The sequence below is a fragment of the Dunckerocampus dactyliophorus genome, chromosome 21, assembly GCF_027744805.1.
Source record: "Dunckerocampus dactyliophorus isolate RoL2022-P2 chromosome 21, RoL_Ddac_1.1, whole genome shotgun sequence".
Taxonomy (NCBI): Eukaryota; Metazoa; Chordata; class Actinopteri; order Syngnathiformes; family Syngnathidae; genus Dunckerocampus; species Dunckerocampus dactyliophorus.
In genome coordinates, this window is record NC_072839.1 from 7,719,614 (window position 1) to 7,852,022 (window position 132,409).

At 41.5% G+C, this 132,409-nt stretch overlaps 1 protein-coding gene and 1 long non-coding RNA gene across 4 annotated transcripts; one reads left to right on the forward strand and one right to left on the reverse strand.

Annotated features, from left to right (window-relative positions):
• Nucleotides 1-36,724: 36,724 nt before the first annotated feature.
• LOC129174216 (E3 ubiquitin-protein ligase HECW1-like) lies at nucleotides 36,725-121,639 on the forward strand. 3 transcript variants are annotated; one of them, XM_054765957.1, is made up of 30 exons: nucleotides 36,749-36,896; nucleotides 50,505-50,562; nucleotides 53,188-53,503; nucleotides 54,193-54,300; nucleotides 55,929-56,023; nucleotides 73,078-73,153; nucleotides 76,026-76,195; nucleotides 80,943-81,085; nucleotides 81,667-81,767; nucleotides 85,673-86,598; nucleotides 87,789-88,356; nucleotides 95,941-96,039; nucleotides 97,841-97,994; nucleotides 101,805-101,914; nucleotides 102,065-102,171; nucleotides 103,660-103,845; nucleotides 104,123-104,257; nucleotides 105,955-106,069; nucleotides 107,215-107,311; nucleotides 107,403-107,486; nucleotides 107,575-107,681; nucleotides 109,399-109,513; nucleotides 109,911-110,024; nucleotides 110,290-110,442; nucleotides 110,508-110,606; nucleotides 112,457-112,586; nucleotides 112,805-112,951; nucleotides 113,044-113,158; nucleotides 114,249-114,447; nucleotides 115,293-121,639. In XM_054765957.1, the coding sequence occupies exons 2-30, from the start codon at nucleotides 50,536-50,538 to the stop codon at nucleotides 115,402-115,404; spliced, it is 4,908 nt and encodes a 1,635-aa protein (XP_054621932.1). In that variant the 5' UTR covers nucleotides 36,749-36,896; nucleotides 50,505-50,535; the 3' UTR covers nucleotides 115,405-121,639. The 3 variants fall into 3 exon arrangements, with proteins under 3 accessions (XP_054621930.1, XP_054621933.1, XP_054621932.1); XM_054765955.1 differs by lacking the exon at nucleotides 50,505-50,562 and having other exon boundaries at nucleotides 36,725-36,896; XM_054765958.1 differs by lacking the exons at nucleotides 50,505-50,562; nucleotides 95,941-96,039 and having other exon boundaries at nucleotides 36,725-36,896.
• Nucleotides 121,640-129,247: 7,608 nt separating this feature from the next.
• On the reverse strand, nucleotides 129,248-131,055 carry LOC129174218 (uncharacterized). The gene is made up of 2 exons (XR_008567386.1): nucleotides 131,009-131,055; nucleotides 129,248-130,936 (listed from the first exon to the last, which is right to left on the reverse strand). It is a non-coding gene; the product is annotated as an uncharacterized LOC129174218 (long non-coding RNA).
• Nucleotides 131,056-132,409: the final 1,354 nt, after the last annotated feature.

A 132,409-nucleotide genomic window follows, 5' to 3' on the forward strand; every position in this document is an offset into this window, starting at 1 on the left:
ATGTGCTCAACAGATTTACTCTGCCAGGGAAAAGTGTGAGATACACTATCCCTGTCATACAGAATTGATTTAACTTTGAGCTTTTGTTATTATGCAAATTTGGAGCAGCCGGCCGGAGCAGGAGGGGATAGAGAAGAAGAGAAAAGAAAACAGGGTTGCTTTATTGTGACAACAATAACAGAACAACAGAAACAAACAGGACTACATCAGCAAATGTCTGTGACGACTATAAAGACCCTGACGGAAGGGGCAAAATAATATCAACAACCACAATGATAATACTGCATTAAAACAGTCACACACAAGAGTTTAATTTAAGAGCTAATATCTAGCAACTTCCATGGTGTTCTTGATGATAACCAAAATCACTTAAGTACTTACATGAATAGCTATAGCATTGTACTGCCAAAAAACTCTTATGAGGTATTTTTGTTGTCATGACTGTAAACGCACTAAGCAAAGACGTCATTGAGTAGTTGACCTGTTGCAGTGATACGTTATATGATATGTGGCAGATCTGCCCCTGCAAGAAAATGGACCAAACGTAAAGCGCCTCTCTACAAAGGGGGCTGCTTTCACGGCCAGAATCTACAGCGCTATGACACAGCATTATGCCACAGAGTCAACAAATTTTGTTTGTAAAATGATGTTCCAATGGCCAAATACAATCAAAAGTATTTTTTCAGTCTTACCTGTGAAAGGTACGCTCATGAGATCTTGTTTGGACTGTAAACCGGTTGGTACAATTCCATGCAGATCATGACTTAGGCATCTTCCCCCATTCTCTCTCGCCACATCCAATACAGCAGTGACGTCGATGTACGATTCAGCGCTCAAGGTGGCGTCTTTGTCACCCGAGAAACTTGCACATGTGCAACAAGTCCATCTACTCGAATCACTAAACCGATGAGCCTAGCATTACCTCACTGAACCCGTGAACCTACGGCAGGCTCACAATTCACTTGTCGAGACCCTTCATGGTCGCAAGTGCTTGGGTTCTTCGAGTGCTCGGCTCAACGCTAGATAGCGAGCTGCTCAGACAAGAACAGCAAGTGGAGAGGAGAGTTGATTTGAGGCAAGGAGCAGATCTATTGCTTTTTCTATGGGGTTAATACAAAACAGTTGCACATTTAATGCCATCTTACCTAGTTTCCTTTTTAATTTAGCTAGCAGGAGCTGGTTAAGACGAATACCTGCAAGTTAACCAAAAGATACGGACAGTTTTAAACCACTCAGTCAATACTGGACAAGCTCTAATATTTGCAGTTAAATTCAATATTTCCAAAAAGGAGTAGGAAGAAGCTTTGCAGCTAATAGCTTACAAAATGTTCTACAGTTCAAAAAAACAGGAGGTCACTAACCCAAACAACTACCTCACTCAAGCTGCGAACAAAAATATCACAACATGTTTAACACATGATTTATGGAGCCCTCTCATCTCCCAAGGGTCATGCTTGGGAGAACTCACCATTGGAACAAGAGCTGAAACTCCGAAACTCGTGGACATACCTTGTCTCAAGCTAACATCCAGCCATGGGAATGGGAATAAATTGCCAGAGAATGGACAGCCTAGAGGACTGTTATCCGTAATGGAATCAGCTCTTTCAAGCACCAGCTCAACTCCAAAGCCACATTCGGCGTAAACATCAGCCAATATCATAAAAAGAAACTGACAAAACTAAGGCTCGGACATGAGCTGGAGCCAACGAAGCCTATCCAAAGCACCATACAGGCATCAAAATAAAACCACACTCTCATCTAGGCATGCTAGGAAATCCACAGAACATTTTTTTCGAGCCTGCATACCGTTGCATATACAGGTAAACAATTCAATATGTCCGAAAAGGAGTAGGAAGAAGCAGAGAGGATTTAATCCTGCCCTTAAGTTGGGACATGAGAGAGGAAATTTAACAATGGGACTGTAGTCCATGAATACAGTTATTAGAAATGCAATATGTAGGCAAAAATTGAGATTGCTCTTTGATTAACAACCAGTCAGGCTGTTCCCTGTCTTTACCTGAAAGTCACATGTTATGGTCTCCAATTCACTATTGAATCAAAACCAGATGTAACAATATGCCATAATCACGTTTTAACAGGTTTTAACAGGCTATCTACGACGTCTTAAAAAGCCTAAAATCAAATCAATTTAACTGAAGGGGAAAAAAGGTCTAAAATACTCATAAAACGTCTTGAATAAGACTTTGAAAGGTCTCAGTGCAATCGAAGGATCCTTTTACTGTGACCAAACAATCCAATCTGTGCATTGGGATATAAACATTGCAACTTTAAAGGCTGACAAAAACAGAGAGGAGAGAAGTGAAGTGAGCAACATCAAAGAACGAGTAGGAAATTCAGGGAAAGAAAAGGGAAACTAGAAAGAGATAGAAAAGACAGCGGGTTGTGGGTTGTAGACAGACGGCAAGGCGTATTCCACATGCTAGCTTCTTTATTAGCAACTTCAACTCTGATCTTCGAGCTCACTCAGCGCAACCTGCATTTGGTAAAATCTGACCTTAAATATGGACAGGGAAAGAAGAGAGATTCGTACCTTAGTTTGACAACATTTTATCTATCTGGACATATTGTAATTTTCGTTCAATACCCCTGATGTAGTAGTCTCATAGTAGGCTAGTCCAGACTAACTAGTATCCTGAGAGTTTGTCTTGACCATGTGATCCAAGATGGCGGCGTAAACAAACCGGACGGGATTTTGGATGCTCAACAAGCTGTCGAACGCAAGCCAAGGCAAAATTTTAGCAACATTTTTGGCTGTTCACTGAAAAACACGCTAACCGAGGCGGATGAGGACCAATGTATTTTTTAAACAGTTTACTGAATGAGAGAGATAACAAAAGTAAGTTATTTATATTACTGACATCTGTCATGATACAAGTGAAAAACTAGTGCAAAAACAATGAAATAACCTTTTTTTTTTTAATAAGTGGTTTAGATTATTCGACTATTCGAAAAATTTGTTGCAAGATTAGTTAAAAGAAAATTAGTCGTTAGTGGCAACGCTAGTATTATATTTAAAACAAGGGCATAAACTTGAATTTTTGAGGACGCTTTCACATAACCGCGAAACGGAACTAAAGTGCGAAAAAAAGGTAAAGTACTAAAGTGTGAGGGCGCCACAATGTGTTACAGCACAGCATGGCGGCAAAAAAAACGTCACGAAAACCCACAGCAAAGTCGATTTGCTTGTATAAGATTTAGTTAGGTTGAGCATTTTGTATTCCAGTGTGAAAGAGCTCTGAATAGTTTCGGCCCTCTGCTTTTCATTCATGTCTTTTGTACTTTTTTGCCAGTATGGACGTGAAATGGGTCCTAAATTGTATTTATTATGGTCTTTAAAAAGTCTTAAATTTGACTTGTTGAAACCTGCAGAGACCCTGTTTAAAGACACGGTTCCTATTGTTGTTCATTGTTGACATTGTTATATTTATACAGTATACTGTATTAGTATATGCAGACAAAAAGCCACCACAGGGAATACGTTCTTGGACACAGGAGGGCCTTTCAGGGCAAAAAGTGAAAGGATTTAAATGAGAGTCAATCATAGTTTTTGCTTTTGTTGAGTTATTTCCTTCACATTTATCTGTTTGGTATTGTTGGTGGTGAGGCTGGTAACGGCGGTGCTAGGAACAGACCATTACCGTCATTGCTGTCATCATGGGATTATTACGGTTGTGTCCATTGTTCTCTCGTCCCTCCCCCGGTCGCTCAACCCCTCTATCCTGTTTTTTTGGGGTGGAATATTAAATAACCGTACTGACAAATGAATATCGTCCATTGAATGAATATAGGGTTCTGAACAAATGATGTGAATTACCAGATTGTCTCCCAGCAGAATATCCTTGAAAATGTTTAATGTTTCTGGTGCCTTTCTATCCAACGTCTTTATACCGAGTTATGCAAAGTTGTTGTGAGTTATGTCGACCGTGACTCACACAAGATGCAGTTCAACACTTTGGGGCATTCTACATCATAATTACAATTTGTTCATCCTACAATATTTTCTCGATCTTTCCATCTTTCGTCTCTCTACTGTGTCTTTCCATCTAACCCAGTCAGCCGCCCCACAGAGTTCTCTTGCAGGTTGCTTCCCTATGAGGAGTGTGTTTCTAGACCTGCTGTATGTGTTAAATGACTTGAGATAACGTCTGTTGCGAATTTGTGCGATATAAATAAAATTGACATGACTTATTTTGTACTATTGAGTTCAATATCTATTCTTCTTCTTATTTAACTATTCAATGACTTCTGTGTAGGCTCTCAGTCGTACAGGAGTTGTCCATCGAGGAAAAGGCTTCTTGAGACGTCATCTGTACTTCTGTGAAGAAGGTGTCGGACGTTTTTGCATGTATGCAAAGAGCACTACATTGGGGAAACTAAGCAAATGCTCCAAAAAAGGCTTTATCAACACCGCAGGGACAATTCTAGTGGGCCTCAATCAGCAGTACATCTACACCTTAAAGCTACCAATCACTCTTTTGAGGACAGCGAGGTAAAGATTTTGGCCAAAGAAAACAGATGGTTTGAAAGAGGAGTAAAGGAAGCTATATTTGTCAAACAACAGAACCCATCATTGAATCGGAATGGTGGTTTGAGGTTTAATTTGGACCCTGTGTTCAGCAGGTTACTGAGACCGAAACCCACAGCTCTTAGTCTTGCAAATGAGGTGGAGCCAGGGCCGAGCCAGAACAATAGATGCTAACGAGCCAGTATCAGAGTCGTTCATACCCAACTCAGGGAGCGACACTTCCCTTTTATCGGAGGTGCTAATGTCAGGAGAGGATTAGACCACTACTCCGCCCAGGCTTAGTGTAAGGAACCAATAAAAGGAGGGTGTTGGCACACCAATTCCGCCCACTCTTACTGTATTTAAGGCCTAGGCTACCAGCACTTATTAGTTCGCTGACGAAGCTCTCCGGATGAGGAGCGAAACGTCCGACACCTTCTTCACAGAAGTACAGATGACGTCTCAAGAAGCCTTTTCCTCGATATTCAATGACTTAGAAGGATTTTAAGGGCAAAGCATCAGTATCAGTATTGGTAAAACTGGCTGTGGATTTACCTGGTATTGGATTGAAACCAAAATTTGTCTGGGACCTGACCATATACCTGACCATAAGGGCAAAGAATCAGTATCAGTATCGGTAAAACTGGCTGTGGATTTACCTGGTATTGGATTGAAACCAAAATTTGTCTGGGACCTGACCATATACTACAGAAAATGATTTTGTATATTTCATTTAGCGTTACTTCCTACGAGGAAAACATCTTTTAAAGCAACATTGTGCTCAAACGTAGCGAAATGCTTGTAGCATTACATCAAAGTGAGCATTTTCGAGTGTGTTGAATGTGCAATGAGTGATGAAGCATTCGCAAACCCCGTGTGGTGTGTGATAACACATCTGTCATGTCTGATAACAGCAATAGATTCAAATCTACTGTGTCTGACTTTATAATGCTGCTCTCCGTTGTTGCGTGAGCAATAAAGAACGAGATTATAAAAGCAGAACTGTCACATCGGTGGTGTTACACCAAAGTTGCAACAGCATCAAGTGTTCCAGCTTTATCTATCAAAGTGGGCAAACGTTTTGACTCACAGGCCGAAAGGGGTTATAAAATTTGGACGGGGGGCCAGGTCAGAAGCCGTTGGATAGAGTGTTTATTGTACGTCTGACAATTGTTTTACATTACTACATCCTGTGAAGGAGACCGATTATACTCATTTTCAGGCCGTTGTATTGAGTTCTGGACTCCTATAGAGCAGCTACACACGATAACCCGCACAGAAAGCTTTCTAGATCTTCCAGACTCTGCGCCTCTTCCTGAAGTGTTTCCTTGGGTTTCCGCCCAAATGGTCTGTGCAATTTACTCCACACCCTGGCCCTCCTCCAGGTACGCCTACCACCTCCACACCCCCAAGCGCTCCCGAGGACTTCCAGACAGCCTCCGAACCCCACTTTATAATTTTGCCAGTACAGGAGATGATAGTAAACAGAAATGTATCTTTTTAAAATGTCCGCTTTTAACATACAGCCCTGTATGCACACTCTATCATGCTACACAGACGACCGCTTTTGTCCGATTACTTACACAAAATAAACACAGTTAGGACACCGAAAAAATTGTCACTTACAGCACACGACCACACAACCAAGTAACGTTGGGAAAGCGTTGGACTTCAGCAAAAGTTTGGCGGATCGTCCCATGTTTACAACACAGTCCCGTGTGAAATGCCGTTGACAGATGAGCATATTTTTCCCTTGCTGGCCGGGAATCAGCAACTCCAACCACTTCTGCCTGATGCTTGCCTCATTAGGAAAGCTAAACAAAATTAGCTTTCCCTCACAACCGAACAAACATTTCCCCGGAGTCATTGCTAACACGGTGAACAGAGCAAAGCAGAGCAGGGGGAGGGCAGGCCTACAGCATGTATCTGGCTATGCCCATATAAGGAAGTCCAGGTTGCATTGACGTCAGTGGAACTTGGTGTTAAAAAAAAACTCTGTAAAACACAGCGTGCCAGCATCCAAAACTGCTATCAGGGCTCACTTCCAAATGTGCAAACCTAATTATCTGACACGTTGGTATTGTTTAACACGAGAATATAACATTGTAACAACATTTATAGGTCAGAAAAAAGGAAAAGCACAATAGGTCCCCTTTAAACTGCACTTTTTGGAATTTTGACCTTCCTCCACAATCCCTATGTAAGACAAGAAGGCTTTCCCTTTTCTGCGCATTCTAGATAGCTGCCTCGTGCTTGCAGTTTTTCACTTACACTGCAAGTAATGTAGATTCACCCATAAAGCCGTCTAAAAAACTTCCAAAAAAAAACATTTGATATAGACGCTGTAAGCATGTCATACCAGGCACATTGATGATAACATAACATACTTACAGTATTTTGGTCTTTTGGGAGTTTGTTCGCATTAACAATTCTTCGTTCCTTGTGATGTAGTTTCCTGGAGCAGTGTCTTCCTCACCAGATACGCAAAGCCTTTCCATCAACGGTAATACTGTGTACCACTCTGTGGAGCAGAAACACACGATTTCTGTCAGCATGGTCTGGAAAGCTCCACAATCACATAACCAAGTCACTTGACTGTCTTGACCCCCGTCTGCTCTGACGTTTCACCATCTCTTCTTGCCCGCTCAGCTTCTAAAACCTGTAGCCCTTTCTCCGTATATTCAGAAAGATAAGGTCGTGGATCCTAATTTGTCACCAAAGTAGTCGGCAGCGGCGGCTGTCATATAGTCTGCCATGATGAGTTGTAGCAAACACAATATGTGTTTCAATAGAGAAATTGAAACTCATAGTAAACTAGCTAACAATTTTACTAAAGAAAAGAAAGCACAGACAGTTTTTGTGAGGGGATTGCTGACGAGAAGACATTGCTTTGGGCATTATGATTAGTTATGAAGAGAAATTCACAAGGAAGATCCAAGAGGCTACAGAAATTACATGAGAATTCCCCCTGACTTGCTCCAAGAAGTGGTGGAAAACTTAACACATTCATGTGAATGAGACACACTTTGATACGCCCCCCCCCCCCCCCCCCCCCCCCCCCGTGTTGTGCGTGAATAGGCTGCAGTGCCATCATGACTCGTGACTACGATTATGTGTGCCAGAAATTTTGAACTTTACTAAATTTTGCGCACGGGTACGCGGCCCCCGCACAGGTTAAACATACTTCACACCTGTTTACAACGAATTTACTCATTGCTCTGCGCCATTGCCATGCAAAAGTGCAAACCGCTGTGGGGATAAATTCATGCTTTTATGTGTCTGTGAATTTTTGGCAAAGTTGCTTGAACAGCAGTCAAACACAAAATGTACTAATGGTCTGGTGTGTCTCCAGAATGAGCGCTATTAATAATAGAGAGCCCATTGGAGTGTGCGGCCCCTATTATCTCTGTGAGCAGTCTTGTGGGGATAATGTCAAGGGTATTGGATGGATGTCTCAAATTAGTATTCATGTGTGATATTAGCCTCAAGCAACCTAGCAAATTTAGACTGGTGCAACTGGGGTTCACAGCAGAATTAACAAGCTATTTTTGGTGTGGTCACTCATACAGTATTGACCACGTCAAAAATATAGTGGAAACATTCTGGGTGCTTATCAACTTTTATTTAAGCCCAACATAGACTGTACAGTTAATGATTTGATCCCCTGCTGACTTGTGAGTACACACCCTTAAAAAGATATGAAGATTCAGTAGCTTTATTTGAACATAAAAAGACGCAATATTGTCATGAGCTTATTGCGATATTGTCGCACAGGACAGAACTTCAACTTGCTCTTGAAAAGTTCTATCTGCAGCCTCTGAGTATTGCAAACATCTCAAAAACATTAAAAAGTGAAAAAAAAAAGTTGACGACAAAACAAAATATGAAATAATCAAAACATGCCTCATGTTTACTTGGAACATTTTCCAAATTATTTTAATGAGCACATTAAGCCCCTGTAACTTCATTTCACTTCGCTGTCTTACATAACGGTGGACATGTGAATTGACAGTTGCATCTATCTTCGTTTATCTCACAAAGACGCAACTTACACAACGTTAAAACACTGTGATTGGCTCTCTAATACCTGTGTGAAAAAAAAATAGAATGTTCTCCTTCACGGGCCCTGACAGCCTGGAACAAAAATGTAGTGTTATATTGTTTTACAAATGCACAGCTTCCCATGGTGTAAAAGAATGTAGTTTGTTCCGCCGTTCCTCTGCAGCCAAGTGAGTGAGGCAGCTATTGCGGCACCTCGCTGCTCTGTTTGTGGGGGTCGGAGCCAGGTACTTGGGCAGGGAGCAGCACAGAGACGCACAAGATTAATCGGCCCACCGATAAATCGGTTGGGCTCTACTTGTGGGGCTCCTGAAGCAACTGACAGGTACCGGCAGGCCTGGCGGCACGTGGCTTCGACGGTGGTCGAGGAAAAAACTTGGTTGTGGGAGGAGTTCGGTGAGGCCATGGAGAATGATTTTTGGTCGGCCTCAAAGAGGTTCTGGCAAACCGTCTGACGCCTCAGAAAGGGGAGGCAGTGCCCGGACCGGGCATCTGCTTCCCCATTTCTGGAGGACCTCACTGTCAACAGTGGGGACCTCAATCCCATAGACATACTTCCATTGAGGAAGCAGAATCTGAGAACAAGAACGCAGACTGGTCCATCACAATGGCTGAGGTATCTGGGGTAGTCAAAACACTCCTCAGTGGCCTGGGAACGTCTATTCCAAGATGCTGGAGAAGGGTACGACCATTAGTCGAACCTCGACTACAGGAAGTGCAATGTGGTTTTTGTCCTAGTCGCAGAACACTGGATCAGCTCTAAACCTTTGCAAGGGTACTGGAGGGCACATGGGAGTTTAGCCAACCGGTCTACACGTGCTTTGTAGACTTGGAAAAGGTATTAAAACGTGTCCTTTGCAGTGTCCTGTGGGGGGGTGCTCCGGGAGTACGGGATTGGTGGTGCGCTACTATGTGCCATTCGGTCTTTGTGCAACCGGAGCAGGAGCCTGGTTCGCATTGCCAGCAGTAAATCAAGCCTGTTTTCAAAAAACGCCTCCGTCAAGGCTGCCCTTTGTCACCCATTCTGTTCATTTTCTTCATGGACAGAATTTCTAGCCCCAGCCAAAGCGTGGAGGGAGTCCAGTTTGAGGACCTTATGATCTCCATCCATTTCCTACGCCGCTTATCCTCATTAGGGTTGCGGAGTTATGCTGGAGCCTATCCCAGCTGACTTCGGGCAAGAGGCGGGGTACACCCTAGACTGATCGCCAGCCAATCACAGGGCATAAACAGACAACCATTCACACTCACATTCATACTTATGGACAATTTAACTATTATTAATTATTATTAATTAACCTAACATGCATGTGTTTGGAATGTGGGGGGAAACCGGAGTACCCGGAGAAAACCCACGCACACACAGGGAGAACATGCAAACTCCACACACAGATGCCGAACTTCCCGATAGAATCTCGTCTTTGCTATTTGCAGAAGATGTGGTCCTGATGGCCTCACATCAAGTTGTGACCTTCAGCGTTTACTGGAGCGTTTTGCAGGTGAGTGTGAAGCTTCTGGGATGAGAATCAGCACCTCCAATTTCGAAGCAATGGTTTTCAGTCGGAAAAGGGTGGATTGTACCCTGCGGGTTGGGAGTGAGGTCTTTCCCCAGGTGGAGGAGTTCAAGTACCCTGGGGTCTTGTTCATGAGTGAGGGACGGTTGGAGCGTGTGGGTAATTTATGCGTAAACAGAACGCAAACTAGTCTTCACGCTTTTCAGTTGTGCCATAAATAAATGGCACGCATTGCCAGGGCAAATTGCGGGACAATGTGTAAACACCGCTTTAGTCTCCAGCCACCAGTGAATCGAAACGAAATAAGCAATAAACATGAATGAATGAAATTGAAAAAGGTATACGTACATACTATATATTGACTAATAGAGGCGTAACGATTTGCCATAATCACGGTTTGGTACGTAGCTCGGTTTTGAGGTCACCATTTACAGTATTGTTCATATTGTTACACTGTTGATATTGTTATATTTCTAGATTGTTCTATACAGACAAAAGGGAATAAGTCCTTGGACACAGGAGGGCTTTCGGAGCAAAAAAGGCAAAGGATTTGAATGAGTGCCAATAGTAGTTTTTGCTTTTGTTGAGTTATCTGACATAGTTATGAACCAGTGATGGCGTTGCCCGGAGCGGAACATGACTGTCATCATGGAGCTATTTCCGTTGCCGTGTCCATTGTTGTCCCATCCTTCCGCAGGTCGCTCAACCCTTCTATCCTGTTATGTCGTGAAATATGAAAATAACTGCACTTAGACACGACTGATGGTCGTGAGCGTGTGAGGGTGTCTGTGTATTGAGCAAAATGGCGGTTGTAACCTTTATTTTTCTGTTGATATCCTCTCTCTTTCTCTGTTAAAATAACCCTACCATAACAAAATATGGACTCTTCTATCTTTGTTCGGGTGTAAACTTACAAAATCAGCTGGGGGATCAAATATTTTTTTTATTATTTCCCCCACTGTACCTCAGATGGCCTCAGATGCCACTGGATGAACATATGGCTTTTATTTTTATTATTTCCTTGTATAAGCGTCGACACTAGGGATTCATCCTTTCTCGGTGCCTTGGTGACGACTCACAAACTTGTCAAGCTTGTCGAGCTGGTCACCTGACCCTGTACTGTGCCATGCGTCCCAAAAACAGAAGCTCTCTAAAGCTCGTTCGTTTTACTCTTTACATTCCATTTTCTGCCCTACTAGTTTTGGCCTTCTGAGGCTTGCTAATGCGATGCTCAGAGTGGTTTTCCCGCAGTGCAAAACAACACATTAATGGTTTGGAATCCAGGCTGAAAAGTGTAAAAGAGCGCATTCGTCCACACTTTGTCAGGTGGATTGCACTTGGCATTCTGTGAAAACATTTGTGTTAGCACATCTCATATTTGTTTTATAAGTTGTTATAAGCCATTAGACCTGATAACTGTCAAAAGATAAAAGTGGGAATTTCATATTTTTACACATTGTGAGTGCAGTCTTTAGCTCCTCGAAGCAGTTTGAATAAATTATTTCAGCTCGCTTTTCACCACATTGTTTAACTGTAATTAAGATGGCAGTGTGCGAACTTTAAGAGTGCTCATCCCCCAATTAAAATGTTAATAAAACATCCATTTTTAATTATGAAATACATTTGGAATATCGTCCACCTAATTAGTTAGTCTGTTGAAGTATCAAAGAATAATGGAGAATGAATAATCACAGACTACATTATAATGATGCTGGAGTTTTAGGGTGGACACTTTTTGAAACCGAACCTAACAGTTCCAAAGCAGAATGTTTCCACCTCCATGTTTGACAGTAGGGATAATGTAAACATGGCGAGTCAAGTTGATACTGTTAGATATTATCATTGCAGCTTTAGATTCAGTCTGTCAGTTCGGTGCTTTTTCAGTCTAATAGATTCTCATATTTATGGCCTAAATTAAGCATTTTCAAGCATAAAAATGGCAAAATTAATGAAAATACAAGTATAATGCATTCAAAAGACATGATATAAAGTGTAATTCAGTATCCGGGACTTGTGTGTGCCTTTAAGAAGTGGGGCATGTCAGGTAGTGGCCGACAGCAGCTCCTGTGTGAATATTCACTGCATGTGTTTTCTGCTTTTTAGTAAAGCTATTGAAGGGCATCATTGGTCTCTCCTCAACAATAAACAGCAGCAGTAGAGTAGACATTGATCGTGATCGTGACATTGATGAGACAATAGCCACCGGGATGTGCGCTGTCAATGCTAACGTGTGAATCTATCTTGTCTTATGTTATTATGTCTACTATATTTGGTAATACAAGTGTAGAGGTGTTATTTCATGTCTAGAGGCTGTAAGAATGGTAAAAAGTGTATTTAGATGGTCATAAACATGTTTTCTATGCTGTAACTACGAAAATATTCCTTTTAATATGGAATCCTACTTTGCAGAAATTCTCTTATCGCGGTCTGTTTACGCTATACACTTTCATGCTGAGTAGTACGTCCCATTGTTGACAAGATCTTACAATTGAGTGTAAGAAAAGTAGCTATTGGCTGTCCTAAAAGTCGCTAGATGATGTTGTTGGCTAATTTGCATATTATTTGCATATGGTGTTGTAACAGATACTGTAGGACAAAAGCAGAACCTCTTAGGAGAGACCAAAAAGTGAGTAAAAACACCTTAATTACATTTAGAACTACAAATAAACTTGATTCTTAGATTGTTAATTTAACATTGGCCATCACTTCATCAAAATAAAATAATTTTAAAATGCTATCTCGGCTAGCGCCTCTCAAAATCTAGACAGCGTAATAATCAAATGCGGACTCGCCTCCAGCCTCCAACTTTTATCTTGTAGTTAGGCTACTTTCTTAACATTCCACACATCGTTCTTCCATCACACGTCCTGACAGGTAAGTGACCGAGTCCCAATGAAACTTGAGTGTCATGAATAGTAATTTAATGAAAATTAAGAAACATTTACGTTTTAGATCGCTGTGGGGTTACAGTGTGGTTGGTTGGAGCCGACACGTACTCTCCAATGAGCACAAGTTTGTGAATTTTTGTCCTGTAAAGAGTGAAAGTTAAGTCCATCTTTAAGCCTTTCAGACTCATGGATCGGAGCTTCACGAGACATTTCAGGATAAAAAGGTATGTAGGATATAAATTCACTTTAATATCTACCTGCAGATGAAATTTCGCTAAAATCGGATGGTGCAAAATATGTTAATTTTGCCCCGGGATATGTACATGCAATTTGTAGTGTGGCGTGTTTAGTGAGGCCTACATGGAATGACACTTTTCTTACCTGGACTTTTTCATGATCGAGAAAATGTAAATGGCTACACTCTGTTGACTTTTTAAACAAACGTCACAGCTATTAAGTTATTATATTTTGTAGTACGATTGTACTTGCCAAGGTCCGTGGGTCTATCACAGCTTTTGTTAAAGCAACGGGAACCAAAGGCACTATTTACTTCCCGGTATAAAACTTGCTCTAACTTCTACATGTGGAAGAGAAGTGAAGTTCAAATTAATGTTCAAGTCATGTAGATCAGATAGAATTAATCAGAGACTTGATTAATTCAACCTGAAGTGTTGGTTGCACTTGATTCAAATAAAACGTGAATGCATTTGCCATGAATTGCCGTTTGTTTTATATCCATGATTAATTTATACCTTTCCATCACAAAAGACAACGGGAATCTAAGAAACTTCACCTGCACTGTCCATTACCCAGGTATTTATTTCACAGTCAGACTGGTTGTATTTTTGGCTAGAATGTTACACAATCGATTTAAAGTTACTGAATGGTTTCGGATCGTATTGTTCTAAATGAACCAATATTGTCCTTGAATCGTATCGCCAACCATGAATCGTGATAGGAAACGAATCGTTCTTAAAACGAATCGTTACACCCCGAGAATTAATCATTTAAGTCTTTCACCCGTTCTCATGTGGACGTGACGATTTACTGATTGGACAATGTGTAGAGGCGACAAAACCCCAGCCACATTCTTTTCTGGACAGTGCCTGAGACTGCTTTTGAGTATACGCACAAGCTTCAGACATGTACGTGCATGCAGCTATGTAGCCATGAATGCTAGTCATCTCATTCAGCCCGGGCAAGATGCTAATACAAGTCCAATGTAGGTCATTATATGCTTAGCTATCCGAAATAACATCAACAGCTTAGCTTTGGTGCAAAATAAATTAGGGGAGCATTTAATAACATATCTCATGAATTACAGTAATTCCTCGTTTATCGCGGTTGATCGGCTCCAGACTTGACCGTGATAAGTACAGTAAATTTCCGCAAAGTAGGATTCTTTATCTATAAATCAAATATTTCCAAGAGCATAGAAAACCTGTTTATGACCTTCTAAATACTCTGGAGTCTGACCTTCTGGAAGGGATTAATGACGGTAACCAAGGCACCACTGTACGTTTTTTAGCATTATTAGCGCCCTCTGGATAATGAAATAACACCCCTATAGTCACCTTTGCACTCGTCTTACCCAATATAGTAGACATAATAAGAGAAAATATTGGGCTTGGGAGAGTTTCTTGCTTCAGCAACATTATTATTATTGTATTTTTAGTAAAGTCCTTCATTGGTTGAAGTGCATTAATAGTTCCAGCTTGTAGCCACATTCCCCATCAGCACAGAACAATGGCAACACACTGCTTTTGTCTTATTCACTTTGTCTTTCTCCATTTATGTATCCTTTGGAAGGACAAGTGTTCCCAAACAGGATGCTTTAACGATGGAAGAGAGTCTCCTGGCTCTGGTTTCTCTTTGGCGAGCCAAAGGCTGGGCTGTACTATGTTTGATTATCGAGTGGACACTTCCTGTCCTTCACTTGATGTGTACTGTGTGAGAAATTGGTATGCCTCTGTATGGAACAAAAGTTCCGTACCAAAATGGAATACGTGTACTGTAACACCCCTAACATTCATTGAGTGTTGCTGTGCAGACCGAAAATAAGTTCTTTGTTTTTGTAAAGTTTCAAGCTGCTCTTTAAAAACTTATCAGTCCATCTGAATCACACTCAGACATTTGCCGACCAAACAGTATTTTTTTTTATCAGTATAATGATGTAACTGTGCTGCAACAGACTGTCCAAACTGGGTCATCCCATAGACAGACTTCATGTAGCCACTTTTTTTTGTCGATATCGTGTCATCAATAAGTAGAGGGCACAGCAAAGTCGGCTATCATCTACATTAAGTCAGCAGAATATTTCCATAAGTAATCCAGATGTAGAAATATGAAATCTCCTTCCGCAAGAGATCAGAGTGCAACGTTTTGCCAGTTTTAACATAAGTTTTTCTTTGCAGGGATCAAAAACAGTGGATGAGATTGCAAAGAAGTGCAGCTCTGTGGAGAGTGGCTCTGTCGAGACCTCAAAGAGGATTATGTCCTCTTACCAGTCTGTGGGCTTGTTAATACAACAGCAGCAGTGCTTAAAGATCTGCTCAGAATTTTGTTCAAGCACATACTGATGCAAGTGCCTCGCATAACGGGTACTTTAAAAGAGATATTTTACATTGGGATGATCCTTTCATAAAGAAGAGGGGGAAAAGAGGGCAAAATCCACAATCTTTTGCAAGGCTTCATTCAAACATTTCTAACACATGTATCCAGCGTCTGGGCATGCGATGCATTTTCCCATTTTAGATATATAAAACACTGCAATAGGCACACGCTTTTTGCGTTACAGTCGCGAAAAACCGAAAGTAAATGAGATGCCCATCAAAATGTGATTTTTTTTAACATTTTCGGTCAGAGTGACTTGTAATTATTTGATCAGATTCAGCTCCAGGACCCGCCCCTTCTGTCGCACACATTTTAAATTCTAAAAGGTACTCACTACTACTATGATAAATGAAATGATAATTAGCGCTGTCAAATGATTTAAATGTAAAATTAAGAACACTTAAAAATAAATCACAATAAATGACAACAATCTTTATCATCCAGAGGTGATAAAGACCTCTGGATTGGCAGACCTGGGTTGTGGCCCCCTTTTTAAGAAAGGTGACCAGAGGGTGTGTCCAACTATAGGGGGATCACACTCCTGGGTACTGGAGAGAAGGGTACAACCGTCGAACCTCGGCTATAGGAGGTCCAATGTGGTTTTCGTGGCGGTTGCAGAACACAGAACACCCTTGCAAGGGTACTGGAGGGTACAAGGGAGTTCACCCAACTGTTTTACATGTGCTTTGTAGACTTTGTAGAAAAGGCATTCGACCGTGTCCCTTGCGGTGTCCTGTGGGGGGAGCTCCGGGAGTACGGGATTGGTGGCGCTCTCCTATGTGCCATTCGGATGGAGCCGGAGCCTGGTTTGCAATGCCAGCAGTAAGTCGAGCCTGTTTCCGGTGAACGTTGGCCTCCATTAAGGCTGCCCTTTGTCACTGATTCGTCTGGGATGAGACTCAGCGCCTCCAAATCCGAGGCCGTGGTTCTCAATAAGAAAAGGGTGGATTGCACCCTCCAGGTTGGGAGTGAGGTCTTTCCCCAGGTGGAGGAGTTCAAGTACCTCGGGGTCTTGTTCATGAGTGAGGGGAGGTTGGAGCATGAGGTTGATAAGAGGATCGGCGCAGCGTCTGCAATAATGCGGTCGCTGTACCGGACCGTCGTGGCGAAAGTTGTCAATTTAACGGTCAATCATTGTCACGGTCATGAGCTTTGGGTCATGACTGAAAGAACGAGACTGCGGATACAAGCGGCTGAAATGAGTTTCCCACGTAGGGTGGCTGAACCTAAGAGATAGGGTAAGGAGCTATGTCATCCGGCAGGGGCTCAGAGTAGAGCTGTTGCGCCGTCACATTGAGAGGAGTCAATTGAGGTGGCTCGGGCATGTAGTTTGGATGCCCCTCAGACGCCTCCCTTGTGAGGTGTTCCGGGCATGCCCAGCCGTCTGCTCCGTGGCAGACCTAGGACACGCAGGGATTATGTCTCACAGCTGGCCTGGGAACGTCTTGATGTTCTTTCCGGTGAAAATGGACGAGGTGGCCGGGGACCGGGAAGTCTGGACTTCCCTCGGAGACTGCTGCCCCCACGACCCGGATAAACAGAGGAAAATGGATGGCTGGATCTTTATGATTATTATTACCACTTATTGTTACCATATACCATCATTACCACTAATAATAATGATAACAACAATGGCTTGCAACTGCATTGCATCTCACAAGCCGTCAATCGTGAGCTACTAGTCGATCTTTGGGACACTGCCTGTCGATCGCAAAGAATATTAGAAAAAACATTTATGATTACATCAGCGCCCTCCTCTCCCGGAGAGAGACCAACAGGCACGCATTTTAACCACTGAACATGCCCGTCCGCCTTGACGACCTCCAGGAACGCAAGCCACAAGCTCGAGCCAGAAGCCCAGTCCCCAAAACCCGACCGGACATAACAGCGCACGCGTCACCCGGCTTGTTCAGGGACAAGTGAAAGAAAAATAGAGAAAGAGAGAGTGACACAGCACAGCGATGTGCCTGAGTACACAACAGCAACTATTGCATGTTAAAATGTGCCTTTACTACCTCAAAATTAAGGCACAATATGTATATAACTCCATAACATACACCTCCAAAAAACCTTTGAGTTTCGGCTCGTTAGGGCTGACTGTCTAACGCATTGATGAGTCTTTCTCTCCTCAAGCACGACACAGACTCAACAAGCCAAGTTGTAGTGGAGATTGGACGCCACAAGCCCGACCCCAACGAAAATCCATAAAAGTTAGGTGTAGCCAAAGTGCGGGTGAGTGGCCATGTGGGGCTCGTGGCTCATTTGTCATTGAATCAAAGCAGAAACTAAATTTATAAAACAACAAAAATAGTAAAAAATAGAGCAAAAGGCACAATAAAAAAAGGCTGAACAGGTGGTAGACAAAAATAAGGTTTATTACAAAAAGTGTCCTCATTCAGAGGTAGTAAAAATACAAAAACAGAAAAGAGCAAGTCCAAACACAAAACACTAACCGGGCAAGCCACGGAAAAGGAGGAAAGTAAAAACACTTCTGGGAACGAATAGCAGGGAAAAAGGATAACTATCTAAGGGCGCTGCTGGGAACCAAGCAGGATACAAAAATAGAACTGATAAGGTGTGCAAGTAGGAGCAACACCAAATGCGAACAAGTACTGCAGAGGAATCAAGCAGGTATCAAAACACTCACAACTACAAGGACCAGAAAAGCAACAAGGAACATGAGCACAGCAAGCAGGTGAGAAGCTGAGAACAATCTGGCAACGAGTAGAAGCAGCAGACCAGCTTAAGTAACCCAGCAGTCCTAATGAGCGACAGGTGTGTCGGGATGGCTCCGCCTCTGCTGGTACAGAATGCACTGAGATAGCAGAGGCGGCAGCAGAGCGGCAACACAGATCAGGCCAGAAATGTTGATGCCACCAACCAATAATAACACAAAGTTTAGTATTTAAAGACAAATCTTTAAATATGTTACTTTCTACAATAAATATACTGTATATAATATATACAGTACTTTATCAATCCATTCATTCATTTTCTATGCTGCTTATCCTAATTTGGGTTGTGTATATTGTATAAAATGCCGCTTATCCTCAAGGTGGTATGCTGGAGCCTATCCCAGATGACTTTGGGCGAAAGGCGGACTGGTCACCAGCCAATCGCAGTATATAAATTAATATATATTTTTCTAGGTTCATATACACTCCTGATCAAAATCTTAAGACCAGTTGAAAAATTGCTAGAATTTGCATTTTGCACATTTGGATCTTAATGAGGTTTTAAGCAGAGCTACAATATGCAAAAACAAGAAGGGGGAGTGAGAGAAAAAGCACTTTGAAAAAGTAATTTATTGAAAACAGCAATTAAACTGAAATAGACTGTTTATCCGCTGATCAAAAGTTTAAGACCATCGCTCAAAAAATTAAAAATAAAAACTCTGTAGTACTCAGTACTGAGTAGCTCCACCGTTCTTGTTAATCACTTCAAAAATTGGTTTGGTGCTTGAAGCGAGTGTTTCTAGGAGGCCAATGGCAACATTGCTCCAAGTGGTGAAGATGGCTTCACGAAGGGCATCAACTGTAATTTGTACAGTATGTAGGCTACTAACATCTCCAAATGAACTGATCATTTAAATCAAGTGTCTCACAGCAGCTGTCATGTGTTTCAAGGACCGCCGAACAAAGAGCAAAATCTAAACACTAAAAAAATGGGTGTGGCTTAAATCAGTACATTATTTTAAGTCTAAAATTGAAATGGATCGATCAGAAGTTGGTATATTTATTGTTTATTATTCACCTATATGTGTACTGTGTATGTGTGTAGGTGATCTGTAAGACTTATTTAATTCTTTTTTAATGATCTGTGAGAAGTTCATGCAAACATCCATTGATGGCAAACAGGGAACTAACCTGTCAGCCTTGTTCACTGTAGTTTTCTCAAAACTTCAGTACGAGCAAACATTTCCAACTGACTTCATATCACCAGCCAAATTAGAAGCACGCAGACAGGAAACGAGTATCGGCCTCTTCCCTAATAATAACAACTTCATCAATGAACTCAAAGGAAGATGGCATGAATTCTGCCAGAAAGTGCAGTTTTTGTTGTGTTTGGAAAAAATGCTTAAACCCCCAACGGGAAAGGGAAAAGGTAAGCAATTTGTTAGTCTTATTAGTAATCAGGGTTTAGGGTAAACCTTCAGGCATGTTAATTGTCAAGTACATGCATTGTAGACCCCCTGAAAAGGGGAATTATTGAATCAGGACAAACGGACATGGTCTTTCCTCAAGCCACGTTTGGAATGACTGACAACAAAACAGTTTTGCGTTATCTCACAACAGATAACAGACAGAGACTGCGGTAAAGTTAAAAACATATTCATATCCTCATAAAAAATTGCCCTAAATTATGTAAAAGTCCAATTTCACAAACTTGTTGCTTCGTATATATATTTGGAGCCAATGACGTAATCTATCGCCTTTCAGAACAGCCAATAGAAACTTGGCTTACTGAGGAGTTGTCAACATTGATCTCAACTGCCATAATACAGAAGAAGAAGAAGAAATTTGGAGACGGTCCCTGGGCTCCGGTTTCGCTGCCGGCTTCTCATAGAGATCAATATAAGTGAATATGTTTCTAACTTTACCGCAGTTTTGCGAGATAAACGCAAAAGAGTTTTGCGAGGGAACGCAAAACAATTTTGCGAGATCTCTCATACTAATGTACTACAAAACTGACTTGCACACTCAAACCGATTGCACTCAATCACAGATACTCCAGCAAATACACACATATATTAACAAGGAGACAACAACGCCATTTTGCGTGTTCCTCTTCACAGTATCACATCATAAACATGGCGGTTCTCTTAACATTAACTTTAGCTCATTCGGCAGTGCCGCTAGCTTTAGCATTAGCTCCTTTAGACCTTGTTAACTTGAAATACACGGTAACACATACACATTCCATAACACGTTTAAACATTCAATGACACATTCATAAGCATAAACTACTTTTTTGGAAGAACAAATACCTGGAAAGGGGAATTATTGAATCAGGACAAACTGACATAATCTTTCCTCAAGTCGCTTGTAATGACTGAGGAGGAGGAAGTGAGGTGTCCTTTGTATAACCCAAAAGCGCTAAGCACCCCCTGCTGGAGCTCTCCAGTACTACAAGAAATCTTGCTTTTTTTTCTTTTACAATAACATTAAGCCAAAATCATTTCACTGTACTCTGACTGCTGCAACTAACAATTAACATTTTAATCATGAAATAGGTACCATATATATTAAGGCAATTATGAAACATTACTTTGCCACACCCACATAGTGCATATTATTCAATCTGTCACACACTCCTGTCTTGTCGTTCTTTTCTCTACGTTTTTTCCATGTTTGTTTTTTTCCAAAGTCATGGTTTGACAGCAACAGGAACCTTCATGTTCACATAAACTAAACCAAAGCATTGTATTGTTGAGAGCTTTTACAAACTTAAATTACAACTCCTAATGAAGATTCAAGAGTTTTATTGTCATATGCACAGTAAGAATAACATGTTCAGTGTTATGAGTGTGTGCGTGAGTTGCGTGTGTGAGTGCTTCATTGAGAAGCCTGATGGCCTGTGGGTAAAAGCTGTTTGCCAGCCTTGTGGTCCTGGACTTCAAACTCCTGTAGCGTCTGCCTGACGGTAGGAGTGTGAATAATGAGTGTTGTGGATGTGTGCTGTCCTTGATGAGGTTGTGTGTTCTTTGTAGGACTCTAGTTTTATAAATGTCTTGCAGTGAGGGGAGGGCTGCCCCAACAATGTTCTGTGAGGTCTTGATCACCCGCTGGAGTGCCTTCCTATCTCGTGTTGTACAGTTACCGTACCAAACAGTGATGGAGGTGGTAAGGATGCTTTCGATGGTGCATCTGTAGAAGCAACTAAGGATTGTGGTGGACATGCCAAATTTCCTCAGTCTTCTCAGGAAGTACAGTCTCCTTTGGGACTTCTTCATAATTTGTTGGGTGTTGTGAGACCAGGTGAGGTCCTCGATGATGTGTGTGCCAAGGAACTTGAAGGTTTTCACCCTCTCCACCTCAGTCTCATCAATAAACAGGGGTCTATGCGGCTCCTTTTCCCTTGTTCTTGGGTCGATGATCATCTCTTTAGTCTTATCTGTATTGAGAAGGAGACTGTTATCACGACACCAAGCTATGAGGTCCGCCACCTCTCTTCTGTATGATGTTTCAACACCTCCAGTGATCAGTCTGATGACTGTAGTGTCATCCGCAAATTTAATGATGCTGGTGTTGTTCTGGGAGGCCACGCAATCATGGGTTAAGAGCGTGTAGAGGAGCGGACTCAGCACACACCCCTGTGGGGTCCCAGTGCTCACAATTCTTGAGCTGGATGTGTGATTGTGGACTCTGACTGACTGCGGCCTGCCTGTTAGAAAGTTAAACACCCAGTTACAGAGGGGGGGTGACAGGCTAAGTGTGAGGAGCTTGTTTGTGAGTTTGTGGGGGCTGACTGTGTTGAATGCAGAGCTATAGTCTATAAATAGCATTTTGACATATGTGTTCTGGCCCTGTAGGTGAGAAAGGGCTGTGTGGATGGCAGTGTTGACTGCGTCATCAGTGGACCGGTTCTGGCGGTATGCAAACTGTAGAGGGTCCACAGTGGCACGGATGCTATTTTTGATGTGGGTCATGACTATCCTTTCAAAGGACTTCATTACAGTAGGAGTGAGTGCTATAGGGCGATAGTCATTCAAGCAGGTCACGTTGCTCTTCTTGGGTACGGGCACTATGGTGGTGGACTTAAAGCAGGTCGGTACAGATGCTTGTGCAAGCGACAGGTTAAATATGTCAGCAAGCACATCAGCTAGCTCTGATGAGCAAACCCGAAGTGCACGTCCTGAGATGTTGTCTGAGCCTGCTGCTTTTCGTGGGTTTGTTTTGTTCAGAACCCTGCGCACATCTGCTGATGTCACCATGAGAGGTGACTCCTGTGTGCTCCCCAAGTCCAGCCACCCGCTCTGCTGGCCAGGAATTTGGGTTTCAAAGCAGGCGTAGAACTCATTCAGCTCGTCTGGAAGTGTGGTTTGGCTGGATGTGGCTACGCTACTTTGTCGATACTCTGTGATGTGCTGAAGCCCCACCCACATGATAATATTATGTGTTTCATTATAACAAACATCAGGTTGTCAATTCAATAATTCTATGTCACGTTTCGGCTAGGCTGGGTTTTGGATCCCAAGATGCAGAGAACGGAACACACAGCGTAGTAACAAAAAATGTTTGAATACAAAAAGAGCGGCATCAAGCCAAACAAGGGTGTACAAAAATTGGGAACAAAAGGACTCAGGGCACAAAGCCAGAAAAGGTACAAACAAAAAACACTGCAGTAGAAAATAAAGGCAGGGAGGAAAAAGCACACTAGTGTCAATGAGGGAGCTGCTGAAAAAAGTAGCAGAAGTAACCTTAGCGAGAGGTTGGGATAACTGCGGGATAGCGCGCAGGAGACAGTACAACAATACACAGAACAAGACCAGTTAGAAGTCACCAGGAGAGCGGGTACGGCTGTAGGTGAACGGGTGAAAGCACTGAAAGCCCTGAGTTGTGCCTTTAGTTGTGTGCAGTGTCAGGGCTGTGGGTGGTCTTTTCTTTTGTTGTGCCTAGAAATAACATTAGTTCCCCGTAAAATAATTCTAATATACCTCATATTTTGATGGTGTTATATTCTAATATTGGTGTTACTGTATATTGGTGAGTATTTTTCAACTATCCGTCTGGAATTACAGCAAGTAATTTTTGACAACTTCATTCCCGTTTTGGAGCCATTGCGTCCAGCTTTAAATGAAACAGATTTCGCGAAGCTTATAATGAATCAAAAATGTGGTATCAATTAGGAAAAATGTGTGCCTTGACATCCGACCACTTTTTATAAAGTTCTGCCGTGGTGCGCCTCGTTTCACTAACGTTGTGTCGACAGCGGCTGCTGCTTGTTATAAAGCCGCTGCTGTGTCCTCCAAGTATTATGTTTTTCCGGCCTTCCAGCTCTCCAACTAAGATTTCCACCTCAGTTTTGGTGAAGTTCCACTTCTTTGTCTTCGGCTTCTCTGCAGCCACGATTCAGCAGAACCGGGCGAAATGCAATCAAGGGTCATTAAATATGGACGCCACATTCATGAGCCACTTTGCATTGACAATTTATGGTGAATTGAAGGCGTGGCGAGGGGGTGGAGTTGCGTACGCGAATTTGTGCAGCATGTGAAATAGAAATTGCGTGAATGTGCGCGTACGCCACTTTTTTTAGGGTTTATTTTGGGTTTCTGATTTTAAGATTATAAGCGAGGGCCCAGATCTGTTACTTTTTTTCACGTGGCTCATACATTTATACAAATGCAGTTAGAGTAACAGCTGCACATTTAATGACATGTCACCTGGTTTCCTGTTTTAAATTGAGCTAGCGATAGCAGGGGTGAGTGAGTTAATTAATGGGGACGTGTGCCCGCGAGCCTTGGTTCAGTAAAAAAAAAAAAAAGAAGTGCATTTTGATTGGCTCGTTCATGACTTGCCCATGTCTAGCTTCCACAAGCTTCTGCAGTGTCACAGCATGTATTTCGGTCCAGATCGTGATTTTGATGACCGAAGATTCAAAAGGTTCCCCAATGTCCTTCCCCGTTTTAGTAATGCATTGGACAGTTCTGATGTTTGACAGACGTTTTCTCATGCTGGATGCATGCCGATACTTTAACCCAGAGGTGTCCAAACCTTTTCCACCGAGGCTCAAATACTGAAAGATGAAAAGATGCACAGGCCACTTTGATATTAACAAAACAGACATGCTCAGAGGTTCTATGTACTTTACATCATCTCGAAAATTGCATCTCAGTTGTGTGATATAGGTGAAAAAGTGTATTTAGTATGAATGTCAATCTTTGCTCTTTTTTCCCATTTTTACTGCGTTTTTTTCTAAATATTTCAACTGTCTTTTAAAATAATCTTCGGAATTTTTTTTTGCTTTATTCTCATATTATTTGTTTTCCCCAAAAACGAACTTTCCAAAAATTACGACTTTATTTTGTTGTTATTTTGTTTCTCATAATATTATGATCCTTAATATAAAAAAAAGATATTATTTTTTCTCGCAATATTACTTTATTCTCATAAAATTACGACTTTTTCTCCTCACATTACAACTTTTTTCTCATGATATTTTGATTTTATTCTCGCACAATTACGGCTTCTTCCATTTCTGCTGTTCTTTTATTATATTTTTAGAATGTGCCGCGGGTCCATAAAAAAACAGCAGAAACGGCCCCTGGGCTGCACTTTGGACACCCCCGAAATAGATGAACATCTTTTACATGACCACAGGTTGTGACTTTCCTCATGGGTGTTTAACAAATGAGAAGCTATTCACTGCAGTCAGCTTAACAAAACATAATCACCCACGCAGTTATTATCCAATGGGAGGCTCTTCTGTATTTCCTTCGTTCAGTCCACGCGGTGACCTCTGTTTTGGCCAACTGGGCTGGCACAGTTGTGGATAGCGTCTGAAGGGGAAAACAAAAGGAGAGTTTGATTAATGGACAAAATGGTTCTCGTGTGAAACCACCAGAAGACTTCATCCAATGGAACGTAACAATAGCCAACTTTCTATGAGGGGAAACACATTGATAAATTACACTTTTTATTTATAAAGCGCTTTTCAGGATACTCAAAGACGCACATCCAGTCTGAAGACTTAATGGAGGCGGTCGCTGTTTTCCCAATGCTGGGATAATGGCTAAATAGCAGCAAAGAGAGACGTAGCACTTTAAAACGTGACAGCATAAAAGTAATTGGCTTGAAAGGGCAGCATGTTAGATTGTGATTGGAAGACATGCGACTAAACTAATGGACCGTAGCGGAGAAAGAGGAACACTGTGCTGTGACTTAGAGGGCATTCGCAAGGAGATGGCTGAACTTTTGCCAAGCTCCATTTGTTGAAGTAATCATGAAATAAGTAGCAGGGGGGCGGAATTCTATCAACAGTCATGGTGTTGGTTTTTGCAGTTATCTATTTAAAATGTGTAATGCCGACATTGTTGGATTGTATTGTAAAAGATGAATAGGGAGGAACAAGCAGATGGGTGAGGAGAGCAAAAGGACTGTTTGAGCTACAAGATGCTTTGTACAATGCAGCAGATTTCGTGCCCTGCTGCTGTTGGCCAGCAAAGACAGGTCAAAGCAATACTGAGTCACGCACACGCACACACATACGTCTCCTTATGTAAATACATTTCCGCACTGGTATGACAGGGGCAGATAGATGGAACTACATGATGCTACAGAGAGCACACAGCAAGGCTTCTCAATAGTTCAAAACCAGGGAGAGAAAGAGACGACTGTGGTGCAAAATGCGGGGATGAAATGACCACACTGCCCCCTACCGGTGGTGCCGGGTACAACATTGGGAACACTGTGTCCTTCCCACTCCAACACACAAGTGGGCTCTTATTATGACGCTGTTTTTCAAATGATTGCTCCATAACGATACATATAGACAGGGGCGCCATATGGGGGAAAAAGTCAGGACAATTCCAAAAAATAGAGATGTGGTGACACCTGCTGTCCAGAGGGTCGCAGTGTGATTTTTTTTCATGGGGTCCAGAATTCCTGGCACACCTGCATATATGTTTGTTACACATACTAGTCTTTATGAGCCGAGTCATGCAGGTACTCAGCCAGACCCTGCGTCTCCTGTTTGGGAAAACTTGGGCTTCCTGGTGAAATATGTAAACGAACAAAGACAGTGGAGAAGGGGGATACACGCTGGAACTATTAATACTACACTTCCACCAAGGAGGAACTTTCCTTTACTAAAAATAAAATCCACGCTCTTCACTGTTACAACTTTACAAGTTTGAACACCCCTGTTGTAAGCTATTATGTATTATTTCATGTTATTATTTTTAATAGTTTTTAAAATTGTTATTGTTAAGCTGTTTACACAATAGCTAAGACCCTGTGTGCCCTGGGATTGGCTGGCGACCAGCCCAGGGTGTACCCCGCCTCTCGCCCAAAGTCCGCTGGGATAGGCTCCAGCATACCCCCGCGACCCTAATTAGGATAAGCGGCACAGAAAATGGATGGATGGAAGTTATGTGTAGTATTCTGATCACTACACATCTTATGAAACATGAGGTTACCTTTCACACTGCGTGGAGACGTACTGAGCCAAGCCGACATGCCATGGCTGAGATCGAGTAGAAAAAAAAAGGAGGGACACGCAGGGACTGAGAGCAGGGACGCCAGGCAGCGAGGCGGGTTGCGCGACGGTGCAACCAGCAGGCGAGGACTTGTCGCTTCTGCCGCCGGAACTGTGGCCAGGTTTGTGGCGCTGGAGTTGGAGATGGCTGGGGTGACCAGGTCCGCAATGCCCGAGCTGGAGATGGTCCAGTCGGAACCACGGAGCAGGGGGCGACCTGGCCTCATCCTGGAGCACTGGTTCAGGTGAAGACGGCCGATCATGGAGCTGCATCGGGTGAAGACTAACCTTCGGCCGAGCATGGAGCTGCAGCGGGTGGAACCAGAGGTATTCCAACCTCGGCCCTGCATAGAGAATTCCTGGCACACCTGCATATATGTTTGTTACACATACTAGTCTTTATGATTAGACTGGTCTGGGAACCAGCAGGTCTATTTATCCAAGCGACCTGGGCCTTAAGCTTCCTGAGGCACTCAAGCTTGTACTGAGAGGCCATTTACAAAAAGAAATCTCATGCGCCGTCTCTGCGGGGTTCATCTTTGGCTGGTTCATTCTGATAAGTTTCATGTGGATGTTGAATGCTGGACCTCCTGTACAAGCAACAAAAAGCGACAGAGGAAAAAGGCTCTGTGAGAAGTAGCAACAGATAAGGAGAACGTTTAGTGGCAGCACAGGGCGAAGAAAACAAAGGCAATGAGCTCATGAACCCAACTGATTGCAGTTGCGGGCCGCATGGTGGTCTAGTGGTCTAGGTGGTCTAGATCGGTAAGACCTGGGTCTCTGTTGGGCATTTCCTGTGTGGATTTTGCATGTTCTCCCCATGCGTGTGTGGGTTTTCTCCAGTTTCTAGCCACATTCCAAAAAAAAACAAAAAAAAAAAACATGCAGGTTAGGTTAATTGGCAGCTCTAAATTGTCCATAGGTGTGAATGGACAATGCGATTGGCTGCCGACCAGTACAGGGTGTACCCCACCTGTCGCCCGAAGTCAGCTGGGATAGGCTCCAGCATGCCCCCACGACCCTAATGAGGAGAAGCGGCGTAGAAAATGGATGGATGGAGGATTGGAGTTGCACAGTTCCACTGGGGTAAAGCGACTGCATGTTACCCCAGCAGTAAGTGCAGCACTCCAAAACAAGAGCACAGGGCAGTTATTACAATTCCTGTCCTGCAGAATATGACATTCAAATACTTTTTAAGTCCAATTTATTTATATTTGTATATACTGGAGCTATTTATGTTCTTACTTTTTATCTGTGCATGAAGCACATTCCTTCTTCAGGAAAAGTTCTGATACTTTCTTGTAAAAGTCTGATAACCTCCTGGTGAGCTTGGATATACAATCATCCATCTTTTCAGTCAAATTCATTCATTCATTCATTCAGCAGAGCATAAAAAATATCTTCACTGCATAAAAAATCTGCTGGCTTTTCCTCTATGGAAGACGGCCTACAAAGAGATGCTGTAGTCCCTGTCAGTGTAAATGATGTCAGTCATTTGAATGGTGGCTGGTGTTGACAGGAAGAGAGTGACGAAACATACTTCTTACCCTGTGGGTTACCCTACAGGTGCACATTGGGCATCTCTCAGTCACAAATATATTTATTTTGGAATCTTTAACTCAGTCCTTATGTAGCCGGTCTGTGCTAAATATTGATTCAGCGTTGTGTTCTTTGACGTTTGTGAGTGACGAGAGACACTGCAGTTCTCTTGCCTGCCACAGGGGGCGTTTATTCTCTGTGCACAACATATAAAATGTACAGCAACCTGAAAAAGCTTCATGCACACGCCTCCTCTCCTCAGCAGTCCTGAAGGCCACTGAAGCATTTTAAATAAATGTACAAAAAGAGGGAGCCGACATACCTGTGCACAACATATAAAATGTACAGCAACCTGAATAAGCTTCATGCACACGTCTCCTAAAAAAAGAAAACCACATGAAAAACGAACTCCCCAAAACTAGCTTAATTAACAGCAGTAACTTTCGTGAGTTGTCTTCAAATGCTGCATATAGTACAGAGAGCACACAATGGCATGAAATGTCAATGTATATTCATATTAACACATGAAAACATTGTTGTCACCAGACTAACATACAGTACCTCTCCTCAGCAGTCCGAAGAGCAGCGCGCCAGAATGACAGGAAATGACATCACAGCGATGTCAAAGTTCACACAAAAAAAGGAACGCAAATAAAATAAAGACTGCCCATAAAAAGGTGCTTATAACAACAAATACATACGTGAGAAATGAAAAATGAATTATTGGTGAAATTAAATTAACTAAATTAACACATCATTAACACTTAAGTAGGAAACATTTTGGAGTGCTTGTCATATGCCGCCAGGAAATGGAGTGTGTTGGGAGCTAGCTAGCTGGGGAGCTAGCTAATTTCCCAAAGCCATTTAACACTTTTAATGCTTTAATAGGGTGTCCACTATTACAATTCAACTGTTCGTACTATATTTCTACAATGAATTAATTTAAAAAAATCTACAAGAATATCACGATCAGGCTTTTAGCCTTAAGATTGCTCTGGAAAGCCTGAACAAAAAGCCTGAATCTGGCTCTGTTTATTCAACACAACATGTGAGTACAGAGTATCACGACAACAGTCGCCTTTATATGACGTCCTCCAGGCATGACCAATCAACCTATGCTAAATCAAACTGTTACAATAGTGACAGTTGGTGGTCCAACACTTGATCCAACTTACCAAAGATTTGTCAGATAAAAACACGACTTCAAAATGTGTTATTAGGGTCCACGTCACTACCTCCTGTAGCTGCACTCTAAGCATCATGGGGACTGTAGTTTTAGCCATAAATTAGCCGCATCACTGTACAAGGTGCATGGTTCAAAGCGTGAGAAAAAAGTAGCATCTTATACACCGGAAATGTCGGTATATGTGGCCAATGCAGAACTACAAACAGTTACTAAGGTGTCTAACCCTGGTTTTTTAGTCAAACCACCCCTTCATTTTACACTGAACAGCAGACAACTTTTGTTCGGCTAACTTGCATGCACAGTGCATGTCAGTTTTAGTCATAGCAAACGTGTCAACGCAAACGGGAGACTCTTTTTGGAAACAAGGGGCATGGCGGGAGCCTCGCTTTTCCAGATTTTTAACCCAGTGGTCCGACTCCAGCTGAAGAGAGTGCATGGGTAAATAAGTTTAATTACAAAACTGCGCTAGCTCTTCGCATTTCAAGGCGGGTTCATTTGAAAGAGGCAACACACTATGAGAAAAACAGACCATGAGGCAGCTGTGTCCCTTAAAATAGTGACTGGGACCTTTACGCAAATGTCAGGCAGCAAAACAGCACCTAAAAGGAGAACACATGGGGAATTTTAACTTGTAACAGAAAGCAGTCTTCATTCGGTTTATATCAGTGTCACTGGTTGTGAGTTGTAATAAACAGCTGTTTACCTTAGTAACCAAGTTTCTTTTCGTACGGGTATAACCGGTGGTGTTTGTCTCTCTGCGTTGTGGATGACGAGTGACGACAGACACAGGGTTGCTGCAGCTGCACTTCGTTTTACTGATGGAAGTAACAGACAAATTAGGCAGTCACAATGTGGCCGAATGACGTGCCCCCACGCAGATTACAACACAAGACAAGAAAGGACAAGAAATAAATCTCTAAACTAAAACACAAATTTCTGCAGCCATACGGACGCCTACCTCTCACATGGAGATCACGAACAAAAAGGGAAGTACAAAAGGCGTGGCCCAAACTCATCATGAAACGTGTCACACTAATTAGAGCAGTAGGGGGTACACAGCGACAGACGTTATTGACGTTCCACATTAATAGCATGACAAGGTATGACTTGAACTTGAACACACATTTTGTGTAATTATATCACACATTTACATAACATATTTACAATGACTTAATTGACCTCGTTACACGAGCACATGGGCTGCTCCTGAGCTGCACGGTCTTTAGGAGTGGTCACATGTTGGTTACCGGAGGAAGTGTGGATGACTGGACCAAGCTGCGACAGAGAGAAGGGCCTGTCAAAGCTCTCCCTGTGAGTCATAACACATTCGTCAGCGAACACGGCGGCAGTAACTTCTTGGTTATTTACTGTATGTATGTTGCAATTTTGTCGGCAAAACCGTTTTTAAATTCCTCCATCACATCACATTAAGCTCATGAGACATTCAAACTGCAGTCTTCACCTCATCATAATTAAGACTCAGGACCCTTAAAACACATTGAAGTAAAAGAGGCCAAATATGTCGAGGCTGCTTTAAGGTCGTCGCCACCCTCTCAAATAAGACACAATATTTGTCCACGTCTCTCTCGAGGCGAATGCGCTTATTTATGTCACAATCTGTCTCACTACTCGGCTATCTAGCTCTATAACAAACAGATTGATGTTAATAGTTTCCTCCATTTCAGATTTACGCAGCTCCAAACGCCACATTTCACCTGTAGCTCCAATTTATGGAGCTCAGGGTGTTGATGCACAACAGCAAAGTGGGGAGCAGAGCTAATGGGAGGGAGAACATCTTTCTTAGCCAGAACACAGTATTAATGCTGTATTAATGATGTGCTTTTAATTTGATCTTGCGTCTGTCCTAGTTTTATACACAATACATAATAAATAAATAGCATTAGATCACTATGATGTATGAACCTTCACCAACCCCACTTTGCCACACCTTTGCATTCGTGATAATCACATGTTGTTTATATCATTTCTTTAGTTTTTAAATTGCCACAGCAGAGGATTTTCAGTCTAAATTCAGATTTCTAAGAAAACTAAATTCACAGTTTTTACTCGGGATGCGCTGGTCGATCGGCTACCCATTAGTATCGGCCGATTTCCGTGAAAAAGCATGTCATCGGCACATGCCTCTGACCCCCGCCCACTTTCCTTCACACTGCGCAGGCGTGCCAAACCCAAAACAAACATGTCTGCTGTGTGAAACTTACCTGCCGTTTGTGAGAGAGTAATATAAATGTTGCACCCACAAAAAAAACATCTCGCCGGGGCAGCACATTTGAAGAAGAAACACTGGCAAGTTTTCCAGACTCACGATGACGGCTAGCCTCGCTCAGCGGTGGAAGACACCGGGTTTGCCGACTGCGCTCTCACTTGGCGCCCCGCTGCGTGACTCCTGGAAGTCCTGCTCGAGCTCCATCAGACAATGTGATCTCACATCCGAAGTCTCCTAAAGAAGGCGTCTCATCCTCTGTAAGTTTCACAATTGATGTATGTTCTCTTGACAAAGTAAGTCAAATATGTTTATGTCTAAATGAAGGTGATTTTATGGTTCCATTTTTCATATCATATAAAACAGTAGCAGGGGCGCAACCAGGAATTTTGGGCCCCGTGAAAAAATAAATCACCTCGCGCAACCCCCTTTTTATTTAAAAAAAAACAAAACATTTTTTTGGGCCCCCTGGCAGTCAGGAGATCCCTAGTTTACCCATTGTTAAAAAACATAACATTTTTACAGTGTCTCAAGTCCTCAAATTTGCAACTTGAGACAAGTCATGTGACTCGAGTACCCCACCTCTGAAAATGACCAGTATTAATATTTGAATGGGCCCTGGGGCCCTCTGTACTGGAAAGGTTGGGCCTTCAGGTGAAAAACGTTCAGAACCCCAGCCCTATATAACACACACGAGCATGAGTCTTATTTCTGTCTCAAATGGCTTATTTACTCTTATTTTGTCTACTATATTGGGTATTATGAGTATAAAGATGACTATAGGGGTGTTATTTCATGTCTACAGGGCTCTAATGTTAAAAACGTATTTAGAAGGTCTTTAACAGGTTTTCTATGCTCCAAATACAAAAATATTCTATTTATAAATACAGAAAACCACTTGTGGAAATTCAGCGTTTTACAAGTAAACAGCATGCAGGTGAAACAGAGATTTGCAAAAGTTTGGGAAGATACACCACATTTTTACCACTCAAAATGAGTACGGTAGTGCTTTATTTAAGGTTTATTACTGTACAGTTGTTCAGAACTCATGCTCGGTTGACAGACTGTTCATTGAAAACAGTGTGAGCCAGGAAAAACATGATTCACTTACATTATTTCCTATAGGAAAACATTTTCAAAGTCAGTCGAAGACACAAAATTGAATGTGTTTAACTGTGTAAGGATACTAATCACAGTACAGTAGTCTCTTACAGCAGAGTGGCACCTTCTGGACAGACGGTGGTGGTGCTGCTTTAAACTTGGTGCAACTTTAAAACTGTATACATGTGGGAATTGGATTGTTTCCAGCATGCCGGCTGGGGTATTTTAATTTTGATATAGCATTGTCTTATCATAGTTATTTCATTGTCAAGGGGATCACAATGCAATGACTTCATATTCCATCTGTGCTTTTGCGTGGGAGGAACAGAAATTGAAGGGGAAAGAAGAAAATGGCTTCAGTGAATTTAAATGAGGAACCAACGTTTATGTCTTCCAGGGTTGGCTGCACTTGTGGTCCCCTGATAACCCCCCTGTCTCGCTGTCAATCCAACTCCTCAAATGATCTCCTTCCCCTCCCTGCTATTCATTGCACTCATTTCCACTTCTTCTCCAATCTTCCCAAAGCGCTTCCCAACAATCTCTCCTCGTTCTTACAGTTCTTGGAATCATTTTCTCAGCTTGGCTTGTCAGCCATGAAGAGTGTTAAAGCGTCTTCATCGTCCTTAAAGGGTCCCTGACATGAGTCGTCAACTTTGCTCATGTATGTTCTATATTGTTTGTAATTATGTTCTACATTTTTTTTTTAAGCGAAAGGTAAATTTGCAAAATTAATGTATCGTTAGGCATGTCCGATATTGGTGTTTTTGCCGATCACCAATATGCCGATATTGTCCAATTCTCAATTTCTGATTTCAATATCAACCAATACTGATATATGTGATGTTCCACATATTGGTATATTTAGAACATCACATATCTTTTTCTTGAGTAAAATTACTGTAAAGTAACAATACTCTTAAATGAGTACAGTTGTTTTGTTGGCTGCTCCACCCATCTCTGAGTAGATAAATCATTTATTACGTATTTTAAATAGGAATATTAAAATGTTTAAAATGCATGAATCTTTTTGATTGATAACTTTACCTTCTTATTTTATATTCTGATGTTATTGCATTAAAACTACTATAAATATGTATGGTTTTTCGGCACTTCTTTGTGCTCTATAGCTGATATAATGTGATTTACTACTGTGTTGGATCAATAAAGTTCTTATCTTAGCCATCTGAGAAGATCAAATACATTGCCTTTGGTGCCCAAGTATATACACTCCTGATCAAAATCTTAAGACCAGTTGAAAAATTGCTAGAATTTGCATTTTGCACATTTGGATCTTAATGAGGTTTTAAGCAGAGCTACAATATGCAAAAACAAGAAGGGGGAGTGAGACAAAAAGCACTTTGAAAAAGTAATTTATTGAAAACAACAATTAAACTGAAATAAGCTGTTTATCAGCTGATCAAAAGTTTAAGACCATCGCTGAAAAAAACAACAAAAAACTCTCCAAACCAGAACAAAAAAACTTCTCAGTAGGACTCAGTAAAGAGTAGCTCCACCGTGTTTCCAGGAGGCTAGTGGGAACATTGCTCCAAGTGGTGAAGATGGCTTCACAAAGGGCATCAACTGTCTGGAACTGATGGCCATTTTTAGAAACTTCCCTTTCCATCCATCCCCAAGGGTTCTGTATGGGATTTAAATCAGGGGAACATGCAGGATGGTCCAAAAGAGTGATGTTCTTCTCCCTGAAGAAGTCCTTGGTCAAGCGAGCATTGTGAACTGCAGCGTTGTCCTGTTGAAAAACCCAGCTGTTACCACACAGATGAGGACCCTCAGTCATGAGGGATGCCCGCTGCAACATCTGCACGTAAGCAACCGCCCTTTGACGACCCTGCACCACCTGAAGCTCCAGTGTCCCATTGAATGAAAAAGCACCACAGATCATGATGGACCCCCCTCCACTGTACCGGGTAGAAAACATCTCAGGTGGAATCTCCTTGTCGTGCCAGTAACGTTGGAAGCCATCTGGACCGTCAAGGTTACATTATTTCTTATCAGAGAATAAAACTTTTTTCCACCTTTCAATGTCCCATGTTTGATGCTCCCTGGCAAAGTCTAAATGGGCAGTTTTGTGGCGTTGAAGAAGACGAGGTCTTTGAATTCTTTTTTTGTTTTTGACCGCCCTGTGTCTTGATGGACAGCCAATCAGATCCTCCGGCTCAGAGCAGGTGTGATTTTTTTGGGTCTACCACTTGACTTTTTTGTTCCATAATGCTCAGGATCTTTAAAAAAAATTTAGAATGACTAAACTGCACCCAACCTCAGCACCAATGGCACGCTGCGAGAGGCCTTGCTTATGCAGCTCGACAACCCGACCACGTTCAAAAAGAGAAAGCTTCTTAGCTTTAGCCATCAGGAGGGCATGACAGTGTGAATGCCTGACAGAAAATGAACATTTTGAGCAGATTTTGGCTTTTATAGCCTGTGGTCTTAAACTTTTGATCAGGTGATAAACAACCTATTTCATCCATCCATCCATCCATTTTCTATACTGCTTCAGTTTTTTTTGTTTTGTTTAAATTACAAGTTCCAAATGTTTGTTGTCTCACTCAAATAAGTAATAATAAATAAGTAACAAATAAGTACTTTATATGAGTGTGATGTTATTCCTGTAGTATTTTGACGCAATATCCGTATAATGTTATCTATCTAATAAAACACATTTCACTGCATTGAATGTACACAGTACTTAAATGTACGTGGTAGATACATTGATTGACAGCAAGATATTAGCATACTTTTTGATGATTTCCTTTATTATAGGTTCTGCTTCCTTGTTGTCCCTCACCACTAGACTTAGCTGTTTTTCAAACATATATTAATTCATAAATCATGCTGTTTTGTGGTTGAATATAGACTTTTATTGATTTAAAAATATGCATATTAAAGTAAATGCTGTACTTTCTGGCTATATTAAGCTTTGTCAAGCATAAACATGGCTAAATACGCACACAAGTAATTAAGAAGCCGTGATAAAATTGTGAATGTAGTATTCTACATTGGTCACTAGGTGTCAGTAATTGTTTGGTGAGCGCACTAGGTTTGATCGCCGGGCCAACAGGCTTTTGTGGCACCCTGGACAATTCTGGCGTTTTGTTCAAAGAATTGTTATAACTGTTTGTTCCATTTTCTAACTATTTGTGAATAAATGAATGAAACAATAGACCACATCATTACGCTGTGTTCTTTTCAATATACTGTATTAGACGCTACATGGACATAAAGAGAACTTTAAAGAGAAATAAATATCTTTAAAACTATATGTGTTTAGATTTAATGAACTCATATAGACGATGCCATAGACGCTACCCATAGATTATATGGAATAATTTGAAAGTACCCTCTTGTACATTGTAAGATACATTCATAGCCAGAGCATAATGTTTTTCCATTATGATGGTGTTCCAGTTAAAAACGTGCGCGCTGGAGGGTTTAAAAATGAATTTAATGTAATAGTATTATTATTATTATTGTATTTATTGCGCGCTACTGGGTGGAGAAGTGATGCTGGGAGAGGATGACGAAGAGGAAACGTTGGGCGTGCGGCCTGATTGGCTGGCTGCTAGGCACTGGTACCCAACAGTGTCAAGTGACACACTTTTATCCAGAGTGCTGCCTAATGGAAGTCCTTCAAAATAAAAGCCGTTGAGTCACCGCCGGTTCGATTAAAAGAGAGCGCATTTTCGTCATGACATACCTTTTTATTTATGCATTATTTCCCCCCAAGGATTCTATTGAAACCACACAAATTACCTTTATAATATTACTTACATTTGTGAATATCTTCAAAAGGACATTTTATAGTGGTATGCCGGTTAACCAGAAATTGTTTAATGTTTCGTTTAGCTTCACTATACAGGGAACGCGAAAAGGATGTGACTTGCCTGTGGTGTTGTCATCATCCCTTCCTTCGGTACGCCGATTATCTTCTTTCCTTTTTTCCTTATCGTCGACATGGAGCGCGGTGGAAAGTAGCTGTTCCAGTTTTAATATTTACGCTTGGAGGATGATCCACCGTCAGGTTCTTTTACACCAGGTAGGTCGACCGTCACCATTGTTGCTGTGTAACGTTACGTTACTAACGTTAGATGATGCAGCGGCCCAGAGCTCGTTAGCCCGCTCGTGCGGTTCGCAACGACTCCATACATTTGTTATATTTCTCTTTCAAGAAGCACCACATGATTAACAAGAATGTATCTATTACAAGAGGAAAGTCTGCTATTGTGGATGTTCCCTTGCGCGCGGATGACCCAGAATGGCTAATGAAGGCTAATTGCCACCAAACACAATTCCATTGTGCGTCTTCAGTTTCACTAAAATGTGTGTTGCCGAATTTAAGAAACAGTACAATAACACGACGTTTACAAAGTGTAAGGATGAACGTAAATATTATTATTATTTAATCATGTATTATCATACACGTATGTACTAATTTCTTACTCAACAATGTTTGTTGACGTTACTCCCTTTGATTGATTGATTTATTCTTTATTACTGAATAAGCTCGAAACTCATTCTTAACTGTAACCTACTTCCACACTTCTTTACTATTAAAAAGGTAAACTGGAGCACAGGAAGTGGACAAACAGTGACTGTGACACGGAGAAGGGTAATTTGATTAAAAAAAAAGCTCTGCTTCTTCCTAATCCTGTTTGGACATGTTGATGTGCATTAACATTGTTTGTTGGATAGTTTCAGCTCAAGTTAGTCCTGTGTTTTTTTAATATTATTACTGATGTACAATTGTCTTTAGTCCCCCACCCTCAAAATCCTCTTAAATGTTGGAGCAACACATGAACTGTGAGGGCCTGTTTTTTCTTTTGTGTCAAAAACACCATAGTTTGTGTCACAGTAAATGTTTTGGAACTTGCAGGGAATGGTAAAAACCTGCTAGTAAATGCTCCGCCCATTTAAAGGTCTATTTTTGACACAAAGAAAGTGTGAAAACATGTGAAAAAGTGTAAAAACATGATCATTTTAGCATATAACATTTTTTAATAGTGGAACATGTATGCCATACGCTTGACCTGTATTATTATGTATTTATAAATTATTACTGACTTAATGTGAGTGTTTTTTGTGGAAAAAAACGGCAATTTTTGGAGGGAATTTTTTTTCGTTTTTTTTTACCAAAAACCTGCAAATTTGCGGGGCAGTGAACGCTGAATCGTGAATGCGTAGGGAACCACTGTACTGTATGTGTGTTCTCTTTTCATGCGTGTCACTCACCGATTCTTGTGTCAACCACGTCTAAATGATGACTTAAATGATTCGTTAAATAAAGGAAAAGTCACTGAACTGAATTAGGTTTGATGTCAGTGTACATTGTAGGTACAAGGTAATTTAATTATTCGTTATTACCTCCCATCAACTTCCTGTTGTAGGAAGCGGATGTTTACTGCTTGAGCTCCACATTTGCTGCCGGTGTTTGGGACTATTTTAGAGCTTTCCTGACCACACATATTGAGCGTAGCAAGAGCCATGCCCAAAAAAAACCAACCTTCAGGCCGGGAAGGAGACTCCAAGTAGACAGATCAGTCTCCGTAAACAGAGTAATGTGAAGGAAAGGAAGGAATTAAATTATATGGCACCTGGCACCAAAAGACAGCCAATTTACAGAATGAGATGACAACAGATTGAAGCCTCACAGTAAAGAACGACTTCTTGATGAAGACGGAGGAAATGGATGAGATGGCAGAAATGGCAAAACAGCTACAAGAGCAACAGAACTGCTTGGCAAAAGATCAACAGGAACTAAGACAACAGACGGTCAAGGAAAGGTTTTTGAGAGGAAAACGTGGCACTGCACAAACTACCATTGACGCACCGAGTGGATGAGTTGGAGCAAAGCACATGCATGAATGTGATTGTGACTGGGCTTGCGTGTGTTACGTAATGCGTAGCTTACCTACTCAAGGCACCCTCTGGCCAGCTGCTTTCCTTGACATACGCACCCGGTCTGCATCGAGGAAAGATAGTCGGCACTGCTGATGGTAGAAGCACCCTCCGCCAACACACATTCAGTCCCAAACGTTCCTTTAACTAAGGAATATTATCAAAGCAATTGTCCTCGAAGTGTGCCGAGCACAATACTGACAAATCTGATGGTGTCCATTTTGCTCGCATTCGTTGCACTTGCCTGGTCCATTTATCGCGGCGAATTGGGTCTTTCGGAAACGTGAGCAAGCTTATTCCTTCTGCTGGATTTTTTGAGAAAAAGCCTGCCACACAACGTTCAGGCATAATATAAAAAAATATACATAACAACGGGAAATTCAACAAAAATGAGCCACCGCAACAGTACAATTGTAGAAATGCAACACGTTGTTTTCCGTACTTATTCTCCCTTTTCCTCAATCACTGCATCATCTGTTGTTACACACAATGTGACATCATTGAAAGTTAAATGCAGGAAGCGAATGAATTATCAGTAAATGCTGAGTCATGGAGAATAGGTAGGATTAAATAAACTCTGCTTCTTCCTACTCGTTTTCGGACTCTATGTTGCACTGATGGACTGACCACATGGCTAATTTGCATAGAGACTTTCCTTTATTTATTTTTTTATGTGTTGGTCCTGTTTGGTGGCCAGCGAGGGTCCAGTGTCGGGTGCGCTGTGTATATCATATTTATGTATTTAAAAAATAACATGCGATATCCCCAGTTTCTCCCTCTCCAAGTGTGTTAGCGTTTGAGTGCATATACTGTATTTCCTTGTAATGGAAACAAGAGCAGCCGCATTGTCTAGTCCGGGGATGGGGGTAATCAGTTTTCCCAAGCAGCGACATGACAAAGAAAATATTGTGGAAGGCTGGCCAACAGGCTGAACTAAATTATGTTTACAGTCGATTCCATCTCTCTGTAAAAGCCGGGAAACGGCACTATTTTGACAAGATGCGACTGCGTTTATGTAAAATAAACTCAGCAAAAACATCTTTTATTCAGTCTAAATGTTAACAAAATATGCATTTTCAGAAAGGTCACATTTTGGAATGACCAGTATTAAATCAGCTTTATACAAATTATTATAACCATTTTGCTGGTGGCCCAACCACCTCATTTACTGTTTTTCAGTTGTTTTTTAACGAGAGTGGACATGCCAATGACTTCCTCATCCTCATTGTGAACAAGTTGGAGAAAGGCTACCTTTGGAGACCATTAGTGAGCCTTAGTTGGAGATAATTTCATTTCCATCCTCCTGTCTCCTTTACTGCTTGCATTGTGTGCTGAATGAATAATGATGTCATCTTGAAGACAATTATGCTAGTTTATCATGGGAGTTTTGGAAAATGTAGGAAGGACAACTGGATATTTCCCTGGAGAATGCTCCATGTGTGTTAGCGTAATGAGTTGTGTCACCACTATAATGAGGACTGTGGGGATTTGGACATGAATGAATCCGGAAGTCCTTCTCTTTGTAACACATCTTCACTCCCACAGACTGTGATTCATGTATACAGTAGTACTACAGTTGCTAATTGACAGCCCCTCCCTATAAAATCGTCCTCTATTTTTGGCTGACAAAATGTGTGAACGTCTCTAAGAAAAAGTGAAGCCCAATGGCATATTACAGCCTACAGAAATACAGGTGAGATAGTCAACCAGATTACTGACAGTGGTTACTACAGCGGTGCCTCGTTTTTTGTTTTTTATTCGTTCCAAAGGGTCCGATAAAAACTGAAACGTATGGAAACAAATTTTTCCCAAAGGAAATAATGTAAATTCAGTTAATCCGTTCCAGATACCCCAAAATATTACAATGTTTGTAGAGAATAATTATAGTTTACATGCAGAAAACAATGAATAATAATTACAAATTAGGAAAATAAACATTTGACATCACTTTTACCCTTTATTGAAGACTTTTGCTGGTTAAGATGGTAAGATAGGAGGGGACGGGGGAGCACCAACAACTCAACATCTTCGATCATTTGTGAAATTTGTTTTGTGAGCACTTTGGCAACATTAGCTTCCTCGATTCTTCTTTCTTTGCCCAGATGAAACTTTTTGAAGTGGACTTTTCATACATCCAGGTGTCGGCCTGTCACGATAACACATTCTTCAGGATGATAACTGTCCTACAAATTATTGCTGATAAACGATATTATTGTCAATTTTTTCATTAATTTAATGACAATATGGCTTAATAATACGAGCACATCGTATCAAAAACAATTTCTCAAGTGTATTTAACATTGTAATTGGAATGTCAAGACCTTTTAAATAAAATCCAATAAATGTGCAGAATGAGGTAAAACAATAGTTCCCCAAAGTAGAAAACCGAAATGTAATTCTTATCATGGACACTACGCCATATTTCTGATTTTGAAGCGGTGTCACTTTTTTATTGTCTGAATATTGACAAAAAAGTGAAGTTCACATGGTGTGTCAATGCAGTCATCTCATTTGCATCTACACTTCCTTGATTCACTTTGAGCAACATTGTGTGTGGAATACTCCGTTTACGTTTAATGAGGTGTAATGTTTTGTCAGTTTGGTCAAAGTACATGTTTCGGATGCAGCAAAATGTGTTTGGTGCACAATGAGGTGTTATGCTTCGGGAATCAAGGCAGCTGTTTTGTATTATTTATTTAATTGTCTTTGTCACACACCTTTTCATGTCCCAAAAAGACGATGCGCAAATTGACTAAAATTGACATCAGCGCGTGTTTTATACACAATAGGTACGAAGAAAATATTCAGTCATGTAGCGCAGGGATCCCTAACCCCCGGGCCGTGGGTCATTTGGTACCGCACAGAAAGAAAAAATAATTTCCTTTTTTTTTTTTAATGTTTTATTTTGAAAAGTGGCCGGATTCTCTCTGTTACAGCAGTCTCACTTGACGCATGTCCATTGTGCGTGTGCTAACTTTCTTTCATGCCACACAGATAGACTACTACTGGATTTTTAGCATTTTTCTTTCACCTCATATTTGGTCTCAAATGCTGATACTAAGTGGGAATGCATAAAGCTAAGTTTTGATGACTTATTGCGTGCTAATGTGCACATTTGTCTCGGCATTCATTTTGTGCTTTTAATTTGATGTTATTCATGTCTTAGTTTTTACACAATGCATAATAAATAAGATAAATTAGATCTATATATCGCGGGAGATTTGTGGGAACATAAGCCGGTCCGTGGGTCAAAAAAGGTTGGGGACCACTGGTGTAGCGCACACTCGCTAGCATCCCGCCTCCACTGGGACAAAGAGAATGAATGACTGACAGGAGGGTTCACTCACTCCATTCATTCTACTAGAGAACCAACGCAACCAGGTGTTGAGACAGTTGTGCAGAGTGAACTCGCTTGTCATCTAGCCTGTTTGGTAGAGAGAGAGGAGGAAAACAAACACGGATGCACATGTCAATATATCGAAGCTGGCAAAATGATCAAGTTTGTTTTTATTTATTGTGCGGCTAATAGATTTATTGATTATCGTGGCAGGTCTATCCAGACGAGATCTTTGTATTTTGCAAAGATTACTTTCTTCAATTCAATAGTGTTTATCACCTTTATCTTTCTTTGGCCCCATGGTGGGTTACTAGCAGTCACAGTCAATAAAAAAATGCACGGACAGTGAGTCAGTGTTTGGGCACTTGATTTCGCAGAATGATGCAGTACGAAGAAAATTAAAGACTAGTTTGTTCCGCATAATATTGTACCATAACCAAGCTGGTTAATGAAAAGCAAAGCAATATCTTAATGAAAACTTTCATCGAAAACCGAATCATATGTAAACTGTGGCATTCAAAAACCAGGTGACGAAAGACTTTGTCCTTTTTAATAACTAAATTAATAAATAAATCAAGAAGAAACATGTCCATCCACCATCCATCATCTGTCATATACTTGATTTCCCCTAAATCTAATCAAAAGCATCGCTGCTGGCACAAAGTTAAAATCAGTTTAATCAGTCAGTTTAATTAAAGCGTTGCATTTATATGTGATATTGAAATCAGTAGCATGACTTATGGGGTAATGTTGACACTCCGTTTGAGCCGTAGTACATGCACAACAGTGTATCTTCGTTTAGTGCAATTAGACCTACAGTATATTGAATATCCTCTGCTGAACACATTACAGTAATTATTCAAGGTTGTAGGCAGTTGGTGTCGTAAATAACGGTAATGGTGAGTGGCTCTTGACGTTGGAGTCGGTCTTCAGTCTTCTTGCAAGCTAAGTGAGTGGTACGGTCAATAGTTTTGCTTGATGGACATATCCCTGTGACGTTACAGTCCCAGACACAACACAGCATTGAGCAAAATAAAGTGTCTGTGATATACGGAGCACGGAGCAGAATGATACAACTAATAGTACAACAGAACAAAAGAGAGTGTTTTGGAGAAATGACTAAACAAAAACAAAAAAAGGATAGCTGGGACAGAGCAACAAAGCCCTTAGGGACAGGGCAAGTGGGAATAAGTTGTACTGGAACATAGATAAAGATGAACTGAATTCTGGAACAGTCGTTTAGATACTAAGAACTACAATCCAGCGTCCTCCTGGTGCAGCAACTGTGCTTATGGATGCCATATGCACATTGTTAAGCAGCTGCAGGTGTGCTTTAATTGCTCCATTCCACTTAGAAGTCAGGTGATCTGGGGAGGAAACTCAAAGAACAGCAAGTGTCGGGAACTAATACAAAATAAAAGACGGGAAGAGAAAAATTTGGAACATGACATTGTCCATTCCTAAGGTAAATGATGTAGGAAAACATTGTTGAATTTTGGCCCACTCATCTTTGCAGAATTGTTGTAATTCAACCGCATTGGAAGGTTTTCCAGCATGAAGTGCCTTTTTAAGGTCATGCCACAGCACCTCAATAGGATTCAGGTCAGGACTTTGACTAGGCCACTCCAAAGTCTTCATTTAGATTTTTTTCAGCCATTCAGAGGTGGATTTTCTGGTGTGTTGTGGATCATTGTCCTGCTGCAGAACCCAAGTTGGTTTCAGCTTGAGGTCACAGCCAAAGCAGCCAAACAGCCCCAGATCATCACACTACCACCACCGTATTTTACTGTTGGTATGATGTTCTTTTTCTGAAATGCGGCGTCACTTTTTTTTTTTTTTTTTTTTTACTTTATTTTTTTTGCGGCGTCACTTTTACAGCAGATGTAATGGGACACACACCTTCCAAAAAGTTAAACTTTTGTCTCGTCAGACCAAAGGTCTTGGGGATCATCAAGATGTTTTATGGAAAAATTAAAATGAGCCTTAATGTTCTTTTCGTTCAGCAGTGGTTTTCGTTTTGAAATTCTGCCATGCAGGCCGTTTTTGGCCAGTGTCTTTCTCATGGTGGAATCATGAACACTGACCTTAACTGAGGCAAGTGAGGCCTGAAGTTCTTTGGGTGTTGTTGTGGGGTCTTTTGCAAACTTTTGGATGAGTCACTACTGCACTCTTGAGGTAATTTTGCTCGGCCGGCCACTCCGAGGAAGGTTCACCACTGTTCCATGTTTTCGCCATTTGTGGATAATGGCTCTCACTGTGGTTAGCTGGAGTCCCAAAGCTTTAGAAATGGCTTTAGAACATTTTCCAGACTGCTAGATCTCAATTAACTTATAGTTTAAGAGAGGGTAATCACTTTTTCACACAGGGCCATGTAGGTGTGGATTCTTTTTCCTCCCTTAATAATAAAAAGTTTAATTTGTGTTGTCATTTACTAATATTAAAATTTGGTTGTGTGTTTATATACAGTATAGTGAACAATGGCTATTGACGAGAGAAGGGAAGGGTTCTGAAGCTGAATCGCCGATAATTACAAGTCGCTTTTATTGCAGATTTACACAATCATGATGGAAAAATAAAGTCAAAATACATAGTTTGTGTGTGACAATTTATTTTTTTCTGTGGTTACATTTGATTAGACGCTGCCTAATTAATACAGCAGCCCCGTGCTCTGGCTCAAGACGTGGCTGGGGGCGCATGTCGTTATCCGGGGGTGCTCCGTGCGCAATAGGCACACAACGTTTCATTGCGATGTTATTCTGATGATCCTGCACACCTGCAAGAACAGAGAGGGAAGCCTGAAGCAGGACATAAAATATTCGTCGCTTTCAGCAAATAAATCTACATGGTCCCTATACATTATCTCTCTGTGCCGCGCACGTCCAGCCAGCCTTTTTTATGAATTTGGATTTGAATATATATTTATTGATGGAGTATATTTTAGTTGTTTTGATGATAAATACAGTCAAACCTGTCTTAGCGGCCACCTTTATAGAACGGCTACCTGCCTATAGCAGCCACTGAAAAATCCCCCCCAGCAAATTTACATGTTATAGACCCTGTGTATAGCAGTCACCTGTCCAACGCGGCCAGCAGCCACCCATTTTGTCTCCCTTGGTAAATATTTGACTGCATATAGCGGCCAAATTACCAACTCAAGTAGAAGCTTCAAGCACGAAAAAGTTTCAATTTTCAATCAATGAAGCCGTCGTGTGTAGAGTTTAATTACTGAGTCCTAGCTCAGTCACAATCATTCACAAAATCCACACAAACTGTCAGTTGTTCCACATAAAAAAGCCGTCTTCTTTTGAGCTTGCTATTTCCTGGTCAAACATGTAACTTTAAGAGCATTTGCACCAAAACATTACCGCAAATAAGGCTGGGAACAGGACGTGCTCCCAGCGACGCTACAATAAAAAAAAAAACATACGCTAGCATGCATGCGGCAGCGGGAGCAAAACTGAGTTCGGTTGTACTTAATTGAAGTATTTTAGAATGTACTCACGTTATTTTTCATCAATCCTCATTCACAAATCCATCAAAGTCCTCATCTTCTGTATTCGACACAAAAAAAGCCGTCTTCTTTTCCGTTCGCTACTAGTCTGTTAACTTGTCAGTGTTATTCAGCTCCAAAGCAAAGAAGTAAACTTCTCCTGTTGCTTCTGCCAACTTTATTTATTGAACGACAGCAGCTCAGAACACACATACATCTCTCAGCATCGTCTCTTCTTCCTGCTTGCCCACAAGGCAAAGGTTAAACAAGCCCCACTACATAGCTGTCCAGCCAATGCCTGTAAGAAATGACACCGTTTATTTCCTGGTGTGCACTGGTCAATACTGTAATGCCGCTTGTTGTAGGGAAGGAGAGACTCACGTTGCCGATGCACTTTAATGGCTTTATTAACAGTGGAGAACACTGCAGGACTTTACATCCACGCCAACATAAACACACTTCCCAACTCTCTCGAAACTCACAGCTAGCACTGAGCCTAGCTCTCCTGCTCGGGACGCCCACCGTCACTTCCCGTCACTTCCTGATGAACTAAAGCTGTAATGACACTGCCGTATAAAAAGTAAAATATTAAAAACAAGCGTAAGACATTACTAGCACAACTTTGTTCTGTGGGTTGTGGATATATTCTATCAGTTATTATTAAGCCTCTAGCTTTCTTTTAGTAAGTAAAAACCTTGGCTATGATTGCACTACATTGTCATGTAGACCTACAAAGTACACTTGGAAGAACAAGAGGTGAATAAATGTATTGAAACTGATGAGGGGTAGGATTAAATAAGCTTTGCTTCTTCCTACTCCTTTTTGAACATGCAAAATTGTGAATTGTACTATGTGATGTGCTACTGTTTGACTCATGCATGTTCAGAATTAAAACCATGAACCATGATAATAACAAGCCTAGTAGTGCTGTACAACTTTTATCCACAGTCCGCAGTACCCTCTACTGGTAAACATTATTATTAAAAAAGAAATTTTCCCTCTTTTTTTTCTTTTTTTTCCTCTACTGGTCAACATTCAAACTGGACGCCAACCTGTCTATAGAGGCCACCTGTCTATAGCGGCCACTTTTGCAGACTCCCTCTAGTGGCCGCTATAGACAAGTTTGACTGTAATTGTTGGGATATTTTATTTGCACTGCATTTTTTGGGATCAGGTGGCAAAATCCATCATGAGGGCGATTGCGCATTGAAAGTGCAAGCTTTGCTTGTGCGTAAGAGCCCTCCTGAGTGTTCGTAGAATTTGTTCTTAGATTTAAGAACTGTGAGTTAAGAACACGTTTCGTGAATGCCGAAAATCTTTGTAAGAAGGCTTTAAGAACACATTTGTGCATAAGAACGTTTCGTGAATGAGGCCCATTGAATCCACATTTTTGCGAAAATTTTGGCTTTTAAAGGCTGTGATGTTAAAATTTGGATCAGATGATGCACAGCCTATTTCACTTAAATGTTTGCTTGCAATTAATTGCTTCCTAAAAAAAAAAAAATTGTCTCATTCCGATTTCTTCTTTTTGCACTTTGAAGCTCGACTTAGAACCTCCTTAAAGCCCCTGTCACGCCGCCCGAACTTTGCTGTAGCGTCCCTGCAGCGGTGAAAAAAATCATCACCGCTCGTAACCGCGCACAAAATGGGAAAAAAAAAATAGGAAACACGGACGTTGTCCTAGTAGTGCACCGCTGAAGCCGCCGTTGCTTTAGTGTTGGTTTAACGGTAGCGAACATTGGTTTAGCAGTGACACGAGCGTTGATAGAGCGGCGTTCTGCGCATGCGGGCTGGTGGCATCCTCATTGTTCTGTGGGTGGTGTCGAATAAACAAGCCTAGTAGTTATTTATGACTTTAATGTCAGGTCTGCTCGCATGCATCATACAGCTCCACGCGGCGCGCCACCACTTACCCTGGATATCGCGAGCTTGCGCTGCCCGGCACTATACATTCACTTCGCCGATCAAACGCCCCAGCAAGCACCAACTGCGAATGCCCCACAGCACATCCACACTGGAACAATGGCATTCGCTTTTGTGCTTTTATTCATATTAGCGTTTGCTTGCTAACTGCTAGCTAGCACTCGGTGTATTCTATCACTACGTAGCAAACCCCCGCCTCCACGTACTCTGACAAAGACGCTGAATAGCTGACCGGTGGCTCACTCTTTCCCTTAATTTGACTATACAACCAATGCGCACAGACACCCTGTGTGCTACAGCAAGACGAGGAAATGGAACAGGCATACGTACATGTACATGTCGCACATGTCAATTTATCGAGGCGTCAAAATGATTGGCCTTGTTTGTTTTCTGTCGTTTCTATTAATCGTTTTATGGATTATCGTGCCAGGCCTATTCACAACTGTTACTGTCCATACTTGATAATGCCGATATTGTTTATGATAACATCACTGACCCTATCCTCATACCTCTCAATATTTTATATAACTCCTGATGCAGATTTGTCATGAGACGTCTATTCCTCACCATTGCCTCATGTATGAGGCACTCAGCTGGCTTCATCCTGAATCCAGGCATCACTTTCACTGGGTCTTTTTTCGTTTTAAATGTATCCACTTACATGCTCCACTTTACTTAAAACAGCTTCTGGTTCATCATGCAGCCCCTATTCTCTGGGACATATGACTAATCCATTTGTCATAGTCCCTAAAATCTATAAAGAAATAGGTTGCAGGTCATTCAAGTTCAAAGCTCTGTCTGACTGTAATAAAGTTCCTTCTCCTTTAAAGTCCATTAGATCATTTTTATCTTTAGATCAAATTTATTTTCCCACTTACGGACAAGATGTTATTGTTTTTGTGTTTTGTTGTGTTACCTCATTCCAAATTGCTGTTGTATTCTGTTGCTCCTGGTGTTATATTGTATTGCATGTGTACAGTATGTGTGGGAGCTGGCGATGGGTGGGTGGGTGGAAGTGTATTTTTGTTTTTTGTTGTGTTTTATTGTCATGTATGCTTTATGTTATTTCCTATCTGTGTTGGGACCGCTTCCAAAATGAGATGCTGCATCTCAAGTTGAAATTGGGCAGTCGACCACTGTGTGTGTGTGTGTGTGTGTGTGTGCGCGCTTGAGTAAGTAAGAGTGTGTATGAGCGTGCGCATAGGGGTGTGTTTGTGCGTAGGAGTGTTTATGTGCGTGTGTGTGGGTGCGTAGGAGTGTGTATGTGCGTGCGTGTGTGTATTTTTATTTATTTATTTATTTTAGTTATTTATTTTGGGGGGGGGGGGGGGGGGGGCATACAGGGGTTTGCTCCGTGGGGTCAGGTGCTGGGCGATACATCTCTGCCGCCCGTGCCTCCGCCGGGTGGGTGGAGGGTGTGCCTCCTGCATCCCTTGGCGGGGCGGCCCTGTGTCGGGGGTCGGGCGGGGGTTGGCCCGGGGCGGGCCGGGCTCCGCTCCCTGGGGGTGGGGGTGGCGGTGGGGGGGAATTGGCGCTTCCGGCGCGGGCGGGCTTCTTTCCGGCTGTGGAGGCGTCTCTGGGCCTGCCGGTTTGTGGCCCCCGGTACCCGTCTGCCTTTGTGGGGTGTGATCTCTCGCTGGTCTCAGGGGTTGGCAGTCCTCCGGCCCGCTGGCGCCCTGTCCTTGGCTGGGATTACCTCTCTTCGGCCCCTTACTGGTCTTCCCGGGGGGGGGGCTCTCTGGGCTGGCTCTTGGGGCACTGATCTTTGTGCTGCCTGCCCCTATGGGCCTGGTGGCCTTCTGGCGGCCGGGGCCCGGCCTTGCTATTTGGGGCGGGGCTCTCTGGGAGGTGGAAGGCGGCCCCTTTCCTTTCATGCACTCTCAGTGACAATCACACGCCCACACATTCCTGCACCTTTATATATATATATGAAGTCTTCCTTACATACAGAGATACCTGTACATGTGCACACTCACAGTACATACGTACTTCCCCACATTACTCACTGAGTTATCCAGGGTGTTATTATGTTGTTGGTTTTATTACAGCGACGGTGATTTCAGCAGTATGACTATATATATATATATATATATGTGTGTATGTGCGGTATATATGTGTATGTATATATATATATATATATATATATATATGAATATATATATGTATGTATGTGTATGTATGTATATATGTGTGTATATGTATATTTTTTTTTTTTACAATGATGTGCATTACAGTAACTTTGATTCTATTCACTATCATGGATAATCATTTCATTACTACAGTTATGTGTGACTGTTTCAATGCGGTATTATCATGGTGATCACTATCATAATTCATCATTTCATGACTGCTATTGTGTGCGACTGTTTCAATGCAGTATTGTCATTGTGATCACTGTCATAGTTCATCATTTCATGACTGCTATTATGTCTGATTGTCATTGACAGCTTTGTCATTGCGGTTGTTGATATTGATTTGTCCTTTATCCTTGTTCGTCTTTATAGTTGTCACGGACATTTATTTGCTGATGTCGTTCTGTATGTTTCTGTTGTTCTGTCACAATTGTTGTTGTTGCTGCTGTTGTCCTTGTCTCTTGTCTCTCTTTTTTTTGTTTTTGTCCCCCCCCCCCCCGTTTCCTTTTCTCTTCTTCTCTGTCCCCTCCTGCTCCGGTCCGGGCGCTCCAAATTTGCTTTATAACAAGCATCAAGGTCGAATAAATTTTGTATGACAGGGGAAGTGTATATCACACTTCTCTCTGGCAGAGTAAATCTGTTGAGCACTTGACGGCATTTAGGTATACAATTCTATCTGCTTTAAAGGCTGGACAGGACAGGGGAAAAAAAAAAAAAAAAAAAAAAAATTGAAACATTTCCCCTTCTGACATCGTGGAGACAAATGACATTTGTGACATACTCATGCTGCATTCGCTGCCTGTGCTTTTTTATGTGGTTTGTAACGAGGCACCCCTCTCCTCCTCCTCCCCCTCCTCCTTCCCTCAGGTTTTGGTCTGCTTTGGGTTGACTGGTCATTATGCTGATGCAGCTCTGTAGTATCAAGGTCAGTGTGCCCCCCCTTCCCTGACCATCTACCTCCCTTTCCATTTGCCTGCTTGCCACCATCTATCCAGAGTTCAGCTGATCCTAAAATGCATTCCCTTACTTTATATTCACTATTTGAAAACATTCAATACCACACACTAAATCGAAGTTCCAAATTGTAAAAACCAAATGAATCATGGACGGAATACTCACTCATGTTGCAAAAAAATTACATGATTTTTGCTTTGCGTGACAATAACCTGACTCCTCCTCACCAACTGCATGCTCAAACTGCTTCAGCATTTCGACTGTTCCATCAAGGCTGGCTGAGCCATGCCCTGAAGCTCCTTTCTCACTGGAGCATTCTTTGATCCCTCGATGGAAAATGAGCTTCCTTCCTACCAACTTAAATCACAATCCATCTTTTAGAGGCACACATCTTACATGGGTCTCTACTCAATTAATGAATACATTTGTTGATAAAATAACCATTAAAATAATTGCAGGTGTCAAAGAAAGGTTGGTGGATTTGAAAGAATTCAAGCTATTACAGGAATATGCATTGAAAGTTATAATTGTACATTTTTTAATCTGTGGACTGCTAAATATAACCTTGAAGTCTTGTATCCAGCTCTTCATATGAAAAATACATTTGCAAAAACCGGTGTCTCATTCCTATCCAACTCTGGTCTGTTAAATGTTACCTTGGATGCACAATAAAGAAATTAATTTCATTAAAAATGTAAAAACAGGGGTATGTTTTTGGGAATTAATTTGTTGTAAGGGCACTCACATACTTTTCAAGAAGCATATGCCATAAACACATGTTTTATGTGAATTTATTCACTCTTAAACCTTTCATAACATGTTTCAGTGTGACATAATTGTTTTTTTATTTAGTTCTACATGGTTTAATGAATAATAATTACAGCTGTGACTACATATAAAATAATAATGGCCACTAATTGCAATTAATGTTTTTGGTATGTTCTGTTTAAAGAGATATTTTTCACATTCTAAGTATTAGAATGTGAAAAATATCTTTAGCTATATCTTTATTGTGTAAATGGTCCTGAAAAATGTGTTCCAGGATGATCTCCATAATACTTACACTAGGTTACTGCATTCAAAGATATCCTGAAAGGTTCATGTGGAAATAATGTTGGTCTTTTAAGCAGCGCAATATAAAACTGTTGTACCAATTTATAGCTATTCCTCATCCTCCAGTCTGCCAGTGATAATGATACTTGTAAGATCATCGTAACATGGGATATTTAGTACACAGAAGATGTTACACAGAAATATTTTTGTAACTTTTGAATAAATAAATACTTTTTTCCAAACGGTGCCCAACACTGCATGTAATACGGCGAGTAAAACAGTAGCTAACCACAAAAGTCATTCATCGACGTCTTCATCCTCCTCCTGGGAACTAAAACCACTAAAGCCGTCTTCTTCAGCATCAGAATTGAACAGCCTCATAATTCCTTCTTCACACACTTTGTCAGTCTCTCTCTCTTTCATTGTCACTTTCGTCTCAAGGCAAAATAGTCCTTTATCCTGAGCTGTCCTCTTCATCACACAGTAGTCCAGACTTTTGATCAAATGTACTTAAGATTTATCAGATCAAAACACAATTGCTGCATAACACTTCAAAACATGATTACCATCCACTTCACTATTTGCTGAAGCTGCACTCTGAGCATCATGGGAACTGTGGTTCTTTTAGCTATAAATTTGCCGCGTCGCTGTATAAGCCGCAGGGTTCAAAGCGCGACAAAGAAGTAGCGCCTTATACGCTGGAAATTACGGTAATTAAAATCTCTATCGTAGGCCAAATGTGTATTGTTTCTATCATGCTGATAGTGCATTCCTAGTGCTCATCACTAATGAATGATAATGACAGAGGATTAATAGAACAGATGGAATAGGAGTCCGGTCTAGCCCTGAGCCTGGGCATTGGCTATCGGGACAACCGCACATTTGTCCTGTGGCAACGCCTTCATCTCCCTCTAATGCGGCTAGTGGTGGTACGCTGCTCCACATGTCATCAACATGCATTGTCGCGATAGGGCAATATACCGTAATTTCCAGACTATAGAGCACACCGATCTATAAGCCGCACCCACAAATTTTAAGGAGAAAAAAAATGTATACTGGTACATGACTCCTCTGGGTCCTCCTGCATAGCAGTCCTTCAATGCTACATCTAATACAATCCATACTGCTTGCGAATTGGAATTACATTAATAATTTACCATACATTAAATTGTCTTTACTTCACTACAAGTGTTGAGGCTGGATCGTAACAAAGATTGTTGAAAGCTGGTGCTGCTGCAACCACAAAGTGCGCCACAGTCCTACATCACTTTGTTATACAGTATACTATACATCTGTGCTGTTTTACTATGCTCTACATTTTATGTGTTATTATTACGTCTGATAAATGAGATGGGTTTTCTGCAAAAAACTGACTATTTTCAGAAAGAAAATACATGACCAGGCAGGCATTTCCACCCAATTTTTTTTTTTTTCATGCACAAATATGCGGTGCCATGAATGCTGAATCATGAATAGGCAGCCAGCCGCTCTCTACATTTATTTGTTGATTATTTATCTGACCAATGTGCTTCTTGTGTTGCAGAACTTGTACCAGAATCGCCTTTTAGGCTTGGCGGCCATGGCCTCTCCAACCCGTAGCAACCAGAGTCGCCAGCGCTGTAAGGATCGTCACAGCTATGGCCCAGATACCTATGCTGTCAGCAGTCTGAACCAGGAAGCCTTCATGTTGGGATTGTCACGGTCCACCAGTGACACTGATCTAGTTTCCCCAGACACTCGCTCTACCCTGACTGTCAGCTCTTCTCACTACACGATAGGCCAGTCTGAAGACCTTGTGATTACATGGGACATCAAGGAGGAAGTCGATGCTGGGGACTGGATTGGAATGTATCTTGTTGGTGAGAATGTTTTGCTTTTTCCCCCCATATGTATTAAGCCTTAAATCGTAATCTTAAGAGACATGCGACTATGTTATCTTCATTGAGGGGTTAAGTGACAAAGAATCTGCAAGACATGCTCGTCACATAAACAATGCACACTGTAAACTGTTTAATATATATATTGAACATCTAATATATCACTCCCGTATATTGATGAACAGAAGTGTTGTAATGCACGACTAAGTCAGCGGTGGTTGCTTTTTCAGGATTCTATCTAACTGGCCAAAATGTGCATGGTAGCCTTTGAATGTGTTTGTATGTGGACAGATGTGGATGCAGTGGAGGACAATGTTGGGTTTTGAAAATAACTCTGTTCATCAGACGTGGCCTTAGACTTATACCGTTTTAAAAATTCTCTCACATCTGCACTGATTTGTGACTTTAAAGTAATCGGGAAAAGTTTTTCCTATAAAGTTTGATGTGGAGTTCAAATTTCAGTATTAAAATACTGCGACTGCTTCCTCTCCACACAAGCCAGTCAACTTTCAGCGAGACAAAAACAATTAAATTAAAACATGTCATCGGAAAAGTGCAATGACAGTCTGCGGCCATGTTTTAGCCCTTAGTCATTCAAGCAACACAAATGTCAATCGGGGAAATGTATGTACAGTATATATTTAAAGTGTGCTTTCCATCTCGCTTTCCAGATGAGACTTTATCTGAGAACTTTTTGGATTATAAGAATCGAGGCATCAACGGCTCTCACAAGGGACAAATAGTCTGGAAAATTGACTGCAACTCTCACTTCAGTGACTGTAAGTTCATTTCAATACGCTTCTCTGACAAACTCATAAAAACACAGACCCATTTATGCGTAAAGTAAAATGAGGGGGGATATACCACAGAGTGGAACACGTAGAAGACATTTCTGATGTGTTTTCTAAAATACTACTGATGAACGTCTCAAGTATCCAGGTGATGGTAGTCCACAGGTCGAATGGAGGCAACTGGAGTCTTCTTGTTTGTCAAAAACATTACACCTTTAATCCAAAAGGCTTCTTCAGTTTTGAAATGTTGGTGTGGAGTCTCCCATGTTATGTCTCTGGAGGATGTATCCCGGGGGTGGTACGGGCCGTGCTTGCTAAGCGGTAACAATAGGTCGTTCACACTACCTAGTGGCAAAACAGCTTGTTGGTGGTCACTCTTCCTGTGGAATAAGACAACTTTGGGGGGGGAGAGGTGTCAAACTCAATCACACAGGGGGCCAAAACTCAAAGCACACTTTAGGTCGTGGCCTGAAGATTCATTCATTCCTGCTTGAGAGTTCAAGCGCAAGGAAAGCAAGGAAAAGGGAGGGGGGGCTGCTGTCTGTGTCATGAGAGCCGGCTGCGGATGTTGATTGTGATTGCTGAAGTTGTTGAAGTGATTGTTTGAACGACCACCTCCTCGTCATCCTCTCAACGTCTGGCCACAAGTTACAGTATTTTATATCCACACAAAAACTCCTCAATCAGGGTGATTAACGTCCGTCGGGATGTCGGTAGACAAGGGCAATTTCCTGAAGTCGTATGCACAATCTGGAGGACTTGTAGCTCTGGAATCTAGTTTCCCAGCATGCTTTGTTGTACGTACAATTATCACTGTGTACTATTTGGAACAGACAGGGTTTAATAAAGTGGTGTCGTCGTGTACTGTTAAAATTATTGCTATTTTTGGTGACGGTGAATTAGGGCTGGGTGATTTGGACCAAAACTCATATCCTGATATATTTATGTTGAATATCGATATATCATCTTTCAACAGTAGTAAGTCAGGTGTAGTTGTAACAGGAAACCTCGCTATTGCTAACCTGGTGGTGCAAATCTCTTCCTATGTTTAGAGAGGGCTTTTTTAGTTTGACGTCAATGGCTTCTTTCACACCTCTTTCAAATCAGCAATTCTTCGGATCCAGCATTTGGACACATAATGGTGCTTGATCTCTCCAAGGTAGGGGTCACTGCATTCCTCACTGCACTGCATAAGCAACATTGCTGAGTTACCTTCTCAGGATTTTTTCTTTGAGGTGAAGCAGCTTTTGTCTGACGGTGTTGGTGGGTTTTGAAATGCACCGCTATGTTATGTTTAGAGGAAATCCTTCAGAGTTGCTTTGTCAGTGCGGAGAAGATCCCGACCACCGACAACGGAAGACAGAAGGAACAGACACAAAACAGGGTGGCTCTTCCTACCTGCGGGTATTGCAACTGGGCTTAGCTGGTTAAAAGTTTTAAAATATGCAAATGTACTGTAGTCTATAAATAACTCACATTGCCGTATTACATCAGCTCTATCGCTTTATTTATTTAATATTGATGTTTCCGTTACATTTTGTCCCTTTTTGAAATGTGTTGCATTAATTATAACAAAATCTAATTTGTCTTCCATGTTCGCCACATTTCTCCTTCAGCTGAGACCTTGATCTGCTTCAAGTACTACCACGGTGTTACCGGAGCACTGAGAGCAACCACACCCAGTCTAACCATCAAAAAGGGAACTGTGCCTGTGAGTATTATTTCATGTTATCATGTGACCGCTACTGTAAGACTTATTTTGGTTTTTGCAAGGTGTCGTAACATCCGCAAGCTCTATGATGTTATCATTCAGGAGTGGAAGAGAATTCCAGGAATAATCTGTACGGCTCGGGTGAATTGTATGCCCAAGAGGATTGAGGCAGTGCTCGGTGTTTTCCCTAAATTGCCAGCTTCACACAAGCATGCACACGCATACACGCATGCAACGTAGTGAACTGTGATCGCGCCTCTACAGTGCTCCTCTGCTGCACGTGCATAGGTGTGTGTGTGCACACATGCACATGCACGTCATAGCTGACTGTATCGCAGTCATTCCCCCACAGTTACATTTCACACTGGAAAGTCAATAGAAAGACTCCAAATTAGTCCGTAAAGGCAATATTTTAATGAATGCGGTCACAATTTAGAGAGCAGATGAGTAATTGTAAACCATGTAGAGACAGACTTGACAAGTCATGTAAATAAGATGAATAAATTAAGGCTATTCTTTTTTTTTATTAAATAACTTAGCACTTATCTACATTAAAACTTAAGTTCTAGTGTTTGTTTCATCAATGCATCCATTTTCTATGCTGTTTGCCCTCACTAGACTTGCGTGGTTGTTGGAGCGTGTAGTGTTTGTTCCATGAAATTATTATTATTCATTACATGTTTGTTCATGTTAGATTTTTTTTTGTCCAATCAAATTTCAGCTTCTGTGTATTGCCATGTCAGTCTAATCTGTCCAGGGCCTTCAGAATCAGTAGTGCTGGTTGATGTCATTGAAACTATTAGCAATGGGGTTGTTTCTTTAGCCAATCAGATTTCACGTTTGCCTAACAGCGGCAGATAGCTGGCCCACAATAATGTCAGCATTTTTCAATCTGGTTGATCAGACAGATGTATTTTGTCAATAATCTGCATCTCTGGTGATGTGTTTTATTTTATTTTATTTATGTTTTTGTCATGTTAAGTATTAGGGATGTCCGATAATATCGGCCCACCTTCATGAAGTTCTATGACATTCCCATCAGCAGTGTACTACATCAACAGCGACTTACCCCCCCGCCGAGCAAAATGTGAAGTCAGATTTTTTTGAGGAGTAATTTTTGTGATGCAAATGTATTACTCTTTTGAACGCATATTGTTTTGAGAAGCCAAACGCTTTACTTAAATGACTCAGCAACTAAGCGGAACTACGTTCCTCATCACGGGTCTCCGACCAGAACCAGACTCACGGGACCAATTGGGGGGGTTAAATCACCGTTGATGAACTACGCTGCTGATGGGTATGTCATACAACTTCATGTAAAAAAAATCTGATCTATCCCTTTAAGCGGCAAAGTCGCAAAATTGCGACAAGCAACATAGCTGAATTTGCTGCTAATGTGATGCCTCATGTAGTTAATACTTTACATCAGGAGATGGCAGACATCTGTAACTTCAATCTGAGCAACATTTGTAGGCGTGTTTCTATGCAAAGTTTCGGAGACTTTGAAGCCCCGTGAGTCCATAACAGTCCACACGCAGCACATACTTGAGTCAATGCTTTGCTTTGCTTTGGGATGGCAGGACGTGGTAGTGTAAAAAAAAAAAAAACTGCAAAATAGCGACAGTACTATTTGTGGGAGACTTCTCGGCAGAAAATGCACATCAGCAAAACAGCCAATAGTGGACATCGCTATGAAACATAGTGACTCTGGACTGCTTTAGATGATATTGTAGTGTCAAGGTTTGGAGTTGTCTCACGCTTGTTACATTTGGCTGAGCGCCAGATGTAGTGGAACTTATGAAATGTTTGAAGTTACGAGCAGAAATGCAAGTCAGACGTATCGGCGACGATGTATTCAAAGATTGGGTTATCTGGCTTTCGTGCTTTAGTAATAATGTCAACCCCAATACGCAAAATAGCTCTCGCTTTGTAATGTCATGCATTGTTATATTGTGTTTTTGTATATTATTGATGGTTTGTATAATTGTGACGTGATAGTGGTCAATGTACAGCTTGTATAGCATCTTAGATTTTCTGTCCTCAATAAACAAACAGCCATTATTGTGTAAATAGCTACCAACAAGTCACAGTGAAAATGTCCAAATAGCGCCATTACATTACCAGGTTTATTCCTTTTTTTCCCCCACACAGGTTTAGATTATGGTCTTTATAATTATTTCTAGCATACAATTACGTATTGTATTTTATTTTGGAGAGCAGGAAGTGTTTCATCTCCGTGACAGAGCTGTGCTTGATCACTGCTTTATGTAACGTTTACGAACAAATACTGTAGTCTTACATAACAGTAATTCTTGATTTGAAGATTACACAAAATAATAGCTGTAAGTATGTTTTCAATTATTGATTGCCTTGTAGTTTGTCAAATTCTGATGGAAGATGAGTAATATTCAAAATAAAACCTCCAGGCAAGTCACCCTTGATACTGTACGTAATTACACGGCTCCCCAGAACAATGGAAAATTAATTAGCCTGGTTAATGGCCAACACTGGTTCAACTCCAGCATCAGAACCATAGTTTGCTGCGGTGGAAAAGGGGTATCTCTGACAGCGATGCCTCTAGCTTTACCCTCGTGAGCACAGCTGCCAGCGTTTGGGGGTCATGTTCTTGTCACTGCAGCAGCTCATCGTATTGGTTGCTCTGTGTGTGGCGCCAAGACCTGAGGGAATGTGATGACCTCTGTGAGCTCTTTGTGTCTGTGTGTGGTGACAATCCTTGCATTGCAGATGACAAAAACATGATTGTTAAAAGGGAAAATCAATGGTTCACATTTGTGTCTATCGATCACCTTGTACATTTGAATTGGGGAAAGAACATATGGCTGCTGTTGAATAAAAACAACATCGGATAGGAAGTCATTTTTGGTCCAGTGTTTCACCGAGCTGTATAGCCCTGTCAAGTTGTGTATCCCAAAGTGCAATAGTGTGGATTTTATTGTGGATTTCACCTGGCTAATAAATTGCAAAAGGTTGACGTGTAAAACATGTATATTTACACTACATGTTGTAGTGCAAACCGTGTATATAAAATTTTTATTTGCAAAAGAAAAAAATAGAAAATACTTTTTTTGAGCAACCATCATTGAATTTGCAGGGTTCCAAATGCTGAATCGTGAATATGTGGGGATCCACTGTGCTTTGCAGAAGTGTCAGCCGACTGATAAACCTTGTAGTGCCGAACGGGATTGTATTTCCATGCGTGCCTTCTCATTCTGCTGCCGCTTGGACTTTGGAAATGCTGATGGACCGAGAACATGATCTATGCTCGCTTCTTCAGCACAAAGGCATAAAAATAACCACGGATAGGAGAGCAAGAGGGTGGAGTCAAGCTAACGGAGGAGAGTCCATTGGAGGTGTACAGTAAGTCAGACGGGTTATTGGAGAGAGATGAATCACATCAGGTGAATCAGCTACACAACACATGTACGAGGAGATGTGTTGGAAATAAGTGCAGAGAGAAGTAGATTGCTTTATTCGAGCATGTGTACGTGTGTGTGATGGAGTGCATGTGTCTTCAGCTGGGGTCGCTACCTCCCAGTCAGCATGAGAGGAGCAGTACAAAGAGGACACGGCTCTGCTGGATAGATTGGGTAAACCTCCATATTTATTGTTATGATTCAGTTTGTTTGCTAAGTTGCATTAGCTGGGGTGCGAAGGTCCGCCATGACCCTGGGCATGAACCTCAGTTTTAAGGTCACGGTTCGCTTCATTTTGTGTACGGTAAGGAAACAAAATGCAAACTTCTTAGCTTTAATGTTTTTTTGATATGCGACCAATGCCAGCACACTCCTTTCGCGTTGTCCATTTGTTTTACGTATTTCAAAGGGAAGGCCCAAGTGTTCCCAAACACGAAAAAGGGTTTCTCAGAAGACTGCAAAGGCAAAAGGGGAGGGGGGAGCTAGATGACCTCATAATTTGCATAATTGGCCATGATGCAGAATTCAGTGTTTGTGTGTGGACAGATAAAACTGATCTGAAATGTGCAACATTTTCTCATGTTTTTAAACCTTATTTAGAAACAGAGTAAAAGCAGTTGCATTGACTTGCGGGTGTTCATTTCATGCAGCAGGAGACTCGCGTGCGTGTGCCTTATAACACGCACAGGTCATTTTAAAAAGTGTGTGCATGTGTGTGTGTCCTAGGCTCCATGTTAGTGTGCACTGATTTTAAAGATAACCTATATGTCATGATACATCTAATATCTCACTATGTTGTACCCAGCATGCCTTGCAGGCACTCTGTCAATAATAATTAATGTTACGGTGTTTGCTGTGAACCCTTGGACTGTTTTTGGGTTCGTACCATGAGTGAGACTGTCCTGTTCTGTTTGATGACCGTCTGTCCATTTTGCTTTGTGTTTCAAAACTAATTGTTGGATATTGCTTGCAATTGAAAGCACTTTCCTTAAGCAAGCTGAAGTGCCTCTGACTATGCCGTTGCAACACCATCTCCTGTATGGAATTGTAACTACGGGCTACACAAGCCACACAGACAACTCTATTATAATGTGTTTGTGAGCGAGGGCGACCAGAATCGAGGGTGCCACATAGAGGCAAGTCTTTCTGTGGCAGTCCAAATTTAATCGGGGTGGGCTGCCACAAATAAATGAATGTCTGGGAATCCCTGACATGACTGCCTGCACTGCATTTGTAGTAGACGCATGATGTGAGGCACACTTCCCATCTTCCACTCATTGTGTACCATGTGGGAAATCGGTTCACCGCTGTATTCCCAAGAATCTTCTTCCAAATATGTGTAGCATTACATTCCTAATAAGTGATCTTGAAACACACTGATAGACACATTTTAGACAATGAATAATACATGGTGTAACACTTATGCAATAGCTCTGTGATGGTAATTACTTTCTAGTAAGTTAATTGATTTTTTTACTAATGGCTTTTGTTCTTAAATTTCAGAACGTTCTTTGCCCAACGGTTCTTTGCCCAACAGCATATTAGAATCACCATGAGACATGACTGCTGCAACAGACATCAGCCAATTCAATAACATCCACTACACATCCAGCTGCATTAAGAGTCAGTCCACCTCTTTGTCCTAAAATGCGTAAAAAACAAGATGATGCCCAGGCATTGTTATATTTGGGTGATCATGTGCACAGTCTTGTTAATCTTCATAGCTGGTGCATCAAACTCTTTCCATTTGTTATTTAATATTATCGCAATGCTCACAGTGGAGTAGATCCCTGCTTTTCACTGAGATCACCAACGAAGGGGGGAAAAAAAACACAAGTAATTGATACGCCCATAAAAATGTCTTTTCATGGGACAACACTAAAGAAATGACAATTTGATGCAATGTAAAGTAGTCAGAGTACACCTTGGATAACAGTGTAAAATTGCTGCCCCCAGTACACCCAACTGTACTAATTGGGCCCAATTAGCCATTTTTTTCCTGGCCGGGGTCATGTGACTCGATAGTGTTACAAGGTCTTGGGTGTGAAAGAGGAGCAGGTGTCTTAAATTTGGTGTTATCGCTCTCACACTTGCTCATACAGGTCACCGGAAGTTCAACATGGCAAAGACCTCTGTGAGGATGTGAAAAAAAAAAATTGTAGCGCTACTAAACTGAGCTGCAGCATAGCGGCCAAGACCACACCGTGCTTTAACAGGAGAGGCATCATGATTTGCCATGGCCAACCAAAGAAGTTGCATGCACATGCAACTTAAAGTGTTCAATTCTGTTACTTGGTGAAAATATTTTCAGTTCCATAATCTCTAATAAGGCTGTCAAAGTATCAGATCGAGATTTGAAATGGGATCGGATCAAAGGCCAAAAATGCTGATCGGGACATCTCCATTGTATATATTTGACATTTTCTTCCCTTTACATTTTAAAGGGACATGTCTGTAGCATGATGGTCGATTATATCGAGTCGCGCAGATGGGTGATGGTGACATTTGATTTAGCTTTCAGATAAGAATAAAGGAGATCTAGCACTTTTCTCTCTGGCTGCAGTCGCCAAGTCAGATTAGCATCTCATTAGACTGAATTGCTGCAAACATCTGTCATTTTTTCCTAATCCTTTTGTTTTCACTGCAGACTGTGTTTTTGTTTCCAGCCAGTTGCATCGGACTTCCAACAGTATTCCATATTCGGACATTTTAGGAAGTCTGAGTTACTGTCACATTAAATTCCCATCATTTCTTAACTTTAATAGACTTAAGCCAACTGTTGCGGTTTTCTTGGTTTCAGGCGATATCAGTCTCTTAAGTATTCCACAAGAAGCCATGTCACCAACACTTTAAATGCCCTAAAATGCTCCTTTGCGGCTTTGTACTTGGCTTTACCTTAAGTCCCTAAATTACATATAGGAAACATTTTGGAGTGGTTGTCATGTGACTATTCCAGGATACGGCTTCCCCAAAATGGCAGCGTGTCAGCTATCTAGTTTCCAAAACCTTATTTTAAAAGGTAATATAAGCCATTTAACAAGTCTAATACTTTAATGGGGTATCAAATTTATTTTGTATTTTTTGTAATACAATTTAATTTGTTTGTAGAATCTTTCTGTAATGAATTAATATAGAATAAACTATGAAAACACCGCTATCAAGCTTTTAGCCTTAAAATAGGAATTGAAAGCCTGGCATGATGTGTTTGTCACAATAGCAAAAATGCTAATAAGATGCTCATTGGATTTTATTGTTTCAGTTATTTAGAATGAATACAGTTTATCTTCTTCGATTCAATTCAAAGTACATTTACTAACTACAAAATATCAAGTTGAGTTATTTATTTTCACCATCCATCCATCCATTTTCTATGCTGCTTGTCCTAGCCATTGTCAAATAATTATCGCGGTAAATTGATTGCATGCCCAACCGCGATAAATGAATTTCCGCTAAGGGGGATTCAGTAACAATAAATTTAATATTTTTGTATTTAGAGCAAAGAAAGTGTGGTTGTACTTTTTAAAAATATGGGTTTTACCCATTATTAGAGTCTTGTAGACATGAAATAACACCCCTGTAGTCACCTTTACACTCCTGTTATTGTTTATACCACATTGCGCAAGTCTTATGCGCACAAGAGATGGCTGTTGCTTTAAGCATAATATGCTGCCGAGCTAACTAATTAGCCTCCAATTTACTTAAAGGGTTTCAAACAGAGTGGGGAAGAAGGAAAAAGTAAGAAGCCAAAAACTTACCACTTCCACACGGAATGGGAGGATAACTATTTTTTTCATCCAGTCATGTCGGACATGCCATGGCTGACTACATGCAATAAGGTAATGTAATATAATGTCATGACATTCTAGTGACCAGAATACGACATATGACTTGTCTTTAAATGTTATTTGATTTATAATAGTCCATAGTCAACCACGAAACAGTGATCACTTATTCATTAATACCTTTTTGAAAAAGGGAGCAATGTTTGAACCACAAAGTGCCGAGGGATGTCCTGGCGAGTGATGGATGAGCATAAAGAAGGCAAGGAAGAGGGAGAGAGAGCCTGTGTGTGTGCGTGCGTGCGTGCAATGAACGAGATGTCTGTGGGTGTTATTTTGGTGGGGTTTCAGCTGAAAGTAACCTGTTAGTTTTTTTGGAGATTAAATAATAGCGTTGTCTGAAATCGCAATTGCGATCAGAAAACAGTCATTTGTTCAGCCCTGTTGCATGATCAAAACAGGCATAAAACAGGTTTAATTCCCCTGCTAGAGTCAGAGACCTGTTCCCAGAGGCAGCTGTTGTTCTCGTATAATCAGTTATTACCCTAAATACCCTCCTCCACCTGCCGGGAGTTTGTTGAGGTGTTCAAGTGGGCTCCAATGTGCCTTTTATATTCCAGTTTGGCAGACTTGATGCCCCTTCTAAGAGGACTCCTGGCGGTACCTCGTGTCAACCATGGCTTTTGATGAGGAAAAACATGAAAAAATATGTAATCCATAACAGTGGGGGTGCACTCGTCGAGGGCTGTTAGTGATGCCCGATTTCTGAGTGTATCCCAGCAGTCTTGTAGCTCCGGGGTAGCATGTTCAGGCCATATTTTAACTGACCTCATTTTGAGCCCAGCAAACTTAATGGTGGGTAGCATGAGTGAAATCCCAGATGGGGATGTGCCTGTGTCATGTAGGCCTTAGGCACATTGATACACACACTGGGTTCAGTGTTTTATCTCTTCTGGTTGCACATTTCCCATTCTGGTGGAATATGTGATGTACAGTTCTTAGGTCGGCATGATTAAAGTCCCACCCTGCTATAAAGACTTAGGGTGAGCAGCCAAGCGGTTGTTGATTCTGTCGTGCACAGGAAATTATCTCGAGAGATAAAACGATCTACATTTAAGCATCATGACACCCACGTTAGGTCAGCCGAGTCTATCAACCACAGGTGCCTGTGCACCAAGAGTTGTTGATGTAAGTACACAAGCCTATTTACTCGAGTCAGCTGTCCTGTAGTAGTACTTGAGTAGTACTTGACAATCTGCACAAGCTCCACCTCCCCATTTATGTGCATTTGAGAGGATATGGTCTTTGTAGATCTCCTGAAATCTATAATGAGCTATAATGATTTGATGACCAGATACCTAACTTCTTCCCTGAACAACGACTCCTCCTCGTGAGATGTCCTGTGGTGGTGTCATCAACAAACTTCGTTACAGTTTTGGTGGGGAAGATGGAGGTGCAGTTATGACAGGACTGGATTGACGACGAGGGTTGAGGAGTTTTTGCTGCCAATCCCAACATGCGGTGGTCTGTGAGTGATGAAGGCCAGAATCCATGTGGTAGTCTCAGATTGTTGAGTTTAAGCACCAGATTATTGTATTTAAATCAGAACTAAAATAAAAAAAGGATCCTTACATACGTGTTTTGATGTTCCAGATGAGATTGGGCTGAAGTGCATCTGAGAGTGCATCCTCCATGCATCTGCTTTCCCGATAAGCAAACTGATGGTTGTCGTGATTCTTGGGGATGACATTCTTCATGCGGGATACAGTAATCCTCTCAAAACACTTCATTACAATAGAGTCAGAGCAACGGGACGATAAATATTAAGGGATTTGGCTGATGTTTTCATCGGCTTTTAGACAGGTGGGGACTGTCGCCTTTTTCAGGGAACTGTTAAAGATGTCCATCAGTACTTCTGTCAGCTGGTAAGCACGAGGAAGGATGAGGAACTTTGACAATACGACATGTCGACATATACAGAAAACATTTTAAGACGGATGATCCTTTTGGGTCTCAAATTTTATGTCAAGAAAGGTGGTTGACTATGCAGGCTGACGTCGACTTAGCAGACAGTTTGTAATAATAATAATAATAATAATAATATGGTGGACTGGAACGTGAGTTGAGAAGCGGCACCAAATTAAGCGGATTTCACTCTATAATGATTTAATTGGTGATTTTAATTGGTGATTTACGCGTAAGGAAAAAAATATTTTAGTCTAGGGATGTCCAGGAAGCGATCTTCATGATCGGGATGGGCTGCCGATCCGCTGTATTTTGAAGATCGGATAATATCGGCCACAAGATCGGGCCGATCCGGTTGCCGGATCACGTTCGTAACTCTGGGCCACGCACATGGTAGGTGCGGTAATGCGCCTGAAAGACATGGAAAATGCAACACCACCACGCAGACATGTCCGCGGTGAAGTTTCCCTCGCTGTTCCCGGACTGCTGTGCCATTGTGCGGGGAGCTCGCACGCAGTGGCGGAGCTACATGGTGGCAACCTTGGTCACTCTCCGGCCACCCCACTGGCCATCTAGACATTTCAGGTATCAGCTTATGGCCACCCCTAAGTGAGTAATGGTCTGACCTTGGCAACCCCAATGAAAAATGTCTGACTCTGCCACTCTTGGCACAGGAAGTGCTGCTCTAACTGCTGCTTGTTTACACTACAGACCATCAATAAATTACTATTGAAGAGAGTCATAAATTCTAAAATCATACCACAAATTGATGTAAAGTATTTTGCACGCCCATTTTTTCCAATTTTATTTTTTATTGGATTAGAAACCTGACTCACAGAGGTTAGCTAAAAAAGCCAAACATTATTGTTGGTCATGCTGTGTAACAAAACAAGTAAATTCAGCAATACTTTGGTTGCATTATTTTTAATGCTTTGAAGAGCTATTTTCATAACCATATTCAATTCCACACATCCATGTTTGTAACAAAAGCTTATTAGAAAAAAGAAGGGATCGGTACCGGATCGGATCTGGCAAGACTATGAAAAAAAATTGTATCGGAAGCCGAAAAATGTGAATCGGGACATCCCTATTTCAGTCTGTGGTGATTATGACTTGGTTGACTTGGTTTATCAAGCAAAACAATTGGTGGAGCATGATGCAACTGTATTTACAGTCCGTTTTGATTCTCGCCATGAATGAATTGTTCAATAATGTATTTTTTAGGTTTTTTAGTTTGTGTCCTGTATAAAGATTATAAATTGAGAGTCCAGGGTTATGATAGCACAGGTGTATCCAACTTGCAAATGTGCTTCGACCAAAAGAAAGGAGAGATGAGCTATTTCATGTGACTACACACTTTCAATTGTATTTTTTTTCATAAAGTACATGTCCACTCAGTGTGCTCATGTGTCACTGAATACAGGCGTCATGTTTGAATAGAACACTTATAAAACTACTAACAGGTGAAGCAAGTATTCTTAGGTGAAATACTCAACATCAGCTGGTGTGCTACCGCTAGCATATGAGCTACCAGTTGGAGTGTAATAGCATCACTGTCTAAAGCTGTACACGCTGCGTGTTGGTTAAACAACTCAGACACACATACAGTATAGTGTTTTGAAGACAAGCCATACGTATTATAATGATAACAGGAGAGCAAGATTGCTAAGTGACACTTTTAAAAGTAAGTTGGCATGGATGTGATAGTTACTTCTAGATCGCCGGTGATCTAGCGAGCTACCGCCAGAGAGGCAGTGCAAATGGGTAAAAACGCCAGAGAGTTAAATGAAATTGAAACGTGAGCGATAACACATGCCTTATCTATATAAGGCATCGAATGTGACAAGCTGTCGTCAACTCACTACACATTTTACGGACTACTTTTTTCATTTGCACGATAATAAGGAATACAGTGAACTCAAGACGCTATTGCAACGACATGAGCAGGTGCCGAAACGGCAGAGAGGCGATTCCGGTTCATGTTTTTCAAAATAACGCGCAGTCAAACATTTTTATGATATTTGTAATTGTCTTCAAATTAATTGTGGTCAGTATGTGCGTATATATGTATCTAAACAGCATATGCAGTACATACATTAAATAAAATATATTACTTAACATTGTTTTCAACTTCATTTTTAAGGTGTGCCGGCTTTTATTTTGTAGTGGTGGGCCACGATCAATTACATGTAGCGGAAACCCTGCATAGCTGAATAAATCCATCTGTTCATCTTACATTATCATTCATTCGTGTGGGTGGGGGCAGAATGTAAAAAGTATACGTTTTTATGGGTGTCTTAATTACTCTGGGATTTTCGCTATTTGCTCATCAGTCCAGTGTATCTACTGTGTGTGTATATATATACACACAATATGTATACTGTATAGTATGTATACAGTACGTATACTGTAGATATGGGTATCAATTAGTTTGGTTTGGAAAATGTGGAATATCAGGAAAAGTGGGAATTTCTAGAATGTGCCTTAAAGCTCTGACTTCACTGAATGTTTTCATGCTGAATTTGTTTGAATTGCTTGACAAATGTGAAAGGACCAATAATCCTTAAGTTCAAAAGGGAATTTTTGTTTAGGAAATGTGGAATTTTGTGGAAAAAGGGTGAATCTCTGTGATGTGGACAATTGTCTCGATGCCCAGAATGAGTAAAATGTTTTCATGTTGGCATTGCTTGACCAGTTGAAAAATTTAACAAATATAGAAGATTCAATTTTCAGTGGCAATTTTTCCACAGAAGATGTGGAATTAAAGAAAATGTGGGAATTTGTGTTGATAGATGACCCTGTGTCCAGAAGGAAGCTGAACATTTGATTTTGGAATGGTTTGAGAAATGTGGAAGTAGTTAAGCGTGAAAAACTGGGCGGGATAAAAATAACAGACAAATTTTGGTGCAGAAATACAGACCAGATTGAACCGAACTGAGACAATTGAACCAAACTGAAGCAATTTAATGACACCTGGGGAAGCCTGTGCAGGTGATTTGAGTTTAGTAGATGATTAGTGTGTGACACTCAGTTTAAAACATTCATGCCCTGCAAAATTTGGGGCCGATTTCTTCACAGTATTCAAATTTTTTGAATTCCTGTTTTCGTGGGTTTTATGAGCTGGAAGCCCAAATTACGTAACAATAAACAAATAAACACTTGAAATCATTTAAATTGTGGGCCCTGAATCTATAATCTATGAAAGTTTTACTTTTTGAATGGAATTATGGAAATTAAACAACTTTTCCATGACGTTCTAATTTTTTGGAAAGGGTCTGTATAAACAGTGGCACTTCGGTTAGCTTCTGCCTTGGTTTGCATGTTTTATGGTTAACATCGGAAATGTACACCAGAGTTTTGCCTCGGTTTGCATGCATTCTCTGGTTAGCATACAACATTGCACATCTTGTCGTGTTGTCAATACACTGCGTGAGTTTGTATTCTTAATATATTTTTTAAATCGGAAAACGTCCTTCCATGTTAGCATCCTATTAGCTAGCGAACCAAATGTCGCGGTCTGTGATGCCATCAGTGGGTGACACTCAAAAAGCACTTTTTTTTATAGTTTTATAATTATAGTTTTACATGCATAAAGCAATTGTAAATGCATATCAATGACAAATGAAGGGCTAAATGAACATTTAAGATTACTGTTCCCAAAGACACAATGTGGCATTGAGACACCACATGGACACCACCTTCCTGTTTTGTCATGAGTTATTTCTCGAATTCAATAGTGTTTCCCATCTTCTTTATCAAAATACTGGTACTTGCAACTTCCTTTGGCTCTATTTTGGGTTACAGTATTGAGGTGAGAAACACTGTTGAGTTCAAGAAACAACTCATGTCAAAACAGGAAGGTGGTGGTGGTTAATCTGGCTGCCGTCTTCAATGAAAGTAACCTTACATTTTAATTTATCCCTTTTCATCTATGATTTACATGCATTTTTAATTGTTTTCTGTATGTCTTACTATAATTGTAGAACTATAACAATGTATTTTGTGTTAACACTTTTGGCTTTCTGGAACAGATTAATTGGATTTAAACGATTTCTTATGGGAAATATTGATTCGTTTAGCATCCATTTCGGTTAGAGTCAGAGTTCTGGAACGAATTAAAGACGCTAACCAAGATTCCCACTGTAAATGCATAATTGCTCACAATAATCTTACCTACTGTGTAATGATTCGTCTGTAATTACTTGCATTTGTGCAACATTGCCATGCCAAACAGCATAAACCTTTTTTAGAAAAAAATAATGTAACTAATGCACAGTTTGATGTCAGTGTGAGAGGCTTGGTTGTTTTTCAGTCATGCTTTGGAACACATTATTTGACAGTGGGGATTATGGATCACAACAAAAAAAAATAACAACAAATGTCAGAGTTTCACCCGCATGTTTCGCACTTGTCTTCACAGCAGTGTGAGATGATACATAACACACCAGTCCACAAACTCCTGGAGGGCTGGTCCATGGGGCGGTGAAGAGTCTGACAGCAGACACAGGAGGAGGACATGTCATCATAATATTTCACCAGATGGGTATTGGACTGTGTGGATCTGCATTCGTCAGTGTAGAGGATGAACAGCGGGGGGGAGAGCACACAGCTCTGATGGGAGCCAGATGAGGTTTATCGCATATCAGAGAAGATGTTGCCTTCCATGACCTGTGGGTGGGAAAATCCAGAAGCCATAAGATGAGCTGATGGTCTGGTGGAAGGAGGAGGGGAGTTTGTTGGCAAGGATGGGAGTAGAGAGGGTGTTGAATGCTGAAGAAAAGTCAGTGAAAAAAGTGGCAGAGGTATTGGGGCGTTCCTAATGTTCATGTTTATGTAGGATTACCGTACGTCCTTTTTCAGGGGCTCAACATTTGACATAATCATTAATGACACCATAATATCATCATGTGAAAACAGTGCTTGCCTCCTTCCTGATTTCTTATTTTTTTGCGTGTTTGCCTCACTTACATATTTCAGATCATCAAACAAATTGAAATATTAGTCAGTGACAACACAACTGAACACAAAATGCAGTTTTTGAATGAAACGTTTTATTATTAAGGGAGAAAAAAATCCAAACCTAATAACTGTTTGGGCCACCTAGCAGGAACAACTGCAATCAAGCGTTTGTGATAACTTGCAATGAGTCTTTTACAGCGCTGTGGAGGAATTTTGGCCAACTCATCTTTGCAAAGCGGTTGTAAGGGTTTTGCAGCATGAAGCGCCTTTTAAAAGTCATGCCGTTCTGAGGTAGACTTGCTGGTGTATTTTGGATCATTGTCCTGCTGCAGAACCCAAGTTGGTTTCAGCTTGAGGTCAGGAACAGATGGCCATTCTCCTTCAGGACTTTTTGGTAGACAGCAGAATTCATGGTTCCATTTATCACAGCAGGTCTTCCAGGTCCTGAAGCAGCAAAATTGCCCCAGACCATCACACTACCACCACCATATTTTACTGTTGGTATGATATTTTTCTGTTCTTATCCTGAAATGCGGCCTTACTTTTACACCAGATGTAATGGGACACACACTTTCCAAAAAGTTCAACAACTGTCTTGTCAGACCACAGAGTATTTTACCAAAGGTCTTGTGGCTCATCAAGATGTTTTATGGCAAAATTGATGCGAGCCTTAATGTTTTTTTTTGGTAATCACTTTTTCACACAGGGCCATGTAGGTTTGGATTTTTTTTATACCTTAATAATAAAAAGTTTAATTTAAATACTGCATTTTGTGATCAGTTGTGTGGTCATTGACTAATATTTAAATTTGTTTGACGATCTGAAACATTTAAGTGTGACAAGCATGCAAAACTAAGAAATCAGGAAGGGGGCAAAACCTTTTCACACCGCTGTACTTTCTGCTTTTTTATTTATTGTTTTATTCGTTAGGTTGTATATTTTTTAAATGTTGTGATGCTTTGAGATTAATGAGATTTGCATATGAAGCAGCTGAAGCAGTAAAACAGCCCCAGACCATCACACTACCACCACTATATTTTACTGTTGGTATGATGTTCTTTTTCTGAAATGTAATGATGTAATGGGACACACACCTTCCAAAAAGTTAAACTTCGTCAGACCACAGAGTATTTTGCAAAAGGTCTTGGGGATCATCAAGATGTTTTCTGTCAAAATTGAGACGAGCCTTAATGTTCTTTCTGTTCAGCAGTGGTTTTGGTCTTGGAACTTTGCCATGCAGGCCGTTTTTGCCCAGTGTCTTTCTCATGGTGGAGTCATGAACACTGACCTTAAGTGAGGCCTGCAGTTCTTTGGATGTTGTTGTGGAGTTTTTTGTGACCTCTTGGATGAGTCATGGCTGGGCTCTTGGGGTCATTTTAGTTGGCCGGCCCCTCCTGGGAAGGTTCACCACTGTTCCATGTTTTTTCCATTTGTGGATAATAGCTCTCACTGTGGTTCACTAGAGTCCCAAAGCTTTAGAAATGGCTTTATAACCTTTTCCACACTGATAGATCTCAATTAATCTTAGTTATGTTTTAAACTAAGGAGGGCAATCACTTTTCCACACACAGCCTGTAGGTTTGTATTTTTTTCTTCCTTAATAATACAAAGTTTAATTTAAATACTGCATTTTGTGTTCAGTTGAGTTGTCATTGACTAATGTTTAAATTAGTTTGATGATCTGAAGGATTTAAGTGTGATAAGCATGCAAAAAAAAAAAAAAAAAATCAGGACGGGGGCAAACACTTTTTCACACCACTGTATAATACTTTTATGAAAATTATTTGTAGTCTACTAATGTTTGAAGTTTGGAGAACCACGGGCATCACCATATGGTAATGTTTTTCTCTGGAGGTTTGCCAGGCCTTCACTGCAGTCACCTTCACTTGCTGCTTGTTTGTTTGTAATGCTACCTTGAAAAAAAATAACTTAGGGCAGTGGTGCAAGACCTGATAACTAAAAGCACCACCGAAAACAAGGCAAACAGACAAGGAAATGACAAAAACCTCAACTGTAGTACAGAGCAAAAAGCAAATAGTTAGCATGACCAAAACTTGGCTTTAGGGAAACAGGAACCGGGGGAAGACGAAGAAAAGCAACTGTCAAAGCTACAGTAAGTGTGTTGTGAAGTATTTCGAGGAGTGTTGAGGAATACTGATCCGCCATCTTCCTGCTGCAGCCGCTGTGCTTAAAATAAGCCACTAATTGCCAAGTGGCTGCAGGTGTGCCTCATACAGCCTCTTGCTGGAAGTCTGGGCGACCATGCCGTATTCCGGGAAGGATTACAAATAAGCATCTTGCCCAAGACTCCCTCAGAAAGACGCTCAATTATTTTATCAGTTAATTCTGCCATGAAAAATACCTATTAAAGTGATATGCAATAGTAAGTCAATCATAGTTGACTTACTAATAGTTGACTGGCCAAACACACAAGCAGCCATAATGACGTTGATCTAGCTATAATTGTTTCACTTTTGTAGACATTTTATTCATATTCTTTCTTAGCTTGTGCCCATTTATTTGAAATTACTGTTATTTGCCTGAAGTGACAGTTTATTTGTAGATGTCAAGTTTAATTTCACAGACAACGGAGGATTGTGGACAGCATAGTGGCGTGGGTTTACTCTTGGTAGACACTTCAAAAACAATGTTAGGTTATTTGGAGACTCTAAATTGACAACTGGTGTGAATGTGACTGTGAATTGTTGTTTGTGTTTGTATGTATGTGTCCTGTGATTGGTGACTGGTTACCAGTCAATGGTGTACCCTGCCTCTCAGCCAAAATCAGCTCATATCGACTCATGTGCACCCGTGACTTCGAACAGGATAGGCATTAGAAAATGACTTAATGAATGAATATAGGATTGTGCAAGTGTAAGAGTGTCAATTAAAAAGCTACGTTTTCTTGCTTCTGCAGGTCCTAAAGCCAGTGGTTAGTCCTGAGGCCAACCCAGGCCCGGGCAACAGGAGACTCATTAACTTTTCCCTTTCAGGTGAGAAAATCAACTATCTATTGTACCTTTGCCCACTTGCATGCGTTGCCCTCAAATCAATGTGAGTGACACACAGTTGCCATGTTGGAACCATCATTTGACCTCCACAGTCACCCGTTGTCATGTTGAAGACCTAATCAGCACATGCTATTGAAATCATCAATACAATTGATCTGGGTCTCTTAATTAGTAGTTTAGATTAGACCTTTCAAATGATTAACATTTTTAATCAGACTAATCACAGTTTTAAAATTAATTAATCATGATCAATCATGTATTTTATTACTCCAAATGAGCTCAACGTTTAAATGAAGCTAAAAGATACTACAGTACACATCTATTTGCATAACACGAGTGGCTTTAATAGTCGTATATTTGAATCGCACGTTCAAAGTCACCACGTACTGTAATTTCAGTTGAATTCACTTGTTTTGAGTGTATTCTCCGGGATTTCCGAGCACGCTTAAATGTTGATAAGAATATCCATTTATTTAAGTGTCAGTAAATGCACCTTGCAGTACTGCAGTAAGCATGGGGAAGTTTTCATCCGAGGAGAGCGGAGAGATGAGTTCGCGAGTTGGAGATGCATTAAAAGAGCGTCAAACTCTGTGTGACTGTGGGACAGCTACGGTGTGCCTCCATGTGCTGTCATAACAGAGAGGTGTGCCTTGGCAGGACGCACATGCGTTAATTAAGCTCGAGTTTGAACGTCCATCCATCCATCTTCTATGCTGCTTATCCTCAATTAGTTATCACGCGTTATTCTTGACAGTCGTAGTTTAAATGTAAGTTCATTTTGTCGCTTCATGTCGGACAAACCCATGGCTGTGTCTCCAATGGAATAGTACACTTCAATAAGTATACTGTGTACACTGTGTTTGTAGTTCCTGAGGGCGCAAATCGATTACTATTGTGATGCACTGAACGAGAAATGACGATAGCAATATGTTCTTCTGTTTTGTACTTTCCACCACTGCGGTTGCGGTTCCATTATTTCAAGTTACTCCCTCCTGATCTGCAACATAGTTAAGATGGCGACTATTGAGGGTGGTAAGTGTCCAGCACTGCAACATCCAGATACTGACAGTGCACTGCATTTTGCTGTACTTCTCAGTGTGAACGCAGTGATGCACTCAAAAGACTCACTATACAGCAGTTGAGATGCAGCCAGTTAAAGCTGAGCTCTCACCATGACATCAGCATGGGTTCGCAGGGTTGAAATTATACATATAAAACTTCTATGTATGTTTCATCTACTGCTAAAACTGACTGAACAAGCAGCATTTACTGTACTTCCACTACCTACATGCCATTTACTTTATGTAGCATACAGCATACACTGTCGAGATCTACAGTAAGCATGGGGGGGCTTGTATTATATACAGTCAAACCTGTCTTAGCGGCCACCTTTATAGAAGGGCCACCTGCCTATAGCAGCCACTGAAAAATCCCCCCCAGCAAATGTACATGTTATAGACCCTGTGTATAGCAGTCACCTGTCCAACGCAGCCAGCAGCCACCCATTTTGTCTCCCTTGGTCAACATCTGACCGCATATAGCGGCCAAATTACCAACTCAAGTAGAAGCTTCATGCATGAAAAAGTTTTGTTTTTCAATCAATGAAGGCGTTGTGTGTAGACTTTAATTACTGAGTCCTAGCTCAGTCACAATCATTCACAAGATCCACACAAACTGTCAGTTGTTCCACATAAAAAAGCAAGCTCTTTCGAGCTTGCTATTTCCTGGTCAAACAAGTAACTTTAAGAGCATTTGCACCAAAACATTACCGCAAAGTAGGCTGGGAACAGGACGTGCTCCCAGCGACGCTACAATAAAAAAAAAAACATATGCTAGCATTCATGCGGCAGCGGGAGCAAAACTGAGTTCGGTTGTACTTAACTGAAGTATTTTATCAGTTATCAGTTATTATTAAGCCTCTAGCTTCCTTTTAGTAAGTAAAAACCTTGGCTATGATTGCACTACATTGTCATGTAGACCTACAAAGTACACTTGGAAGAACAAGAGGTGAATAAATGTATTGCAACTGATGTGAAACTGATGAGGGGTAGGATTAAATAAGCTTTGCTTCTTCCTACTCCTTTTTGGACATGCAAAATTGTGAATTGTACTATGTGATGTTTGTTTGTACTATGCTACTGTTTGACTCATGCATGTTCAGGATTAAAACCATGAACCATGATAATAACAAGCCTAGTAGTGCTGTACAACTTTTATCAGCAGTCCGCAGTGCCATCAACTGGTCAACATTATTATTATTATTATTTCCCCTTTTTTTTTCTTTTTTTTTCCTCTACTGGTCAACATTCAAACTGGACGCCAACCTGTCTATAGAGGCCACCTGTCTATAGCGGCCACTTTTATAGACTCCCTCTAGTGGCCGCTATAGACAAGTTTGACTGTATGTACAGACAAAGCTTTGTGTTATTTAAGCGTTTTCTCTTTACATAGTGGCTTTAGCTTTATTTTTTTGGGTTATTTATTTTTGGCGTTTTTGATTTGTGTAATTATATTTTAGGCAGACTGAAAAGAGTAACATTTAACGTCTTTATCATAGTGCCTTATTTCCTAGTATCGATGCATTGCTATTACATTTTAAACGATGCTAGATCGATATATGCCATCCAGAATGGCAACTTGCTGAACACATATCGATGTAGTTGGATCATAGGATTGGATGTAGTGAACATAAAAGTATGAACAGTGAAACGATAGTAAAAAGAGGTAAATTAGACTACATTGTAGTAGTTTACAATGGTGTATTGCTGGCTGTTTTCCAATCTCAAATATAAACTGAGTAACTTTTCTCTTCTTCACAAACATTGCATTAATCGATGTTACCTTCTACCTGCAGACCTCCAAGCAGTTGGTTTAAAGAAGGGGATGTTCTTCAATCCAGACCCATACCTCAAGCTTTCCATCCAGCCTGGAAAGCACAGCATCTTTCCCTTGTTGCCACACCATGGCCAGGAGAAACGCTCCGGCGTCGTCTGCAACACAATCAACCCGAAATGGAACTCAGAGGTATACACACACCCTTGTCACCATCTGTGCTCTTCATCGTACCTGCCAAACGCAGTCTTAAAACTATGTTCGTTGACCATAGATGCAGGAAGTGAAAGTGCTGTTTGTGAGTAAGTGGAGAACACTGAGTACCACTTGCATGAAATGATTATTTATATAGTCTCTTTATTCTATTTTATATTTTATTTACAACACACATCCTATATATTAATACTAGAGGTTGGACTATGTAAAATAAATGCCGAGCTTCACAAGCTGTGTCCTGTATGTAACGTGTAACTCGTGAATTGGATTGGAAATGGAGACATGCTTTTTAGACCTAGAACAGTATTCAATACCAAGTAAATACAGGGCCAGTATTGCTGGAACCGTTACTGACACAGGTATTTTTTTGTTGAAGTGAAGAATCAAGAATCATTTTGTTCTGTTGATTTTAATTTGTTTTGGTAATGATTATCATCAGTGAAACGCAGGGCGGATATTTTAGGCAAACCCCCGAACTACACAACAACAATTTCACTGCTTCAAAGTCATCTTGACAAGTCGGCGACCTTGCGGACATTTCTTTTGGACTCGCGAGGTTTGTGAGTGGAGGAGCCACTACATCAGCAAAGTTCTGACAAAAACTCCTGTAATACACGCACATCCCAAGAAATCTGCACCAGCATTTCTGTGTTTGTGGTACTGGAAAATCTCAAATCACTTGCACTTGTGCAGGAATAGGACACACTTGCTCCTGGCCTATCTGTCTGCTGGAATATGTACAGTGCCTTTTCACAGTGAGCGAGACCTCCCTGAGACAATTAAAAATCTGGGATATGGTAGCTGTTAGTCCAGTGCTTCTCTCACCGAACAATTACTGACACCTAGTGACCAATTTGGAATGCTATATTCACAATTTGAATGCGTCTTCTTAATTACTTGTATATGTATTTTAGATAATTTATCCATTTTTATGATTGACAATACTTAATCTGCTTAGTATTTGTTTAAATATGCATTTTTTATTAATAGGACATATTCAACCACAAAACAGTATTATTTATAAATTAATATATGTTTGAATAGAGTGAAGCTGTGAAATTTGTCATGTCATGTCAAGAGACAACTGTACTACTGTACATGTCATTTGTTTCTTGTACAACCGGAGCAGGAGCCTGGTTAGCATTGCCAGCAGTCAGTTGAGCCTGTTCACGGTGAACATTGGCCTCTGCCAAAGGCTGCCCTTTGCCACTAGTTCTGTTCCTAATTTTTATGGACAGAAATTCTAGGTTCAGACAAGGCATTGAGGACGTCCAGTTTGGGGACTTTAGGATCTCCTCTCTGCTATTTGCGGATGTTGTCCTTATCAGGCTGTGACCTTCAGCGTTTACTGTGGCGGTTCCTCTGCATCTGCAAATCTGAGGCCATTGTTCTCATCCAGAAAGGGATGGATTGCACCCTTCTGGAGTGAGGGCCACCTGGTCCCAGGTGGAGGAGTTCAAGTATCTCCGCAGCTTGTTAATGAGTGAATGAAGGCTGGAGAATGATATTGATATGCGACTCGGCGCAGTGTCTGCAGTAATGTGGTCGTTGTACCGAACCATTGTGATGAAGAGAGAGCTTAGCCAGAAGGCAAAGCTCTCGATTTACCGGTTGATATACTTTCCTACCCTCACTTATGGTCACAAGCTTTTGGTAGTGACCAAAAGAGCAAGTTTGAGGATACAAGCGGCCGGAAGGGGTTTCCTTTGTAGGGTAGCAGGAGTCACTGTACGACATAGGGTGAGGAACTCGGCCATCTGGAAGGAGCTCAGAGTAGAGCGGCTGCTCCTCCACATTGAGAGGAACCAGTTGAGGTGGCTTTTAATCCAGATGCCTGCTGGATGCCTCCCTGGTAAGATGTTCTGGGCATGCCACACCAGGAGGAGGCTTCAGGATAGACCTTGGACATAACGGAAGGATTGTCTCTCACAGTTGGCCAAGGAACGCCCCGGTGTCTCCTCGGTGGAACTGGAAGAGGTGTCCGCTGACTGGAAAGTCTGGACTTTCCTACTGAGGTTTCCCCTGCGACCGGGCCCCAAATAAGCAGAAGAAAATTTATGTTATGCGAGGTACTGGTAATGATACTACCTGTGGTATTAATAGTGTCAATATTTGGATGGCTCACTCCTATTTTATTTGTTCAAGCAGTAGGTGAGAGTCTTTGATAGTCGTTGAATAAAATGAAAAGATTTTGGTTTGCTTAATTTTAAGACAAAAATAGAATTCCAACTAATGAAAAAAGTAAAAAATGTAATCAGATTAATTTAAACAAAAATGTATTAATTAATCATGATTAATCACCATTAGCAACTATGTCTGAAATATGCAATTTTTTTACTTTATCTCCTTGTTTATTTACACACACACACACGCACACGCACACACACACACACACACACACACACACACACACACACACACACACACACAAACACACACGCACGCTTATTATAAAGCTGTTTTTCTGATGTTTGGAGGGTCCCTGAGTGCATCTCGCTTTCTAGCAATGCGAATGAGGAAGTGTCGTTCCCCCAGGATGAAGGGACAAGAGACGTGTGTGAGTTGGAGATACATACAGTATATGGTGTTGGAATTATACTGCTGTTGTGTTCAGGTCAGAATTGCCATCATCAACGTGTTATATTTGACAGCCCTAAGAAATGCCTTTTGTGCAGCAAACTTCAAAAAGTATTATAGTATTGTTATATTTGTGTTCTTTTTCAACATTTTGATCATATATTTCATTTCTTCTCATCAGTCCTTTCAGAAATTGAAAGTGCTATTTGAAATGTTTGTTTTTAGGTAAATATCCCCTTTCTGTATGTCTCCTCGTCTGATCCTTCTCTCTGCAGCCCCAGCATCCGGTCCTCCCCCACTGAAGCTATATATGACAGCTGGTCCTACACAGATGAACACTTTTAATGCAACAACACATTCATCCTCTCCCTGCAAGCCTCGATCCTTTTTCATGCAGCTGTCTCCTCCCTCCCAGTTCATACTTGTAAATTATTCACTCCTTTTCATCCTCCTCCTGTGTCGTTGTGCAAAAAGCTGCATCTCCGAGTCGTCACTTCCTCCACTGGGTTACTCCATTTTTTCCGCAAGGCATATCATTTAAAACAGACACGGGCAACGTCTGTGATGAAGGGGATCTATCAAATGCCACTGCCCTTCACCACGGGGCGGGCGACCCATCATATACAACAACATTTGCTGTGAAATGATTTACTGATGGTTAGGACTCCATTTTATACACAGTTTTCTTTTACAAAATAACAGCATAATACTGGTCATGAATGAATTCACTGACAAGAACAACTATTACTACATATTGAACTGCACAACACTATTGTGGATACCTGTCATCAAGGTTTTAAAAGTGTTTTACTAAAGGCTTTATTATGCTACAGTGTATCCACTATGCCAATCACAGCTCTGTGATCCGTATCACGGTTTACTCAAGGTTAGACTTTTTGGGAGGTGCACATCCAGCTTGTAAATGATGTGAAATGGAAGTAGAAGGCAAATGTGGGCTGTACGGCCTCTGAATGAGCTGTATGCACACAGGAATTACTGTATGTATTAAAACCATATCGATAACTACCTTTACAGTCTGCGTCACCACGACATGAGATTTTATTTTTATGGAGGTGCACGTAGACACAGAGCCACGCAGGAGGGTTTGGAGTGGGAAGAGGGAGCCGGTTTAGTATATACTGGTGCCTCGACACAGGTGCATAATCCAGGCTTCACATAGCATCAGTAGTTATGAGCTTCCTATGCTGGTGGACAGTAGTAATTCCTTCATTCATTCATTCATTCATTCATTCCAGGGCTGGACTAATTAAAGGCAAGTACTATATTCAGCCCAACGGCTGCCAGTTCCGCATATTGTTAGCTATAAAATGTAAATAAATGTATTTTTAAATGTCGCGAGGCGGCTAAGCCGAGTTCTGGATTCCAAGTTGCAGAGAGTGAACACACAGCGTACAATACAATAAAAGAGTTTATTAACAAAAAGGGCTCCAGCCAAACAGGTGAGTGTGAAAATGGAAACTAAGGATCTCAGGGCAAACGCCAAAAAAGACAAAAATACAAATAGAACGAAAAGACTCAGGGCATAAGGCCATGTAGACAAATGAAAGAAAAACACTGCCATGGAAAAATAAAGGCAGGGAAAAACAAGAGAGCTGCTATGAAAATAGGTAGCAGCGGGAACAATAGCAAATAGCTAGAAGATCAGCAAGATCAACAACAAGGTAAGGGACCAGTTATGAGCCACCGGAGTACCGGGAATGGCAGAAGGTACACTGGAGAGGAAGAAGGAATAACTGGCATGGGTCTGCTGTTTGGAATCAGTTGATAAATGTCCCGGTAATTGGCCACAGGTGCGTGCAATCAGCTCAGTCAGTAGCAAAGTGTGCACTGACACATACGGCAGACAGGCGGTAGCAGAGCGACAGACACAGAACATGAGATTTAATGTCCATTCAGTGTATTCTGTCGTGCAGTTCTTTCCGGTGTTCCTTCAATCTTGTTTGCCCATAATGTGAATCCATCCAGCATCACAGACCACATCAAAACTCACTTAGAGCCAGCCACATCAGATGACCTAAACTAATATCATGGTCGACATAATGAGCACAATAATGTCAAATTTCCCTCAAATCCAATGTTACTGAGAGATGTAATCATTATAATGCACTTTTCTCTGTTTCCCCAGAGGTTTAACTTTTTGTCGCTACCCACTGACGTGCTTGAGATTGAGGTGAAGGACAAGTTTGCCAAGAGTCGGCCCATCATCAAACGCTTCCTGGGGAAGCTGTCTGTTCCTGTCCAGAGGCTGCTGGAAAAACATGCCATCGGGTAATACTCAACAACAACAACAACAAAAGCAAAAAATGTGTTGCTTGGTGTTGTGTTATGGGATTAGGTTTGTCATAGTTTATCAGTTACTTTACTGCACTTACATTGGAACCACCAAAGTTGAACACAATTCAAACCTATTCACTGTACAGGAAATGTACAAGCTTTTTCCAGTGAGGACCACATAGTAGAAAATGAAAGGATGCAAGAAGTTATATATTTAAAAAACTGCATCTCAGCCTTCATATAGGTGAAAAAGTATATTCTTATTACATTTTCTAAATATTTCAACTTTCTTCTTAAATAATATGGACATCAGGGACATAACACACGGCTGCCGCTAGCATAGCAAGCTAGCGAGCTAACTAGTTAGCCTCTCCAGCTGACTTATTCTAAACATAAAGAAATTGTTTCAAACGGAGTGGGGAAGAAGGACACAGAAGCCAAAACATTTCAGTGGGTACAGTTGCAGATGTTTCGCCATGAACACATGGCAGAGTTGGTTGTCATCAGTGTAACTCTTACGTAGGAAACAAATGTTCTTATTTTTGCACGCTTTTTTTCTTATTTTTGGTTGACAGGGACCGGATAATAAGTTACTCGCTGGGTCGCAGGCTTCCAACAGATCATGTGTGTGGTCACCTACAATTCCGCTTTGAGCTCACCTCCTCAATTCACCCAGGTACTGTCAAGATGGTCTACGCAGTCCTAAACTTGATTAATGATCCATAGTGGATGGAAAATTTTACTGTTTTGGATTATTTTGAAATAATATATGGTCTTTCATTCAGTTCACTCTACATTTGGAGTACTAAGCACCAAAAACTGTAAAGTTGAGTTATTGTCAAATACATTTACCATGAAGGCCCAAATCTAACTATACTGTTTGTAACGTCACACATCTTGGACAATAATTAGTAGTATTTTAGAAAAAATGTCAAGAATGTCTTCTATGTGTTCCACTTGGTCTGTGATATCTCCGCCATCATTTTCCTTTAAGCATACAGTGGTGTGAAAAAGTTTTTGCCCCCTTCACGATTAATTTTTTTTGGAATTGGGCTGTTTTAATGACAACTCAACTAAACACAAAAAGCAGTTTTTAAATAAAACGTTTTATTATTAAGGTGAAAAAAAATGCAAACCTACACACCCCCATCATTTCTAAAGCTTTGGGACTTCAGCAAAACCACAGTGAGAGCCATTATCCACAAATGGCAAAAACATGGAATGGTGGTGAACCTTCCCAGGAGTGGCCGGCCAACCAAAATGACCCCAAGAGCGCAAGAACGACTCATCCAAGAGGTCACAAAAGACCCCACAACAACATCCAAAGAACTTCAGGCCTCACTTGCCTCAATTAAGATCAGTCTTCATGACTCCACCATAAGAAAGACACTGGGCAAAAATGGCCTGCATGGCAGAGTTCCAAGATGGAAACCACTGCTGAACAGAAAGAACATTAAGGCTCATCTCAATTTTGCCAGAAAACATCTTGATGATACTCAAGACCTTTGGGAAAGTACACTGTGGTCTGATGAGGCAAAAGTTAAACTTTTTGGAAGGTGTGTGTCGCAAGTAATGTTGCATTTCAGAAAACGATCATCATACCAACAGTAAAATTTGGTGGTGGTAGTGTGATGGTCTGGGGCTGTTTGGCTGCTTCAGGACCTGGAAGACTTGCTGTGATAAATGGAATTCTGCTGTCTACCAAGAAATCCTGAAGGAGAATATCGTTTGTGACGTCAAGCTGAAACGAACTTGGGTTATGCAGCAGGACAATGATCCAAAACACACCAGCTCTGGATTTGGAGTGGCCTAGTCAAAGTCCTGACCTGAATCCTATTGAGATGCTGTGGCATGACCTTAAAAAGGAGGTTCATGCTGGAAAAGCCTCCAATGTAGCTGAATTACAACAATTCTGCAAAGATGAGTGGTCCAAAATTCTTCCACAGCGCTGTAAGAGACTCATTGTCAGTTATCGCAAACGCTTGATTGCAGTGCTTCTTAGGGTAGCCCAACCAGTTATTAAGTTTAGGGGGCAATCACTTTTTCACACAGGGCCATGTAGGATCAGTACAAGAAATATTGTTCATGGTCCAATCAAGGACTTTTCATGAAGCTCTCTGAATGAAGTACAAACAACCATTTTTGCATGAATGTTCACACTCTTTATGGCAAAGAGCTAAATTCTTACTGCCAAGTGTTTATACCAGCCAACTGTTTTGGTGTCAGATCTATTTTTGTACACTCAGATCTGTGTTACTCCTCGTATCCTACAAGCACTGTAATGGAGCCAGACATACAGTTTGCCCATAAACAGCCATGTTCTAGTGAGGACCAGTGTTGGGCAAATTACTTTAAAAAACGTTGCAGATTTGCTGTACTTCTTCATAAATGTAATAATTACCAGAGAAAGTAATTGTTACTTTTTTGAAAAACCTTCAACTGTGTAAAAGAATTTGGATTTAGCTTTGTGGTGGTGTGTGCTGTTGACATTTTTCACGAGATCTGGGCTGCAGGCTGAGCTCATGACTTGCAGTTCTCTACCAGAGAGCCCGAGGAAGTCTTATCTTTTAATTGCATGCGTCATTTTTGATAAATTACTTTTCAAATAAAGTCAAAAATGATTTGTACATACCAAAACGTAGAGTAAGCTTAAGACTGTGATATACCGCCCAGAGAAGGACTCTATGGTATAATAGGAATCCAGTTTCTTCCTGTGATGGTAATAATTCATGATGACCTTTGAGAATAAATATAAAATATTAATTACAAAGGTGAAGGAATCCTGGAGAAGAGTGATTAATACTTCCCAGGAGGCTAATGATGTTGATAACAACGCTACCTCTACGCAGCGATGACTTGGGAACGCACTGCTATTTTTGTGCCATGATCCCAATTAGTGTTAACTGCATCTGTGTGAAGTTAAAAGATAATATGGAGAAATACGACTTGGATGTGGTCTGTTGTCTTGTGTCTGTTGAAACACACACACACTCAAACACAACACAGGGTCCCTCAAGGCACTTTTTTATCGTGCAGGTTTATGGCCAAGCTCATTAAAGAAAGTCATCTGTACCCCACTTCAGCAAGAACCAAGTGAATGTTTCGAAGGAAAAAAAAGTCCCTTTTAACCTCTTAAATCCTGGGTCATTTTGCTCAAAAAAGATATTTAAAATGTTTTTCTCTGCATCTACAAGATTGCATGCATTTTTCGTACGCATTTTAACCCGTGAACATCTCCAGGTACACATTTTGTTCCATTTCACTGGTTTCAGATTCGAGTTCAGCCTCTGACGTGAAGTGCACCACCCAAAAAATTCTCGAGCAGTGGTGACGCGACCCGTTAAGGCTGCGGCCTGTAGTACATTATTTCCTGTGTGTGTACGACTCATTCAGAGCCTCCGACCACCTCCGCGAATGCCTTCTCCTCGGATTTCAGATCAACATTTGCAAAATGAAAAATTATTTGGAATGCACTGATGAGTTCCAGCTGCAGTAACACTCCCCTTCTCTCTTTAATTACCATGGTTCGCTTGCTACGAAGGAGGCTAACAAGCTAAATAGTCACCGCAAGTTATGGTTCACAGAGTTGAAGCCACATCACACGCCCAGACTTGACAAAGAGCTAAGTAGCCAAGGGGTTTGCAGTTTCCTAAAAATACACCTTATAAACTACATTATTTTTTTTATTTGAGAATTGTTTTATGCGCTGGTGCTGTGATGGTATATACTGCTGCCTTTTGTGTAGATAGCGCAGGTTCAACACCCAATTCAATATTTCACAAAGACAATGCGAAGCAGTTTTATATTTTGCATTTTGTCCCCTTACTGCATCCAATATGATCCGAACCTTGACCTTAAAACTGAGGTACATACCAAACCGCGATTATGGCTTACCGTTATACCCCTAATTGTAATGTTTTATGAGGAATGGTGCCATAAACAGAAGTCTGCGGGACTGCAGCCTTGATGGCTTGCGTGAGCACGTTTATTAAACACTCTAAAGCAAATCCAATGCAGGTCAAGATTGTTGGTGTAAGTGCGATATACAGTAGAACCTTGGTTAGCGTGATTAATCCTTTGCAGAAGGTCCGACTCAAACCAAAACGTGCTCTAACCAAATACATTTTTCCCCTAAGAAATAAAATAAATCCAATTGATTCATTCCAGACACCCAAAAATATTAACACAAAACACCTTTTCTAGTTTTACGTGCAGAAAAACAATTTAAAATGCATACATATACATAAATATGAATTTTCACACCTTCATCAAAATTCTGGAACTCGGAACTTGCAACGTGTCCCGATCCGTTATTGACACCAGATTTGACCTTTTTTTCATGACATTCTCTCTTTTCTGTGTGGCCCAAACCCTCCTTTTTAATGTTGTGATTCAGGACATGTTTAATTCATAATTTTTAGGAGATGCCATTGAAAACTGAGCTATAACTCATAGATTTGCAAAGGTTTATGGAAAAAAAATAGCTCAATTCATTTTTCTTCCATTCTTTTACGTCTTAACCATGAATGATTATGAGTGTTTTCCTATGGTCTTCTATTGAGCTATGTTTTGTGTTCTTAGATGATGAAGAGGTCTCACTGGTCATAGAATCCGCTTGCCCTGAAAGGGGAATCAACGCTGATTCCAACAACGTCGCTAATACACCTGAGGCTGATACTTTAAGTGTGGGACATGATATGCCTGACCTCCCTTTGGATGCCCCAGCTGACCCTGAGACCCCAATGCCATCAGCCTCCACAGCTGAGGAAACCCAACACACTGGGACAGTAGAACTTGAGGTGGCGCTAGAGGTAGAACAAGATGCTGTGGAGGAGGAGAGCACAGTGAGAGAGGATGAGCCTGCTTCTACTGAGTTTCAGAGTGAGGATAGACAATCAGCTGACTTGCAAGAAGAGAACACTGTCGTGGAGGTACAAGAGGGAGAATCAGAAGAGAGGCAGGGGGAGGACGAAGAAGAGGTCCAGAGAGATGAAAATATCCCACAAGCTGAGGAAGGAATAACAGCAGAACATGACAAATCAAAGGTGCCAACTGACAATATTTCAGCTGTAACTGCAGAGGACAACGACACTTCCCAGGAGGTAGTAGCAGGAAGAACCGAAGTATCACAAAGAACGAGAGAGAGTGGTGAAAGTAGCAACGGCCCCTGTTCCTGCCTCTTCTCAACCTGCAACTCACATTGTGTCCCACGCCGCAAAACCCGCCCTTGCTCCTTGCCAGTGTCCGAGCTGGAAAATGTGATCGCCTCAGCGTGCGGTGAGCCGGAAACTCCCAGATCCCACTACATCCGCATTCACCACCTTCTTCACAGCCTTCCATCCGCACAACATCGGGCACCAAGCCAGGAGGAGGAGGATGTGGAGGAAGGGGAGAACACGAGCACAACTCCGGACAACACCTCGACATCACCAACACTTAAAAGCTCCAAAGACAGGAAAGAGGAAGGCCAGGAGGATGAGGATGAGATCACCCAATCTCCCATTCAGGTAAGACTGTAAATAAAAAACCTTCTTGTTGGCAGATGCTTTACTTGTAGTGTTTACTGAAGCGGTTGGCAGCCGAATGTGAAGCTTCTAGGATGAGACTCGGACCTCCAAATGTGAGGCTATGGTTCTCAGCTGGAAAAGACCTCACTCCCAAGGTGGAGGAGTTCAAGTATCTCGTGATCTTATTCAAGAGTGAGCGAAGCGGGGAGCATGAGAGCAAATCGGCACAGCATCTGCAGTAATGTGGTCGCTACACCAGAACGTTGCTATGAAGAGAGAGTTGAGCAGGAAGGCAAAGCTCTCGATTTACTGGTTGATCTATGCTCCCACCCTCACCTGTGGTCATGAGCTTTGGGTAGTAACTAAAAAAGCTAGATACAAGCGGGGAAACGAGTTTTTTCCGTAGGGTGGCTGGACTCAACACAGATAGGGTGAGGAGCTCAGTCATCTGGGAGAAGCTCAGAGTAGACCCGCTCCTTCTTCACATCAACAGGAGCCAGTTAAGGTGATTCATGCATCTACTGGTGAGTTGTTCCGGATATGCCCAGCCGGGAGGAGGCCCCGGGGTAGACCTAGGACACGCTGGAGGGATTATGTCTCACAGCTGGCCTGGGAACACTTTGGTGTGTCCTGGTGAAACTGGAAGAGGTGGCTGGAGACCGGGAAGTCTGGACTGCTGCCCCCGCGACCAGGACCATAATAAGATGAAGAAAATGGATGGATGAATGACTGGCTGGATATAATATTATGTAAATAAATGGTGTCATTATACATTTGTTCTTCATTTTAATTAATATTTTAAATATATTTGTATTGATGAATATATTAAAAATAATACATTAAATAATTCAACAATTAAAACGTGTCATAAATTAAAACATATAATAATAAAATCTATGAAATTTAATTAGGCATATAATATATACATTATACACACATTTTAAATTGATGAATTCATGCATTAAAAATAACTAATACATGATTCAACAATTATAGCACTTAACAAAACATATAATAATAACTGAAAATGTTTGTATAATGTATGTACATACAGTATTACACTGTATGCCTATAGACCGAAGGGGCACCTGAACAAAACTCAAATAAAAATTGTTACCTGTTAAGGAAAAGGCTGGCCTATTGTATAACAAGATACTGCATCGTCTCCTAAAATGTGTGTACATTTTTAGGTCCCAGAGTGTCCTGGCCCATGCTGCTGTCGTTCCCTCCCACGTAGCCTCTCCATTGAACGTCTGTCTGAACTAAACCAGCTCCTGGAAGGTGATGGAGGAGGTGGAGTGCATTCAGCAGTTAGAAGAATCTCTCTCTCCTACCTGGAAAGCGAAGAGGGGGATTCCAATAATGGAGTCGTAAAAGTAAATAGAAGGAGCAGCCATCCAGCACGGGGTGAAAACGAGTGCGAGTTCTGTGATGCCTCCTGCTACAGCACCTCCTGCTACAGCACATCCTGTTACAGTACATCCTGTTACAGCAATTCAGGCTATGAGGGCCGGGGCCGCTTCTGCAGCCACACGCGCCTCTCCTCTGTGGACAGCAACCGGCTTTCTGGCAGTACCGTCTTTTCCTCACAAGATGAGGAGGAAGATGAGAGCACCTTTGAGTCAGGACCAGATGCAAACCACTGTCCTGAAGGCCAGGAAGTGGGAGGAGAAAGAAGGAGTGGAACATGGCAAGAGGGCAGGAGAGAGGAGAATGGAGAATCTGTCGGAGCTGAATCCCAGGAAGCTAACAGTACGGGTAAGATACACACCATGACCCGTCATACGGGTTGTCTCATCGAGAGGGTGGGCCATGTTAGAATGAGAATTAGCATGCTTATTAGCGTATTATTAAAGATATAGAAATGAACTAACTTCATTTGTGAAGAACAGATACAACTGATAGAGGTAATAATATGACCAATTTGCAAAGCCTAAGTGTGTGCTCCTCTGTACTCATGGATGTCGGTGTTTGTGTTTTGTCCGATAACACAAGTACCATGCCAGACTGTGTCAACATCTTCTAAAACTTGCGAGTATCTTATTATGTCATCGCCATGGCGACCCCAAAGTTCCCACTTGTGTGGTCTGTAACGTTCAGTGCTTCCCATACGTTCATTTATTTGGGGTGGCTCACCACTGATACAGTGGTGGGCACTCAGTCTCTTTTCCAGTACAGTGGTCTGAACAAGTGTTTGCCCCATTCCTAATTTCTTTTTTTTTTTGCATGTTTGTCACACTTAAATGTTTCAGATCATCAAACAAATTTAAATATTAGTCAAGGACAACACAACAGAACACAAAATGCAGTTTCAAACGTTTTATTATTAAGGGAGTATCAGGGAGCCTCTTACAGCGCTGTGGAGGAATTTAGGCCCACTCATCTAGTAAGAGTTGTTGTCATTCAGCCACATTGGAGGGTTTTCCAGCATGAAGCCCCTTTTTAAGGTCATGCCACAGCATCTCAGTAGGATTGAGGTCAGGACTTTGACTAGGTCACTCCAAAGTCTTCATTTTGATTTTCTTCAGCCATTCAGAGGTGGACCTGCTGGTGTGTTTTGGATCATTGTCCTGCTGCAGAACCCAAGTTGGTTTCAGCTTGAGGTCAGGAACAGATGGCCGGACCTTCTCTTTCAGGATTTTTTGGTAGACGGCAGAATTCATGGGTCCATTATCACAGCAAGTCTTCCAGGTCCTGAAGCAGCAAAATGGGCCCAGACCATCACACTACCACCACCATATTTTACTGTTGGTATGATATTTTTCTGTTCTTATCCTGAAATGCGGCCTTACTTTTACACCAGATGTAATGGGACACACACTTTCCAAAAAGTTCAACTACTGTCTTGTCAGACCACAGAGTATTTTACATCATCAAGATGTTTTATGGCAAAATTGAGGCGAGCCTTAATGTTTTTTTTTGGTAATCACTTTTTCACACAGGGCCATGTAGGTTTGGATTTTTTTTATACCTTAATAATAAAAAGTTTAATTTAAATACTGCATTTTGTGTTTAGTTGTGTTGTCATTGACTAATATTAAAATTTGTTTGACGATCTGAAACATTTAAGTGTGACAAAGATGCAAAACTAAGAAATCAGGAAGGGGGCAAAACCTTTTCACACCACTGTACTTTCTGCTTTTTTATTTATTGTTTTATTCGTTAGGTTGTATATTTTTTAAATGTTGTGATCCTTTGAGATTAATGAGATGTGTTTTGCAAGTCTCAAGTGAAGAAGTGCCAGTCAAGTCAAAGTCAACACTTTTTCACACCACTGTATGTTTTTGCAGTGTTTTCCTGTATGGCTCATGAGCAATGTTCCCCAGTAGTTCTTGCATTTTAATGGGTCACCGTTGTTCTTGAAGCTAACCGATTCCATTCTTCTGGTACTATCCCTGGTGCTCCATTTGTGGCTAAAAACAGGAAAATATGGGGATCCTGACAGTCTTGATTGTGTCAGTAGGGACAGACTGAAGGCCAGGGTCTTTGCTGTTTTTTGTTGTATTTTTCGTTACATTAACAACATTATAAAAAACACAAATCATGTTTTTCTTTTAGTGTAATTATTTTTGAAAATGTAAGCAAAATCTAAAATCAATGTTTTTGTTTTTGTTTTTACTACAGGGTAAAGTCTGAAATCCAATAATTTGTATTTAAGGCATTCAAATTTCTAACATTTTCTGGAAATACCATTAAATATGATCTTGCATGGTGCTAAAAATATATTAACAGCTGCTGCTGCGATTAGTCAACATAGTCGCCGTAATCGACCATGAAAATTAGTAGATGTCCACTTTTTTTAGTCGACATGTCGTTTTACTGTTGTCCAGCCAATTAAATCTGTACGTTGGTGCTACGGAGGGAAAGGAGAGCGAGACAAGTGAAGGTTGTCATATCTTGTAGCTCCAGTATGTGTGGCTTCAAAATAGACGGCAATGCATATTCCACGATATCTTAATATAGTTGCGTTACAGTGACCCGGTGGGCTCTATATAATATTTTTTCATGGGGCCCAGAATTCCTGGCGATACCCCGTCTCCAGTTACCTAAAGTGCATGTTTTTCAGATGTGAGAGGAAGCCAGGTTATCAACAAAACTGAAACAAAATCATGAAACGTTTCTTTTGATAGAGTCTGTGCATTATTAACCTTAAGAGTCCAGGGGACCGTTGCACGAACGTGAGATTCAGACATCCAGGATAAATGAGCCGAGTTCAACCAATCCAAAACAAGAATATCGAAGGCTTAATTGGTTGCACAAAGCCCAAACCAGGATGAGCAGACAAGGATTAATCAAGCCAGATGAAACCAATCCCGGGACAGTGCGCGTACGCAGCTTCCTTAAATAGACGCCGCTATCGATCACAGAGTCACCGATTCACCACGACAACGACAGTGGTGTACTTTCCCCCATCAGAAGCGGGAATCCTCATGGAGGTTTACGAGGTGTAAAAGAGCAAATATAATAGAAAGGCAACACTGTGACAGTCATAAAACAAAGAGAGACAGCGCGGGTCTGCAATACCTTGTGTTTAAGTAGTACACAAATACACACTCACTGCTCCGCCGAAAACATCAAAAATACAATCAAAATTAATGTTAAGTTTTTTGCTTTTGGTATGTGTATTTTATATATAGTATGTTAGAGATTGTAATTAACAATTGCAACATCATCTAAAATAATTTATCTACAATAGTCCTAGTATTAGTGATCACGGTTAAATAATGTTGAAATAATGACAGTGGGTGTAGTTTAATGTTGATAAAAATGTGAAATGGGCAGTGTAACTTATTAGTTTGCGTTTATAGTGGCTGCTGACAGATAAGGGATGAGATTAATAGGTCCTGGACCTTAGCCTGGTCTGGAGCAGGCTAGCGTCACAGAATAAATCTCCATGGTAATTAATGTCATAGCACTTTCCATTATCCCACTTTTGTGCAACCGGATCACGGATGAGTTGAGCCAGGATAACCTAGATATGCAGCTTAATCCCTTATCCTAGCTGTGTGCAACGGGCCCCGGGGTAGGATTTAGCAGTTTTACATACTTTTGTTTACCTTTACATGCAACCATAAAAAATGTTTTTTTCCCCAGCATAACCTCACTTGTGACTGTACATTTATTTTTTCATTTTGACAAAGTGTATTGACAGCCATCCATCTTCTATGCCGCTTATCCTCACCAAGGTCGCTTGAGTAGGCTTGAGCCTATCCCGGCTGACTTCGGGTGAGAGGCGTGGTACATCCTGGACTGGTCGCCAGTCAATCGCAGGTGTATTAACACAATGGGACTAAAATTATCCTAAATCCCAGTAGGGAATTTTACATTCTTTTCACTGTAAAATGTGAACCGTGTAATTAACTCTTCTTATAGCTTGAAATGCAAACATAAAATGTATGGCTTATCCTCTGTCCCTCTGCAACCAAACGGCTGTTCATGCTTGGATTGATCGATGACAAGCTGTGTTCCACCAATAGGAAGGTGCTGTCATGTTTCATTGCTTGTTTACGTTAGTTTTCAAAGCGGGTGCCTTCCTGCACCGAATGACAAATGACCAATAAATGTCACGACACAATGACAAAGTCATAATAAACATTCTTAATGAGAAATCTGGTTTTACTTAACGATTTCCACCTTTTCCACATGCCATTTGAAGTCTGCTCCCGAATGTTTGTGTGTCATCGATTATGCCGCTAGGATACAAGGTCATTGACTCCTGAGAGTTAAAGATGCTAATACCAATCCAGTGCAGGTCAATATATGCTAAGCTATTTACACAAAACATTGACATCTTCGCTTTGTGTTAAAAGTGACAAATGAAATTTGTGTCATTTCTAATGACATATCTCATTAATAATGAATTTGTTTTATTTTTAGAATATGCTGAGAGCCCAGTATCACGCTTTGGAGACCACTGCTCTAAAGTACATGATCAGTAATCATCACCAAAACACTGAAAAGGAAGTGAAGATTTAAGCAAAATGAGTTTTCCAACAAATGCTATCGATCTACAGTACACAGCACGAAACACAAATTGGCCTTGTTTTTAGTGTTTTTGCAACATCTTACAGCAGGGGTCCCCGACCACCGGGTTAGGGTTAGTAATCGGTACGTTCGGTTCGTGGGCAGGGCCGGACTGGGCCGAGGAAACCTTTCTTTCAGGCATAATGATAAAAAAAATGCACACACACAAAAAATACTTTTGTAAATAACTAAATACAATTTTAAGTAAATGCATATCAATTTTGGAAATATGGGCCATTATTTTATTCAAAAAATAATATAGTTTCAAGTTTTGCATGTTTATGTTGTTTGGTGCGAGTGTCCCACTTTGTTTGACAGTCCTTGAACGCACCATTGTGCGTGCGCTCGCCTTCTCCCACTCTGCAAAGATTGTCAACTATACTGTATTTTTATCGGGGGGGTTTTCACTTCATATTTGCTCCCAAATGCTGATACTGTGTGGGAATGCCGAAAGGTAAAGCTTGATGACGTTATTGAGTGCTAATGTGTATATTTGTTGTGTGTACAGTTTCAAGTTAATTCATGCTAGCACACTGCCTGTTAGCACACACATCAAGCAGCGGCGCTATAATCTTCTCTCTGAAACACAAACTCCAAGCTTATAGTGGTGGATGGTGGGTCTGTATTCATTTTGTGCTTTTAATTTGCTGTTGTTCCTGTCTTAGTTTTACACAATACATACTGAATGAGATAAATTACAACGCTATACGACCCCCCCCCCCTCGGTCCGCGGAGATTTGTGGGAACACGAGCTGGGCCGTGGGTCCAAAAAGGTTGTGGACCACTGTTTTACAGGATGAATATTGTAAACTAGGATGGTCACACACACACACACACACACACACACACACACACACACACACACACACACACATCTTGGCTCCCTCCTGTTCCCACTTAAAAACACCTTCCAGATGTGTTGCCCTTTAAATTCTCATTGTATCTGTGTTGTTTAATGCTTGTCACACACTGAATAGCCAGCATTTGCTCCTGTAATTGTCATGTTCCACATGACTAGTTGGACTCCTGGCTTTAGTTTCCCTTCTTCTGTGGACACTATGAGAACACCTTGTCCTGATAGGCAACCAGTCAGTATTTAGTTCAGCTTGCAGTTGAGTTGTGGTTGTTGGAAGTTGGGGTTTTTTTGGAGAGTTTATACCATCCTATGCATTTGCTTTTTTTGTGAAGACTTTGTATTTTTGTCACTCCTGTGATTGGGAGACATTCTCCTTGAGAGCTTCCACCTTTCACCTGCACATTACCACGCTGTCTCTGCATCTTGGGGTAACGCTACAAAATATAATTACAAACCATGACACTAATAGCCAGTCATGAAAAATCATTTGCACATCGGTCTTTATCTGTTGCCCCAAGCTTGATGTACACTTATAGTGCGTGTTTGTACATACGGCCCATTAAGCTTGTTAATTGTTCTGCTTGAAACCCCTTAACAGCGAACCACTGAACCATTTGGCTATTTCAATAAAATGAAAAGAAGTTCCTCGCTTTTCAGTAATATACATGTCATTACGCTAATCCAAGGGACTGCATCGGCAACTCTGAGACGACGAGGCTTTGATACAAAGCAGAGTGGGGGTTTGTTTACAAGGAGCACAAGCTAATTTTATATGACAAAGTTCTGCAGAAAAGTGATATTTTATGGATGTTTATTGCCATTTGTTGTTTTTGTGTTTCACAGCTGACTCAGGAGGGAGGAAATCGTCTAAGTAGTAAAGACTGTTAATGTAGTTTAATGTTACATTTTCACTTTCTCCATTTTGCTTCTTTACTATGGAGGCCTTTGCTTACAAAAAAACCCCCCTGCTTTTTAGACTTCTCCAAAAAAGTAATTCAGTTATCCCTTGCTACTTCGAATTTTGCGGCTTCACTGTCACTATCACGGTTTTTCAAAAATATATTAATGTATCATGCTGTCTTGTTGTTAAACGGCCTATTGTTATTAAAAAAAGAATGCATATTTAAGAAAATGTTATGTAATGTTTGCCTAAATTAAGCATTTTCCATCATAAAATTGGCTAAATTACAAATATAAGGCATTCAGAAGATGCTGTGATGATACGTAGTATTCTGCGCTGGTCACTAGGTGTCAGTAATGTTACTGTAATGTTCGGTGAGACATACAAGCACCAGACTTGGTCGCCGGAACGGGCTTTTATGTCATGTTTGAATTATCTCACAACAGGCACAGTAATCCACAACGCGGGCCAAGCTAAAATGCAACTCTGAACTCTCAGAGTCTGCTCTCCTAACACCGAAACACATTTACCTCAACACACGAACATGAGTCTTATTTATGTCTTAAATGGCTTTTTTTCTGTTTTTTTTTCTTTTATGTCGACCATATTGGCTAATGCAAGTGTAAAAGGGTGTTATTTCGGGGTGTTATTTCATGAGAGAGGACTCTAATAATGTTAAAAAACGAAAATATTAAACTTATAAGATATCCTACTTTGCGGAATTCACTTATCACTGTCACCAATTAACTGTAAGGGATTACTCTACTGGCCCAAAGTTCAAATACTCTTTGATGTTCAATGTTTCATAGTTCAAATTCTGATTGTAAAAACTTTTATTTATGGACATCTGGGTGCTTCATTCACCTGTTTCTGGCCTGGACCTTGGACAAATGTTAGAAGCCATTGTGGTCCGCAAGTCAAAAAGTCTTTGTAGGGTCAGTCACTACTTAGTGACGGTTTGTCTGTAAGTATCCTGTGATTGACTGGCGACCAATCCAGTCCAGTCCGCCTTTCGCCCGATGTCAGCTTTCTGCGAAGATAAAAATGGATGTATGAATGGTTTGAGTGTGTTTTTATAAACACAGGTACTCGTCCTGTTATTATTCTCAAGTGACTCCACACCATACTCGTCATACCTTTCTGGACCGTGCTCTGTGAATTGGGGCACAGTCACACTGGAAAAACTGTTTCTACAAGGTTGAAAGCATAGACTAAATGTTTTCTCATGCTTAAGTATGACTAAAGATGCCTAAGGAGGAACTAGGGGTACCGTGGCCCAACCCTTGATTGATTAATTAAGAGGTGTGTACATGTACATGTAGTATGCTAGTACAATGTTAAAAAAAATTTAATGCTTCCTATTTGGATTGCATTCTTTCACATTTCATTTTCATGCATGCTTCTTACTGTCTCATACTTTCCCCTTTTTGTTAACACAGATTCACCCAGAAAATGTATTTTAATTAAAAGAGACTGGCAATAAGACTGGGGACAGTTCAAACTTGAGTCGCTTGTGTCCAGCGCCCTCAGGGTGTAATGTATTCCATACTGTTTCCTGTAGGCTCAGGCTTCTCACCTCCCGTTGGCCTTCCTCCAGTACTTCTTCCCAGCCTTGACTTAAACCATTTTCCTGCTGCCACTGACCAAGCCTTACCTCCAAGTAAGCACAAACACATCTTACTCTGGAGTCACATGCCAACAGCTTGGTTTGCACCTGTGTGTGTGTGTGTGTGTGTGTGTGTGTGCATGTTATATCCCTACATCTGTATATCCCTTCTGTGTTTGCTGTCATTGCTTCCTCTCTTCATGTACAAGTATTTCCATTGGAGTTTAGATATACAGCTTCCTCCTGCTCTGCAAGGGATCTTTGAATCCGGAATGAAATCTGTCCAGTGGTCCAAAACCAACATAGATGTTACAGCAAGCAATGAAAACTTGCCATGGAAAGACTGTTTTTCCAATAAATTGTAAATCTAACCAAAGTAGAAAAAAATAAAGTCAAAGCACTTGGGGAGGTTACACGCCATGAAAAAGCGAATTCCCCTAAATAAAAAATGAGGCACCGCAAACTAACCAAAAACTCCAACTCCAGAACAAGCAAGTTTTGTTGCTCCATCCCACAAAGGCTCTCCAGGGGAAACACAAAAAAGATGACATTAATTTAAACAGACATTTATGTAAGTTTATCTTCAATACTAGTAAGATCAATCAACACCAGCCGCTTTTCCTCCTCCAAATTCCCTTCACATCTGACAGCCAATCAAAACCGTGGGAGACTCGTACAATTTGCTCTGGATGTGAACACGTCACTCCGTCAGCATCAATTATTGACGTTTATGAATCGATTAATAATCGCCAATGTCTGCATCGCAACGCATCTAAGAATGTATTATTTTCCCCTCTCCTAGAGTATATACAGTATAGGTGAGGAATTCTCTTCTTTTTCTTGTTATCCTCTTAATGAGTAACCTGTATTAACATAAACTCCAAAGGAATCAGTGCCTCACCAGCCATGAACCTCACCGCACGTCATTGCTCTTGTTGTTCGAATCGTTATTAAAGCTTATTTTCCAAGTAGAACACACCTATGTACAATAAGTATAGTTGAAATGTTTCATCTGCCACCTTTGGTTGAGTTGTTTTGGTTGAATGTAACTTTTTATTGCCTTAAATGCATTCTCAGCCCACGCTGTGCACAGAAAGTGACTTTGCAAATGACTTGAGTGCAATGTTTGCAAACCTTACAAAAGCCCTTTTGCCAACTACAGCTAGCCAATTTACACTAAGCACAGTTGGAATTTAGCATCTATAACTTGTGGTTCACTTGTTATGGTTGAATGTAGATTTGTATTGCTCTGTATGCATTTTCAGCTGGCGCTGTTCCCAAAGAGTGACTTTGCATGTAACTTAAATGCAATGTTTGCACACTTTACAAAAGCACATTTTGCCAAGTATATCCGACTACAAGGAAAATGAAAGGGACAACACACCAAGTCGTGATGCAGTTGGACGTGCAGTGTTGGAAGTTACTGCATCAAAAGTAATGGCATTATTATTTCTAGCAACTGATAATCGAATTCACTATTATTTAAAACGTTGCAGTGAAATGTGGTGCATTATTATGCAATGATAACTATATCAAGCTTCAGTCACCATTGTTCACTACTGATGCTACTCAGCATGGAAAAGATGTGTTGTGAATGAATTCAGTAATAGAAGAATGAAAACAGTTCCAGATTAAATGAGCTCTGCTTCGTCCAACCCCTTTTCTGACATGTTGAATTAAGCAAGTCTTAACCATGTAATTTTCCTGAATGCAACTTGTTAAAACATGCCTGAAACAAACCGAACCATGCCAAAATTCATAGCAGGGCACAACTGTTCAACTTAAAATAAGCAGGTTTTAATTGGCTGTTTATTTAATCTCGAGTCTATAATGTTGTCTCCTCCGGCTGCCACAGATTGGGAAGCTCGTATAGACAGCCATGGCAGAGTGTTCTATGTCGACCATGTCAATCGCACCACGACGTGGCAGAGGCCAAGCCACAGTGGCAAGTGTCACCACGGAATCCCCCGATCAGGATCCAGCCAACAGATGGAGCAACTCAACCGGAGGTCAGTGATTAAAGCAAGAATGTACAGATTTAACATGAAATTCTTTCATCAACAATATGGTATTTCTCTGGATGGTTTAGTAGTTTATAAAAAGGTGGACCAGCCTGGCACCTCTTGTTAGTATCAGACTCACTTTATTTTTCAGATGATAAGATTGTTCCATCCATCCATCTTCTACCGCTTATCCGAGATCGGGACGCGGGGGCAACAGCCTAAGCAGGGAGGCCCAGATTTTCCTCTCCCCGGCCACTTCGTCCAGCTCCTCCCGGCGGATCCCGTGGCGTTCCCAGGCCAGTTGGGAAACATAGTCTCTCCAACGTGTCCTGGGCCTTCTACCGGTCGGACTTGCCCTGAACACCTCCCCAGGGAGGCGTCTGGGAGGCATCCTGACCAGATGCCCAAGCCACCTCATCTGGCTCCTCTCAATGCGGAGGAGCAGCGGTTCTACTCCGAGTCTCTGCCGGATGAGAGTGCTTCTCACCCTATCGCTAAGGGAGAGCCCAGCCACCCTACGGAGAAAACTCATTTGGGCCGCTTGTACCCGCGATCTTGTCCTTTCGGTCATTACCCAAAGCTCATGACCATAGGTGAGGGTGGGAACGTAGATCGACCAGTAAATTGAGAGCTTTGCCTTTTGGCTTAGCTCTCTCTTCACCACAACAGACCGATGTAGAGTCTGCATCACTGCAGACGCCGCACCAATTCGCTTATCAATCTCGCGTTCCATCCTTCCCTCACTCGTGAATAAGACCCCAAGGTACCTAAACTCCTCCACTTGGGGCAGGATCTCATCCCCGACCTGGAGATGGCATTCTACCCTTTTCCAGGCGAGAACCATGGACTCGGACTTGGAGGTGCTGATTCTCATCCCGGCCGCTTCGCACTCGGCTGTGAACCGATCCAGTGAAAGTTGAAGTTCACGGGTTGATGAAGCCAGCAGGACCACATCATCTGCAAAAAGCAGAGACTCAATCCTGCAGCCACCAAACCGGAACCCCTCAATGCCCTGGCTGCGCCTAGAAATTCTGTCCATAAAAATAATGAACAGAATTGGTGACAAAGGGCAGCCCTGGCGGAGTCCAACCCTCACTGGAAACGGGTCCGACTTACTAAGGTCCGACTTACCAAACTCTGACACCGGTCATACAGGGAACGAACAGCTTGAATTAGCTGGTCCGATACCCCATACTCCCAGAGTACTCCCCACAAAATTCCACGAGGAACACGGTTGAATGCCTTCTCCAAGTCCACAAAACACAATGTAGACTGGTTGGGCAAACTCCCATGCACCCTCAAGGACCCAGCTGAGACTGTAGAGCTGGTCCACAGTTCCACGACCAGGACGAAAACCACACTGCTCCTCCTGAATCCGAGATTCAACTATCTGGCGGATCCTCCTCTGCAGAATCCCTGAATAGACAAAAAAGGGGAACCACCACCCCGGTCTGCCAATCTAGAGGTACTTCCCCGGATGTCCATGCGATGCTGCAGAGTCGTGTCAACCAAGACATGCCTACAGCATCCATGGCCTTAAGGAACTCCAGGCGGATCTCATCCACCCCCGGGGCCCTGCCACCGAGGAGCTTTTTGACAACCTCAGCAACCTCAGCCCCAGGAGATAGGAGGCTCTCCCGGAGGTGGGAGTTGAAACGCCTTCTGACAGGGGACTCTGCCAGTCGTTCCCAGCAGACCCTCACAATACGTTTGGGCCTGCCAGGTCTGACCTGCATCCTCCCCCACCATCGGAGCCAGCTTACCACCAGGTGGTGATCAGTTGACAGCTCCGCCCCTCTCTGTGACTCCAAAACATATGGCCGCAAGTCCGATGATACGACCACAAAGTCAATCATGGAAGTGCGGCCTAGGGTGTCCTGGTGCCAAGTGCACATGTGGACACCCTTATGCTTGAACATTGTGTTTGTTATCAACAATCTGTGACAAGCACAGAAGTCCGATAACAAAGCACCGCTCGGGTTCAGATCAGGGGGGCCGTTCCTCCCAATCACGCCTCTCCAGGTCTCACTGTCGCTGCCAACGTGAGCATTGAAGTCCCCCAGCAGAACAAGGGAATTGCCTGAAGGAGCACTCTCCAGTACTTCCTCTAGAGACTCCAAAAAAGGTGGGTATTCTGAACTGCTGTTTGGCGCATAAGCACAAACAACAGTCAGGACCCGTCCCCCCACTCGAAGGCGGAGGGAAACTACCCTCTCGTCCACCAGGTTAAACTCCAACATGCCGGCCACAAGCCGGGGCGCAACAACAATTGCCACCCCTGCCCGTCGCTTCTCACTGCTGGCAACGCCAGAGTGGAACAAGGTCCAACCCCTGTCAAGAGGACTGGTTCCAGAGCCCTTGCTGTGCGTTGAGGTGAGTCCGACTATATGTAGCCGGAACTTCTCAACCTCATGCACCAGCTCAGGCTCTTTCCCTACCAGAGAGGTGACATTCCATGTCCCTAGAGCTAGTTTCCGTAGCGGAGGATTGGACCACCAAGGTCCCCGCCTTCGGCTGTCACCCAGCTCACTCTGCACCCGACCCCTTTGGCCCCTCCCATGAGTGGTGAGCTCATTGGAGGGGGGACCCATGTCGTTTCTTCGGGCTGTGCCCGGTCGGGCCCCATGATGATGATAAGATTGTTAATTGTTTTACTTAGGGCTGTCCAAAACAACTTTAAATGGCAGTAACTAAATTGGTTAATGAATTACCTTAAGAGCTTTAACGTAATTAAAGCATGTGCATCATGGCAAGACACGCTTCTCTGTTGTAAAGGAAGCACAGTGTAGCATCCCCACAGAGTCAAGAGTCTGGTGCTCTTTTATAACTTTATTCTGACCTGAACACATCAACAGCAGAGCAATTCACATATGTACCTCCAACTGGCAAACGTGTCTCTCCTCCCATCCTTGAAACGCCACGTCCTCATTTTCACCACACTACCACGAAGTACATTCATGGACATGCTGTACTCCGAACATCACAACAACGTCTTTATTGTGCATGGCTTTCTTGTGCATCATCTTTAAAAGAGGCTTCCGTCTGTGACGACAGTCTTGCAGACCAATTTAACGCAGTATGCGGCTACCCTCGACCCCTTCAACCTCTACAGCAATGCTGGCAGCACCACAGTAGGACGCTGAGCACATGCACTCACCTTCTTTGGTCGACCATGGCTTGGTCTGTTCAGAGTGAAACCTGTCCTATTAAGCTACAGCCCATTTCAGGATGTTGGATCTTTTTTATAGCCTAGGCCTAGAGCAATTCTTTTGCTCGAATTTTCTGAGAGTTCTTTGCCATGAGGTGCCATGTTGAACATCCACTGAGCGGTATGAGAGAGTGTGAGAGCGATAACACCACATTTAACACACCTGCTCCCCATTCACACCTGTGACCTTGTAACACTAACGAGTCTCATGACACCAGTGAGGAAAAATGGCAAATTGGACCCAATTAGTACAGTTTAACGTCACGTTTGCTGCCAGCATTGTAAACTTTAATGGCCATGTGGCAAATTTACACTGTTATCCAAGCTGTACACTGACTACATTGCATCAGTGTTCTTTTGGTGTTGTCCCATGAAAAGATTTAACTAAAATATTCGCAGAAACGTGAAAGGTGTACTCACTTTTGTGATACTGTAATACTGTGTATTCCTCAGCTGATATCTACTGACTACAAAAAAAAGTCAGTCTTTATGCTACACAATAGCTAATAAACACCAAATCCTACCTAACACATTTTGAAGATGATTTGTCTGTAGTAAATTAGTACTGTACTTGCATAACCTAATGCTTCTCTCTCACTTTTTGTCAGGTACCAGAACATCCAGAGGACCATGGCCACAGAAGAGGAGGGTGGCAGTCAGCGATTAGAGCGAGCTCCCAGTATCGAGACAGACTCTGATTCTCCTCCAACAGCTACAGGTCTGATTTCTCCTGGTATCTAAGACTGCCTTTTAACATGCAGTGGTTATTCCTGCACAGTGTTATGTTGATGTTTTTGGTCACTGGTACCTTGCACAATACTGCACTCAAGCAATATTTTCCCACACCACATCTTTGATTATCCACCAGGTCCAGCATCACCTGTCAATCACCAGAAGATCAGCCAGCTTCTCCAGTCACCTGCTGTCAAGTTTATTACACATCCAGAATTCTTCACTATGTTGCACAGTAACTATGTAAGTTCTACACAACTTTGACTGTGGCTAGACTTGTATGAACTACGGAACCATTAAGACAAGACAGACAAAAGGTCCAGTCCAGGGTATAGTACACCTTTTGTCCAAAGCCAGCTGGGATAGGCTCCAGCTCTTGGCCTCAATGAACAGGATAATATGTAAAATGAATGACTGTAGTAGACTGCTGACGATAAAATACAGTGCCGTCATAGCATTTTTGCTTCCAGTTTTACAGCAGTGTGTATTTTTACTGCATTACTTTACTGCAATTACATATCTAAAATTTTCAATATATGCCAACAAATTTTATATGCCAACAAAGGGTATTTGGTTTTGTCAAGGAGGAATATGTGTATTATAGTGTTTCCTTAAAGTACCATAACCCACTACTCTATATGCTATTAATTTTTAAAATATCATTCTTAGTTTCATGCTCTATTTTCTGTATATAAATAAATCGATAAAACAATTTTAAGCAAGCCTACAAAAGTCTGCCAAATTCAGTTTGTCATGCAATAGTTAGGTGACAGCAGAATGGGATTGGAAGCATAATTCTTCATTAGGGTTTGGTATGTGAAATAAAACCATAGTTTCTACTACCGTAAATTTCCGTGTATAAGCCGCACGTGTCCACATCATAAAGTGGCATATTGTGGCGCGCAAGTGTCTGTGAGGACCAGTCAGGTCTTTATTTGACAGGAGCCAATCATGAGTTATGAAAAAACTCATGACGAGCTTGTCAAGCCATTGGAAATTGCAAGTCGTTACTGAGTATAACAGTCTGACTCACGGTTTCATTTTATAAACATTAAACTCATCACAGCAACTAACATGCAAACGTTATACCTCAGAAATGTACATGTATCAATGCGAGTTTATTATGAAAAAAAAACATTTTAAAGTTTTCCTATAATGCATTTTGTTTGAGAAAAGCATTTCATTGGAGGAGCAAATAAAGCATAGAAAATGACATTGCATTGCTGCCTCTGTCCACCAGAGGGAGCCAGAGGATCCGAAGCCCAAAGCCCAGAGGGAGGCTGATGTCATTGCAGTGGCCCAACGAATGCATTGCTCAGACACAATACCTTATGGGAAAACATTTTAACTCACATTGGGACATGTTTGTATATTTGTATATACACCTTTTGAGTATTAAGTTACTGTCTAATGAATTTAGTACTGTTAGTAAAGTGTTCTTTGAAAGATGACACAGTGAGTCAGACTTATATTGTTATACTGGTGGATATATATTGACCTCCACTGACTTCCAATTGGTTGACAAGCTCCTTGTAAGTGTACTGATAGCTCATGATTGGCTCCTGCCAAAGAAAGAGTTTGTGACTGACTCGCAAGCCACACCGCTGTATAAAGCCGCAGGGTTCAAAGTGGAAGACAAAAGTAGTGGGTTATACACAGGAATTTACAACAGTTACATTGTGTGTGCATATGTTTTGGTATACAGTCCTTCTGTTTTTTGTTCCTTGACAGTCAGCCTACCGGATGTTCACAAGCAGCACCTGTGTGAAACACATGATTCTCAAGGTGCGCCGTGACGCCAAGAATTTTGAGCGCTACCAACATAACCGGGACCTCGTGGTTTTCCTCAACAAGTTTGCAGACACTCAACTAGAGTTGCCACGAGGCTGGGAGATCAAGACTGACCCGCAGGGCAAGGTAGACCACCTGAAACACTTAAGCCTTATATGTTTCCCGGAAATGACATATCCACAGTACTTTAGTTTTCACTATTGCACAAGGCATGTCCACATTATCTGTTCTAGTGAAAAAAAAAAGTTTCTCGTCATGTCAAGTCACTCCCCCATGTGACTCCAACTTGTTTGTGACATTTTCCTGTCATATCGTTACATTAGTGCAGTTGAATTACAGCTATCAATTAAATGTCTATCCTTGAGTGCAATAGTGGTTCAGTTTATTCTGTTCTGTTTCCCAGTCTTTCTTTGTGGATCACAACAGTCGAGCCACGACCTTCATTGACCCTCGCATCCCTCTTCAGAATGGCCGACTGCCTGGCCACCTAGCTCACAGACAACACTTGCAGAGACTGCGCAGCTATAGTGCTGGGGAGGTACACTTATACACCTTCATGTCACGTCTAGCTTTGGCATTGTGGCGATGACCCCAGAATGCAGAAAGCAGGAACAAATTGCAGGAAAGGAAAATCTATCTTTTTATAATAGCTGCAGTGCAGTGCCAGGAACTCAAGATAGACAGGTTTGCAGTAGCGTGTCAGACTTTCACAAACAATGCAATGACAAACTAAGATGCATGCACCTGAACTAAATAGAAGGAGAACTCAAATTAGCAACAGGTGCAAGTGATAGAGGAAAAAGCAAAGCATGCGGACACAAGCCAGGCAAAACAGGAAGAGCTACCAAAATAAGAGCATAAAACAGGAACTAAGGCATAAAAGTGGATCATGACACTTCAAAAGAACCCTAGCATGTGAATTCATTGACTTACTTGGCTTCTTTAGCGTGACGCTTTTTTCCCATCAACAAATCTAGACAAGAAAAACAAAATGTTAGTTACAATGTAAGGAGCATGACCTTTTCCAAGCCTGTGTAATTACTCATAAACATTTTAGTAAGCATGCTAAGAGACCAAACAAGGGTTGTAATCAGACATTTTTGCAGCACAAAGCCGTACCCATTTCCCACACGGTACCCACAAGTGAGGGACATTTGGATGTATAATCAGTTTTCATACTGTCACTGGAGAAAATTAGTTGGGATGGTTCTAGAAGTCCTCAATAACTCAACCCAAACAATTACACACCTTTTGATTTTATAAACGCAGCCATCACCTGCCAGAGTAGCGGTTCACAGATGATGACTGATTCTCTGCATATATCAGGATATTAGTTCAAAACTAATCCAGCCACTTGGCTGTCCTTTGGGCCCGACAGTTTGAAAAGCCAAACGGCTGGGCCGTGCGACTTCTAGTGTTAAAAGCAGGTCCGTGCCAGGAAACCAACCAATTTAACTTAACTCTACCAATTCTGCCCGGAGGAGTGGTGAAAAATCTGATAGAATTATGCCTGAAGGTTGTCAAACTATCTACAAACTCAATTAACTTTACTATTACACATTTTCATCCTTTTCTTATACTATTGAAAAGTGGTAAACTTAGTGGCACACCCTCGAACATGTTGAATGGTGTAACTGTAAACATGACCTTGTATGCGTATAAATCATGATCTGTGCCATTTATTTTTATTGCCATTATAGAGGTGAAGCCTTCACTACTTGAATTAATGCCAATGTAAAGAAGGACTTCTTGCACAGTTAGAATGTTAGTTAGTAAAAGAAAACACGTTCAATTGCAAACGCTGTGTCCAGGGAAAATGTTCTGTTGTCTCCAAAATGGATGGGATGAGTCAAGGTCTTTGAGAATAATGAGATACAATTTAATAAAACTTGCATACAAGGAGAGACATCAATACAACCTGTAAGGATGCCTTCTAGAGAAATGGCTAACTATTCATGCTAAAGTATTAGTTAAAATAGGAAACAACACATGCAATGGGAGAGGTAACCTTCTCCTTCTGTGAGGGACAGACTATGAAGGACATGCCTCTAGACACGCTGTTTGAGCTGGCTGGGGAATCATTTCCCATTGACATGGAGACACCAATTTGTGTTGGAGAGACAATGTCCATAACTCTGGTTATTTTAATCATATATCATCCAAGTTATTTTTTCTAGGTAAAGCTTCATTTTGATATCTTAGTAAAAGGTTTGAATTGTTTCTTTTTCTTCCCAGGCCTCAGATGTGTCAAGGATTCGTGGGGCATCTTTGATGGCCAGACCTGCAAACAGTCTGGTCGCAGCCATACGGAGCCAGCATCATGCTGACCCACAACAATCAACTACTGCATGTAGGCACACTTCATGAATCAAAGCGGATGTGATGGGGTTCCTTGTCAAATAGGGTTGGGGTATGCATAGCCCAGTGAATCTTTCTGATTAGTGATGCCTTATTATGCATTATTCCATTGGCGTTTAAACTAAGCACACATTACAGAAAAACTACATAACACTCTGTCTTACTTTCTAATGTAATTTTTTTTGTAACGTTCATTAGGGCACACACTTCATGTATTACATCCAGTTAGCATTTGCTATCAAACATTACCGATATACAAGAATTTAAAATGATTATGCAAAAGACAAGGCAACATATTGAAAAGGTTTCACCAATGGGCACATTTTTAATTTCATCATGAAATAATAGTTTAAGAAGCGTAGGTGTAGAAAACACTGACTTCTGTAATAGAGTTCATGACGCAAAGCAAAGCCAGTAAACCAAGTAAGCCAGTTTCTGCGTAACTAGCCGCTACAAGTGAACAGATAACTTATGTTATAGATAAAGACATCTTGCCGCAGAGTTAGTTCATCCATAATCAGAATAATAAAGACGAAAGTTGCATCTTCGTGTGTAGCTTGAAACGCTGCGGGGGAGCAAGCGCGAATCAGGAGGGGAGCTTAATGTCAGCTGACTGATGTCATGTGACATCTACAAAGACTACAAAGTCACGTTTACGCGATCGACCCAAACTACCTTGACGATCTACCGGTAGCTCGCGAATGACGTCATGGCCACCCTTGGGCTACAGTATACCCCCACGACTAGTGAAGACAAGCGGCATACAAGATGGATGGGTGGACATGTGCATTCAAAAGTTTAGAGAAGATCAAATTAAGTTCACCTGTAAAAAGGTCATAGTGTATTTTTGGTTCAAAATGAAATTTCCCCCAAAAGCCAAATATCCCTAACTTTTGGTGAGTAGTGTACAGGTGGTCCTTGGGTTATGTACAAGTTCTGTTCATAGACTGTGATGTATGTTGTGTTTTGGTGTGAGATCTTATACCGGATTAGAAGGCTTAATCTGATTTAACCGCTCCTGTTTTAAGTAACACAGGACCAAAGAAAAACGATGGTCTGTTCGATCTGGTGTGTCACTACAGTGAGAATTCGCGATAGTTTTTCTACATTTTCTACATGTGTTGTCCTTCTCTCCAGCATACAACGACAAGATCGTGGCGTTCCTTCGACAACCAAACATATTTGACATGTTACAAGAGCGACAACCCAACTTGAACAGAAATCATGCGCTCAGGTATGTGTCTGCATTCAAATAATTTTCCTTTTGATTTTTGTTTGCAGCTGTGTTTGGAGCAACTTGTAGCTTATTCATTCTTGCATTTTAGGGAGAAGCTCCACTATATCCGGTCTGAAGGTACCCAGGGTGTTGAGAAACTGTCGTGTGATGCAGACCTGGTCATCTTGTTAAGGTACAGTACAAAACTCTACTTGGATGTCAGCAAATCTCAAAGCACTTTTCATGGAGTGAAGTATACATTTTTTATGATTTTCTTGCAGTTTATTTGAAGAGGAGATCATGTCGTATATTCCACCTCACCCCATCCATGCTGGCTTTAGCTTCTCCCCACGATGCTCCCCTGCCAACTCGCCGCAGAACTCCCCTGGTAGGTCCTTCACCTTACCAATCACAGATACATTCAGAACAAGATAAGTTAGAAGTGAATTGTCCTCATCATGACATCAAATACACCTTAATTTATTCAGCAAGAAACATTGTTATTGTTTTGAGTGTCAATTTTGACAATTTTGACTTTGACTTTGACTTCTGACTCGACTAGACAATATCATCAAGGACTTGATTTGAACTTTGGCATCAGTGACTCAGGACTTGACTCAGACCTTAGTCTGATGATTTGACTGTGTTGAGTAAAATGTTCTGTGCACTATGCGTAAGGACTCAAATTTCAAACCTATTCCTTACGACTTGACTCGGTCGGTCTTGTCTTGACTTGACTTCAGACTTGGCTTGGACGGGCACATCTTCACTTGAGACTTAGTTGACACTTTCAAAACACTGACTTACTCCCACCTCTGCTATATATTAAAGCTAAATCCAATGTTTGGCGTGACAGTGTTAAAAATAAAGCGGTACATAATCTAATATCAGTAGTCAGTAATCTAATCAATTACTATTTAAAAATACTGGAATGAAATGTGGTGCGTTATAACGCACTGATGTCTAATAGCTGTTATCGGTTCGCCGGCTCGCTCATAGAGATATGATGTTCGTGAACGGGTGAAGTCGTCTGAACGGCTCATTTAAGTGAACGATGGGAACCGATTCGCAGCTATAAATACAAGCAAGTCACAGAGAGGTCACAGAGAAGCTGCTGACAATTACCAGTCATGGCTGAGAAAGAAGAGGGCAAGCTATAGCGTGTTCGAACACCAGCACCCCATCGCAGTACCTAACGATGATAGACAGCGCCTTTTTAGGTTATGCAAATTAGCATGAGTCCTTAATCACATAAAACACCCTTAATTGGCCATACACACTTTTACTTTTCAAGTTTTCAAACAGTCTTTTAGTCTCCTGAGTCAACATAAGGCTCACTGGATATACTGTAGTGTTGATTCTGGACTTCCAGCTATGCTGCTTAGTTATTACTCTCGCTTTCATAGGAGGAGATCCTTTAACATGCTCAAGGATACGATCTTTATCCTTAATGATGGTAATGACAGTTGAGTGGTTAAGACCAAAAGTGCAACCAATATTGGTGGGCGTTTCTTGTCTTTCATGGTGATGGCTTCCTTTACTTTGGTGCACTGCCAGTAGAAGAGCCTACCTTACTTGGGAGACGTAATAAAGTGCAAAAAGTTAACTAATAAGCAATCTTTTCTCAGTGTGCCTACAGATACATACTGCATTCTGCATGTGAACTGTTAACCATGGTCATCATTTGAACAGTATATATCTACTTAGTATTGTAGAACTACCATTGAAACTTTCAGAACATAACGTTATATGGCTTGGTGGTAGCATGCTATGATTAAAGGAACTAACAAACCCCGTGACTTAACATGGCAAAGACAAAGGAAGAATTCGGCATCTTTCTGCCGCAGCCATCTTATGAAGCCTGACTAGGGAGTGCAATTACATGCCCTCAAGTGTGTCCGCTCCAGGAACTCCAAACATGGATACAGGCAGAAAAATAGGATCATGACATTTGCCTGATATTCTGATGAAATGTCTGACATGTTGCCTCCAATCCAGTCTTCTCAAAATGACTCAAGTTTATATTTACACAAAAAAGCCTGTAGCAGTGTTTCTTTGTGCGGTTTGCATGATGCCATCTCTGGTTTAATGTCGTCTTTTTGTAGGCTTGCAGAGAGCCAGAGCGCCGGCCCCTTACCGCAGAGACTTTGAGGCCAAACTCAGAAACTTCTACAGAAAACTTGAAGCAAAGGGCTATGGCCAAGGACCAGGCAAGATTAAGTAAGTGCAAACTTAACGTATTAAAAACATATATGGAGTGCATTCCCTTCTAATGCCATGATTTCATGGCTCAAACGCTTTAAAAAGTTCTTGGCTTTCATGTCAGACTATTTACTGGACTAATGCCACCATAACAGAACCATTTTTCTGTGACTTTATAATCAAACATGAGTTGTATTCACGTTTAACCTGTCAAACATTATACTAACAATATCGTATCGGAATGGTGTATATCAGTCACCATTGGTGGGCCGTGGGAACGCCAAAGGGTTAAGAGTTAACCTGATTACAATGCTTTTCTCCATGTCGTAAAAACGTGGATAAGTATTAACCGTGGCTACAGCACTCAGCAGCCATGACTGCTGTTCATCATTATCGATTATTTGCATTATTACAGGCTGTTGATAAGGCGGGAACACCTACTGGAAGGCACCTTCAATCAAGTGATGGCATATTCTCGCAAAGAGTTACAGAGGAACAAACTTTACGTCACGTTCCTGGGAGAGGAAGGGTGAGACACACACACACGCGCAACACACATAATGTCAGTATACTGAAAACGCCTTGGTACTTGCTACTAAAAAAGATGAATAGAAGAGAACTGCACCCCTGTCAACCCTCCCATAAACTACTGTTTGCACTTCTTTCCTGGTGCAGTCCACTTTAGTCTCACAAGTCTTTGTAGCTTGTACAAAGTGCTGTACTGTTTTGTTTATATAAATAAGACAGTCCAAATGGAGTTATAAACATTTCCTCCCTTGTTTTTGTCTTTCCAGGTTAGATTACAGTGGACCATCCAGAGAGTTTTTCTTCCTTTTGTCTCAGGAGTTGTTTAATCCATACTATGGACTGTTTGAATACTCCGCAAATGACACCTATACTGTTCAAATCAGCCCCATGTCTGCGTTTGTTGAGAACCATCTGGAATGGTGAGTTGGTTTATTGTCAGCATTGACTGAGTGATTGCTTCGTAAACAACCTTTGTGTTTGCTAGGTTCCGTTTCAGTGGGCGCATCCTGGGCCTGGCTCTTATTCATCAATACCTCCTGGATGCATTCTTCACCAGACCTTTCTACAAGGCCCTGCTGAGGCTGTGAGTAGCCACGTTAAAACCACGTCTCTACAATGCTCTTTGCAATTAACATTTCTTGTATAGTGCGTCACATCTTCAATCAGAACATTCTTAGTTAGGTTTTTGGTTTTTTTTACTCGTATATTTCTTGCCTACCTTTTGAGTGTTAATTTGCTGTGTGATGATTTTAGCATTCTTTCGAAGATGACACCGGTAGTCAGACTGTTATATTGAGTAATGACCTCCTGCAATTTCCGATGGGTTGACAAGCTTAATTAGCTCCTGTCAAGAGATACCTAGTACTCACGGACTCGCAAGCGGCACTGTATTTAAACGATTAGTAGTAGTTCTGAAGTAAAGGAGATGTCACAAGATTAGAACATGCTGCTGCTTCTTCTGTGACTTGACACTGGTATAAACTTTTAAAACCAAATAAGTAGTAAAGCAACGTCGAGCTGCCCACCCGGTGTGCGGCGTCCGCATAGGGTCACGTGACCTCCTCTACGACGTCATAGAAATAGGAAGCAAATGCTGCCATAAGAAGTAAAGGTCGAAAATACTGCCAGTCTTGGTATCGGTCCCATACCAAGTAAATACAAGGCTCGGTCGCCAATGTTAATACTGATACCGATACTTTTTTGTCCAAATTTTTCAAGATCATTGAATGCCTTTGTGATTTTGCTTTTTGTCAAATGATTGTTAGGGGTTAGCATGTGCATGTGTTTTTCCCAGGTACTCTGGCTTCCTCCAACACAAACAAAATAAACAATTTAACCACAACAATATAAACACAAATAATATGAACAATAAAAAAATATTTGTGGAAATAAACATATAACACTTCTAAATATCGATCTCATCGTGCTAGTATCGATGCAATGCTGATACTGTATTGGTAATATCAATATTTGGATCGATTCGCCCACCTTGAAAGCACAAAATGTGTTTGCTGTTGTTGGAGGCTGCATGTTAAAGGAGACCTATGATGCGTTTCCTCTTTCCTGACCTATAAATGTTGTTACAATGTTTCATTCTCATGTTAAACGATGCCAACACGTCAGATAATCATGTTTGCGCATTTGGAAGTGAGCCTTGAAAGCAGTTTTGGACTGCTCTGCACACTGTGTTTTACAGAGGTTTTTTGAACAAAGAGTTCCATTGACGTCAGTGCAACCCAGACTTCTTTATATGGGCATGCCCAGGCAAATGGTGTAGGCCTGCCCTCCCTCCGCTCTGCTTCGCTCTGCTCTGTTGACCGTGTTAGCACGTATGGCTCCCAGGAAATGTTTGTTTGGGTGTGCCTAAAGAGGCAAGTATCAGGCAGAAGTGGTTGGAGTTGCTTATTCTTGGCCAAAATATGCTCATCTGTCAACAGCATTTCACACCAGACTGTTTTGTGAACATGGGCTATTACGAAGCTGGACTATCTGCCAAACTGTAGCTGAAGTCCAACGCCTTTCTTTGTTGTTGAAGAGCGACTACAGCAATCTGCAAGTAACAATTTACCAGTGTCTAACTGTAATTACTTTGTGTAAGTAATCGGACAAAAGGGGTTCGGCAGCTGTCCGGAAGTCCTCGGGAGCGCTAGGGAGTGTGATCAATCACAGCAGAGTGGGCTTGGCAGGAGGCGTACCTGGAGGAGGGCCGGGGGTGAAGTAAATTACACAGACCGTTTGGGTGGGAGGCAGAAAACACTGCAGGAAGAGGTGCAGAGTCTGGAAGATCTAGAAAGCTTTCTGTGCGGGTTGTGTGTAGCTGCCCTATATGAGTCCAGAACTCAATACAAAGGCCCGAAAATTAGTATAATAGGTCCACTTCAACTGGAATGGAATCAAAGTTCTGTGTGTCATGTGGATTTGTGTCTCTTACAGGCCAACAGATCTTTCTGATCTGGAGTACCTGGATGAGGAGTTCCACCAATCTTTGCAGTGGATGAAGGACAATGACATCACTGACATCCTGGATCTCACATTCACTGTCAATGAGGAGGTCTTTGGCCAGGTCTGTTTGTGTGTGTGAAGTATTGTCTGTGGGTCACAATGCCTTCTTAAAGTTGGGGACAGAAGCAGATGAATGACTCCATCCATTGTGTGTGTGTGTGTGTGTGTGTGTGTATATATATATATATATACTGTATACAGTATACTGAATACTGTTTATGTTTACATATTGTGTCGGGGCTCATTTCACGAACATGTTACTGCTAACATTGTTGCTAGGTGACAGAACGGGAATTAAAGTCCGGAGGCTCAAACCTCCAGGTGACCGAGAAGAACAAAAAGGATTATATTGAACGAATGACCAAGTGGAGGGTGGAAAGAGGGGTGGTCCAACAGACTGAGGCGTTAGTTCGAGGCTTCTATGAGGTAGGCAATATTTTCTCTTTAACATGGTATGAAACACCATCAACACACCTTGAACACACTGCTGCTTGTTTTTTGGGGTTTTTTTAACACAGGTGGTCGACTCCAGGCTGGTGTCAGTGTTCGATGCCCGAGAGCTCGAGCTGGTTATTGCCGGTACTGTGGAGATTGACCTCAGCGACTGGAGGAGCAATACTGAGTACAGGGGAGGTGTGTCAAATGCACATACGTCTTAATTAGGGGTTTAACGGTATATGTACTGTATTTGTAATGAGATTTTTCAGTTCGATACTGATTTCCCACGCAGGAAGTGTGCCTCACTTCATGCGTCTACTTGGTAAACAAAAACACCAGAGCTTGAAAAACCTGTTCCGTCGTTAAAGTCTCCTATTTAGGAAGACTTGGCCTTCCTGCTGATATAATGTTGCACTTCAACCGACAAGGAACCTTTACTGTTAAGCTTGTTTGCATCTTTCTTTCGTACAAAGAAATTGGCCTATATAGCTATTTTTGTAGATATTACACTAATTTGCTTTGTCACCTATAACACGAAGCTATGATCGCCCACCTGCCGATCACGATCGACCAGACGATCTTTGGGCTGGTTGATAAAAATAAATGTATTATCACATCAGTGCCAGGCACGCATTCCGCAAGCCGTAGCCCGGATTCCAGTCCCCGAAACCAGGCTGGACATGCCCCGTGACATGCACCTTCAAAAAAATCTGTGTGCTGCGGCAACGTGGATCATCGGGCTGACTGCTATACTGTTATACATTGATCAGCCCCTCTGTCCTCAACCACCATCGCTCGCCGCTTGTAAGCCAAATAGAGCTGCGGTTTGCTCAAGGAGGCGACGCCACATGCCCAACCTCGACGAAGAGCATAAAAGTAGTGGTGGCCATGCGCAGCGCGTGGTCATTTGTCATTGCATCACTGCAAATATACAGGTATTAATGTACTATTATATATTATGTTATATATATCTTTTATTTTTATTGTTTATTTGACAATTGTATTTATTGGAGAATCACCTGCTGTTCTATGTTGAACTTAAAAAATCAGAAAGCAGTTTTTTCCCAAAACGAACCGAACCCCAACCCTAAAACCGAGGTACGCATCGAACAGTGATTGTGGTGTACTGTTACACACCAACTGCTGATGTCTAAAAGTGTCTCCCACACCATATCACATGATCATATGATCTATATGTGGGTCAAGGACAAACACCAATGTCCAAAAGTGTTTTGGGGTGAAGTTATGGGCTGACAGTCTCTGTGTTTAATGTGCTACCCACTAGGTTACCATGACGGCCACATAGTGATGCGGTGGTTCTGGGCCGCTGTGGAGCGTTTCAACAATGAGCAGCGTCTCCGCCTCTTGCAGTTTGTAACTGGGACGTCCAGCGTGCCGTACGAAGGCTTTGCTGCCCTGCGGGGCTCCAATGGACTGCGGCGCTTCTGCATCGAGAAGTGGGGCAAAGTTACTTCGCTACCAAGGTATTTAACTTTGTTTGTTTTTGTTTGCGTCTTGATGAAACACTCAGTTTCTCAAACTGAGGTTCAGTTTGAAAAGGCCTTACCATTATCCAGTAAGTCCTCCAGGAAGCACAGTAGGACTCACGGTGTGGATGCGAGTATGAGTGCTTGCTGTCTCTGTGCGTCATTATCATCTGGTATCACTCGAGTCAAGTAGGATTTGTATAATAATAGGAAAACGCCTACGTGAGTCTTTTTAAATGGGGAGGCTGCTGATGGAATTCATATCTAATGGCAAGGAGAACCTAGATGATTGGGAGTCACCATTTGCTACAGCCTGCCTGTTCCGCCGTTGGGGATTTTGACACAGAACTGAAACTGTGTTGGCGACAGAACTGTCAGTTTTTCGGAACTGCTGCCAAATTGACTTGCAGGACCGGCAACTTGGTGAAACTGAGCCATATCCCCGGCCAAGGGAGCCCAAGGGTGTGCTAAAACTTGGGGGGAAGGAGATGCCTTACTTCTCCACTCTAGACCTGCACCAAGCAAGGTTTAGCCACTGCCCAACAGTTCATGGTAGACTCCACCTTTTGCCCGAAGTCAGCTGGGATGGGCTGTTCGGTGGTGCTCGTAGAGGCCACAGACGCAATTTGGCAGCCATGTTTCAGTCAATCTACGCCTGATGTCAAAGACTAATAATCTGTCTCAGGACAGATGTAGAGAAACTGAATCTGTGATTGGTCAGAAGGCGCTTCCCATAGTGAGACACTGAGCAAAGTAAGAAAGATAACGTTACTGTTTTTATATTCTCTATAATGCTTCCAAAATGACCATATGGTGCCATTTGTGTTTTCTCTTTCACTCAGGGCCCATACGTGTTTTAACCGTCTTGACCTGCCTCCATATCCTTCGTACACCATGTTGTACGAGAAACTGCTGACTGCTGTGGAGGAAACCAGCACATTTGGTCTGGAGTGAGACAGCAAAGCAGTTGACAACAACAGACGTCCTGTTGGAACACTCGCTTGGCTGCGAGGAAGAAACACTCACGGGATATGCAGAGCCTGGATTTCCTCATTGTGGAGACCTGCTGAACAAAGATGTTGGCCTACAGTATGTAAATGACTGTTATGGTTCTGTATATTAGTCTTGAGGGTTCGTGACAGGAAGTAGCACATTTGGACATTATTTGGGGATTTCCAGTGGTATCAATCATGAAAAATGGATGTATGAACTATACACTGGCAGACACTAACACAACGAATAATAGCAAGCATTATATTTAAAGCTATTGATGAAATTCATCAGAAAGTCATCGGAATATCCAGTATGAGTCATTATTTAAAAGTAAATAACATTCATCGGGGCACTCAGACCTCTTCACTGCGGTCCCTGTGCTGATACAAACGCCTCCCTAATGTGTACAAAGATGAGCAAGTTGCCTAAAATTAGGAAATGTTAATGTATTCATGCATCTTTACACCAAGCTTTTCACTTTTATTAACCCATTAGTTACTTCTGGTACTCTTTTAAAACCAATGTCAAACTCTGAAAAGCAGCACAAATCATCTTGCAAAAGCTGTTGAAAAGTAACAATCAATTCTATTTAAATTTACTAAGAGTTCAAATATTCTTCAAGACTGCAGATACAGTATTTATCCTCTATGTTTTATAATCTAAAAGTATAAATTATAAGTGAATTCAAAGCTAACAAAAACTAACAAATGCTTTTCATTCTCAGGTAGTTTATTGAACTTTAACCTGCTACAGAAACAGGCTGGAAAGGCAGACACGCACAAACAGTATGTTGTGGACATGCACTAATACAAATACTTACAATACAGCGATATATAAAAATATGATGAATAAGAGAGGTGCCAAAGAAAAACAATCATAACTGGTATTTGATCTGGCAGAATGTGTTGCATTTACCCTAAAATATGTCGGGGTGACCATTGCAAGTTTACAATCAAACTCTAACTTTAGTAAATGTAGTAAATAAAAACAGAGCATTTTATCATATTTATGGTCTTCTGGCTCGACCAGAATGAAAATACAGTCGTCCCTCGTCAAATCACGCCCTCACTTTATCGCAGTTATTCAAAAAATAATTACTGATCTCTGTTTTGTGGTTGAATATGGCCTTATAAGTAAAAAAAAATGCATATTTAAGCTAATTGTACGTCTTCTCTGCCTAAATTAAGCATTTAAGCATAAAAATGGCAAAATGAACGAAAATACAAACATAAAGCATTCAGAAGATGTGATACGAAGTGTAATACAGGATCAGTGACTTGTTGTGTGCGTCTTTAAGAAGCGAGGCCTGGGAAGTGACGTGTGTGTGATGTTAGCTGGCTAGAGCTGACAAGCAGCTGAGTGCTAGTAACAGGTTAGCAGCGCAGAGAGTGGCCGACAGCAGCTCCTGTGTGAATGTTCACTGCATGTGATCTCTGCTTGTTAATGAAGCGATTGAAGTGCACCGTGAGTCTTTCCTTAACCCCAAACAGCGGCAGTAAAGTGGGATTCTACACTGGTCTCTAGGTGTCAGTAACGTTACATTGATGAGACAACGCCACCGCAGGAGCTGTCAATGCTCATGTGAGATCTTATTTATGTCTAAGATGGCTTATTTGCTATTATGATGTCTCTACTATGTCGGGTAATACAAGTGTAAAGGTGACTATAGGGGTGTTATTTCATGTCTGCAGGGCTCTTATAAGGGTAAAAACTGTATTTACAAAGTCATAAACAGGTTTTCTATGCTCTAACTACAAAAATATTCAATTTATTAATACTGAATCCTACTTTGTGGAAATTCACTTATGGTGGTCAGGTCTGGAACCGATCAACCGCGATAAACGAGGGACAACTGTATATAAAAATACACAAAGAATGAAGCCATTTTTTCTTGTTATGCAATATCAGTAAGTGTAAAACTCGAAAAGATGGTTCAGATAATCAACAGCAACAACAAATCCCAAGTAAACACAAAACGTAATCCTAACCCAAAATACAGACCCTAACCCTAACCTAAACCCATGTCTTCAACCTCAAACCCCAACTCTAACCCGAAATAATGGAAAAAGATCGAAAAAGAAATCATGTGTTTCACGGTCAACTGCGGCCAACTGTCAATAAATGTGAAATGAAGGTAACCAATCATGTAAAACGTCGCCTTAAAAAGATTAGGCTCACTTTGCAGTCTTACATTCTGTTCATCTGGTCTTTTATTTACAGTATCCAATTTCTTCTTTTGTGCCGCCCCAAAATTTGGGTCAACTCCGAGTTGGATGGCCTCAGGGTTTTAGAAAACAAATATAGATTGTCCACTGTCTCCAGTACTTTACGTGGAACTTATAATGACCAGGTTGTGTACCTGTACTTTAGTTCCCATTGTCAACACAGTTCGCATGGTGGGGAACTTCCTAGAACTGGCATTCATGTCAAAAAACAAATCACGGTCTCACACAACGTTCCTGAATTGCATTATTAGAATATTGTTCAAAAAGTTGCATCAAAAGGGCTGCTGAGATTCTTGAAGATTGGGTCATTGAAAGAACCGCTGAGGTTGCAGAGTTCCACCAATGTGAGCAACACAGTTAGCTTGCACTCTTCTTCACGTATTCCACTGAAATCCCCACAGTGGAGCAGCTTCTGGGGAGCACTGAGGCTCAAACCACATGATCGGTCCAGTCTGTCACCATTTCCAGCCAAGGTTTATTTGTCTAGGTTTCGGGCTACAGGTTAGGTTTTGTGTAGGGTAAGAGTTCCGATCTTGGCCGTGGTATAAATTATGTGCAAATGGGCTTTGGGCCAACATATGCAACCTTTGTCTCCATCTGCGCTTCATGAAATAAACTATGCCTCAGGTATGGAAGCTGACTGAAAAGCAGTAATAATGGCCATAATATGCAATACCGTTGTGACGGAGGTCAACTATCAAGAGAATTATCGCTGGTATCAGTACTACTACTTCTACTAAACCAGGTACATTGTCGTGCTGCACCAAAGCAGTCGATTCGTACTGTAATGGCTATTGCTTCTCTTCAGCCTCTCTTCCTGGTTCTTTGGGGGGCGTTACTATCAGAGAAGTGGTCAATGATTTCACAATTAAAAAGGTTTTTAGTTTCTATTCAAAAAAAGCGCAATATATTTCCTATTAGCATCAATGAGGAAGATCGACGAAGAGCCCAGAATGAAGGTACACACTCTTTATACAGTTGCCGCGCCCCTCTTGAAAGTGAAAGTTAAGCTTCTGTGTCGGACAGAGCGAGAGAACAATGCACCTGTTGTGTCTTTGCCTCTCCATGAGTCATATCTAACCATTGCGCAACTCTGATTGTGCTATGTGAGAGTCTGTGTCGAGAAGGCCGTCTGTATGAAAATGCACTCAGCTAATAGACTGAATGTACTGTGGTGGAATAATAAGCTCGAACAATACGAACCAATGCAATCCCATTTCTAAATGACAACCACTGTTTCAATTTTACTCATTGGTGTGACACTCAGTGTCCTCGTCCTCCAGCGAGTCTTGGCGAGTTGACAGGTCTTCATGAGCTGTCGAGTGAGGGAGTCGCCATGAGTTTGGATTATTTTGAGTTTTTCATTTCAGTCAAGTAAATCCTCCGTCAACTGTCCTTCCGGGACGTCCCACTGGATTTTTTTTTTTAGCGCAGAACAAGACATTGAGGAGTCTAATAATAATAATAATAATAATAAAACTGTATGAATAGTAATGAAGAGGGACCAGATATTGCTGGAATGAATCGGATCTTGTGATATTTATTTGGACTGCATTGATGACTCCAAATTTGATGGACATTTGAGGCATATTTCGGAGTGAATTTCAAACATCTGTGATGCTCCACTGTCTAAAAACCCAATGACTGTCTTCTGCCGACCACTGCACCGTTAAAAATGTGCAACTGATTGGAAGCATTGTGGAAAAACATGAAGTTTTATGAGTCATACGGTAGAAACGCATTTAAATTGACGTAACTCTGTGCTGTCCTTGCTTATTGGCAACATATCAGTGGTACAGTCCAATCACGGGACAACCACAGGGAATACTACAGTCATCGTTTGCAGTGCTGAGGCCGAAATGACACAACGACACAAAGGGAAGAGTGGATCACGTTGCAAATTTCAACCTCTTTTGCGGAAATGTTTTGTACTGTTATTTATATGGTATGTATTTATTATATTAACGTTTACTTTCTTCACAATCACGAGAGCTTGCCTTCATTTTTGAAACCTTTGCATTTTGATATTTATGCCTTTTCTATGATTAACGTAGCTCACTTGCTAGCCGTTACAGCAAATCAGATCATTTGTAAGCGTCCACTCTCTTTTCGCTCTTTTAAATGTCTTCACAAAGACAGTTATGATGCATTTGTCTTCATCTCACAGTTTGTGTTTGTTAAAATGCCGCATGTAACGAGTTATCTGCCATTTTGGTCTTCTTTTTCGGGGCATTGATGGGATTGAACTCGTCTTTAACGGGGGAAACAATACTTGAAGACGTGAACTCCATTGCTTTTACTGACTCGAGTTCTTGTGAGTCAGACACTGTAGTGAATCGGTTACTCGCTTCATTCGTCACAAAGCGCATGTGAAGAAACTTGCACATGCACAACAAAGTCAGTGAAAGTCGAGTCTTCGTTATGGAATCGTTGGGAATCGTCCGGTCGTTGCTGAGCACCCATGAGTCAGTGAAATTTGAGTCTTCATCAAGCACCCGTGAGTTAATAAAAACGAATTCTTTTGAGTCTGAGACTCGAATCTTTGCTGAGTACCTGTGTGACGGAGAAACTCGAGTCTTTGCCAAATACCCGTGGGTCAGTGAAAGTAGTCTTTGAAGCAACTGTGAGTCAGCGAAATCGAGTCTTTGTTTAGCACCCATGAGTCAGTGAAACTCAAGTCTTCATCGACCACCCGTTTGCCACTGAAACTCGAGTGTTGAGGCACCCGTGAGTCAGTAAATCTCGGGTGTTCAGGCATCCGTGAATCAGTGAGTGTGTGAGTCTTTGTCAAGCACCCTGGAGTCAGTGAAACACGAGTCTTATTCGAGTAACCGTGAGTCAGTGAAACTTGAGTATTCGTTGAGTATCCGTGAGTTGGTTTGACAAGTACCTGTGAGTCAGTGAAACTCAAGTCTTTCTTGAGCACCCATGCATCACAGAAACTCGAGTGTTTGCACACCCGTGGGTTAGTGAAACTTGAGTCTTCGTCATGTACACATGGGTCAGTGAAACTTGAGTGTTTGAGTACCCGTGAGTTGAGGAAATTTAAATCTTTGTCGAGCACCCATGAGTCAGTAAAATTTGAGTCTTTCAGCACCCATGAGTCAGTGAAACTTGAGTCGTCGAGCACCATGGGGTCAATGAAACGTGAGTCTTTGAGTACCTTTGAGTGAGTGAAACTTGAAGCTTCATTGAGCACCTGTCAGTGAAACTCAAGTCTTCATTGAACACCTGTAAGTCAGTGAAACTCGAGTCTTTGAGTTCCAATTCAGTAAAAAAAAAAAAAAAAAAAGGGTTTGAACGACTCGTTCATCACTCACACACCACTACTCGGGTCTTGTGTCTGTGTGATGAAATCAGTAAACAAATGTCGACGTAACGAGAAGAAGACCTGCTAAAATAGAAACGCAACTGATGCTAGGAAAACACACCATGAATCATTTCATAAACGAAAAGATGAATGCAACAAACTTGGCCGAGTGTTAATGCTAGCTGTTAGCCGTTCCAGCGAAGAAAGTTCTTTCCCACTAAAACTCACTGAAGAAGCAGCATTTCCACTTACTTAGCCAGTAGCACAGAAATGTAAATATTCAAGTCTGCCCTTTACTTTGACACCGATATCGTCCATGTCGACCTTGGAGATGCAGAGGAAAAACTTGATTTGTTTTGTTTTGTTTTTTAAGCAAAATGGGTTCAAAAAGAAATGTGACAGGTTTTGATGTTACAAACGGTACAGTTGGTAACTGGAATACTGAAGCATGCATTTTTATTCCAGTGTTGTGTGTGGATTCTTCACATATTGTGCGTAAATCATGTTAACGTTGTGACAAACAGTTAAATGCTCAGGCAGTCCGTCAAATATCATCACACCGCCGTCTATGAATCTCAACATGTTGACTTTGTTTTGTTTGCTGACTTCGAGTATGAAGTTAAAGCAGTGTTTGGCACTGCTGTCAAAAATAAAAAAATAATTTATGGAGAAAAAAATGTCTCTATTCTTTCGTGCGTACTGTGTCCTCACAAGCTGGTGCCACTTCCCAGAATGCAGCAGGGTTCTAAAGGTTCTATGGTGCAAAAATGTAATTAGTTAGCAGGGAAAGTAATTATTATGTTAACTTACTTTTTTTAACTTGTAAAAAAAAGTATGTACTGTAAAAGAATTTGGATTTAGTTTGGTAGTGGCGTTAAGAGGTTTCATAACCTGCAATTCTCTACCAAACCGCTAGAGGGCAGTGGTTTCCTGCGAGTGCGTAACAGCATCACTTTTTTATGCGTGGTAATGATGGATACCACTGATTTCCTTACTGAGTAGAATACTGGCCGGTATGATCGTAGACATAAACGCCGGATCGAGTGGGTTTGTCCACTGCTGCGATACGTCAACGTCGCCGCCATATTGGATGAGTCACATCACACATGGAAACAGTTAGGCACCAAACACAGTGTATTTGTTTCCCAAGTATATTACTGCGTGTGTAAATGTACAAACGAGAGGCATTAACTTAAATTTCTTTGTAGAAAGGCGCTTTATGAAAGTAAATACGTTTACTTGTATTCATTTCCAGGGCAGCCTTGGCACATCCAATATGGCGGCGGCGTTGACGTACGGCTCAGCGCTCGATGCGGCGTCTATAGGTCTATGGGTATGATACTTTACACAAATACGGTACACTTAATGTGTCTGGTAAATTTATAAACGTAGGGTGCTTCAAATCATAACATAGCTTATAGCACAAAGAATACAATACATCAAGATAATTATAGTATATCAGTAGAGTATATACTGCAGTAGCAGCATCAAGTACGACAGTATAGCCAAGCTAACATACACCAACAGAAAAAAACAAATCATATAAAACATGTTAAAATGCTGTTTTAAACAACAGAAAAAATGACAAAACCATGAAAATAAATTAGGAACTTGTACAAGAATGAAGTAATTTATAATCAATTTCAGTTTTGGCCACACCCACCACCGGCCACCCCGTAGCGCCCGCCACCGCTTTCGCGCCGTCTATTAGAGCAATTAATAGCTGGGCAGTGTGCCGAGGACATGTTTTCCAAGCACAGTTTCTGGATTTTGCTCACCATCATGGCGGCCAAACCCGTGCTGGTCATCATATAGAGATGGGATTTATGGCCCTTTGAGGGGACCCGGATGTTGATGAGCCGTTCCTTTCAAAAAGCCGTTCAAAAACTGGCTCATTTGACTCATTTTTATATTTATTAAGTTTTCAGAAGTCAGCCTGGTCTTAACTCGTTTTATCTTGTAAATAATCACTGGGAGAAAATTTAGATACCTCACCGACATGAATTTTGATTATTCTGAAATATTGATTAAAACCTTATTTGACGTGTGGATTAAATTTTAAAGTCTGATCTGGATTCATTGTAAATATGCCACAAGGTGGCGCCACAGCACTGTGCTTTGACGGTGAGTCACTCATTTGAATTACCCTTTGTACAAATTCCTTGTATGTGTGTAAACCACGACTTGAACATGTCGTTCACCTTTCGTGGATTCGCTCTTTTGCAGATTTTTTTTTAACAATTTTGCACGGGGTTTTTAACGGCGCATTGTTTTGTGTTGTATGAGAGTTATCTATCGTGCTCTGTTGTGTGTCTTATTGCATTTACTACTGCTACCAGTAGAGGGTGGTATATACTCATGTGAGAGTAGAAGACCTGTCCAGACAAAGATAGAGCTATAACAGTCCAGATTGGCTAAAGGAGAACCCGCCCATTGTGTTCTGCGTTCTGATTGGCTGTAGGCCATTGTCAATCAATCTTCCTGCAGGACTGCCTGTTTCCTCGAGCGCCTGGAATACTGAAAATGAGTCTTCGGATCATGGAGGGCGACGATGAGGAATATGTTTCAACAAGGATACAAAACCGCTACAGCCTAATGGTGCCAGGACAGGCCAAGATCAGAGGAGTGAATACACGTGACTCACTTAATTTCTTGTGTCCAATCTCTAAAGTTGATCATTAAAATTCAAACAATTTGAACTATGAGACGGTTTAAACAAGCGAGATATGTAAGAATGTGTTCATGGCTGTCCGAGAAAAGTGTATAAAGTGTATGGTGAGGGGTTTTACAGCCTTAAAACATATATGATTGTACAAAAATAGTAGTTGGCTGCTTCGCGGATTTCACTTATTGTGGGCTATTTTGGAAACCTATCCCCCGCTATAAACGAGGCAACACTTGTAAACATTGAAAAACAAAGCAGGCTATAATGAACATTGTTAATAATACAGAACATTTTAGCCTTACTGTCTGCCATGACAGACAAGTGCTTCTCAACCATGCTTCCTTTCCTTAACTGGCTCATTTTGTCGACGACCTGACTGACTCACCCCCTCATTTACCGCTCTCCGAAGCACGGGGCCTGATGCTATTAGCATATAAGTGCAGCGCCGCTGCAGGTCTGTTCCTATCGTTCATGTTAAGCGAGCGAGTCGTTCAAAAGATCCGATTCGTTCGTGAACGTCCCACACTAGCATAATACGGAAGTGGATGCCGATCGGCACTCGTTTTAACTCCTTGGTTTACACTCATGCTAGTAAGAGATTTATGCGCTGAATCTCGCTTCAGATTTTAAGTCAAAGTCAACATAGTGACAAAACTTGAACGGAACCGACCAAAGTAATCATGGAAAACTTACCTACCGCTTGCAGTTCATCCAAGACTTGGTTTTATTCACAGCTCCTCCACACGGAAAGTTGTGTGCTGCAGTCAAATGCGTCCCAGCGGAAACGGCGGTTAGGCTGAAGTAATGTTCTGCACCACAGAGCCGTGTTAGTCAAAATTGTCCCACAGCGGTGTGGGTGGCTCCGTAGCCCCGCCACTGAACAGCTGTATCAAGATTTGAAAGCAATTTGTTAGCAAAATGGCCATTTGATAAAAAACGTCACCAAGCCCTGTTTTCAGGTTTTTATTGTTTGTTATTCTTATACATTTTGTACATAATATACTCATTTATACAAGAATTCACATATTGACAAGTCCAATGTGCTAATAGAAGAGAGGGTGACTATGCAACATGCTGTGCAGAGGTGGCGAACACTAAAAAAAAATCCTTAACTTAATGTTTGACCCAAAAATTGATAGAATCTAACACTGGTTTCCACTTTCTCCAGCAAAAATAATCAAGATTCGATTTAGAACCAAAAAAATAGTGATGGAAAACCGGCCAGACTTTAGCAAAAAAAAAAGAAAAACAAACAAACACAAAAGCCTTTCAAAAGATCAAGTATTCACACCTGTAAAAGGAAGTCACAGCAAGCAAAAACCTTAAATAAAACATCAAAGAAGATATCACAGGCGTCCTCTGATGAAGAAAAAGCTCCGATATGACCTTGATATGTTGTGATAAGAAACAAGTAACACCTGAATCTCTGCTACTTGGGTTTGTTCGCATCCTCGATGTGGCAGTTGAAGGCAGGCGTGTCCAAAGGTTCACCACAGCCGCACGTAACACTGAAGAATCTTTGATACATTTTGTACACTAAAGATGATAAAAAGCAACCCAGTGTCGGTCTATACCTGTGCTCACCAACCTTTTTGAGCCCAAGATCCCTGGTCTCGGCCGTGGAACTGCACAAGATCCCCCCCCAAACCAGGATGTATTTATTTTGTAGAATGGTTTACTTTTATTTTGTAGAAAGTAAATGCGTGCCTATTGGTCGCTCTCCAGGAGGGGAGGGCACTGATGTAATAATACTTTTTCCCCCTAACTTTCTCATGATCGACCGGCAAAGTGCTGAAGATCGACAGGTTGTTGACCCCTGGTCTATCCAGTGGAACACGTTTAAGTCGACGCCCCTCGGACTGGCTGGACATGGACGTTACTGGTTGTTGGCGTAACCAAAACCAGCTAGCTTGCCCATTTCCTTGTGATAAAAGGAGATTAGCAAGGTTTTCCTCCATTTGTGCATATTTTTATTTTAACTGGACAGCAGTTAAGTTGCTGTTGTTGTACGCCGCTGCTTACAACACAACACGTCGACGTCGACTTAAGCGGGAGAACATGGTGGACTGGGGCTTGATGGCCTGGTTGACATAGAGGGGTTGTCAACATAAAGGGGTTTCACTGCATAGCAAAGCTAAATGAATAAAGCATAATTAACAATATATGTCATGAATAAAGAACTTATTTTTGCAATACGCCGAGGGCCAATAGAAAACTGGTTTAAGGCCTTCACATATCAGATGCTGTCTTTCGATGACAGCAGAGAGGCTGTGTTTGACTGTACATTCATGTGGAACGCCAAACAGATGTTATGTCATGTCTGTCTTTGATCTGAAAAGACATTTCTTAAAGTCTTCAAAATTCTGGAAAGAAAAAAAAAAGTCCCTGAAAGCTGTCGGCAGGAAGCTGAAAAGCTGGGAGGTTGAAAGTGTTTACTGGTGTCCAATCATGTGGCTTACACTCGCGAGTGGGGGGGGTGGGGTGCGGAGCCAAAAAGGATATCACAAGTGCTGCCAGTCGATGGCGACCAGCGTCTGATTGGCCTCTTGAGCGTGACCGATGACCTCGGCGATGCCGTGCTGACGCCACAGGCGCTCGATCTTCCTGTAGCGCTCCGCACATAGATGCAGGGGATTGCCCCGCCTGCAAACGGCACACAAATACACAACATGAACACAATCCGTGACGACAATCATCACGTGCTTAAACACTGACTTGAGACCCTGATCCGTCTCTCCGTAGTCATCCAGGTATGGAGGAGGGAAAGCAGGGAAAGTAATTATTATGTTAACTTACTTTTTTTTAACTTGTAAAAAAAAATATGTACTGTAAAAGAATTTGGATTTAGTTTGGTAGTGGCGTTAAGAGGTTTCATAACCTGCAATTCTCTACCAAACCGCTAGAGGGCAGTGGTTTCCTGCGAGTGCGTAACAGCATCACTTTTTTATGCGTGGTAATGATGGATACCACTGATTTCCTTACTGAGTAGAATACTGGCCGGTATGATCGTAGACATAAACGCCGGATCGAGTGGGTTTGTCCACTGCTGCGATACGTCAACGTCGCCGCCATATTGGATGAGTCACATCACACATGGAAACAGTTAGGCACCAAACACAGTGTATTTGTTTCCCAAGTATATTACTGCGTGTGTAAATGTACAAACGAGAGGCATTAACTTAAATTTCTTTGTAGAAAGGCGCTTTATGAAAGTAAATACGTTTACTTGTATTCATTTCCAGGGCAGCCTTGGCACATCCAATATGGCGGCGGCGTTGACGTACGGCTCAGCGCTCGATGCGGCGTCTATAGGTCTATGGGTATGATACTTTACACAAATACGGTACACTTAATGTGTCTGGTAAATTTATAAACGTAGGGTGCTTCAAATCATAACATAGCTTATAGCACAAAGAATACAATACATCAAGATAATTATAGTATATCAGTAGAGTATATACTGCAGTAGCAGCATCATGTACGACAGTATAGCCAAGCTAACATACACCAACAGAAAAAAACAAATCATATAAAACATGTTAAAATGCTGTTTTAAACAACAGAAAAAATGACAAAACCATGAAAATAAATTAGGAACTTGTACAAGAATGAAGTAATTTATAATCAATTTCAGTTTTGGCCACACCCACCACCGGCCACCCCGTAGCGCCCGCCACCGCTTTCGCGCCGTCTATTAGAGCAATTAATAGCTGGGCAGTGTGCCGAGGACATGTTTTCCAAGCACAGTTTCTGGATTTTGCTCACCATCATGGCGGCCAAACCCGTGCTGGTCATCATATAGAGATGGGATTTATGGCCCTTTGAGGGGACCCGGATCTTGATGAGCCGTTCCTTTCAAAAAGTCGTTCAAAAACTGGCTCATTTGACTCATTTTTATATTTATTAAGTTTTCAGAAATCAGCCTGGTCTTAACTCGTTTTATCTTGTAAATAATCACTGGGAGAAAATTTAGATACCTCACCGACATGAATTTTGATTATTCTGAAATATTGATTAAAACCTTATTTGACGTGTGGATTAAATTTTAAAGTCTGATCTGGATTCATTGTAAATATGCCACAAGGTGGCGCCACAGCACTGTGCTTTGACGGTGAGTCACTCATTTGAATTACCCTTTGTACAAATTCCTTGTATGTGTGTAAACCACGACTTGAACATGTCGTTCACCTTTCGTGGATTCGCTCTTTTGCAGATTTTTTTTTAACAATTTTGCACGGGGTTTTTAACGGCGCATTGTTTTGTGTTGTATGAGAGTTATCTATCGTGCTCTGTTGTGTGTCTTATTGCATTTACTACTGCTACCAGTAGAGGGTGGTATATACTCATGTGAGAGTAGAAGACCTGTCCAGACAAAGATAGAGCTATAACAGTCCAGATTGGCTAAAGGAGAACCCGCCCATTGTGTTCTGCGTTCTGATTGGCTGTAGGCCATTGTCAATCAATCTTCCTGCAGGACTGCCTGTTTCCTCGAGCGCCTGGAATACTGAAAATGAGTCTTCGGATCATGGAGGGCGACGATGAGGAATATGTTTCAACAAGGATACAAAACCGCTACAGCCTAATGGTGCCAGGACAGGCCAAGATCAGAGGAGTGAATACACGTGACTCACTTAATTTCTTGTGTCCAATCTCTAAAGTTGATCATTAAAATTCAAACAATTTGAACTATGAGACGGTTTAAACAAGCGAGATATGTAAGAATGTGTTCATGGCTGTCCGAGAAAAGTGTATAAAGTGTATGGTGAGGGGTTTTACAGCCTTAAAACATATATGATTGTACAAAAATAGTAGTTGGCTGCTTCGCGGATTTCACTTATTGTGGGCTATTTTGGAAACCTATCCCCCGCTATAAACGAGGCAACACTTGTAAACATTGAAAAACAAAGCAGGCTATAATGAACATTGTTAATAATACAGAACATTTTAGCCTTACTGTCTGCCATGACAGACAAGTGCTTCTCAACCATGCTTCCTTTCCTTAACTGGCTCATTTTGTCGACGACCTGACTGACTCACCCCCTCATTTACCGCTCTCCGAAGCACGGGGCCTGATGCTATTAGCATATAAGTGCAGCGCCGCTGCAGGTCTGTTCCTATCGTTCATGTTAAGCGAGCGAGTCGTTCAAAAGATCCGATTCGTTCGTGAACGTCCCACACTAGCATAATACGGAAGTGGATGCCGATCGGCACTCGTTTTAACTCCTTGGTTTACACTCATGCTAGTAAGAGATTTATGCGCTGAATCTCGCTTCAGATTTTAAGTCAAAGTCAACATAGTGACAAAACTTGAACGGAACCGACCAAAGTAATCATGGAAAACTTACCTACCGCTTGCAGTTCATCCAAGACTTGGTTTTATTCACAGCTCCTCCACACGGAAAGTTGTGTGCTGCAGTCAAATGCGTCCCAGCGGAAACGGCGGTTAGGCTGAAGTAATGTTCTGCACCACAGAGCCGCATTAGTCAAAATTGCCCCACAGCGGTGTGGGTGGCTCCGTAGCCCCGCCACTGAACAGCTGTATCAAGATTTGAAAGCAATTTGTTAGCAAAATGGCCATTTGATAAAAAACGTCACCAAGCCCTGTTTTCAGGTTTTTATTGTTTGTTATTCTTATACATTTTGTACATAATATACTCATTTATACAAGAATTCACATATTGACAAGTCCAATGTGCTAATAGAAGAGAGGGTGACTATGCAACATGCTGTGCAGAGGTGGCGAACACTAAAAAAAATCCTTAACTTAATGTTTGACCCAAAAATTGATAGAATCTAACACTGGTTTCCACTTTCTCCAGCAAAAATAATCAAGATTCGATTTAGAACCAAAAAAAAATAGTGATGGAAAACCGGCCAGACTTCAGCAAAAAAAGAAAAACAAACAAACACAAAAGCCTTTCAAAAGATCAAGTATTCACACCTGTAAAAGGAAGTCACAGCAAGCAAAAACCTTAAATAAAACATCAAAGAAGATATCACAGGCGTCCTCTGATGAAGAAAAAGCTCCGATATGACCTTGATATGTTGTGATAAGAAACAAGTAACACCTGAATCTCTGCTACTTGGGTTTGTTCGCATCCTCGATGTGGCAGTTGAAGGCAGGCGTGTCCAAAGGTTCACCACAGCCGCACGTAACACTGAAGAATCTTTGATACATTTTGTACACTAAAGATGATAAAAAGCAACCCAGTGTCGGTCTATACCTGTGCTCACCAACCTTTTTGAGCCCAAGATCCCTGGTCTCGGCCGTGGAACTGCACAAGATCCCCCCCCAAACCAGGATGTATTTATTTTGTAGAATGGTTTACTTTTATTTTGTAGAAAGTAAATGCGTGCCTATTGGTCGCTCTCCAGGAGGGGAGGGCACTGATGTAATAATACTTTTTCCCCCTAACTTTCTCATGATCGACCGGCAAAGTGCTGAAGATCGACAGGTTGTTGACCCCTGGTCTATCCAGTGGAACACGTTTAAGTCGACGCCCCTCGGACTGGCTGGACATGGACGTTACTGGTTGTTGGCGTAACCAAAACCAGCTAGCTTGCCCATTTCCTTGTGATAAAAGGAGATTAGCAAGGTTTTCCTCCATTTGTGCATATTTTTATTTTAACTGGACAGCAGTTAAGTTGCTGTTGTTGTACGCCGCTGCTTACAACACAACACGTCGACGTCGACTTAAGCGGGAGAACATGGTGGACTGGGGCTTGATGGCCTGGTTGACATAGAGGGGTTGTCAACATAAAGGGGTTTCACTGCATAGCAAAGCTAAATGAATAAAGCATAATTAACAATATATGTCATGAATAAAGAACTTATTTTTGCAATACGCCGAGGGCCAATAGAAAACTGGTTTAAGGCCTTCACATATCAGATGCTGTCTTTCGATGACAGCAGAGAGGCTGTGTTTGACTGTACATTCATGTGGAACGCCAAACAGATGTTATGTCATGTCTGTCTTTGATCTGAAAAGACATTTCTTAAAGTCTTCAAAATTCTGGAAAGAAAAAAAAAAGTCCCTGAAAGCTGTCGGCAGGAAGCTGAAAAGCTGGGAGGTTGAAAGTGTTTACTGGTGTCCAATCATGTGGCTTACACTCGCGAGTGGGGGGGGTGGGGTGCGGAGCCAAAAAGGATATCACAAGTGCTGCCAGTCGATGGCGACCAGCGTCTGATTGGCCTCTTGAGCGTGACCGATGACCTCGGCGATGCCGTGCTGACGCCACAGGCGCTCGATCTTCCTGTAGCGCTCCGCACATAGATGCAGGGGATTGCCCCGCCTGCAAACGGCACACAAATACACGACATGAACACGATCCGTGACGACAATCATCACGTGCTTAAACACTGACTTGAGACCCTGATCCGTCTCTCCGTAGTCATCCAGGTATGGAGGAGGGAAAGCAGGGAAAGTAATTATTATGTTAACTTACTTTTTTTTAACTTGTAAAAAAAAATATGTACTGTAAAAGAATTTGGATTTAGTTTGGTAGTGGCGTTAAGAGGTTTCATAACCTGCAATTCTCTACCAAACCGCTAGAGGGCAGTGGTTTCCTGCGAGTGCGTAACAGCATCACTTTTTTATGCGTGGTAATGATGGATACCACTGATTTCCTTACTGAGTAGAATACTGGCCGGTATGATCGTAGACATAAACGCCGGATCGAGTGGGTTTGTCCACTGCTGCGATACGTCAACGTCGCCGCCATATTGGATGAGTCACATCACACATGGAAACAGTTAGGCACCAAACACAGTGTATTTGTTTCCCAAGTATATTACTGCGTGTGTAAATGTACAAACGAGAGGCATTAACTTAAATTTCTTTGTAGAAAGGCGCTTTATGAAAGTAAATACGTTTACTTGTATTCATTTCCAGGGCAGCCTTGGCACATCCAATATGGCGGCGGCGTTGACGTACGGCTCAGCGCTCGATGCGGCGTCTATAGGTCTATGGGTATGATACTTTACACAAATACGGTACACTTAATGTGTCTGGTAAATTTATAAACGTAGGGTGCTTCAAATCATAACATAGCTTATAGCACAAAGAATACAATACATCAAGATAATTATAGTATATCAGTAGAGTATATACTGCAGTAGCAGCATCATGTACGACAGTATAGCCAAGCTAACATACACCAACAGAAAAAAACAAATCATATAAAACATGTTAAAATGCTGTTTTAAACAACAGAAAAAATGACAAAACCATGAAAATAAATTAGGAACTTGTACAAGAATGAAGTAATTTATAATCAATTTCAGTTTTGGCCACACCCACCACCGGCCACCCCGTAGCGCCCGCCACCGCTTTCGCGCCGTCTATTAGAGCAATTAATAGCTGGGCAGTGTGCCGAGGACATGTTTTCCAAGCACAGTTTCTGGATTTTGCTCACCATCATGGCGGCCAAACCCGTGCTGGTCATCATATAGAGATGGGATTTATGGCCCTTTGAGGGGACCCGGATCTTGATGAGCCGTTCCTTTCAAAAAGTCGTTCAAAAACTGGCTCATTTGACTCATTTTTATATTTATTAAGTTTTCAGAAATCAGCCTGGTCTTAACTCGTTTTATCTTGTAAATAATCACTGGGAGAAAATTTAGATACCTCACCGACATGAATTTTGATTATTCTGAAATATTGATTAAAACCTTATTTGACGTGTGGATTAAATTTTAAAGTCTGATCTGGATTCATTGTAAATATGCCACAAGGTGGCGCCACAGCACTGTGCTTTGACGGTGAG

Excerpts from the sequence above, each read along its gene's own strand:
- LOC129174216 (XM_054765955.1), top strand. The coding sequence starts at position 36,867 with ATGATCCACCGTCAGGTTCTTTTACACCAG. Across the intron at positions 36,897-53,187 it reads GTCAGGTTCTTTTACACCAG|AACTTGTACCAGAATCGCCT; the intron begins GTAGGTCGACCG and ends CTTGTGTTGCAG. Across the intron at positions 106,070-107,214 it reads ACAACAATCAACTACTGCAT|CATACAACGACAAGATCGTG; the intron begins GTAGGCACACTT and ends CCTTCTCTCCAG.